General features: G+C 33.3%; 11 protein-coding genes and 1 pseudogene across 20 annotated transcripts; 5 read left to right on the top strand and 7 right to left on the bottom strand.

The window, feature by feature from the left end:
• Positions 1 to 7195: 7195 nt before the first annotated feature.
• Positions 7196 to 9611, bottom strand: LOC7456212 (cytochrome P450 CYP82J17). 3 transcript variants are annotated; one of them, XM_024593986.2, is made up of 3 exons: positions 8488 to 9611; positions 7491 to 8123; positions 7196 to 7403 (listed from the first exon to the last, which is right to left on the bottom strand). In XM_024593986.2, the coding sequence occupies exons 1-2, from the start codon at positions 9439 to 9441 to the stop codon at positions 7494 to 7496; spliced, it is 1584 nt and encodes a 527-aa protein (XP_024449754.1). In that variant the 5' UTR covers positions 9442 to 9611; the 3' UTR covers positions 7196 to 7403; positions 7491 to 7493. The 3 variants fall into 3 exon arrangements, with proteins under 3 accessions (XP_024449754.1, XP_024449756.1, XP_002300088.2); XM_024593988.2 differs by having other exon boundaries at positions 7196 to 7363; XM_002300052.4 differs by having other exon boundaries at positions 7196 to 8123; positions 8488 to 9608.
• Positions 9612 to 23601: 13990 nt separating this feature from the next.
• On the bottom strand, positions 23602 to 24774 carry LOC7456214 (protein DSS1 HOMOLOG ON CHROMOSOME V). The gene is made up of 2 exons (XM_002300054.4): positions 24542 to 24774; positions 23602 to 23954 (listed from the first exon to the last, which is right to left on the bottom strand). The coding sequence occupies exons 1-2, from the start codon at positions 24630 to 24632 to the stop codon at positions 23827 to 23829; spliced, it is 219 nt and encodes a 72-aa protein (XP_002300090.1). The 5' UTR covers positions 24633 to 24774; the 3' UTR covers positions 23602 to 23826.
• Positions 24775 to 31294: 6520 nt separating this feature from the next.
• Positions 31295 to 34324, top strand: LOC7456215 (uncharacterized). Of its 2 annotated transcripts, none has more exons than XM_002298565.4 (2): positions 31295 to 32527; positions 32934 to 33869. In XM_002298565.4, exon 1 carries the CDS (start codon positions 31428 to 31430, stop codon positions 32490 to 32492), a length of 1065 nt encoding a protein of 354 aa, XP_002298601.1. In that variant the 5' UTR covers positions 31295 to 31427; the 3' UTR covers positions 32493 to 32527; positions 32934 to 33869. The 2 variants fall into 2 exon arrangements, with proteins under 2 accessions (XP_002298601.1, XP_024460410.1); XM_024604642.2 differs by lacking the exon at positions 32934 to 33869 and adding an exon at positions 33901 to 34324 and having other exon boundaries at positions 31296 to 32527.
• A 14193-nt stretch (positions 34325 to 48517) lies between these two features.
• On the top strand, positions 48518 to 49536 carry LOC18095267 (4-coumarate--CoA ligase-like 9; annotated as a pseudogene).
• Positions 49537 to 51908: 2372 nt separating this feature from the next.
• LOC7491377 (protein TPLATE) lies at positions 51909 to 59611 on the top strand. Its single transcript, XM_024590374.2, has 7 exons — positions 51909 to 53211; positions 53547 to 54143; positions 54931 to 55292; positions 56397 to 56700; positions 57433 to 57555; positions 58104 to 58553; positions 58806 to 59611. The coding sequence occupies exons 1-7, from the start codon at positions 52081 to 52083 to the stop codon at positions 59337 to 59339; spliced, it is 3501 nt and encodes a 1166-aa protein (XP_024446142.1). The 5' UTR covers positions 51909 to 52080; the 3' UTR covers positions 59340 to 59611.
• Positions 59612 to 59956: 345 nt separating this feature from the next.
• LOC7467703 (COP9 signalosome complex subunit 3) lies at positions 59957 to 64800 on the bottom strand. Of its 2 annotated transcripts, none has more exons than XM_024590377.2 (11): positions 64460 to 64800; positions 63988 to 64103; positions 63641 to 63884; positions 62846 to 62903; positions 62654 to 62743; positions 62313 to 62381; positions 61623 to 61712; positions 61371 to 61529; positions 61048 to 61169; positions 60335 to 60407; positions 59957 to 60241 (listed from the first exon to the last, which is right to left on the bottom strand). In XM_024590377.2, the coding sequence occupies exons 1-11, from the start codon at positions 64642 to 64644 to the stop codon at positions 60173 to 60175; spliced, it is 1275 nt and encodes a 424-aa protein (XP_024446145.2). In that variant the 5' UTR covers positions 64645 to 64800; the 3' UTR covers positions 59957 to 60172. The 2 variants fall into 2 exon arrangements, with proteins under 2 accessions (XP_024446145.2, XP_002300091.3); XM_002300055.4 differs by having other exon boundaries at positions 62313 to 62378; positions 64460 to 64799.
• A 1728-nt stretch (positions 64801 to 66528) lies between these two features.
• On the top strand, positions 66529 to 68455 carry LOC7456216 (uncharacterized). The gene is made up of 3 exons (XM_052446144.1): positions 66529 to 67042; positions 67129 to 67282; positions 68059 to 68455. Exons 1-3 carry the CDS (start codon positions 66635 to 66637, stop codon positions 68214 to 68216), a joined length of 720 nt encoding a protein of 239 aa, XP_052302104.1. The 5' UTR covers positions 66529 to 66634; the 3' UTR covers positions 68217 to 68455.
• A 1365-nt stretch (positions 68456 to 69820) lies between these two features.
• LOC7467704 (uncharacterized) lies at positions 69821 to 73321 on the bottom strand. Its single transcript, XM_002300056.4, has 6 exons — positions 73241 to 73321; positions 73009 to 73106; positions 71918 to 71989; positions 71397 to 71563; positions 70851 to 70962; positions 69821 to 70272 (listed from the first exon to the last, which is right to left on the bottom strand). The coding sequence occupies exons 2-6, from the start codon at positions 73051 to 73053 to the stop codon at positions 70051 to 70053; spliced, it is 618 nt and encodes a 205-aa protein (XP_002300092.3). The 5' UTR covers positions 73054 to 73106; positions 73241 to 73321; the 3' UTR covers positions 69821 to 70050.
• Positions 73322 to 84265: 10944 nt separating this feature from the next.
• LOC112328793 (mitochondrial pyruvate carrier 1-like) lies at positions 84266 to 96455 on the bottom strand. The gene is made up of 5 exons (XM_052452641.1): positions 96196 to 96455; positions 95898 to 96021; positions 85276 to 85330; positions 85013 to 85148; positions 84266 to 84521 (listed from the first exon to the last, which is right to left on the bottom strand). The coding sequence occupies exons 2-5, from the start codon at positions 95988 to 95990 to the stop codon at positions 84470 to 84472; spliced, it is 336 nt and encodes a 111-aa protein (XP_052308601.1). The 5' UTR covers positions 95991 to 96021; positions 96196 to 96455; the 3' UTR covers positions 84266 to 84469.
• A 2858-nt stretch (positions 96456 to 99313) lies between these two features.
• Positions 99314 to 101712, bottom strand: LOC7456218 (protein NONRESPONDING TO OXYLIPINS 2, mitochondrial). Of its 6 annotated transcripts, XR_002983003.2 has the most exons (5): positions 101395 to 101712; positions 101170 to 101288; positions 100587 to 100638; positions 99884 to 99925; positions 99314 to 99540 (listed from the first exon to the last, which is right to left on the bottom strand). XR_002983003.2 is itself a non-coding variant. In XM_024605845.2 (4 exons), the coding sequence occupies exons 1-3, from the start codon at positions 101562 to 101564 to the stop codon at positions 99906 to 99908; spliced, it is 309 nt and encodes a 102-aa protein (XP_024461613.1). In that variant the 5' UTR covers positions 101565 to 101712; the 3' UTR covers positions 99314 to 99540; positions 99884 to 99905. The 6 variants fall into 6 exon arrangements, 5 of the variants coding, with proteins under 5 accessions (XP_024461613.1, XP_024461618.1, XP_002300094.1 ...); XM_024605845.2 differs by lacking the exon at positions 100587 to 100638; XM_024605850.2 differs by lacking the exon at positions 99884 to 99925 and having other exon boundaries at positions 101395 to 101711.
• A 625-nt stretch (positions 101713 to 102337) lies between these two features.
• LOC7456219 (uncharacterized) lies at positions 102338 to 105076 on the top strand. The gene is made up of 8 exons (XM_002298570.4): positions 102338 to 102698; positions 103076 to 103216; positions 103311 to 103426; positions 103794 to 103885; positions 104100 to 104121; positions 104207 to 104275; positions 104708 to 104776; positions 104871 to 105076. Exons 1-8 carry the CDS (start codon positions 102467 to 102469, stop codon positions 104949 to 104951), a joined length of 822 nt encoding a protein of 273 aa, XP_002298606.2. The 5' UTR covers positions 102338 to 102466; the 3' UTR covers positions 104952 to 105076.
• A 1034-nt stretch (positions 105077 to 106110) lies between these two features.
• LOC7467705 (uncharacterized) lies at positions 106111 to 111864 on the bottom strand. The gene is made up of 4 exons (XM_024594378.2): positions 111434 to 111864; positions 109449 to 109724; positions 108408 to 108545; positions 106111 to 107948 (listed from the first exon to the last, which is right to left on the bottom strand). Exons 1-4 carry the CDS (start codon positions 111731 to 111733, stop codon positions 106416 to 106418), a joined length of 2247 nt encoding a protein of 748 aa, XP_024450146.2. The 5' UTR covers positions 111734 to 111864; the 3' UTR covers positions 106111 to 106415.
• Positions 111865 to 121735: the final 9871 nt, after the last annotated feature.

Below are 121735 nucleotides of genomic sequence, written 5' to 3'. Positions count from 1 at the left end.
TAAGATTAACTAAGAAAAAAGTAATTAAAATGATATTTAAAATGTTATCCAATTTTATCATAGTTTTTGAATAAGATTATAATTTATTTATAATGGTATTAACAATTAGATTTTGAATTATTATATATAAGACTAATGAGAAAAATTTATAAAACAATATGCTCATAATTAATAATTGATAATAAAATATCTATTTTATTATTCTTTATCATAAACTTCTCACACGAATTTTTTAGAGTACTTATTCTTTTATTTTTTCTTTTATTACAAATTATCGGGTCATGATTTTTTCTATTTTTTATTGAATATTATTTTTTAGATTATGATAAGTTTTTGTTTTAAAAAATGATTCTTATAAAAAAAATATATTTTCCTTAAAACAAAAAAAAAATGAACAAGAAAAGATAGTTTCAATTAAAAAGATATATTTTTTGATATGATCAAAGAAATGTTATATTCGGATTTTGATATAAAATCTTCTACTGTCTAGTTTTATGTTAGTGAACGTAAATCTAAATCAAACTGTTGGGTTAAACTAAAATTTCACCAGAAGATTCCAGAGGTATTTTTCTATGTCGTGGTACACTTTCAAGTCAATCTGAGTTCAGGAAGACCTTGCAATATAGGTCAGAACAGGCTGTATGAATTTTGTTATTTATTTTCTTTTAACTTGTGGACTTCTTATTTTTCAAAGATCCTTTCCAATAAGAATGCGACAACTTGTTTTGAGAATTTTCTAGTTTTATAAGGATTTTTAATGGATTGTGACATAATTTTCAAGTGTGGTGAGTATTCATTAATGTTTCAAAATTATTTTCTTATAAGGATTTCTTATTCATCCAGCTACACAAGAAAATAAGGACTTGTGATATTTAATGACAGATTGGTTATATTATTTCAGGGAGTTTCCTAATCCTACAAGGAAGGGACAAGGAAGGTTAAAGAAAGGCAACAAGAGTTTTCATATTTTGAGATGATTATTTAAAGTTACAATTAATTATCCTAGATAAACAAGGAAACTAAAAGGAAGGCAACTTCAACAATCAATTTCCTACCTTATCTTAGACATCTAAAGGTGGCAACAAAGACCCTAGTGTTTTTAGGATGAAAATTTCATTCATGACATTATTTTAACTAGGAAATTTCTCTATCTTAGGTTATTTTGTTTAATTAGGTGTAACAACTTTATTTTATATGGCAGGTTTGTTATTTTTAATATTTTCTTCATGTTTGAGCTTAATTAATACTTGGTTTCCAGCTAAGATCTTAGGCTTGTTTAGTCAATATTCTGGGCTTATCAATATAGGTTTTGGGTAAATTTTATAATTGGATCAATTTAGTCCATAAGGGTAGATTCATTAGGGTTATTTTCTAAGAGTATTTAAACTCTCTATAAGTCTAAAATTTAGCTTGTGCATGAAAGTGATTCTTGCGTTCTTTGTTTCTTGAAGTAACTAAACCAACTTATCGAAGATTAACTGGCTTCATGATATCATTCGATTTAATTCCAATAGTACTGGTGCTTTGAGATAGGTTTTTATTATGTCACACTCCTATCAGACCTCTTTCAGCTTTCCGAGATCATATTTCATTCTTGATTGTGGGTTGCATAACCGCATGATTAGGAGGTTCATATCATTTTCCATTCCTTAATTCATATGATTGAGATTTTTATAAATATTTATTTTAATGGTTTTTAGTTTTTAATTTGAAAACATGCTGATAATAATAAAAAAATGCTTTTGTAAAAATAAAAACAATGCTTGAAAAAAATTGAAAATATATCTAATAATAAATATATATATTTTTACTTTTATAAGAAATATCTATTTGCATTATAATAGAAATAAATAAAAATTAATTTTAAAAACTACCTTGGAAAAAAAACTAGTAATTTACTAGAAAAACAAAAGTGCTAAAAACAGAAAAACTATAATATTGTGGAAAGAGGAGTTTTTTAGTTGATAAATTAAAAGCTTTTGAATCACACCAAGGATGTAGTAATAAATTAGTTTATCTATTTTGCATGAAGAAAGATCTAACCTAATACACTAGATCCCATAAGAACTCTGAATTTAAATGTGTTTGAGCTAGAACAGTACTAGGTGACCTCATCCACTTGCAAGTATGCGATCGCTGGTGGACCTCAAGTTGATGGGCTCTCCAGCCGCTCACCCATGGGTGGCGTCCATAAGTGTGACCACAACATAAAAAAGAAATGAAAAAAAATACTAGATTAAATTAATAAGAGTAACTTCGAGACAAGAGGGACTTGCTCATTTAGTCACTGATGAATGACAACTTATTTTTCTTCTTATTGGAGAGCATAGATGTAACAAAGTATATATATGACATACATGTACCCATTTAATATTTGACTACTTAATTAGTAATATTGATGCATGTGGAAGCTCAAAAGACGATAAAAAATTATGAAATCAACATAATTGATAAGTGAAAAATATTGTAAACACATACTCTAAATTTACAGTCTTATTATATGAAAATATAGTCTAATCAAGTTTGTTCTTTAAAGAGGTTTACAATGCATATAAATAGGTTAGAAAAATGACATATACTTGGTAATTAAATCATAATCTTAAAAAACAAAAAAATAATACAAAATAACATAAGAAATCTGAAAAACAATCAAGGAAAATTGGCATTCTTAGGTCCCAATTTTTTTTTTAACAACAATACAAGTTGCTCACTCTAAGAGCCATAGGATTAGTTCTTGATGAAACTTCAACCTAAATTTAAAAGTGCACGAGCTGGTCTAACCAATCACCCACATGTCTTATCTTGCATGAAGAACAACATCCCACCTCACAACTTGGCCTTGCTCAAGATAATGCTGGTTTTGAGATTATTAATATGGCCTACGCTACTCAAGGTAGATGATGATATATATCTCTTCCATAGTGTTATAGTTGTAAGAAAATTAGGTATATTGTAAAATATTGTAGTAGGAAATTTTATAATTATTGTAAGAATGAAGGTCATATTATTAAAGATTGTCCTAATTGTCCTCAGAATCGATCTGCTTCTACTTTTCATGCTGGTGTTCAGTCTATTTTTATGCCTACATCGTCTACACAACCTATTCTTTCAGGTTTGTTTTTCAATAGTACTCCTGATCAGGTTCATCATATGACTTTTTTTCCCTTTTTACTCTCGGTCGCTAAGGTAAGAAACATCTTCTTACCTCTCCTTAGTTAATTGATTTTGCAACTTCCAATCACATGATTGACAGTTCGATTGCTTTACATGATGTTAATAATTACAATGGTAAGCAACATATTCAAATCACCGATGGTTGCACTCTTCCTATTAAAACGGTTGGCAACTTGGGATCTTCTTTACTAATGTCTTTGTGTCTTCTGATTTATCTGTTAATCTCATTTCAGTTGGATAATTAGTAGAAGAAAATTATTCTTTTCATTTTGATCATTCTAGTTGTTGTGTGCAGGATCAAGTATCAGGACAAGAGATAGTGAGGGGGCTTAAGGTGGGACATTTTTTTCCTCTTCAATCTTCTTCCTTTTCTTGTTTAATTTCTTTTAGTTATTCTACAATTGTTAATAAAATAGCCAATTTTGGCATAATAAATTGGGTCATCCCAATAATTCTAACACATCTTATAAAACATTTTGATCATTCTAGTTGTTGTGTGCAGGATCAAGTATCAGGACAAGAGATAGCGAGGGGGCCTAAAGTGGGACATTTTTTTCCTCTTCAATCTTCTTCCTTTTCTTGTTTAATTTCTTTTAGTTATTCTACAATTGTTAATAAAATAGCCAATTTTGGCATAATAAATTGGGTCGTCCCAATAATTCTAACACATCTTATAAAACAAGATTATTTGAATAATACCAATGAGTTTTCTTCATTGTTATTTGATTGTGCTCTTTGTAAACTTGGTGAAAGCAAGTTTTTACCCTTTTCTTTACAAATAGTCATGCTTCTACATGTTTTGAAATTATTCATTCTGATATTTGGGGTATAGGTCATGTTCTTTCTCATACTCAATACCTGTATTTTGTGACATTTATTTTCTCATACTTAATACATGTATTTTGTGACATTTATTGATGATTACAATCATTTTACACGGGTCTATTTTCTTTGTTCTAAAGCTAATATGTTATTAACCTTCTAAACTTTTGTTGTCTATATAGAAACCTAATTTTATGTGTGTATTAAGATCTTATGCTCAGATTCCAGGGGAGATTACATGTCTCATGTTTTTCAATCTTTTCTCCAACAAAAGAGTATTCTTTCTTAGCGTTTATATCCTTACATTCCTCAATATGATGGTGTTGCCAAGTGTAAGAATCATAATCTTTTAGATGTTCATACATTGATACTTGAATCTTTAGTTCCTTCTAGATTTTAGGTAGAAGGCTTATTTGTAGTTGTAGATTTGATTAATCATTCCCCTTTTTCTATTTTGCATTTTAATTCTCTATATTCTTTTTTATGTAGTGTTTCTCCTTATTATAATTCTCTGCATGTTTTTGGTTGCGTTTGTTTTGTTCATTTACCTCTTATTAAACATCATAAACTTGTTGCTCAATCTATTCAATTTGCTTTTCTTGGTTGTAGTGACTCCCATAAAAGGTTTATGTGCTATGATGCAAATGCTAAGCTTTGTATTTCTTAGAATGTGATTTTTTTAAAATGAAAATTTCATCCCGTCTTATCCTAATTCTACATCTTCCTCTATTTCACTTCCTCCTTTTGATGATGTGTTTAGTACTCCTTCTCATTTTAAGCCAGGTATTGTGTATCAGAGATGTCACCAATTGCCTCATTCTTCTTCTAAATCACTATCTGATCATATTGTGCACGCGTCTTGCTTCTACTAGGGTTTCCCGATCTTTGGATTGATATGGTTTTTCTTCTTTTGCTCTTCAAACTACTCTTGATAATACTTTTGTGCCTAAGTCTTATTCTTATACTTCTACTCAAGAGTGTTAGTGTCAAGCTATGCAGGATGAACTTCAGACTCTTCAAGACATCACATTTTACCCTTTTGGAGTTAAGCTCATTGGGTGTAAATAGATATACATCATCAAGATATGTGATGATGGCTCTATCGAGCAACATAAAACTTGTCTAGTGGGACTTAAGAATTGGCAGGAGTATAGGCTTGAGAAAATTATTATTGTCTACACTGTTATGTCCATTATTGTTTCTAAATGATGGTCATTTCGTTAGATGGATGTGAATGATGGATTTTTACGTGGTGACCTAGAGGAAGAAATCTTTATCTCCTTCTTCTGATTTGTTTTTTTTTTCTTTTTCTGTTAAGGTTTATCACTTAAAGCGACTTTATATGGTTTGAAGTAGGCACCATAAGCATCGTTTGAGAAGTTTCATATTTATTCAGGCACCTCTGGGATTGTTATACTTGTGTATGTCGTGATTACTGGATCTGACCTTCAATTAATTGACCAACTCCAACAACGCCTCAAATATTCCTTTCTTATGATAGATCTTGGTTCCCTACAATATTTTCTTGGACTTCAGGTTCAACATTTTCTGAATGGCATATTTTTACATGAATATAAGTGTACCCAATAACTTTTTTCATTAGCTAGCCTTCAAGACGATAATTCAATTTTTACTTCTTTAGAGGTAAATTTAAAGTTGCTAAGACGGATGATGATCCCTTATCAAATCCTTCAATGTATCGATAACTGGTGGGCAGTTTGAATATTTGACCATTACTCGACATGATATATCATTTATTGTTCAACAAGTGAGTTGGTTTATACAGGCTTCATGTCAGATATATTTGGTTGTTGTTTGTCATTTTCTTCAATATCTCAAAGGGATATCTAGTCGCGGCTTGTTCTTCCTTTCCGAAAGGTCTTTATATTTGGTAGGCTTTAGTGATCCTAACTGGGTTGGTTGTGTGGATACTTGTCATTTTATTGTGGGTTGATGTATATTTCTTGGTGATGCTCTTATTTCTTGAAAGAGTAAGAAGCACGCTTGTGTCTCAAAGTCATCCACAGAGTCTGAATATAGGGCTATGTCATGTGCTTGTTCTAAAATTGTATGTCTTCGTGGGTTGTTAGGCGAACTTAATGTTTCGTAGCTTACTCATATTCCCCTTCATACTGATAATACCAGTGCTATTTAGATTGCTGTGAATCCTGTTTTTCATACCAGTGCGAATCCACCAAACATATTAAAATGGATTGTCATTTCATTTGTGAAGCCTTAGCTCATCAGGATATTACTGTTCCATATATTTCTACTAAACACCAAACCATTGTTGTTTTCACCAAGGCTCTCTCTGGTTCTCGCTATCAATTCTTGTTTTACAAATTGATGCTTCTAGATCACTCAACATCAATGAGGGGAGATGTTAGCAAAATTGATGGCTTGTTATGTGTTACTTTATTTAGTCTAGCTATATATGCAGAAATATATATTGTATATAGACATAAAATTGATAGGCTTTACTCTTATCTTGTATAGTAATGCTATTAATGGTTGATTTTCAGTCGAGTAAGGAGCTACATTTTTAGGGCTTGTTTGGAATTATAGTAGTGGTTGCGGTTCAAAGTATTTTTCGCTTAGAAATGCATAAAAATAATATTTTTTTTATTTAAAAAAAATTATTTTTAATATCATCACATCAAAACCATCCGAAAACATAAAAACAAATAACTTTTAGCAAAAAAAATTAAAATTTAAAAGAACATGATTTCAACCGCATTATCAAACAAAGCCTTAATATATAAAAAAAAGCAACTCTCACGATAGAGAGATTCAGACCAAAAACCTTATTGGCATATAGAACATTTCTGGGTTCAAGGATCTCGTTTGCTGCCAAGATTAATAAAAGCTGGCTGGTGTTCTTCTCGTGGATAAAAAAGGTTTACGGTCATCATGAATACCAAATTCATGCACTTTTTTTTTTGTTCAAGTCCTGTTTTTTTTATTTATGTTGGTCCTTTATGCTCCCTTATGTTTAATGTATTAAATCTGTAATTTTCCTGGACCATTTTCTCTTTGGTCTATGTAACTCTTTAATCCAAGTTAATAAAATTGAGATCACATTCAAATAAATAAATTAAAAAAAAACATTCATGGACATTGCCCCATCAAGAAACATGCAACAGAACATAGGCATCTTGCCCCTCGGGTGGGTCGTCCTAGCCTGTATTTGTATTTCAGATGCTTGAATACGGTCGTCTTTCTTTTCATTGGGAATATTGTTCCATCATAATAACTTTTTTCCATATAAAAACTATTGTAACACAGGATGGAATTCGTTTCAGACAGCACTCTCCACCTCAAATTAGCTGCAGACGAGACAGATTGTGTTGCCTCAGCTTTGCGTTAGCTGGATCATGAAGAGCGTGTTCGAGAATTCAAAATAGCTTCTAATCATACAAATACACAAACTTCAATCCAAATAATAAACATATAAATACGCAAACAAGTAGCACGCATTGTTGTCTTAACTTTACCATTTAGCACTCATAGTAGAGTTCAGGAGAGAGGCGTGGGGTGATCTGAATTTCCAAAGGAGTCGCCTTAGGCAAGGTTATAGCTACGCCCTCAGTCATGTCCACTGATTCACCCGTTGGTGTTTTCATGTCAAAACCCTGAAGCAATCTGGCAAACGTCAAATGGAGCACTTGCAATGCAAATGTGATACCAGGACAAGATCGTCTCCCCGAGCCAAATGGAATCAACTCAAAATGGTGACCTAAAACATCTACATTTGCGTGATCAGTGAGAAATCTTTCTGGCATATATTCATCAGGATTAGACCACAAATTTGGGTCCCGATGCAGCTTCCATAAATTTGCAAACAAACGAGTGCCCTTTGGTATGTGATATCCGGCAACACAAAAATCTTTTGTTGCCTCATGTGGGACTGACAAAGGACCTGGTGGGTACAAGCGCAATGTCTCTTTGATAATGGCCTGGATGTACACTAAGTTCCCAATATCAGAGTCCTCTGCCCATCTTTCCCTGCCAACTTTGAGGTCTAGCTCTTCTTGGGCAAGCTGCAATGACCGTCTATTGTTCAACAAATTGGATAAGATCCATGTCAGGGTGATAGATGTGGTATCGGCACCTGCTATGATAAGAGTCTACACCATAGAATTAAAGCATCGTGAGAATCAGGCCTTTTCTGACAAATAGAAGAGTTGCAATTCGCAGCTAGATTTAACCTGCTCATGTAGAAATAACACTATCCTGGTCCTGGACACACGCAATGGAATTTACCAATATCAGAACCAAGTAAAATTTACTTCATCACAATTGAAGGATAATTTTAGCGGGACAAGAATTGTTTCTCTAAACCCAAACTCAGTTCAATGGTTTCGCACGAAGCAACTACATGTACTTATGGGCCTGTAATTCGAAGAAATCATGCTATATGAGTTTGCTAGCAAAAAAAAAGAAGCAACTTGTAGCTATAAGCTAAATGCCAGCATATATTAGAGACCATACCATTGCTGTTGCCTTGATAATTGTTTCGCGAGAATAGCCAAACATGGAATCATCCAGTAGGGATAGCATCACATCTATGAAGTCGTCGTCCTCCATTTTGTTAGTGTTCTCAGTACTCTCGAGCCTCTTCAATTTATGTTCTTGAATCCAACTTTCCATAAGGGAATCCAGTTCCCTCGAAAGACGCTTCATAGTTTTCACGGATCCAAGAAAGTTATTCATCCATCCAAGAAATGGAATTACATCCGAAGGGACAAAGACACCGGAAATATACATGAACTCCTTCATGAGTTTTCCAATACGTTTTCCTTCATCTTCTTTTTCAGCTTCCGTACTACTGAAGTATCTCTTTCCTGCAATCATTCTTGTGATCATATTTATTGTCATTCGCTCAAAACATTCACTAATGTCTATCTTGGTCGAGCCTTGCTTATTGCTCTTACTGAGCAAGTACAAGTCATTGATCAAGGTATTCACCTCCGAGACCTGAACATGCCTCAAAGACTTGAGCCTATGGCTGGAAAGGAGTTGAATCGTAACTATCTTACGCATTTCACGCCAAAAAGGACCCGAATTATTGAAACCAAATGCTGCATAATTGTAGCTTAGGTGCTCCCCGTGACTTGATCTTGGCCTGGATGATAAAATCCTATCATGTGTTGTGAAGCACTCCTTAATTGCCTCAAGATTGCTAACCACAACTGTAGGGTGCTTTCCCAGCCGAATTGTGAAGATGGGACCATATTTATCTGCCATGGCAGCCAATGTTCGAGCAAGCGTCTTTTGTGCCCCTAATAGATGGAGATGGCCTATAAGTGGCAACGCACCAGATGGTTCCGGTGGCTGCAAACCCTTTTCAGTTTTGCGCCTACTCTCTCTCACTCTGCGTAAAGTGTACCACAGAACTAATGCTAAAACTGTTGAAACCGCTAATAGATGAAAAGAGAAGTCCATGAAAACCAGCAGAGTGTTGGAGTTCAAGGGTTATAATTTGTCTGGTTAAATCACCATTTCATCTCCCCTTCAAATTAGAAATAAAAGAAGGAAAAAGACTAGTAAGACTGATTGATAGCCAGCCACTTCGACGAAAAAACAAAGTAAACCTTGCAAGTTCAGTTTGATTGGACGTTATCAAGACTTTTGAGTCCTCCTGTGGAATTCAGTGGTCCATTAGTCGATTTAAGTTGCTGTCATTGTCATGACTTTACCTTCTTCTTGGTTGATGTTTTTGCACTCACCTTCTACTTTTCCATGGGGCTATTATTTTTCTCTGGTTAAAAATTTTGATGCACAACAATTCACCATCGTCTCATGTTTGCTGGCTTACTTCTTGGGTCATGTCTGCGTTTTCTAGTTCTTAGTTTGAACCACAGCATAAATTGCAGTTTATGTAACTTTTAAGCTTGAAGGAGCTGGAAGAGCACCATCCATTCATTCAAGAACTTTGTTTTTGGTTGTAGAGAATTTAGTGGAGGATAAATGTTGCTGATGCCTTTGACATTAAAATAAAATATCTCAATCACTTTCAAGAATAAACAAAATAAAACCCACCTAGATGATAGTTATTATCAGTTAATTGATCTGCAATTCGTTATGAATCAGATTTTTTAAAAATATAAAAATTATCAAGATTACATGATTTTTTTTTTTACAATATCATTAAACCTGATAAATTGAATGATTAATAATTATGTGGTTTGGATTTTAAAAAAATAAAATAAAAAAACTATGACCTAGAATGACAAATTTCCTTCTTGTCACGAACACTCCTCACTCAGACCATATTAGAAACCCTAAGGCAATAGCCTCACTCTCCGAGGAATTGATATAAGGTCTTACTAGTGTTATATGCATCACTCTTCAATAGATGAATTTAGTCTCTCTAGTGTTATATGCAGTACCTTTTAAGGGATGAACTTGGAATTCCAGTGCCATATGCACAACTCTCAAGGGATGAACCTGGTCTTCCCATGACAATAGACTCACTCTCCAATTGATGAACTTGGTCTCCCCATGGCAATAGCCTCACTCTTCAATGGATTGGTATGAGGTCTTCTCAGTGTTATATGTGAAGCCAGCTATGAAACCAGCTAGGTAAGCACTAATTAGTGCAACTTGCGGCACTAATTAGTATCAATTATTGCAGCACTAATTAATGTCAATTAGTGCCACTTGCCTTGCCACTTGCCTTGCTCTTATCTTTTGCAAGACAAAGGCAAGGATGCTTGCCTATAAATAGGCAGTGCATCCTTGCCATAGATAACACACCAAGAGAGAAATAAGAGAGAAGAGGAGAGTGAGAGAGGGAAAGTAATCCCACATAATTGTGAGGTATTTTGTGAGATAGTAAGTGAGGTGTTTTCTCCTAGTAATAGAGAGATTTCAGTTGTTCTCCTATTGTTAGAGAGAGGTTGTAATTCCCACATTACTTAGTAAAATCCTTCTATACTTGCCCGTGGACGTAGCCAAATTGGGTGAACCATGTAAATTCTTGTATGTCTCATTTCTCATTTTATCCTATTATTTGCCTTTTATCTTGTCGGGTTTGCATGTCAGTATACTAACAGTGGTATCAGAGCCTTCTGGTTGGTGTTGTTAATACACAAAAGTTATTCGTGTATACAGTTACTATTCACATCTACGACACTATTCACCTATACGACACTATTCATCCATACGGTACTGTTCACATATGCTACTGTTGGCGTATATAGAAAGTCAGTGCGGTGATTAAATACAGTCTAGGAAGTTCTGTCTAAGGATATTGGGTTTTAAGCGGGACCGTTTGTGACCCCTCCAATCTTTCCTGAGAACTTACTTAGTGAAGTATTATTCACACGATATTATTTCTGTATACGTTACAAATCAGTGAAACAGTTATAGCTGAATAGATCTCGGTGAATACAATGGCAGCAAAGTATGAGAATGAGAGGTTCAATGAGAGCAATTTCTCACTGTGGAAAATGAGAATCAAGGCAATCTTAAGGAAAGACAATTGCTTGGCAGCAATTGGGGATCGCCCCGCGGAGATCACTGATAATGCAAAATGGAATGAGATGGATGGAAATGCTATTGCTAACATACATTTAGCATTAGCCGATGAAGTATTATCAAGTGTGGCGGAGAAGAAAACAGCTAAGGAGATATGAGAGACTCTAACAAAGCTATATGAGTCCAAGTCTTTGCACAATAAGATTTTCTTAAAGCGGAGACTTTATACCCTTCGAATGGCAGAAACCACGGCGGTGACTGACCACATCAACACAATAAGAACTCTATTTTCACAACTCACTACGTTGGGTCAACAAATAGAGGAAAGTGAACGTGCAGAGCTTCTACTTCAAAGTCTTCCAGATTCGTATGATCAGCTCATTATCAACTTGACCAATAATATCCTCACAGACTATATAGTCTTTGATGATGTTGCAGTCGCCATCTTGGAAGAAGAAAATAGGCGCAAAAATAAAGGAGACAGAAATAGTTCAAACCAAGCAGAGGCATTATTGGTGTCAAGAGGGAGATCAACGGAGCGTGGCTCCAGTGGGAGTCAAAGGCAGGGGAGGTCCAAATCAAGAAGCAAGAAGACTGTGAAATGCTACAACTGTGGCAGAAAAGGGACACTTCAAAAGGGATTGTTGGTTTAAAAAGGGTATAGAGAACACTGCAGAGTCATCAAAACCTCAAGGATGTGTTGCGAGCACCTCAGAAGATGGGGAGGTTTTATATAGTGAAGCAGTGACAATCTCTACAGATAGAGAAGAGCTTACTGAGGTCTGGCTAATGGATTCAGGAGCAACATGGCATATGACTCCTAATCGAGATTGGTTCCAAACATATGAACCCATCTCTGGAGGTAAAGTGTTCATGGGTGATAATCATGCTGTAGAGATTGCTGGCATTGGCACCATCAAATTGAAGATGTATGATGGCTTAATTCACACTATTTCAGGAGTGCGACATGTGAAAGACTTAAAGAAGAATCTTTTGTCCGTAGGACAATTTGATAGCCTTGGCTGTAAGATTCGAACAGACAATGGAATCATGAAAATTGTCAAATGAGCGCTGGTGGTTTTAAAGGCAAGAAAGACAGTTGCAAACATGTTTGTACTAATGAGAGAAACACATCATGGGGCAGAAGCGTCAATCTCATCAGCCAGTCCTGCAGAAGAGAAAACGATGATGTGGCATCAAAAACTAGGTCACATGTCAGAGAAAGGTTTAAAAGTTCTCTCTGATCAGAAGTTACTTCCTGGGCTTACAAAGGTTACTTTACCTTTTTGTGAGCACTGTGTTACAAGTAAACAACACAGGTTGAAGTTTGGCACATCAACAACTAAGAGCAAATGCATCTTAGACCTGATTCACTCTGATGTTTGGCAAGCACGTATTCTTGGGAGGAGCAAGATACTTTGTATCATTCATAGATGACTTCTCCAGGAGATGTTGGGTGTATCCAACTAGAAGGAAGACATATGTGTTTGCAGTCTTTAAAACTTTCAAAGCGCGGGTGGAACTTGAATCTGAAAAGAAGATCAAGTGTTTGAGGACTGACAATGGAGGAGAATATACCAGTGATGAATTTGATAACTTCTGTCAACATGAAGGTATCAAAAGGCAGTTCACAACGGCATACACTCCACAACAAAATGGAGTGGCAGAGCGGATGAACAGAACTCTATTAGAAAGAACAAGAGCAATGTTGAAGGCTGCAGGTCTAGGAAAGTCATTCTGGGCAGAAGCAGTCAATACCGCCTGTTATGTGATAAACCGATCTCCGTCAACTGCAATTGAGCTTAAGACACCGATGGAGATGTGGACTGGAAAACAAGCTGATTATTCTCGATTGCATATATTTGGAAGTCCTGTGTACGTGATGTACAATACACAAGAAGTTAGCAAGTTGGATTCAAAATCCAGAAAATGTGTATTCTTGGGATATGCTAATGGAGTTAAGGGGTATTGCCTGTGGGATCCCACTGCCCACAAGGTAGTCATCAACAGAGATGTTATATTTGCAGAAGGTAAAATGCAAATGGAAGAACATAATAGCATTCTAAAGGAGACTACAGCAGTCCAAATGGAAAATACTCAGAATCATACTTCTTCTGAAGCTGCACCAGAACCTGAAGAACAAGAACAAACAGAGTCTGAAACTGCTGAAGTTCGACGGTCAACTCGTGAAAGAAGACCACCGGCTTGGCACTCAGAATATGTTACTGAGAGCAATATTGCATATTGTCTTCTAACAGAGGATGGAGAGCCATCAACTTTCCATGAGGCTATCAAAAGCACAGATGTATCTATGTGGATGACAGCAATGCAAGAGGAGATTGAAGCTCTGCACAAGAATAACACTTGGGATCTTGTTCCGCTACCACAAGGAAGAAAGGCCATTAGCAACAAATGGGTTTACAAGATAAAGCGTGATGACAATGATCAAGTGGAGCGGTATCGTGCAAGATTGGTGGTGAAAGGATATGCTCAAAAAGAAGGAATAGACTTAATGAGATATTTTCTCATGTGGTACGACTTACTACAATCAGAGTAGTCTTGGCAATGTGTTCTATATTTGATCTTCACCTAGAGCAGTTAGATGTGAAAACTGCATTTCTTCATGGAGAACTTGAAGAAGAAATTTATATGCTCCAACCAGAGGGTTTTGCTGAAACAGGCAAGGAGAACTTGGTTTGCAGGTTGAACAAATCTCTATACGGTCTCAAACAGGCGCCGAGGTGTTGGTACAAGAGATTTGATTCCTTCATAATTAGCCTTGGGTACAACAGACTCAGTTCAGACCATTGTACATATTACAAGAGGTTTGGAGAAGATGATGTTTTCATTATTCTGTTGTTGTACGTGGATGACATGTTGGTAATAGGCCCCAACAAAGATCGAGTCCAAGAATTGAAGGCACAATTGGCTAGGGAGTTTGATATGAAGGACTTGGGACCAGCAAACAAGATTCTAGGGATGCAAATTCGCCGAGACAGAAGTCAGAGGAAGATTTGGCTTTCTCAGAAGAATTATTTGAAGAAGATCTTGCGTCTCTTCAACATGCAAGATTGTAAGCCAATTTCCACCCCACTTCCTGTTAACTTCAAATTATCCTCAAGTATGTCTCCTAGCAATGAAGCAGAGAGGATGGAGATGTCTCGAGTACCGTATGCATCAGCAGTGAGAAGTTTAATGTTTGCCATGATATGTACAAGACCAGACATTGCACAAGCAGTGGGAGCAGCTAGTCGATACATGACAAATCCTGGTAGAGAGCATTGAAATACTATTAAGAGGATCTTGAGATACATCAAGGGTACCTCAGATGCTGCATTATGTTATGGAGGATCAGAATTTACTGTCAGAGGTTATGTTGATTCAGATTTTGCTGGCGATTTTGAGAAAAGAAAATCCACTACAGGCTATGTGTTCATAATTGCAGGAGGAGCTGTGAGCTGGGTCTCTAAACTTCAGACTGTTGTAGCTTTATCCACAACAGAAGCTGAGTACATGGCAGCTACACAAGCTTGTAAAGAAGCAATATGGATGAAGAAACTTATGGAGGAGCTCGGACACAAACAAGAGAAGATTCTTTTGTATTGTGATAGTCAGAGTGCTTTGCATATTGCAAGGAATCCAGCATTTCATTCAAGAACAAAACACATAGATGTTCAGTATCACTTTGTTCGCGAAGTGGTGGAAAATGGAAGTGTGGATTTTCAGAAGGTTCACACAAAAGAAAACCCAGCAGATGCTTTGACCAAACCAGTCAATATTGACAAGTATATATGGTGCAGATCCTCCTATGGCCTAACTGAAACGTAAACAGCATGAAGATGGCAAGTATACAAAGGATAGAAGAATCACAAATGATCAAGTGTGAAGACTTAATTAAATCATCAAAGTCTTCAAGTGGGAGAATGTGAAGCCAGCTATGAAACCAGCTAGGCAAGCACTAATTAGTGCAACTTGCGGCACTAATTAGTATCAATTATTGCAGCACTAATTAATGTCAATTAGTGCCACTTGCCTTGCTCTTATCTTTTGCAAGACAAAGGCAAGGATGTTTGCCTATAAATAGGCAGTGCATCCTTGCCATAGATAACACATCAAGAGAGAAATAAGAGAGAAGAGGAGAGTGAGAGAGGGAAAGTAATCCCATATAATTGTGAGGTATTTTGTGAGATAGTAAGTGAGGTGTTTTCTCCTAGTAATAGAGAGATTTCAGTTGTTCTCCTATTATTAGAGAGAGGTTGTAATTCCCACATTACTTAGTAAAATCCTTTTATACTTGCCCGTTGACGTAGCCAAATTGGGTGAACCACGTAAATTCTTGTGTGTCTCATTTCTCATTTTATCCTATCATTTGCCTTTTATCTTGTCGGGTTTGCATGCCAGTATACTAACATTATATGTACTACTCTCTAGAAAATGAACTTGATCTCCCAAGTACTATATGCACCACTCTCCAATTGATAGAATTGGTCTCCCCATGACAATAACCCCACTCTCTAAGGAATAAACTTGGTCTTTCCATAGCAATAGTCCCAGTCTCCAAGGGATTGGTATAATGTCTTCCTTGTGCCATTTGCATCACTCTTTATTGGATGAACTTAAGTCTTCCCAAGGCAATAACCTCACTCCAAGGGATGAACTTGACCCCCCAAGGCAACAATCTCACTTTCCAAAAGATAGATCAGAGATCTCTTTAATACAACATCAACACCCTCCAGTTACCACTCTTCAGTAAAGAGCTCTCATGCACCGTAAAAAAAATGATCATGATGACCACTTTTCAATGAAGGGCTCTTAAGCCCCATGATAATGCTGGGAAAGCCATAAGCTCTCACTCTTCAAAGAACTTATAATCACTTAAAAATTTCTAAGTATAGGTTCACTTTCATTGGGTTTCATACGGCCACCTAGGAATTTTTATAAATGATGGGCATGGTACCCTCTATCTCTTAAAATTTTTCTAAGTATAGATTATTGGAATTTTTTGTCTAAAAGAATTTATTTTAGTCCAGATACACATTTTCCTGCATTTTTTTCCGACTTACTCCCCCATTTTATACAAGCAAAACTCACCACTCTACCCGAAATGAAAATTAATTAAAGTATTTGTATATTATTATATCGCAAAGCTTGGGAGATTACTGATGAACCAAGATCTTATCAATATATTTTTATATATCTATTTCAAAAATGTCAGATCAAGAAAAACATACATGTATAATTTTCTTCTCCACTTTTTCCAGCTTACACCCTTTTTTTATACAAGAAAAACTCGTTGCTCTACCCGAATTGGAAATTAATTAAATTTTTCACGTATTATTATTTTCCAAATATTAGGGGCTACTGATGAACCAAGATTTTATTAGTATATTTTTATATTTTTTTTCCAAAAAATGTTAGATCAAGAAAAACATACAGGTATAATTTTCTCGAATTCTCGGGCACAATGGGTTGGCACGTACCAACACCAAACATGCCAAGTGAAGACGCACTAGGTCTGGCCTAAGTCAGCCCAAATGCAGCTAGGTCTGGCAAAAAAAATAGACCCAAAGACTATTGGGTTTGGTGCTGACCGGACTTGTTGGGTCTGGCATTGGCCAGACCTAACCACATCTAGGTCAGACAGTGCGTCAAGCCTAGGCGTGCTGGATCAACAACAACTACTAGGTCTAGTAGCTTGGTCTGGCACACGACTCCCAAGGTTGTCAAGCCCTAGGAGCCCAACACATGGCCATATTTGCTATACTCATGGATTCAAACATAATACCTGAATCTAACGCCATTGAATTCAATAGATTTTTACATAAAATCTTGGATGAATTATTTCTCAACAAATAGATGTATTAAAGTCTCTCGTGACCTCTCATGTCTCCATCTTTTTGCTGTATAAAATAAATAAATATAGAACAGAATACAACTCAAAATATCATAAATATAAAATTACATTTCAACCCCTCTGCTCCTTAAAAGAACAAGATTCATGAGCTATAAATACACCATAAATCCTTCAAAATAAAGATTTACAATCTTCATTCTCTATTGCATGTATATTTGAAAGCATATATCTCTAAAATATTATTTTATTTTCTCACAATATAAAGATACTTAAGTATATTAAAGTCCTCAGATCCACTAAGAAATTAATGATTAACTAAATACAAGCTATCAACCACCTTGACTAGGAAAAATTGATGAGGTTACTAGGATCAATTGATTAACTGATTATCCAACTTGAAAATTGTATTCCTAAGCTACTTGAATTTTTAAGGACTTCATCAGATTACATGTAATAAAAGAATTATGATTAAAATACTTTTTTTTATATATAAGAAAGACTAAATAATTTTTTAATAAAACTAAAATAATTAATTTATACAATAACCTCCTTATTTCATTGTGTATCAAAAATCAATTATTTAGATAGATTTAATTTCTTGATAAACGTTTGTCACGTGTATTATTCAATTATATATATATATATATATAATTTCTTTTTTTAACTAATTTTTAAGGATTGGTTCACTAGTTAGAAAATGAAAATGAAAACTAAAATATCTTTATCATAAGAAATATTAAAAATATATTATTTTTTAAAATTTTGTATAATTTTCATGTAAGCATAATTAAAAGTAAAAACAATGTTTCTCATATCATATTATTATTAGATGGTTTAATGACCTTTTTTTTTGTTGAAAACCTGTAAACAAAAAAGTAGCTTTATTTTTCCATTTCCATGTAACCTCATGTTGAATGATTAAATCCAAGAAAAAATCAATTAGAAAAAACGACTAAGAAAAAAACCAACTCGAGTAAACTTAGGTTAATTTTTCAAACCCTGACCTGAGTCATGAGATTAGGATAAATTCATAGAAAACAAATCGAAAAAATTATGAATATATACTTTTAATAGATCTAGTATTGAAGATCGAAATTGAGAAAAAAAAATTAAATTCATAAGACTAGTATATAATCCTATAAAAATAAAATAAAAAAATAATTACAAAGCACAATTTTCAAAACAATATATTATTGAAGGTATATTGAAAGATAAGATTGAAAAACAAAACTAAATATAAAAAAAAAAAATTGGGTTGTTGAAGGGTTAAATTGAAAAAAAAAACACTATTACAATAGATAGTGTTTTGTTAATAATAGCATTAACATTATAATATTTATGATTTTTAATATGTGACATGAATAGAATCTTCATAAAAGTTTTTTGGTTAAATAAATCTATTTTTATTTGATACTGATACTATTTGAATTATAGCTGATTGATAAATACTTTCAATATTGTTGCATCAAAATATAAAGTTTTTCTTGTTGTTAAAATATTATTAGATGAATTAGACAATTGTGCATATATATTTAGTTTATAATCATGTAATCTATAAAATTATGGTAAATTTATAATCATAACGAAAGACTAGTATGCTTACTAAGTAAATATATAAACTTGTATAAAAGATTGAAATACAATCCTAAGATGCATACTAATTATACATAGAACTATACATAAGAGAATAAAACTAACTAAACTAACTCCTAGCATACATTCTGAAAATACACTTAAATAAAACCAATAAAAGATATTCACTTGTTGAAGAACTTTGCATTATTGTTGTCAATGATCAATAATTTATCCTTAAAATTTTATTACTCGTCACTTAATTCAAAAAAACTAACTTCAATAAGCTTTCTAAAATTTCAATAACTACTCATTGTTTAGGATCCCACAAACTAAAAAACAAGGACTGAACTTATGCTTTAGATTAGAAGATAAACAAGGAGGAAAGTTATAACTAAAAGACAGAGGAGCTAAATTAAAAATTTAGATAAAGAAGGTAAAATAATTTATGAAAATAATAATTTACTTAAAAGACAATCCCCAAAAATATCCAATGAAAACCTAAGAAGATTACAAAAAGAAAAAAAAATGGTACATCTTCACAATATAATAATAGTAATAAGAACCAATCATAAAATAACCAAAACTTTAATGGATATTTTATTTGTGGGAAGGGCATGCATATTGCTTGAGGTTGCAATTCTATGATACATAAGCCTAAAGATTAGGCCAACATAATCGGGAAGCCATTTATGATGATGATAATAGATATAAACATGGTACAAAAAAATAAATGGGTGGCGGACCAATTTTGATGTTAATTGGCATGCTTGCTATTATCAAAATTGGTTCAAAGCTTATATTTTTATACTCCTTATAAGGAGACCAGAGCAATCATACTTAGTTATTTATATGCAACTGAAGTACTTGGTGATGAAGAGGTTTGAAACCAAGTCAGGTTAAAATTTAATCTTAAAATGTTTGTTAAGCAGTTTTGTGAAATCAAGGATAAATCTCTCAAACCATACATTGGATCGAGTCGAAACTTTACTGGGAGATACTAGACATGTTAAACTATATTGTGGCAAATCTTCATGTCAAATAGAGTTCGGGAACATATTATTTTATATGGTCGAAGTTATTAGACGGATCTTGTCAAATCTGTCAAACTAGGCCTTCGTATACTGTTTGGTACATATCTGGAGCTACAGGTGGGATTTTGCTACGATTCAAGTTGTGCTAGGAACTAGACATGTCAAGATTTCCAACCATATACGGTAGACCCAATAATTCATTCAGTCGAGCGATACGACGAGTTTGAAGTTGGGACTAAAATCTACCAAGAATATGCGGAAATTAAAAATTAAGGCTACATGGGAAAATTTTAGCATAAAGACTTTTTTTTTATTATCCTATTTTATTTATTTATTTATAAATAATTTTTTTTTTTAATTTGGGTTTGTTCTGGCCTATTAGACATTATTTAGAGGTTTATTTCATTTTTGTACTTATATTAATTAATTACTAGTTTAGACTAATTAGCTTACAACTCAAAATGAGTCCATTAGGGTTAGTCAGAGGAGACTATATTATGTTTTTTGAGTTGCAAATTTAGGCAACAAGTTAAAGAATAAAAGTGAGTTTTTTTTTGTGGTAAAACAATCTTTCTTTGCAGGGAAAAAGATCGTACACTGACTTATAAAAAATTAATTGATTTCGTGGCATCATTCACATACTTAGGATTCTTAAATACAAGATTATCTCTGGATCCAAGTCTTATTTCAATATCTTTAGTTCTTAGATACATGGTTACCTCTGCATCGGGGTTCTATCAAACCTGATTTTTAGCTTTTCGAATTGTTATCTACTTTATTGGAGGTTGTTTAACCACATAATCAAAAGGTCTACATCAAGATCAGGTTAAAATTAACCTCTATAAAAGTTTTAAATCTAAAGGATGTGTTATACACATGATGTCAATTTTATATCTTAATAAACTTAAGCATGGTCTAAGAATCACCTAGTATAATTTCTTAAGGCTTCATATGAGTATAAGGAGAGGTCTAGCTGAAATTCACCTTTAAAACAATTTTTAACTCTAAATAATGTTTTATACACACCTTTCATGAGGAAACTTTTGATGTCTAGTTTTCTTCTGAATAGGGTTGGTTTCAAGTAAACTATGGAGTCTAATCAAGAAGTGATCACAAAAAAAGGTATTTTTATTGGTAATGGTTATGCTTGTGATGATATGTTCAAATTATATATTAAAAATAGTAATGCAACTACTAATTCAATTTGCATGGTCTCTTCTATTAATTTATGGCATGCAAGTTGATGCTCTCTTCTGTTAATCCTTATGTTAAACAAGGACCTTAAAAAATGTGAGATTCATAGCAAAGCTAAGATCACAAAAAGGTCTCATGGAAGTGTTAAATAAAATACTGGATTATTAGAGTTAATTCACATTGATATTTCTGAGCTCGAAGGAAATCTAACTCATTGGAGGAATAGAAACTTTATCATTTTTATGGATGATTTTTCTAAATATAATTACTTTTATTTGATAAAAAAATAAAACAAAAATGATGTATTTGAGAGATTTAAAGAGTTTCTTAATAAAGTTAAAAATCAATTCAGTAGAAAAAATAAAAGAGTTGGAGATGATAAAGGTTTGCGAGTATGAGTTTTTTGAATTCAACACATATATTCAAACATTAAAAATAATCCATGAAACTAGTCCCACCTCACTCTCGTCCCATCCTTAGAGGTTAGTGAATTTACCACCTGGTTATAAAATTATCGGGTGTAAATGAATTCTTACAAATAAACTTAAGTAAAATAAAATGATATACCAATACAAAGTTATGCTTATTACTAAAAGGTTTAAGAAAAAGAAAAATAGACCTAGGCTTTTATGATACCCTATCTTTTATCATTAGAATAACATCTATTAGATTACTAGTAGCAATAGCCATTCTAATGATTTTAAAATTCATCAAATATATGTTAAAACTATTTTTTTTTATAAATAGGTACCTCGATGAAGAAATTTACATGGATAAAGCCGAAGGCTTCATCGAGCCTGACTAAGAAAGCTAGGAGTGCAATGAGAGTGCAAACTTCCTAAATCTCTATATGGCTTAAAGCAACCTTCTAAATACTGGCATGAAAAAATAATTCCTATATGATTGATAATAGCTACAAAACAAAATGAAAGCAATAAAATGCATTTATCATAAATCTATGAAAAAAACACATGTTATTATTTGCCTCTATGGTGATAATTTATTAATTTTTAGCTCAAATTTATGTTTGATTAAAGAGACCAAAAATATATTGTGTGGATATTTTGACATGAAAGATCTTGGCGAGACAAATTTCATTTTTATATGAAAATTACCAATTTGCATGATGATATTTTTCTTGACTAGTAGCATTATAATGAGAAAATGTAGAGAGTATAATTTTAATAATTGCAAGCATGTATATTCTAAAACCCAAGCAAACTATAATTTCTAATTCAATGGTGGAATTTGATCTAAATGTTTTAGCCTCAAGAAGTGAACTCGTTGAAAGATCTTTTACAGAATCCCATTTTGGAAAAAACCAGTTCCACCGGTTTTGATCCATTGTGATATAATCATTGTTATTGGTAGAGTTTAAAACCATTCTTATAACGATAAATTCAGACCTATAGAGGAAGGAAAAAAAAAACACAGTACTATGAGTTCTTATTTGACCAGTGGCATCATTATTTTAGATTATACTAAATCCAATAATATTCTTGCAGATTCATTAACTAAAGACTTAGCAAGTGAAAAATCCAGGAGCACATCGAGGGAGTGGGATTGAAACTAATAATTACAAGACTTATGTATGTTGATTCCCAACCTAGGGACCAAAGTTAATATAACTAGGTTCAATAAGAAAAACAAATTATATGATGGCATTAAGGGATACATTAAATTACTTTAAACAGTTAATTCCTTTAATTTTTGTATTCCCTCTTGTGGTGAGAGTGCATTCATCCTATAACATATGGAGGTTGAATTTTTATATAAAAAGTCTTAATAAATTTCTATAACTCTTACCAATGGAATGTCAAAGTTATAGGAGCATCCTTACCATAATTCACCCATATGATTGTGAGAGTGGAGCTTCTCTTTGAGAATTGAGCTTATTCTCAAATACACTTATGAAAACCAAAATAAGCACAAGGCTTGAAAAAGTTATTGCTATTAAAGCTCATGTTAACACTTAAATTGTTGTGTGGATATTAATACTTTATTTCTCTTAAGTAATCATAGTTCAACTCAGGATAATCAGAAGGCTTGAATATTTAAAAAGATAATATATTAGTGTCTTGGCCTAATTATTTCATTGTAATAAAAAATATGAATAATACTCCTATAAATTTTTTATACTATCACTAACACCAAGTATAACCTTCATATAAAAAAAAAAGACAATGCTATGAATTGCTTTCCAAATAGAAGAAGCCATGAGACTAGTAGAATGAGTGAAAAGAGAAGCACCATGTAGATATTTCTACTGATAATAAAAGATGAATCCCATACCAATCATGATATTCCTAGCACTTTAATCGCTGTTGTCACCCTAATTGAAGTGCATAATTCCCAACTCCAAGTGTTTCATGATTTCACAATAATGGATCGGTAAAATGTGTGCCCTAATGCCGTAACATAGAAACTTCAAGGGAAGGTAACAACATGCTACAATGTTATCGATAAACATTGGAACAATAACAGCAGAACATGTCATTCAGAAAAGAGCAATTCATCAGGTACAAATCCCTAACAAACACAGAATTTAAGCCCGGAAGCTTAATATTTTGCACCAAACTTCTGATCTTGATAGTTCAAGCATTTTTTTTCCATACTAAAGATATAGAAAACAATTTCATGCTCAAACACAAAAATAACATTTGAGACAATATACTGACAAGTTAGAGAAACAGCTCAGTTCTTTGGTGTGTTCTCCAATTCCTTTTTCAGCTGCAGTGAGAAGTCATCATTGACATCATCATCATCCCAATCATCCTCCCACTGCTGTGTCACCTCTTTCCCTTCCTCCTTCTCTTTCCACTCTGTCATTTGTAGTTATCATCAGAAAAGAAACAATAATCCATAACACGGAAAAATAACACTACTCCTATTTTGAGATCTCATATTTTTTTAACAAATACAAGTACTAACACTACATAGAACAAACAAATCCAAGAGAATTTCATTATTTCAATTCATTGTGATCCAAAAACACACAAATTATAGACACACTCATAGTTGTTTTCCAATTCCTCAAACAGCTAATTACCATAATCAAACAAATAATCACATCATTACAAACAAATTACCAAAATTCCTACCATGCATCCAATAGGATACCTTAGCAACTTATTTCATCCCCTTGGAAAACTATCTGCATAAACAAAGCTGCTTCAAATAACCTACCGTAGGTCCAGAAAGATCATAATCATAGCCGTATTCATCATCCTTAGATGTAAAAAACCCATGGACTTCTCTACCAAAGTTACTTCAAATTTGAATGATTCGTTAATATCAATATAAATCCTCGAAGCTTGACAATTTGGAACGATAAAAGAGAAATCCAATAGAGCATAGTTTTTCTAATTACTTTGATTATCAAAAAAAAAAATAGGGAAAGGGTTAGTACCTTCATTGATTTCAAATTCTTCAAATTCATCATCATCCTCGAACAAGTCAATCTTCACATCCTCAGTTGCAGGTTTCGGTTCAGTTGCCATTTTTTCCGATGCTAAAAGGAAACAGATTTCTTGCAGTTTCAGAGAGATATAGTCGAAACCCTAACTTGGAAACAGGGGAAATTTCTTAGGAGCGAGGGTTGTGGAGGATTCTGGGTTTATTTATATTTTGCAAGGAAGAAACACGACATCGTATCGATGGCGGCAATAAAAGCACAGGTTAATAAATAAGATTTTTTTTTCTTTGGGTTACAAAAGGGCCTAAAGGCCCACTAACAAAACCACCCTAAACACCATTCAGGGAAAAAAAGATTTTTCAATTTTAAATCATGTATATAACACAAACAATGGGTACAAGACAATTATTAATATTCAAAAGGCAATAAATTAGATAAAGAAGTGGGATTAAAAGCTTCCAAATGTTTCTTTTTTTTTCTAATTATTTTTTACTTTTATTTCTTAAGGTCCAATGTTATTTTCTTGTCTTACTTTTTTATTCTTATATTAAAAAAAACAATTTGTAGTTAAATTACCATTAATGTCCTAATATTTAAAGAAATCTTAAGTTTTGAAATTGTCCTAAAAAAAGAAATGAACTTTTTTAAAATTAATTTTTTTAACTTAATTAAATTTAATGTTTGAGAGAAATTTTTTTTTAATTATAAAATTTAATGATGAAACTTATACAATAAGGTCCAGAACCTATCTATCCGTAAATATGCATGGACAAAACATATAAAATGATAGTGTTGACCATGTAATTATTTGATGGAATGTATAATGATTAATTCAACTATATTCTTGTTCCACATGGAAATCAAACTTCTCTTGTTTAAAAAACTTGGGCATTTATAAAGTGGAGTCATCATGCCTAAGAAGCTTTTGATGGTCAACTTCTCTCCTTGTCTTTACAGCAAATTTACAAGAAAGTATTGTTAATCCAATATGCAAACTAATGATGTTTCAAAATTCAATATGCTTTAATGTTTGAACAATTAGTAATCACAGGTTCAAGTCAATATTCCTTTATTTAGAGCTCTCAAAGTATATGGTTAGTGGTAGAAGGTATAATACTTGCAAAACAGTCCCTTTTAGTGGGGTTTGGGGACTCTTAGATCATAAAGTCAATGACTTTTAGTAATAGATTACAATGAATGAGATGATGAGCTTTAAATTCTAAGAAAAATAGTGTTTGTTCTTATTTTTTTATGCTAAATGCTTTGAGAATTTAGGTATAAATACTTAAAGAATAGAAATTGTATATCCCTTACATGATTAGTTCAAGGGGTATTTATAGCTCCCGAACCTTGTCATGTTGCTAAAATGAAGGGGTTATAGAGTCATTTTTTAATGATAGCATTAATGAGTGATAAATATCTCTTACACAACATTAAATGATGAAAAAAAATTTATGACACCATATTAATGAGGGTTAAATATCCCTTACACAATATTAATGATGATGGATTTTGCCCAGACTCCTCCTAGTAATGTAATTAGCTATGGGCACTGAGAGCTGCTAATAATAGTGGAGTCGAGGTGTTGTGTGTTGTTGAAGGTGCTAAGAATTGATGGAGTGATAAGGCTTGGTTTTGCTCTTGAGTTGCCAACACAGCCTAAGTGAGGACTTACACTTGACCTAATTGATGAGTTGTTGAAGGTTCGGTTGAGTAGAATTGTATACGATAACAGGAAGATCCGTCCCACGTTCTGGGCCATGTGTATCCTGGTTGTCTGTCATGGAATGCTTGGAAATGTTTAAAACAATTTCCCACAGGAAGTGTCAATGATGATGTTCTAAAAAATTCAAGTAGCTTAGAAATAAGGCTCATATGTTAGATAATCGGTTAATCTCTTAGTTCTAACAATCTGATCCATTATCCCTAGCCAAAGTGGTTGATAGTTGATGTCTGGTAAGCCAATATGGCTGGTAACAGGTAACCGATGCTTGGTAAACAAGGTAGTTGGAAGCTGGTGCCTGCAAAAGATCCCTTGTGGTAGATGTAGGGACTCTCAGATGCTTAAGTAAATATATTTATAGAGAGAGAAAATACAATGATATTTTAGAGAGATGGAGTCTAAAAATATATATGCTAAAAATATTAAGAATGAAAATATTGTGAACCCTGAACTTTGAGAGTTCATGAAGTATTTATAACCCATGAGTCTTAATTTTTTTTTATAGAGAGGGGGTTGAAGTGTAATTTTGCCCTGATAATTTTAATGAGGAATAAATATTCCTTACACAAATATTAATGAGATGAAAATATGGTAAGTCATAAGGAATTTTTATACACCTAGGAGTGCGATCCAAAATGTATTAGTTTAGTAAAAAATATCCTAAGAAAGTATTAGTTTCAGACGAGTTGTCTAAGCTCGTTAAAGGTGAAAAATAGGCCCAAACATGTTGTGTGGGCCTATGGTTGTTAGGCTCAGGCACAAAGTCCGAGCCCAATGGGGTGTTGAGCTACACGTCCAATAAGGTATGGGCGTGCAATCATGCACATGCCCAGCATCCCAAGCATGGGGTTAACACGCTTGTAGCTTTTGGGCCTAGTCATGTTGTGTAAATATTTATCATTAGTATAACTAATTATTTTTAAATATAAATTCAAGTATAGAAATCTAAATGAAAAAAGATGTCATATTCTTCTTTATGATTGAATAAGTCGAGTATTTTTAACGCATCCTTTTTTTCCACCTTTATAAAGACTAAAATCCTTTGATATCTACTTATATTATGGTGTAAGAAGATGGACATGTACATTTGTCATTTTCTTTTTATTGTTGTAAAGTTAAAAAAAATATATGTCCTTTAATAATCCTATACAACATAGATATAAAATCTAGCCCGACTTGACATGTTGACTCTAGACTCGAGCGACCTGAGGCCTTGACGGAGTTTTAAATGGTCAAAACTCAGACTTGCAATTAGCCTGGTCAAACCTGGGTAAGACCCGACCTTTTTTTTTCATATTTTTTTTAATAAACCCAAAAGATATAGAATTAATTTGTGAATACCTGACCTCACATATTTTTCTTATAATCTACGTACTTATAAAATATTTCTTAACTTTTTTACGTGGAAAAACTATATTTATAGCCTAAATTCATTTAGAATATTTCTTAACTTTTTCATGTGGGATAACTATATATATATATATATATAGCTTTTATTGGAATGCTTTTTAATTTTTTCATGTACAATAACTACTTTTCATGTGGGATAACTATACATGTAGTTTTTATTTACATAAATTATTTTTTAATTTCTTTAAGGATATATATATTCAAGTTGATTCTATCAACTCATGTGATTCGTGTCATTCCTCGACCGGGTGAAGCCCGGGACAGGTATAATAAATATGCTAGAAAGCTTTAGCCAATCAGCAAGGGAGAAATGAACTCTAGTCTAATGCTTCAACAGAAAAAGACAAGGGAAAGAAAATCGACGTGACCTTTTTGACATGATGTGGACATCGCAGAATCTGAATGGTGATTGGAGGACATTGGACACAAATTACTGGACCAGAGGAGCCAAACCCATCAAAACGAGAACGACTTTTCCCTTTCACAATATCTTTCCTAAGATCCGATTAGTTATCAGACCATCCACGCGTCCTCATAGTACAGATGTCGAATTTAAGTAAAAGAAACCTTAGCCCACCCTCTCACCTAGTGCGTGGACAACCCTTACCATCACAATGCTGCTTGCTGTTTTACAAAGTTTTGAAAAAATAACATTGGTAGAAATCATTTTTGAAAAATAACATAGTCGATGAAAAATTATAATTTTTAATTTCTGTGATTTAAAAAAATTCATAAGTGAAAACTGTAAGTGAGAGCTACGATTTTCAACTGCTATGATTTTTTAAAAAACTAAGTGAGAATTGAAAATGTTTTTATTGTACTATTTTTCAAAATCTTTTTTTTTTAGGGTTAATTTGTTTTTTAAAAAAAACTTCGCTAATTTTCAGAAAAAATCTTCTTTCAAGCAAAGCTACCACGCGCTAAGTCGAGAGAGTGGAGGAGAACAAAAATAAAGTTCAGATATTTAAATCTAAATTACTTGTCCAACTTCCAAGTTAATAAGATTGAAACACGTGTGCGACTTCTGGAACCTACTCCAAAGAAAATCCAATTCCAACTCCAACACCAGCTTCTTAATGCTATCCCAAAACAAAGCCCACGTGTCATCTTCTTTGAAGGGAACATCGACACGTCGTCATCTCTTATTGGATGATTTAACATGGTTCATAAAGAAACTCCGTTGTTGGTACTTTCTGGGTGGGTCCCGTGGAAAGAAAATCAACCAATCAGGTATCTTCATTGTGTTGTGGGAGCCCTAGACACGTGGTGCATGTAGACCTAGCCACCCTGATGCCCTTGTATGATTATCGTCAGAGAGATAACCTACTCAACTACGGTCAGACAGAGAGAGAGAGAGAGAGAGAGCGATAGTGATTGTCTGAGAGAGTGGAAGTGAGTGGAAGTGGTGGTGGAAGAGGAGATATATATGGTGGAGATGGGTGGCCCGTGGAAGCTTGGTCCTCCTACCTTAAAGATAAGATAATAATCAATCAGATAATGCTCAGATTCCAGCCAATTTGCTTCAAAACTGGTCACAGGAGACTAACGTTCCAGTAACTGGAAGTCAGAGACTAAGAATGGATTGGTTAATAAATGATGAAAGAAGAGAAAGTACGTTAGGGTTAAGAAGAATAGTTTGGAGCAGTATCAGAAGACAGGAAGGCAAAAGATGATACCAATATAATCAAATCAAGTAACAGAAACAGAACATCATGGTCTCAAGCTAACGTTGCAATTGATTTCTGATTAGAACTACTGATCTAATACCAGAAAAGCGATGTTTGTCAGATGGTTACTGCTGTTTCTTCAGTCCCAGCTCTCCATCATAAGAAAAGATGAGGATTTATTATTTGGCGTCAATAATAAACAGTTGCTTGATTATATGGGTGGTTTCGAAATGTCAGGTCCCATTACCGGAAAGAGAATAGTGGGGACGCAGTTGACAGTGGAGAGTATGGCAGACAAGTGCATGGATATGGTGTCAATGGTTAGTACGGACGTGGAGAATATGAGAACGACACGTGTTCCGGGTTTATATCGGATGGTTTAAACAGGGTACAGTGGGTTAATGATGCGTACAGGAAGATGGTGATGGTGATGGTGAGCCAGCAAGATGACGGGAAGTGACCGGAGGTTACTGCATATTTGGTGATTAATCTAAAAAATGGTTGAGTCATTAAGGATCAGCTTAAGTGGTGACTGGATGGGAATTTAGGTGAATAACCATTGCGTGCATTCTAATTCCTACCCCAATAAAACTGAAATCTTGAGAATCACATTTTCCAAGAAAATACAAAAAATAAATATAAAGAAAGATCTTGTTCAATAATTGTCAACTATTTCTCCATATATGATGGAGACGCATTTTTGTCGACAAGAGAGAATTAGAGCTCGCAGTATATCATTCGGATATAATTATTAATTATTAATATTAGATAGAATAATATATATACCCTTAATTATTTTTATTATTTGCAAAAGCATTTTAAGCTAATGTTGAAATGATTAATAAATATGCATATTGTTGAATTTGCAACCCATATATACTCCTATCTTTTTAATTACTTGTGCAATAGATATCGTCCGACCAGATGTTCGAATTTAAGCGTGGATTTACAAGAAAGGATGCAGGGTGCCATACCGAAAGCAACCAACCCGATCATTGCACTTGGTCGTTACCCTTTAAAGAAAGAAGATGGCACAACAAATCTATCAAATCTTTCTTGCGTCCTCTTCTTACAGTAGTACTCTTCACATTCTCCACACCAGCTGGCGCGTGACACTCTTCCACAAATAGGAATGTTTAAAAATCAATTTGATTTTTTTAAAAAAATTAAGAATAATTTTTTAAACAAAATTATTAAAATACTTAATTATTTTAAATTATTTCGTTTAACTAGTACCTAGATTTCATATCAAATTAATTTTGAATTGGATTGAAAAAAAGCTAGAGAGAGAAGTTATTATAACTCAAGAGATATTTTACTATTTATTAGAATACTGAAATGACATTATTGTTTTTAATTAAAAAACTTTGAACTAAATATTAGGATTAGGAGTAAGATAAATTTTTTTTATTTAAATCAAATCAATAATTTAAGGATAATTTATTTTTACTCAACCATTTTTGTTTTTTACATAAAAAATATTTGGAGCGCGTGTAATAACTATGTTTTTTTTTTTTTTTTTTTTTTGTTAACGAAACCAAACCAAACTTAATCGAAGCCTTATAGACACCGGCTAGTCTAGTACCTAGTGGGGTTGATCATATGGTGGAGGGAGAGCGCGTGAAGGAATGAAATTCTGAACGAGTTTTTTATGTGAAATGCTAATAGAAGCAAACCACGTGTGCCCATTCTCGAACCTAACAGAACCACCTTTTTGTGGCATTTCCACTTCAGTTAACAGTGACTCTACATTCACAGCCTAGGCTACGTGTGACGTGTCCCCATCCTTTCGGCAATGCTCTACACATTCCCTTCTCTAATTGGTTCCTTACTATGGGACCATCCTCAACGCTCTCAATTACGCTACTTTTTTTTTTCTCCCTCACTGGACCCCACTTGTCCGAGAACTTCTGCCCAATAACATCTCCTAAATATTTCTTCCTTGCCCTAACACGTGTTGCTTTTACACCTTCTCACCGTCTAACCTATGATTATCGTCTGAGCTAAGCTACCTCCAGATAGAGAGAGAGAGAGAGAGACAGTCTTTTTTTTATAGAGAGAGGGGGAGAGTGAAAAGGAAATGGATGGTTGTAATGGCTGGCATGTGATAAGAGGAGCTGCTGCTGACGCTTGTGGTCGTGCTGGTGCTCAGGATAAAACGATTATTAACCGGATAATGCATAGATTCCGACCGATTGCACCGAAGCCGGCTGCCGGTGCTGATCTAGACTCTAGCTCTTCAGTGATTGGCAACAAAGAATTGGTAGCTTTCAAGACAACTAGAAGAAAGAGAAAGTACGTTAGGGTTTGTAAGAGTAATAAATTGAAGAAAAGCAAAAGGGTGCCGGGAGTACCATCGTCAGATCAAGAAAAGGAAAGAGAAGGGGAAGGAGAAGGAGAAGGAGAAGGAGAAGGAGGTGATTTCAGCAGTGTTGTTACTTTACAGTTATTACCAGAGAGAAGTGAATCGAAGGATGATGAGTCGCAATTAGAAAGAATGGGAAAGACATGGTGCAATAATGATAATTCTCAAGATCTTGCCGTAGATAATATTAAAGAATATGTCGATGATCAAGAAAAGCAAGAACAGCCCATGTGTTTTAAGTTCAAGTTAAAGCAGCCCATGATTGAGGGTTATGGTAAGCCAGATCAGATGTTCGTGATGCTTCCTCAAAAGAGGGAAACTACAGTAGCGGAATCCTGGGTGACGGTAGAGTGCGTGACAGACATATACAGTACATGCATGGATGGTAGAGCTATATTATTAGGGTGTACAGACGTGGAGAGAATGAGGAATCTGGAGGGGGACACGTGTCCCGGATTCATATCGGACGGTTTGAATCACGTACAATGGATAAACTGGGCTTACAAGAAGATGGTGGAGATGGTAACGAAGGAAGATAGTAAAGAGAGAGTACAGCTGTATGATACAGTTCCAGAAGTAATGGTTTGGTTGGTGATAAAGGAAAAGTTGTTGCCTTTTGTGGACTGTGCCTCTGCGTTTAGCTGCTGGGTTAGGTTACAGAACTCGTGGCAGAAAGAGAAGGGTTCACAGACGGTTGTTCCTTGTGATGTTTGGAGAATGGATTGTGGAGGGTTTGCATGGAGACTGGATATTGACTCTGCACTCAGTTTGGGCCGTTGATGAAGAGTACAGATCAAACGTCGACAAATAAACAGGTAATTACTGTGTGGATTATTGTTTTTTTTTTTAGAGAAAATTCATAAAACAAGCTGTCATTTAATTAGTGCTAAGAAGTGCTTCCCAGTCAGAGCAATATGGCAAACGAGAGCGGGAACCATAGGCCCCTGCCCATCTTTTCCTTGTTAAATGTAGCTATTTTATTGGCCAGGGATGATATATATATATAGGAATTTGTGAAAACAAAATAAAGCTGAAAAGAAATCAAGAACAACGACAATGTTAGGGACAGGTGGACGAGTACTTAGGCTGCAACAACAAAGGTTATTTAGCTTGAAAACAACATCAAGATCCAACCAAGAATAAATAAAAAACTACAGTTTCACCGTTATAAAAATGTGAGAATCATTAAGTATTTACTGGGTGTTTTCTGCTCCTTTCCAGGTATTTTAAAGGGACTCAGCTAGCTGGCCCACTTTTCCCAACTCTCATATTCGTATCATCTACTTTCTAATTAAGATGAGATCATGCATGCTTATATTTTATATTATGCTTACATTACATTAATGATTAACTATGCAATTATCTCAGACAGGTTTAATTTCATGCGTGAAATATCACTCATGTACACACGTACGCATAACCTAAATTACTTATTCACATTTTCCCTTAAATAGGAAAAAACATAATTTCACGAATCGTTTTAAGGTGAGAATGTTAGAAGATTAATTATAAGTTAATTATGCATAAATAAATCCTTTAAAGTTAATAATAGTGATATAGCTAAGTAATACGGGTTCTATATATATGGTTGGTGTGTGTACATATATAACAGAGAAAATTAATAAATATTCTCTATAAAAACTGAAAACCAAAGTGTTAATTAATGCCCCCATAATTACCTAAACAAGTTTAATTTAGCTACTTAATTATTATAAACTCAAACCGAACGCCAAATTAATTATTGTAAAGTAGAAACAATAAATTATTTAAGTTTCGAAGAATAAAGAAAACTCAATCCCTTTAAAATCTTTTAACTCTCCACCTTAAATCTTACAACAATTTCTTTCTTTTCACCTTTAATTATACGTACCAAACCCACACCCTTGGAAGTGAATCAAAGAAATATTATATGGAATTTCGAAATGCTTGCAAGCATCAACACATCTTTAATTTAATACAATTATATATTCAAGCCAGATATTTGAATTCTTCCAAATTAAAGGATAAGAACAAGAATGAAATATTGCTTGAAGCTAGCTGACTCACTATTCTATATTCTGCATATATATTTATCTTGATTGAACAACAATAGATAAAGCTTCCTTTTTAATTCGTTACCCGCCGTCCTTATTGATCCTCTATTTATTCTACATTACATTAACTATTTTTTGATTCATGTTACATGCAGGGGTTTTCTTATAAAAAAGATAAATACTTTTTTGACGGTGACAGGAAAAGAGTTGCGATGCAAAAGTCATGGAAGTGTGTGTGTGTATATATATATATATATATATATATATATATATATATGATCTGCACTGTAGTTGCTGGAAGAACAACAGCCAGGTTACTCCAAGTTCAAGTTCGGTATGCAGAAATCTGCAGACAATGCTGGAACTACAACGTCATGTAAAGATCTGCAGTTCAGGAAATACGTGGATTAAAGGACGGTATGCAGAAATCTGCAGACAATGCACGTTGATATAGTCAAACTGTGAATTTGTAGGAACTGATTGTTAATGCAAAATTCATGACAACATGTCTTGGAACAATATATGCATTACACGTGTTAGAGAGTGATATAAAATTATAAAATTATTCTTGGAACTTTATTGGAAAATTAAAGTTGTTGGATTGAAATGGTTCTTTAATATAATATTAGAATCTTGATGATCAAATGATCACGAATTCAAATTTTACCATCTTATTTTAATCAATAAAATTAAGCATTAAGTCTTTATAAGTTTCAAATCTTAAGGGCTTTCATTTGAAAGAATGTGTTAGAGAGTAATATAAAATTATTTTTGGGATTTATCTAAAAACTTAAGTTATTAAGTTAAGATAGTTCTTTCACATGTGCAAAGTTGAGAATAATTGGGAGGCTTGACCTATTGGTTAACCAACCTTTCTATATATATATATATATGTGTGTGTGTGTGTGTGTGTGTGTGTGTAAGACAATATACAATAGTAATGGTGGGGTTACAATACAAGAGTATGACTACAATATTTCCTATATAGTACATTAATACGCCCCCTCAAGCTGAGGGTGGAGGATCAACCTGAAGTTTGAACCGAAAAGCAGTAAATGGAGCAGTAGGAAGCGGCTTAGTAAAAACATTGACAAGTTGATCGTGAGAGGGGATAAAACGAATATGAATCTCTTTCTTCGCAACCATGTCTCGTACAAAATGATAGTCAACTTCAACGTGTTTAGTGCGAGCATGAAAGATAGGATTTACAGATAAGTAAGTAGCGTCTAGATTATCACACCAAAAGATTATATTTTAATATATATTAAAATACTTGAAGTGGAAAAAAATTAACAATTTAAGGACTAGATTGTAAAGAAATAAAAATTTTAAAAGGCATATTTTAAAATCAAAACTGGACACATCTAGCTAGATATAGACATATTTGGTTGACGCTTCCTAATCAAAACTGAACATATCTTTTTAAGGTTTAAAATCTTGAAACACCTACACCCCGTTTAATTTTGTGAGGCTATTAAGTGCCTCTACTCAAGATTTAATTTCTACTTGTAGTTTCTCCTTATTAGAAAGAAGAAATAAATATTAAGTACCTTAATTGATCGAAAAATTAATGGTTAGCCAATTAATTAGTCAATGATTGATCACACAATTATTATCGGATTAAAAGATTGGAATGCCCAGGAAGATAAGATAATATTCCATTAACTAGCAATTATACCATTTAAAAAAGAATATAGGTAAACTAATCGTTACAATATTTGATGAATAATTAGTGTAGGTAATAGATAGATGCTACTTTCTTGACTAAGTAGAACTTGATATTTGTTTTTTTATGGAACAACCAGTATTAGATGCGCCACGAGATGGTTCTTTATAACTCGTCTCTATAAAACTATATCTGAACAAAACCCTAATGTTTGTATGAAATCTCTTAAGTTCTTACCATTTCCAATGATAATGTTACACTCAATCACAAATAATGCAACCCTGTATGTATCCTTTCCATGAGCTAGATGGATATATTATATTAGAGGTGATCATTTTCGGTTTGGTTCGGTTTTTTTTTTAACAAGTAACCAAACCGAAATTTTTTTTAAATCGAAACGGAACCGAAATAAGTTCAAACCCCGGTTTCGGTTCGGTTCGGTTTTTTAGGACAAAAATCGGTTCAAACCGATTTGGCTCAGTTTTTAGGACAAAAACCGATTCAAACCGATTTAGCTCGGTTTGTCTCGGTTTTTTCCGGTTTGGGTTCGGTTTGGTTTTTTCGATTTCAGGCTTATAAAACCGAAACCGAACCGGTCGGTTTTTCAAAATTTTAATTGGTTTTTATTCACGGTTCGGTTTTTTCGGTTATTTTTTTCTGGTTTTCTCGGTTTATTCGGGTTTTTTTTATTTTTTTGTTCACCCCTATATTATATGGCAATAACTAGTTGTGCTGGGAACTAGCTAGCTAGCATTGACTGCTCCTAAAAGGCATTCTTTTATCAGTCATTAAATCTCTGTAATGTTGATACGAGGTCTATCCAAACAGAGATGGAGAACGCAAAAAAACACGACTTATCATAATAATATTATGGTGGTCAATAAAATCATGTATGATTTATCTAATCAATTGAATAATCTAGAACAAGCCATGGTAGAAAATTAGGAAAAAGCAATAGAAACATTGACAAAAAATTTACATTGTTTTTCACCAATGGAAATTATGATGGAATAAAAAAATAAAAAATTCCTTTGACAATTATGTCGGTATTGTTGACATGTCAAATTATCGATGAAAATTTCATTAGTAGTTTTAAAATGAACTAAAACCGAACAATTCCTCTCTTCTCCCCATTTATTATTCCTTTTCATATAACAAAACATAGTAGTAGCCCTCCAGCCCTCCCCCGCTCATAAATCTAGCGTCGAGAGTACCTATCCTTTACCCATCTCAAGTTTGATTTCTTCTTCTTCTTCAATTAATAAACTTAGAGTTTGATATTATTGAATCCAATGTGATTATTTAAGGTTTTTACCCAATTCAAGGGTGATTTTGTTAGGCCAAATTATATTTATATTGTTATTGTACTTTTAAATTCTTATTATGCAACCCAAAATTTTCTTTTAGGGTTACAACCATAAATCCAGTGTTGTCTTCTGTAATGAAGCAAACAAGGGCGGAGCCAAAAAATTAAATTAAAGGGGAGCCAAGATTTCAATTGTTTTGTTGTTTTAGCTAAAACCATATAGATTATTAAGGGAGGGGTTGGAAAAACAATTTCCTTACAGGGGTCGGGGCCCCTGCCTGCCCCCCTGTCTTCGCCCCTGGAAGCAAACTTGATTAAGATGGTTTTAATGAAAAAATATTGTGATTATGACTTTATTATCAAGTGTGGTTTTGTTATTACAACAAAATTGATAATTAAAGACAAATAAAGAAAATGAATGTAAAGATATTTCCCTTGTTAGATCAATTTTATTAATTTTGACATGGGTATAATGATTGACATGGCCCTTTATGAAGATAGAAGCAGTCTTTTGGTCAAGATCTTGGTGGATTCATATGCCCTTTTCGAAGTGAGAGCAAGGATTGTAGAATGAGTTTATGACTCGCAACAATGTTGCCTAGTCTATGGTTAACATTAGCAATTAAATTTCAAAGAAATGATGTATGTTATATGTAAAGATATCATAATATCTAAAAATGGGATAATGTTTAAACTTGATTATATTGTTAGGCTTCAATGCCAAGTACATGGTTTTTTTTCTATATATAAATTCCATTTTTATAAGTTGTTAAGGTTAAAAATGTGAATTTTCTATTTTCAAATAGATTTCACTGATCTTTGATTATTATAACTGGTCTATACAACACACGCTTCATCAATTAATTGTGTTGGTGATCGTGTTATGAATCTAGGTGATGATTATAAAGATACACCTAATATAGAAGTTATTGACCTAGGCTTAACCAATAAGAAAAACAGAGCATGCATCCATACTTAGCCTATTTCAGGCAAAATTATAGCAGAATAAAAGGGTGACCTATCTATGTAATTAATATTTTGTGTTATTGTAAACCCCGATTAAAATTTTCTGAGATTTATAAATATTAAAAATCTTGATTCATAAATAAAATGGGCAATAAAAGCTATTGAGTATCAGCGTAAAATTGAGTATCAGCGTAAAAAAAAGATATTTATTTGAGACAATGAGAACCATATAAAAAAATAAACAAAAATAAATCATGTAGTCTATTTCTCAACCAATCCAATATTAAAAGACAAAATCAAGAAAAATAAGTAAATAAAAACAATTACAGGACCAAAACAAAAAAAAAACATATCTGATTGGTAGGTAAACTCGTCAAACATGTGAGTCAGGTAACCTCGTCAAACCTGTGAGTCAGGCACCCCAGGCTAGCACGCCAAACTTGTGAACCGTGTTATGGATTCCACTGGGATTATAATTTGTTTTTTTTCCAAAACTATTTTTAATTTAACAATATGATAACAAAAATAGACAATCACAAAATTAAACACCAATCCAATACAAAGATTTTTAAAAAAAATCATAATAATTTCATAGAAAGCGAAATGAAACCAATTACAAAATTGAATTCTCAATTAACCCAATAACTAAGGATAAAATTAAAAAAATTAAAAGAAATTAAACTTGTCAGACCCGCAAATCAGGTTAACTAGCCACACTTGTGATCAGATTCATGAATTTTATAAAGTTTAATAACATGATTTTTCTTTGAAATTGGCAACCTAAGGTACCCTTACAAGCACACAAACTACACTAACTTTATATAAAAGCAAAAATTAAAAACAAATTACAAAGTTAAATTCTTAATCTTCAAGGAATCGATAAAAAATAATTTTTTTTAAAATAATAAAATAAAACACTATAAATTACTATTATAATACACAGTGCAATAAAAGCAGATAAATAATAATTTTCTACACCTTTTAATTTTTTTTTTGGTTGATGTTAATAACAAAAATAAAAAGAAAAAACAAGAGACAAAGAAGATAACAAAGTGGGTCCAAAGTGTACTATAATTATAAAAAGCAAATTGGTCATTAAAATGACAATATCGTCCTCATTAAAAGAGATTAGGAAAAGTATTGAACATGGTATAATATTTCCTATTAATTAGCTATTGCTTGAGAGAAGGTTTGATAAATTATAAATTAGTTTTTTAGTTTTGTAAAACGAATTAAATAGTCTCTCTAGATTTAAGACAAAATAATTAGTTACTTGACCAGTTTTGACCACGTTTAATTATAAAAATATTTAATTCGTTTTTCAAATAAGAGGGACTAATATATAATTTACAATATTATATTAGGGTATATAACCTTTAATTTTAGTCACATTCGTGCTGTCTATGAATATTACTGATCTCCAATTGGAATCTGACCAGCCTTGCTCTCAAGATATTATTTCTTCTATTTAATGGAGTGTTCCGGGTTTGTAACACAGTAAAAAAAATAAGAAGAAATAAGTGATAAAATAGTACAGTAAATTTTTTTTTGAAAAAATAATACACTTCATAGAACCGCAGTAAAAAAAATATTCTTGCAATTTACCTGCAGTTTATTACTGCTGCGCTGCCTAGAGTGAAACTAGGGGCTATCAATAGTCTTTATGATGGTAGATTTGATAGGATTTTTAAAGGATTTTTTTTTTGAAGAATTAGGAATTAGTATAGTAAACAAAAAAAAATTGATAGAATAACACGATTTTTTTTTAATAAAATGATATAGTTTAACAATGTTATGTTCATGTTAAGGTGTGATATGGTTAAATTATAATTTTTAGTATTGGTCAGTTCATCAGTTGAATCTAGTTATATTAACCAATTAATTGTTTCATATAAAAAATCATAATTTTATGAAGTTTTTTTTAAAATATATGAGTTAAAATATATTTTATGAGTTAAAATATATATTTTATCTAACTTGTAGATTAAAAATAAACTCCAATTAAAATCTTAAAAAGTTATTATTTACTCGGTAGTGGGTGATTTTGAGCAATCAGGTTTACGTCTGCCATAACTAAATGAAGATATGCTCCAAACAAATTAGAAGGAAGACTTAACAAATACATTTATGGATCAATAGAACACGTCTAGACCTAAGAAGAGATTTGATCACGCTAAACCATAATAATAGCTTAAAAGGACCATAACTTTTGATCCGATTGTTGAATTGCGCTCGAATTTTTACAAGAGTCTTCAAAGACCGTTTTCCTCATAGTAGTCACAGCATCGCTATGCGGACCGTCAAATATTTAGATATAAAAAATCTTGTCGAGACCTTCAATTTTGATAGTTTTGAGATTTAGTTTTGTTATTTTTTAAACCGGTCGACCGCTTTAACTAACTATTACAAACCGGTTGAGCAAAAAATAGTAAAGTTTGACCAACTCGCGCTTTAAAAGCGCAACATTTACTTAAATGTTATTATTTTAAAGCATGACAACTATTTTATCGCGCTTAGAAATAACGATATTTAGTAAATATTATGTTTCTGAAGCACAATATTGTTAAACTGTGTTATTTCAATAAAAAATTTGCTACTATATCAATTAGTCAATTTTTTAAAAAACTTTTGTATGTTAATTGCATAATTTATCCATTTTGTAGTTGCATTTCTTATCTACAATGGAGGTAAAATGAATGATTAATAAAGTTTACGAGGTTTTGAGAAGTTAGCAAAGTAGGTTTATAATATGAAAATTAGGATCACACTAATCTTGATAAATTCATTAAAAAATTACTGTTAGCATATTCAAAATACTAAGAGCATATGGAGATGCTAAACATGAAACTAAAAATAAAAAATATATATATTATTTTAATTTTTTAATGTTTAGTTTACATGATTCAAGAAGTGTGTTAAATAAAATGTTATTTTATCATTTTTATTATAAATTTTTTTTTCTATATATCTTGTAAAAATTTAAAATAATATTAATTGTAATAGTATTTTTTTTCCTTTGATTTTATTTTAGATTTATGTTTTTTTGTTTATCTTTTATGTGATTATCATGGTTTAATAACCCTTATTATAATTGTGTAAAGTTTATCTGGATTAATTAGGGTTATTTTTTTTTCAATTGATTTTTTAAAAAATTTATTTTTTAATATTAAATTGATTAAGAATAATTCAAGTTATTTTCATATCTCTCAAATTAACGAGTCCTAGAAAATTATTAAAATAATTTTATGTTAAATATATTAAAATACAATTAATTCTTCTAGATAAACTATATTTATACTATTTAAAACACTATGTTATCGATTTAACTCTTCTGCTACTAAAGATGCTCTGAGAATATGTTTTTGTCGGGTACCGGTAACTAGTTTAATTAAGTACAGTTAGACAAACTCTACGAACAAGGACAAGCGCCTTCTTGGGCATCTCAAAAAGCAGCTTAATATTATAATATCTCGCTGACGTAGTCAGATGCGACTTGTTCCTCAGGCAATTTTAATTAAATCTTTCATTAAGAAAAAGTGACTTGTTCGAACTATTTTATTTTTTCAAAAATTACTTTTTTTCACTGTAGCAATTTTTTTTTTTAGAGATATGTCGAAAATAGAGATTTTCGTTTGTCTAAGCGTTTACACCTGTGTTTGTTATGTAACAGTGAAAATATAATGTTTGGTTATGAAATCAACCATAATTTTTATACGTGGACCCTACTATTAACTGCATCGAAAACGTTGTTTTGTTGAAGCAGAAATTATTTGCTTCTTTCATTGCGTTCCTACCTTTCTGCTGCATGCGCACATCATGCTAATTAATTAGCAGGAACAGTGCAACATGTGCACTGTTCATGCTAATTAATTAGCAGGAATAGTGCAGCATGCTGCACTGTTACTAATTAATTAGCAGGAATAGTGCAGCTTGCTGCACTGTTCGCGTGCTCCATTATTTCCGCCGAACCAGTTCCGGTCCAAAATTTAAAATGTATTTAAACAGGTTTGATCTAGTAAAATAAAAAATAAAATTATTTTTTATTTTTTAATTATATTTTATTCAAAAAACTAGTGTTTAATATTATTCAATGAAACTACATAAATTAAACAAAGATCGCTTGATGACATAGCATTTGCAGAATTTGATTGCAATTTCAATTTTGTTCCTGATTATATTTTACTTGATGTTGTTGCGTGCTTAAGAAACCAAAAAAACTGTAGTCCTTGTCGGATGTATTTCATACGTGATGAAATTGTAGATATTATAATGGAACAATAAAAAATATTATATATAAAGTATTATTTATTTTATGATGTAATAGAAATAGTTAAATCTATAACATTTAAATTAAAAACCATCAATGTTAATATATAATTTTTTAAATTATTTTATAACCTCAATTCCAAAAGCATTTTTAACCAAACACATTAAACTACTTTTTGTTCAACCTCAATTCCAACCACAGTTTTAACCAAACACCTATTTTTTCAAACTAACCTCAACTAAAAGTACTTTTTATAAAATAATTTTTTTCAAACCACAACCACAACAGCTACCGCAATACCAAATACACACTACACCTGATAGCCATGTTTAGAGTTGCGGTTAAATTAACTTCTTATTAAATTTTAAATTTATTTTCTTCAAGTTCTTTCTAAATTTTAGATTATTTTAATACATTGATATTCAAAATAAATTTTAAAAAATAAAATAAATATTATTATTATTATTTTTATTTATTTTAAACAACAACCTTCTTCACCGAACTGTAAAACAAGCACGAGTTGGCTGACATCTATGCTTCCTTGATTGGTGATAGTGTTAATTCTCTAGGATTTTGGTAGAAAAAAGGGTTTTTGTTATAGTGTTTGGTGATCAGCTATGTATAGATTTAGAGTGCGTCTATAATTGTGGTATTAGTTTTTTTTAAAATGATTTTTGTTGGGATATCAAAATATATATTTTTAAAAAAATTTATTTTTGATATTAGTACATCAAGATGATTCAAAAACACTAAAACAAATTAATTTAAAATAAAAAAAAATAAAATTTTTAAAAGCACGATTCAACCGCAAAAATAAACATGTCGTTAATGTTTTTGGAGGAATTATTGTGATTATGAAGTGTGATCCTAATATTTAGAGCTCGTTTATTTTTGCGTTTCAAAAGTGATTTTGAAAAAAAATAAAATTTTTTAATTTTTTTTCTATGCTCTAATTAATTTTTTTGTGTGTTTTCAGATAATTTTGATGTGCTGATGTCAAAAATAAATTTTAAAAAATAAAAAAATATTATTTTGATGTATTTTCAATTAAAAAAACATTTTGAAAAGAAACTGTTAACACAATACTAAAATAGTCTTTTACTGCATCCTTGTCCTTCACATGGCTACTAATAGTAAAACAATCCATCTTTCACATAGTCACCGAGGATATATCAGATCGGATTGCAAAAAGCAACTTCAATTTTGCTTTTTTTTGTCAAATTAGCACAATAAACTTAAAAATTTAGAAAAATAACATCTTTTAAAAAAGATTTGATGAAATGAGATAATTTGACCTTGTCGTGCTTCTGAAGTGTGACATTAATTAAATGACATGCTTTTGAAGCACAATAACTTAAGATGTTGTGCTTCACAAGCACAACATTAATTAAAATTTAAATAAATTGAACACCAACAGCATACAGACGTTCCCCCTCTCTCGAAAAAAACCCACGGTCTCCCCCAAATCTCTCTTAAAAAACTTGTTAATAACTTAGATTTTTCCTTAAAACAACTAAAGACCCAAACTCTTCCTAGTTTTTAAGTATCATTTAATGTTTTCTGTTGAAAATCCATTGTTCTCTTTGCTACCACCACCACTGTCGCTGCTGCCCCAACCATTATTGAAGTGATGCTTTGTACGGGTCGGGGAATGCAAAAAATCAACTATAGATAACATATTTCAGTCGATATCAATACAAGTGATGCCTTGTACGCCATTACTTATAGGGGTAAAAATGATAATTATGATTGGTTAGGTCGGCATAATGATTATGTATCACAGTAGGATGCACAAAGAAATGAGATATTTACGAGATGCATCATGTGATTACTGCAAAGGAGTATATGATTTGATACATGAGTATAACACGACGTATCATTACTCCAGATCCTGAGGATGTTCCTCCACTTAGATATATGCAATACGAGCAACACGTCCAGCGGATTCAACATTACATAAGTAATAAAGTCTTTTATGATTAATATTTGTTATCTGTTGAGTTTTATTTGTTTATCGTTTAATTTAACATTAATGTTTATTGATATTAGGTTGGCTTCTTGCTACGGGAGAGTCAAGAGGTTGCATCTTATCTTTGTAGTACTGATGAAGAAAGTGAAGTTCACACAGTAACGTTCTAGTGGTTAAATGTTTACTGCATTTGACTTGAAACATTTAGAGAGAGACTAACTCTTGAGAATGCCATGGCAAAAAATGAGACCACTCAGACAGGAGCAGAAAATGGATCCAGTTGTTCTACTGATGAGTCTAGATCATCTAGTAGATGATGTAGATATTGATAGATAGATGAATTAAGTTTATATATTTTGGGATTGCTTGAATATTGTATTATTAAATTATTTTATATTTATTTTGTGTACACCCACACATGCATTCCTAAAGCTACTTATGATTATGGAATATGAAAATATGTTGAGTTTATTTAGAATTTATTGATTGTTGTTATTATGGTATTTTACAGTGTTTTTTAAGTGATATAAAAATTTTTGGGCATGGTTCATATCTAGATAAAACTGTCCAAATCTTGATAAAATTGTAAATATTTTAACTCTCTAAAATCATAAAGTAAATAAACTTTTAAATTAAAAAAAATTATGATTTTATAAACTTTTTCAGGCTTAAAACACGAAAATAACCCAAAACCTTATAGTAACAAAAACAGTCTGACTATTTTGGCTATTGTCCAACTGTTTTATTAAATGTCTTGTTGTTTTTCAAAATGATCTTCTTAAGAATATTATAGTTGTGAACCGTAACATTGAATCAAATTTTGCGGTTAAAAAACGTGACATTTCATTAATATTGTGGTTATGAACAACGACATCAGTTGTTGCGATTTTGAAACATGACATGTATCAAATGTCGTGATTTTGAACCGCAATATTATGGAAATGTCGTGTCTCTGAACTGTAATATTATCAAATTGTGTTATTTCACCAAATATTTTCATCCTATACTATTTTCGCATTAAATTATATTTTGGATGCTAATTACCCAATTTATCCTTCAATTTATCCTTTTTATCATCAACTATTAAAATGTTTTGTTAAAAAAACAAATATAATAAAAATAAAAAACGTGATTAGTTAAAAAAAATTAAGATATAAAAATAAATTTAATTTTAAAATATTTTTAAAATAAGAAATATAGAAGAGGTATATTCTCGCTATTTTTACCATCTTTATCTACAAAACCAACCCTAAAAAAATACCAATTATTCAAATATCGAAATCAAACTCTATCTTTGATATTTTTTTATTTTAACCATTCACAATAGGTGATAAATACAATTTGCATTATTCCATCTTCGTCCATTTAAGCAAACTTCGTTACAACCGGCAAAACCAACAAAGAATACCAAAAGACCATTTAAATGAAAACATTGAAAGACACTTTTGTGTTATTAATTTTCATTTGTCCTACTATGGGGACCATCGATGTTCCCAAGAATTATCAGTTGCTTTTATATATATATATATATTGCTTTTATATAAAAAGGTACGTGGCTAGCCTTTTTTTCAAATTATATAAAAAGATAAATGATGCTTTAGAAACACAGTGAATTGCTACAATATTTTTTATATTTTTTTATACATTTTTTTTATTATATTTTTTTAAAAATTATTTTTATCGATTTTATTTTTTAATATTAAGATGATTGAAAATTTAGTTTTGTAATTTTTTTATTTTTATTTTATCTTTATACAAGATTAAAGTGGTATGAGAGTTTGTTAAGGTAACTCAGGTTGCTTTATTTTATAGATGTGGTGTTTTTGTTTAATTGAACTTGACTTTTTTATAATCTATTTATTTTTTCATATTGTTAAAAAAATAGTTTTAAAGAAAAACCTTATTATTAAACTTTATGAAGTAACAAAAAATAAAAGATGTGGGGAAAACCAGTATTCACCCATTGCACCGTGGATTATAATAGTAATCCTCAATGTTTTGCTTTTTTTTTATTTAATTTTTTTATGATTTTTTCTCAAATCTATTTTTGTATTTTGCTTCTTTTTATTTTACCTTTTTACCAGGTTAACATGGTTTAAAGGTTTGTCAAGATAACTAACGTTACCCTAGTTTACGAGTTTGGTGGGTTTCTTTTATTATTATTGAACTTGATTTTTTTTTATAGTTTATTTTTTCTCATATAGTTAAAAATTAGTTTTAGAGAAAAGTCATCTTATTAAACTTTATAAAGTAAAAAAAATTAAAAGGTACGAGGAAATTATTGTTCACCCACACATGACATTATGAATGACAATAGTAATCCACAATGTTTTGTTTTTTTTTTTTTTCTTTATGTTATTTTAATTTTTTTATGATTTTTTTTTCAAATTCACAATGTTTTGTTTTCTTTCTTTTTTCTTTATATTTTTTAATTTTTGTTATGATTTTTTTTCAAATTTGTTTTTGTCGATTTCATCGTTTAATATTGAAATTGCTGAAAATTTAGCTTCATAATTTGTTTCGTTTTATTTTATCTTTCTATAAGATTAACATGGTTTGCATGTTTGCTAGAGTAACCCGGGTTGCTCTAGGAGTTTGGTGGGGTACCTTTTTTTAATTGAACTTGACTTTTTTATTGTCTATTTTTTTTCTCATATAGTTAAAAAATAGTTTCAGAAAAAAGTGATGTTATTAAACTTTATAAAGTCCATGAACTTATTCACAAGTTTGGCTAGTTAACTTGGTTTGTAAGTCTAACAAGTTTAACTTTTTTAAATTATTTTTTTTCATCCTTATATATTGGGTTAATTGAGAATTCAGTTTCATAATTAGTTTCGTTTTGCTTTTTATGAAGTTATTGTGATCTAAAAAAAATCTCGATATTGAGTTGATGTTGAATTTCACAATCATCTATTTTTGTTTATCATATAATTAAATAAAAAATAAATAAAAAAACAAATTATAATCCCAGTGGAGTCCATAACCCAGTTCATAGGTTTGACGTACTAGCCCGGCTTACCCGATTCACAGGTTTGACGAGTTTACCTCCGATAGAATATGTTTTTTCTATTTTTGATCTTTTAATTGTTTTAAATTTATTTATTTTATTTCTTCTTTTAATATTGGATTTGTTGGGAAATGGACTGCATTATTGATTTTTGTTTGCTTTCTAGGGATAATTGTCTCAAATAAGTGTTTATTTTTAGGTTGATGCTCAATTTTATGAGCATATTTTTTTATCATATAATTAAATAAAAAAATTTATTATAAAATATTATTGAATCTAATAGAGTCCATGACCTAGGCTGCGGAGGGGCGAGGTCAGTCATTATCTCAATATGTTTTAAAACAATTATTATCTTGAAGTTTTTTTAAAAGCTAAGTCATGTTCTTATCGATCATTAAGGTTGTATTTGAACCTATGAAATTGATTAATTTAAGTCGAGCTAACTCTCACACGGTTTAATAAATACTTGAGTTAGACAAAGAGCTGAGTCAAGAAGTTTCAAAATTAACCCACCTGGTCAGGTTAATAACACTATTAAAAAATTCTCTGTGCTCTTTATATTTTTTTACATTTTTTTTAAATTGATTCAGCCCCTGGCGGAGCGCAGGCCAATATACTAGTTAGAATTATAAACGTAAAATATTGGTGGAATAACACCGTTTGAAAAAAAATTGGTGAAATAACACACTTTCACCTTGTCGGGCTTTAAAAACGCGACTATGTGAGAATTCAATAATCTGGCTCAACTAGTTGATCAGTTGGATCCAATTGTATTAATTGGTTGACCGTTTCACATAAAAACTATAATTTCATGAAACTTTTTCTTCCAAATATATTTATGAGTCAAAATATATATTTTTATCCAACTTCTAGAATAAAAAATAGACTCAAATTAAAATCTCAAAACATTATTATTCGCACAATAGTTATCCTTTGTTTTCAATGTCAATAATGTAGTCAGACTTATGATGACGATTGATTTTAAGTAGTCAGGTGTGGATCTGTCATAACTACAAGATGATCTGCCCTAAATAGATTACATGGATGGGCTAACAGATAATTTATGAACTAGTGGGATAGGTCTATGACCAAGAGGAGGTATGGTTGCGCCAGAGCAGAATAAAGAATTAAAAGGGCCATTATTGTTTATCCGATCATTGTATCGCGTTCAAATTTTTATAGGAGTTTTCAAAAGCCGTTTGCCCTATTGTATCTGCTGTATCGTTACGCTAACCGTTGATTCTTTAGATATTAAAAATTTGGCCGAGATCCCTTTGATTTTGACAGTTTTAAGATCTTCTTTATTAATTTTAGAATCAATCGACCAATTTCACTGATAATTATAACCCGGCCGATTGGTTAAGTTAAAATTGTGATATTTATTAAATATGGTTTCTCAGAAACACGATAAGAATTTTTTTTTAGAAGATATTATTTCATCAATTTTTTACGTTTACTGTACATGTTCAATAACATGACAATCGGCTGCCGGCCACTGAAATTCTTCAACCCGTAGGTGATGGTCAGTGATTGATCTCCAATCAACCCCATTGTTCCAGTACTAAAACACCAACATAAAACTTGATCAAACATGGATCAAACCATCTCCCCCATCGATCCAAAGAGTGGCTTCAACCCCATAACAAAGATTTTCCATAGCATGAGACCCCCTCTTCATCTCCCTCTAGAGGACACTCCTTTCACTATAGCTGAATATGCTCTCTCACGCCAAGCCGACTCTCTATGGCCTGATGCCATTGCTCTAATCAACTCAGCCACAAGCCATCAACTTTCCTACTCAGATTTCACTAAACAAGTCAAGTCCCTAGCCTTCTATCTCCAAAACGTTACCAAACTCTCCAAAAATGACACTATGTTTATTCTCTGTCCAAACTCCATTCAAGTCCCCGTTCTTTACTTCTCTCTTCTTTCCCTTGGTGTAATAGTCTCCCCTGCAAATCCCATAAACACTGAATCAGAGATTTTACACCAATTCAGTCTCTCTAACCGGTAATTGCCTTTGCCGTATCAGCTACATGTCACAAGCTCCCAAAGTTGAAACACAGAACCATTCTCATGGACTCGCCTGAGTTTGACCTAATACTCACCATGTTTCCTGCAACAACAACAGCACAGCTAGAAAACAAAAAGGTTAAATTCTGTCAATCGGATTTGGCTACGATCCTGTACTCTTTAGGCACCACAGGAAGAGTCAAAGGAGTGATGTTGACTCACAGGAACCTAATGACAGTAGTAGCAGGATATGCTAAGCTAGAAAGACAATCACCTCCTGTTATGCTCTATACAATGCCACTTTTTCACGTTGTTGGGTTCTTTAGTATTTTCAAATCGGTGGCATTAAGCGAAACTGTGGTAGTGATGGAGCGGTTTGAGTTGAAGAAGATGTTGAGGGGAGTGGAGGAGTTTAAGATTACCCACGTGGCATGTGCGCCACCAGTGGTTGTAGCGATGGCGAAGAGTGACTTGGTAGATGAGTATGATATAAAGTCGCTGGAGATGGTGGCCTGTGGTGGAGCTCCGCTAGGAAAGGATGTTATCAAGGCATTTGCAGACAAGTTTCCTATGGTAGACCTATGGCAGGTTAGTTAAAAAAAACCCTCAATTTAATTTCAAATTAAAATACTCAATATTAATTGATAAATCTTAAACCTATAAGTTTTATCAATTAAATTTCAAATATTTAAAAACTTCTTATTATTTTTATTAATATATATTAATCAATAATTTTTATCATTTTTTCTTGAAATTAATATTATTTTAGAGCATATTAAATATGCACATTAATTATACAATATATAATGTAAAGATTACACATGGGGATTATCAAAATAAGAGTTATATAACTGTATATAACTTTTATTTTATAGGCCTTTAAGTTGCCTCATAACCAAAGCAGGTGCATAATTGATATATCCAGTTACTCCTATTAGAGGCACCCATATTCTTTGCCCATAACCCATCAAGCAATTTGTTGCTCTCATCCATTAGGCTTTCCACTTCACTTCTCATTGCAGGATTTCTTGTAGTTTTACTGTCCAGTTTTTTCGCTCAGATCCTTTCATTCTTTTTCTTTAACTATCTCCAATGGTCTTTAATTAAACCATCAAAAGTTGTTAAATATCGGTCTTTTAGTTTTTATATGACTAATCAGCCACATGTACAACAACCCTCCTGCAATGGTTAAGTGTTAAGATTTTTTTGGCTAGTATTGTCATAGTGGAATTTATCTGAGTGTTTTCATATGTAACAAAAGTTGTAGCTGCCTCTAAACTGATTATTCCAATGAGGTTTGGAAATAACACCAACATGAAGATTCCTAAAACAAGTATTATGCTCTTTTCTTCAACAAATCTAGAGTTATTCTTTCTCTTTTCAAATACCTTTTCGATCATCTTTCATTGTAGGCCTATAACACTTTTCTCTAATATCTTATAGAGATCTGAAACTTTGATCAATTCAGCCAATTAGTTAGAACTTTATCGCGTCTTTGATGGAAGAAGACTTTGTATGGATTTCAAGAGTATTCAGTCAGTAAACTATATTCTTATAAAGTAGGACACATGTCTATATTCCTAAAAGTGAAGCACCGGTGCTCCAAAAAATACATCAAGGCCTTAATTGCTGAATTTTGCACGAACACCTTTGTGATTTTCACTATCCTCCCATATTTTTTTAAAAAACTCATCCTCGTGGATGCTTTTCATGCGTGAGATGAGTTTCTTCAAGTCATTTTCAAAGCAACTTATTTTTTTTATGGATGAAAATTTACTAATATCTAGTCTCAGGCAAATCCCCTTCTAATAGCTATAGAGATTCAGAATTCAACCTATATTTAATAGAGGTCATTTATTTAATGGTAGCCATGTTATCAGTCCTAAGTCTTGTAATTCAAGATGCTTTTTAGGATTAAACATGTCTTAATGCAACAATATTTATTTGTGGAACATACTTTTTACAAATGTCTTTTTATGTGAGATATTGAGGTAGGCATTATCTAATCTCAAAAGAGTCTTCTGTTATCCAGTGATTACCCTCGTGAAGGTAATATAGGGTCTCGATAGGTAGTGGGATGGTGTGTATATCAATCACTACCGGTCCGAGCACTTAGTAAAGAGTTGGATGGTTTCACGACCTTCAACCCTGATTGAAAGTCATAGGATAAGTCGCTTCTTCCCCGCCTAACCTAGAATTTCCATGTGTGTGCATTCTAAAGCAATATATCATAAATAAACTAGTGATGCATGAAGACATTCATCCATATTCAACATATATGTATGGGCAAGATAAAACATGCTAAACAAATAAGCCAAATGAGAAAAATTAAACACATCAAATCAAATAAACCACATAAAACTCATAAAGCCTAGTCCAAAACTGTAAAAAAAAAAGAAATTCCCCCTGTGAAGTTTCCATTCTGTCGCACGTGGGTGCACGACGTAGAGCAACGTCGAGATCGAGGAGTCACTAACTTTTCCACTTGTCATTTTGGTCCTCTAACTTTTCCACTTGTCATTTTGCTCCTTGACCACCAACTTGGATAATCTTCTCGGCTCTCTTCATGTATATTCTCTTGTATTTTTAAATTTTTTTTTCTTTTCATAATTCTTTTTATGAGGTTAAAAATAGATAACAATATTTTGCATAGTTGAGATTAACAGAGATTGATATGTGCACAAATAAGAGTTTTCTTAAAAGAATATTGTGTTGATGCAATGCAAATAATCATTCACATGATTCATTTTTATAGTTATAAAATAATATACAATTATTTTGGCAATTCCTTTAACTTTTTAAATTAAAATAATTTTTTGATATAGTAATATGATTAAACGGTCAGGATTGGTCTCATCCAACCCGGCTGACAGAGATGAGTACTATTTTCATTTCTTAACTTGAAAATTGAAAGGAAAATATTGTAAGCTCTCGAACAGTTTTCCATTGGCTAGCAAGTTGTTTCGATTAGAAATTACTTTATCATGGGAAGAAAAAACAAACGGCATGTCGTTTAGTCAGCCCATCACCGCCTGCCCTCCCTTCTCTCTCGATTCAACAGGCATTCATTCATGTCCAAAATCACCCAAACAATAAAAGAGAAATAAATCCCAGTTCTTTTTATAAAATTATTCCAACGATATGGACATTCTTTACGCTCAGATCCAAGCAGACCTCCGTTCAAATGACGCTCTCCGCCAGACTGGCGCACTTCTCCAAGCTCTCCAGCAATCCGCAGCCGGTCGTGACATTTCTATCCTCGCCAAATCCGCCGTTGAAGAGATCGTCGCCTCTCCTGCCTCCGCAGTCTGTAAGAAACTCGCTTTCGACTTAATCCGTTCCTCTCGCCTCACCGCCGATCTCTGGGACACTGTCCTCTCCGGTATCCGCTCCGATCTCCACTTCCCTGATCCCGACGTCACTGCTGCTGCTATATCCATCCTCGCTGCATTGCCTTCTCATGCTCTCTCCAAGCTTATTACCGATTCCAACGCGGAAATATCTGGTTGTTTTGATTCGCAGAGTGATAATTTGAGATTCTCGATTACTGAAACCCTAGGCTGTGTTTTAGCACGTGATGATTTGGTTACGCTGTGTGAGAATAATGTGAATTTGTTAGATAAGGTCTCGAATTGGTGGGTGAGGATGGGGGGGAACATGTTGGATAAATCGGATGCGGTTTCGAAAGTTGCCTTTGAATCAGTTGGGAGGTTGTTTCAAGAGTTTGACTCGAAGAGGATGAGTCGGTTAGCGGGGGATAAGTTAGTTGACAGTGAGAATTCATTGGCGATTAGGTCGAATTGGGTCTCTTCAATGGTGGATTTTGTGTGGAAGAGAAGGAATGCGTTGATGTCGAGATCATTGATCTTACCAGTAGAGACTTTTAGGGCTACGGTTTTTCCGCTTGTGTTTTCAGTGAAGGCAGTGGCATCTGGGAGTGTGGAGGTGATTAGGAAGCTTTCGAAAGCAGGAACAGGCAGTGGTGTTAATGGGAGTGTTGTGGACTCGAATGCAGAGAGGTTGGTTGGGGTTTCGGATGTGGTCACACACTTGGCGCCGTTTTTGGTGTCATCGTTGGATCCAGCTTTGATTTTTGAGGTGGGGATTAATATGTTGTACTTGGCTGATGTGCCTGGAGGGAAGCCAGAGTGGGCTTCACAGTCTATTATTGCAATTTTGACACTTTGGGATAGGCAAGAGTTTTCTTCTGCAAGGGAGAGTATTGTTAGAGCTGTTGTTACAAATCTGCACCTACTTGATCTTCATATGCAGGTAAGATTTTTATTCTTATATCTACTAATTCCGTTTATTGGGAGCAATGAGGCAGAATAACATTGACTAGCGCTCAAAACACTGCGCTTAGTAGTTAGTAAGTAGTGCCCTGGAAAGAGTGCATTAAGTTTGCTTAGACTTCATTTGCTCTAATGGAAGCAATGTAGGATTAAGAAATGCATTGTTCAAGTGATGTGATTTTTTAACTACATTGTGGAATATTTTCTCTAAATGAGGTCAAAGACGATCGTCTGAGTAAAACCATTGAGTAATATCTTGTCTTTTGTTAACTAGTTTTGGTCATTCATTGATATGGTGAATTTTAATGCTTGAAGGTTTCATTGTTTAAGAAGCTGCTGCTTATGGTGAGAAATCTGAGGGCTGAATCAGACCGTATGCATGCTTTAGCTTGCATTTGTAGAACAGCACTCTGTGTTGACCTTTTTGCTAAAGAAAGTGTTAGAAGAGGTCAGAAACCTCTTGCTGGCACTGATATTGCCTCTCTTTTCGAGGATGCAAGGATAAGAGATGATCTCAATAATGTGAGAAGTAAAAGCTTATTTAGGGAGGAGTTGGTGGCATCACTAGTGGAAAGTTGCTTTCAGTTGTCTCTACCTTTGCCTGAACAAAAGAGCTCAGGAATGGAGAGCAGAGTTATTGGAGCTTTGGCTTATGGAACTGGTTATGGTGCATTAAACTGGACAGAGCCAGCTTTGGAAGTTGTTGAAGTGTGCAGGCCTTGTGTCAAATGGGATTGTAATGGCAGGACATATGCAGTTGATTGCTATTTGAAGTTGCTTGTGAGGTTGTGCCATATATATGATACCAGGGGAGGAGTGAAAACTATTAAAGATGGTGCTTCTCAAGATCAAATCTTGAATGAGACGAGGTTGCAAAATTTGCAACGTGAACTTGTGAAAGATCTACGAGAGGTATGCACTTCTTTGAATATCATCCAAATTTGCTGAAAGCCTGAGGTGTTAGCCATGCATGAATGTCACGTGAGTTGCAGTGCACTTTCCAGTTTATAACATTTAGTGATTTTGCAGCTGATAAGAGGGATAGTATTTCTTGCTAACAAATTGGTAAACTTGATCACTTATATGTGGACTAAACAACAGTCTGGCTTTTGGCAACCATTGCCTAGACTTTTATGTTTCTTTGAATTTTGTGCAACACCATGCTTGTGTAAGCTTTCTGGTTACATGAGATAAAAAAGCTAATTGCTTGCTTGATGTTCATCAGTGACACCAGGCCTTTTATTAACAAATGTAATGCTAGATTAGCTAGCTCTTCTTCTGTGTATGCATCTTGATTTCAACTATCAGTTTTGTAGCTGGTTAGCAGTGCTTTTTATGTTACCCGTTTCATACTCTGTTGATGGTGCTTGAAAATTCTGTGGCATGGAATATTGAGTTCTCTATTCATGTTTGGAACTCCAAGTTCTTGATGGATCAACTATTGTTATTTGTGAGTGCTTTCTGCGACTGTCAGGAGCTAAAGAAACACTCATTTGGATAAATATGTAGTTAAAATCAATGTTATATGGTTGTTATTTCTCGATGGATTTATTTTCCTCAATGTTAAACTCTCTCAATTCGTGTTTGTTTATTTCTTCCTTTCCTCCATTCTACTTTCATGTTCAAAATACTGATTTTATTCCAAGTTGACAAAGGTTCAATGATCATCTGCTATCTAACTTCTCTGTCAATTTAACAGGTAAACACCCCAAGAATATGTGCCCGTCTTATTTGGGCTATTGCTGAACACATAAATCTAGAAGGTTTGGATCCACTTCTAGCTGATGATCCTGATGATCCACTGAACATTATTATATCAAATATCCACAAGGTTCTATTTAATGTTGATTCGTCTGCAAATACATCAAATAGGCTTCAAGATGTTCAGGCAGTTCTTTTAAGTGCTCAGAGATTGGGATCACGAAGCCTTAGGGCTGGCCAGTTACTGTCTAAAGAGCTTGAAGAGTTTAGAAACAATGGTTTGGCTGATTCGGTCAACAAGCACCAATGCCGCTTGATATTGCAGAGGATTAAATATGTTCAAAATCATCCTGATAGCAGGTGTGCATTTCTCCTCATTACCATAATTCTGAATTTGAGAGTGACAAAGCTCTGATATTATTTTTATTATTGAACCTGCTAGTGATATTGAATATTAAAGCAACATGGTGTATGATGTTCTGTCTCTGAATCTTCCCTAGTTTGTATCTGTATCCAAGAATGTGCTTTCCATACATTATTTCCTCATGCTTTCTCCAGATTGAGCTGTAATGTGCTGTATCATTTTGATGACATTGAACTGGGTGAAACCCAGTTGGTTTTCCTGTATGTTGGATATGCATGTGTCTCTGCATCTTTCTACATTAGGCTTCTAGCTAGCTGAATTCTTTTATTCCTGTCCTTGTGATCAAAAGTGCCTGAATTTCCATTAGTTTCACAGTTATTGAATCTTCCTTCACTCCTTTCTCCCATGGCACATTTTGGGCTTTTGCACATGTTTTCCCCATACGCTTTAATGAAATCAATCTTTCAGAGCTGTTTTCTCAAGCCTTGCCAATTATTATTTCTTAAAGGTATTCAAAGATGATGTTGGTACATGAGAAGACCTATGCATGTCTTCAAATGCAATTATTATTTCTTTTGAAGCACCATGCATACATTGATAGAAGCGCACAAAATTGTTTTCAAACGCAATTTTGTGCGCTTCTATCAATGTATGCATGGTGTATTTATTGGTACATGAGAAGACCTATGCATGTCTTCTCTTGTCCATGATATTCATGCGATACAAGGAAGCCTAGGCTAGAAATGTCCCCTTTTTTTCCCAATTTTTCTTTGGGAATCTTCTTTTACTCAAAAACTAAAAAAGGAAAAAGAAAGATATTTTGGGAATTCACAGGCTTAGGCATCTCCTCACCTTCTCCTTTCTTCTATTTTAGCAATTTGTTAATTATTGATTTGAAGCATAAGCTTTTGGTAGTAGTAAACTAGAAATAATTTTAGTTCAATTATTTTTCGATTTGTTTTCTACAGTTCTCACCGGCCTTTCTTCTTAAACACATGGTAATAATGTTGTTATGCGAACTCATTTTTTAACCAAAAAAAGAAACGAAAGAAAGAGAAATTCGCTATGCATAGAATTGAGATATGACATTTCTCTCTCAGGTGGACTGGTGTTAGCGAAGCCAGAGGAGACTACCCATTTAGCCACCACAAACTTACTGTTCAGTTTTATGAAGCAGCTGCTGCTCAGGACAGAAAATTGGAAGGATTAGTTCACAGGGCTATTTTAGAGCTTTGGAGACCAGATCCAAGTGAATTAACTATTTTGTTGACAAAAGGAATTGACTCTCCACTGCTCAAGCTTCAGCCTACTGCACATACTTTGACTGGTAGTAGCGATCCTTGCTATGTTGAAGCTTATCATTTGGCAGACTCGGGCGATGGTAGGATTACTCTTCATCTAAAGGTTAGAGCTTTTTCATACTCATAACAGTCTTGGATTCTTCCATTGACCAATATAGCAGTTTTTTTCTGTATAATATAGCATAGAATGAATTGGTAATTAAAAGCTTGAAGTCAAGTACTTCCATATCATGACTCAGTAGCTCTCCTTATTCAAGTACTTCCACAACATGACACCATAGCTCTCCTTATCACTAAAATGAGGGATATTATGAACAAAATAAATGGAGTGGTGGATAAGAGTTAATATGTAACTAAAATTTCACTTCGTACAAATTCTTGGACCCAAATTAATGTTTAAAAGAACATGTCACTAGCAGTTTGTTTCTCAGGAACTCTACTTGATAGAGCATTTGTGCTTACGCATCAATATTTGATTTAATGATTGCATTGTAGAAATTTCATGCATAATCCAATCTCCCCCCTGTCAATATTAGGGTTGAAAGTTTTAAGTTGTGTTTGGATCACTTGGTCTGTAGTTTGTGCTAATTGCAATTGATTGAGGAGTCAAACTTATTTGTATTCTAATAACATTTTCCAGCATAGCAACTTACTAATATTGCAGTTATTATATAAGCTAAGAACGCAATACCTTGGAGGTTAGTTTCTATACATCAGAGAAACCAAAAAAGAAGTTAAAAGCATAGTAATCTCTCACATTTTTCCTGTTCTGTAGATGTTGCTATGGAGATACATTCTTTTTTTGTTGATCATGCTCACTCTGAACTCTTTGCAGGTTTTAAATTTGACTGAACTTGAACTGGATAGGGTGGATATTCGAGTTGGGTTATCCGGTGGATTATATTTTATGGATGGATCTACTCAAGCTGTGCGACAGTTGCGTAATCTTGTTTCACAGGTATCTTTTTGTACCGTCTCAAATATTTGTTCTTCCTAAAATTGGCACTGTTTCTTTTCCGCGTGTGACTTTGCAATGCGGTTTTCTTATGCTCTTTTTTATCATTTGATAGGCAATTTGTTTTATAAAAATATCAAAGCAAATTTATAAATGTTATTGATTGGGTGTTCATTCTGGAAGGATATGACCTTTTGCCGCTAAATACCTTCTGGGTATTTTTTTTGTTAACGGATGTTGTGTTCTAGTTGCTATTCATGTCCCACTTTTCATTATTTATAACTGTTGTGTAGGAATGAAAGTCTTTTGACTATGTTTCTGAAAATTATGGTTGAGCTGTGTCTAACTGTAGCAAGAAAACTGTAGGTGAGAGGTGAAATGATGATCTTTCTTGAATTTCAGAAAGGGGGGGTTCTGCTCGTAAATTTTATGGCACTGGATGCTATTCCTCTTACACCATTGTTAATACTGTTTGTTTTCAGTGTTCTTCTTTTTATTGCAATACCTTCATTTTCAGAATCTTTGATCTGTGCAATTGATTCTGTGCATAGGATCCAGTACTTTGCAGTGTTACATTGGGTGTATCCCATTTTGAGAGATGTGCCCTCTGGGTTCAAGTCTTATACTACCCATTCTCTGGAAGGGGTGCAATAAATGATGGTGATTATGCTGAGGAGGATCAACAGATCATGAAACAGAAGAGAAGCTCGAGACCAGAACTAGGAGAACCTGTGATTTTGAGGTGCCAGCCTTACAAAATTCCGCTGACTGAACTCCTTTTGCCACATAAAATTTCGCCTGTTGAGTTCTTCCGCTTATGGCCTAGTTTACCAGCTGTAGTAGAGTATACTGGCACATACATTTATGAAGGAAGTGGCTTCAAGGCCACTGCTGCGCAGCAATATGGTTCTTCTCCTTTCCTCGGTGGACTAAAATCCTTGTCTTCCAAGCCTTTCCACAGGGTTTGTTCACACATCATCCGGACAGTGGCAGGGTTTCAGGTAGGACTCTCTCTATTGTTTGAGGTTTTAACTATTAGAGCTTAGTTTTGTCCACTAGAACATGTCCCTTTCTCGTTGCTCATACTATACTACTCACCTCAGTTGCATTCAATTTTAAATTGGCCAGTTTCTATCATATTTCACCAGCTTGAACTCGGAAAGAAGCCAATGTTATTGTACCTTGTGTAGTTTTTCTGAAACTATTTAATGTGTTCTGTCAAATAAAATTTGAAGTTCCCTATTGTGTGACAGCTTTGCTATGCTGCCAAAACTTGGTATGGAGGCTTCTTGGGCATGATGATATTTGGAGCCAGTGAAGTGAGCAGAAATGTTGATCTGGGTGACGAAACAACTACGATGATCTGCAAATTTGTTGTCCGAGCATCTGATGCGTCAATCACAAAGGAGATTGAAGCAGACTTGCAGAGCTGGTTGGATGACCTTGCTGATGGAGGTGTGGAGTACATGCCTGAAGATGAAGTGAAAGAGGCTGCTGCTGAAAGGCTTAGGATTTCAATGGAAAGAGTAGCCTTGTTTAAGGCAGCCCAACCACCACCCAAAACTCCAAAATCTGATGATGAAGAGGAGGAGGAGAAAGAGGATGATGAGGAAAAGAAAGAAAATGAGAATGATGGCGATAAGAAAGAGCACAAGGAAGATGGTAAAAAACCAAAAGGAACCCTGTCAAAATTAACCGCAGAGGAGGTTGAGCACATGGCTCTTCAAACAGCCGTGCTCCAAGAATGGCACGTTCTGTGTAAAGAAAGAAGCTCGACAGTGAATTAATGACAATCTTTTTCCATGATTGTGAAGAGAGTTAGATAGCATTCTTTGTACCTTTTAGAATTCTAGTTTTGACATCTGCAAAATTTGGTTACCGAGCGTCTTCTCATTTTTTATCCTCCCTTTCTTTGATGGGGATACCCCCTTGTACATCATCATGCGCCGGCCTGTCAGTGTTTCAGTTTGCTCTTTTCTGCTTTGAAACCCGGATTGTTTTGTACAACCTTTTCATTTTCGAGAAAAAATTGTTTTGCAAGCTTTGGATTGAAAAAGAAGTGAGATTTTGTGTTGATGACTTGATTGGTGGCAGTGGCAGTGGCACCAGCACATTTACTTTCAGGTTTATCTTGTGCTAATACAGGCATCTTCTCAGTGGTTGTAATGATATGCCCAATTAGCAAAATTTGGAGCACAATAACCCATGTTGAACGAATTGATTGAGGGCAAAGATTCAAGTCATGCTAGAGAAACAGGAGATAGCCTTGTCGGTTTTGCAAATGCTTTCCACAGATTATATGTTTGCTTCTACTCCATTCAAGAGAATTCAGTTCTGTTGATTTCTCATCCTGGCAACAAACACTAGGTAGAGGCAAACTCAACAGTGCATCATATACATGAAATTTATAACTTGTAATGAGTTGTCACTGAGCTGGATTTCTTATTTCAAGATAAGAAATGAGGCAAAAAGAAGAAGAATTTGACATCGCTTGTCCTTTTTTTTATCAAGTGAAACAAGGGTTTAAATTTTCCATCTCTTTAAACATAGTGTTATAGGCAGTAACTTAGCATCATTCTCAATTAAATACCACTTGTATTCCACAATCCTCCAATTTCCCTTATATGTTGAATTTCTGTGGAACAGGGTCAAAATCATCAAAGTCAAATCTCTGACGCTCTCTTCCAACCTAGACAAACACAGGAACAAACTGGTTAGTGCACACTATAACCTATACAAGCTCTGCTTATATGTATTACAGGAATCGTTGTAATAAGTTCACCTTTGCCAAGTACAAAGGATCGCATGATATGAGTTCATCCATTGCGGTCAGCTTCTTTGACAGTGTCATTATCCTAGCATAACAAACATGGTGGAAGATAAGGAATTACCAAAATATTCATCGAGGCTGAAATGCAGCTACAACCTAGTAAATAGGTTTGGCTGGATATTGAAAGTCATTTATCCTGTCATTTATTACTGTGAAAATAACATAATGCAATTTATATTTATGGTTTACCGAACCATCAGATGCAAAGCACAAACAGTGATTTTATCATGATCTATTCAATGGTCAATCAATATACTCTAAGAGAAAATAAAATAAAATTATGGAGACTTCAATCCGGTTTTGACAAAGACATCCATATAGCTCTTATGTGCTTAAGTAGATTTATGAGATTTTCAAGGTAAACATACTGCTCAGTGTTAACAGATGAGCACACGGTTATGGTTCCATTGAAGTGGAAATTTGAGAGCGGGTACTTGCAGATAGTCCAATTTTCATCACATGGGCATGGTGTAGATGTTCACAAGACTCAACTGCACCCTCAGGTTGCAGGTCTGAGGGTGCAGGTCTAAGACTATTGACATTGATTGTAGCAATGGCCATTAGAGCAGGTTCAATTTTATCCCCAAATATTTTTCACTGGAAACTACTGGCAGAATGAAAGTATTTCACTTATAAATAACAGTTTAAAATTCCAGCTACTGTACCTCTGAATAGAAGAATCAATATGCTCAATCATCTCACAGGTTTTATATTGCTCCGGATCCTCTAAGAATCTAACCATACCATCTCTTTGGTTGATTGTTGCATATATCTCACCATCTTGGATCTACAATTTGAAATAAAAATGTTAATTTGTATTATGGTATAAGATATAGGTGTGCACTATTAGTGATCTAGTTACTATAAGTATTTTGCAGTAAATGGATCACACAAGAAATGAAAAAAATAATATATATATATATATATATATATGAATATATGAAAATGCTGTGTGCTTAACATCAGAGATAATTGCATGAGGTACTACCATTTGAAGCACATGCATTTCTGCCTCTTTAGGACTGCTGAGTTGCACAGTGTTCGCTATATCTTGGAGGGAAAGAGTCAAATATGTTTGCGTCAATCTCTGAATGTTTCTCTTATACATTGATGTTACAACCTGCTTCACCAATCCAAGATTATTGTCCTGAAAAAGAAGATAGAGCCAATTTTAGATGATGAAGAGATCTTATATTTGTCTTAGGAAGTGAAAATGCGAAATGTGGGCTTGTAGACTCACGCTGTCAAATTTTTCTCTGTTTGTCTGAATGTATGGCTCTAATTCTGAAATTTTTCCAATGCTATAAGTATTTGCCAATTCTATATAGGGCTGCTCAAAGGGTAAAAATAAATGTGTTAACAGAGTAGAACCCAACTAAAACTTCAAATCTCACCTGCATATATCTATATGATTGCAAAACAATTCTGCATGCAAAGACACAAACACTGTTGATGATGTAAACAACAAATATTTCACTAAAAAAGAATAAAGAATTTCCATTTATCTCATATGATAGACATAAGAGAACCTCAGAGATCAATATGGAACATATCATCTTAAAATAGATTCAACCAAGCATATCCATGGTGAATGCAGCTTTCATTTGGGCAAATTAGACTAGAATTCCATCATAGTAAGCTGGGTAGTCGCATGATAAGTTTAGGTTCATGAGAAAGGTCTATTTTTTTAATGCATACTTAAAAAGAAAGAAAAATGGTGCTTACTTTCCACATACACTATCCACTCACACATAAAACAGCATAATTATGGTTCTATTGTTTTTGCAAACTATGTTACAAATTCAGTTAAACAACTTCTCAATTTTTTTCTCAAGGATGCAATGACCCTGGCTGATTAAAGTATTAATGCAAAAACTATAAATCAATTAAAAAAAACTTCCAGCAATGTACAACATAAATTTGAAATTACCTGACATATGGTCTTTAGATTCCTCTGAGCTGCTGAAGAAGTGTACTTAGGTAGACTGGTAGAGAACTGCTAAAAAACAGAAACATAAAATGATGTTTCAAAGACATTAAACGAGAAATGAATTATAGATGATCTTGAGGTGTCAAAGCTTGCCAGGATGCACATCCAAGCCAATGAAGAATAATACTGGAGTAAGAAAAACACGACCTTAGAAAACTAATTACTTGTAAGCACACAAGCATCATTCAATTTCCAAGAAACAACTCCTAAGAGTATGCTATCTTTCTGAATAACCTTACATCCCAAATTCATTTGGTAAATGTCAAAAGAACACGGCATACCTGTCCATTGTAAATTAGAGAAACCAATACATATTTTTTGAATGCTTCAACAGCTATAGCATTTATAGAAGACATAGGAGCAGTCACGACCTGAAATGAGTTTGATGCAATTAGGAGCAGTAACAAAGTCAAACCATTACAATATTATTGAATAGCCAAAGTGGATGAACAGATCGCAACTAGATCACATACATTGTGTAGAAGCTCCAGTGCTTTCTGAAAACGCTTTTGTCCAATGCATATCATCCCCCTGTCATGATGTCAAATGTCAGATGCACTCAAAGAAATTCCTCGTCTATATGAGAGATAACAAATTGGCTGCAAGATGCTTAAATGATTTGTATCTGGGAGAGGTTAGGGCTATCTAACAATCAAAAGCATGAAACTCCCATGTCTTTTCACGTCTGCTTATTTACTGTGAACTGGGAAATTCTTGATTTCACCATTTTAAGACTCAAGGGTTTTGGCACACCAGCAAACCCATTAAAGTCTAAAAAGGCTCCAAGGGAATTAAGATTCAGGCTCCTCCATGGGAATACGCCTAATTACCATGCAGATGTTCTAACCTTAGCTTAGCTAAAAAGCAATCCTGGCATGGTTGAATTACATAATTATCAAAAATAGTAAAAATGCTAACTATTCAGTAGACAAGCACAAATTATTACATTTCTTGTTAGTAAACTAAATTGCTAATTTAAAATGCATATGTAAAAAAAAAAGTGTAGCAAATGCCATCCATTGATTGGTTTAAACAAATAATGATCTTCAAAGTACGAGCCGTATGAACAACAAGAAATCCTATGAAGCTAATGATTATCACTTTAACACAGAGCAACTAAAGATGTCACAAACAAAGAGAAACCAGACACAATAATAATTAACTGAACAACAGGAGATCACAAGCAAAGCAGCTTAGCATAATGAAAGTAACAATGGCATCAAATGAAACAGTACACAGAAGGTCTAGCAGCAAGGGCAGCAAGTTACCCATAATAACAATAGAGATAAAAATCCCTTGGTTGATCGACTTCAAAAATATCATCCTCCAGAATGGAAAGACCAGTTTTATAGCACTTTGCCAACAAACAAAGTTGAAGAAAATCTGGATGCAAAGTAGTCAAATGTTCGGAGGAGCGTAGCTTTTTCACAGCTTCCAGCAAAGGGACCACACCACGGATAGGTGCTTCAAGCATCAGCACTTGGTCTTTGAAACTCTTACAGACAGCGATGACTACCAACTCAAAAAGATAACTAGCATCAATCAAGTGCATTGAAAAACAATACTACAAGACAAACACATTTTAAATTTAATCCAGAGTGAAGAAAGATTGTACACTTTTCAGGCGCCAAACGAATCTGATCTGCAACACACGATGTGAGAAACCTGGAAAGGATCAAAACCAGTCTTCTCGCTTGGTCGTTGGTAACTGGCCAAGAAGTGCATGCCTCTCTGCCACCCACATACACAAGATCAAACAAAAATCCCACAAGAGTAACCCATTCTCTACACTAAATCAACATAATATCACTCTTTTTTTTTTTTTTCTAACCGTATCAATTTGAGTAAAGAATCTCATCTTTCTTAAATTTCAACAATCATCCAATTCTATCGCAACGAAGACACAATACTTCCTAAATTTCCCTTTTCCAAGCAGTAAGAATATCTCACAACAATATTACATACCCACAAAACCCTAATAATAATAATAATAATTTAACAAACTAAAACCCTATGCATATCAGAGTGCACAAATTTAAAAGGAAAAAAAAACAGAAAGGAAAGGAAAGAATAATGCTGCTACTCACAAAATATAAAGATAACCAAGAGAGTGAAGAGTCGGGTCGAGCTGTTCTAGAAAAGGCAAAAGCCGAGTAGACTCATTGTGCAGAAACTCATCTGCTTGTTTCAAGTGAGTCAACAACAAACTTAAATCCCCAGCGCTGCTTGATAGCCCTTGGATTTGCGCCACCAGCGATTCTACCGTAGCCATCTTCTCTATCTATTTCTTCGTTTTCAATCAATTAATTAAATAATTAAATAAACCAGACATAAAGATAATTGAATTGGGAGAATTTTTTTTTTTTCTCGTTTTGTTTTGGAGAGAGAGAGATTTCAAAAGGCAAGCAAGCTGCAGTCTCGTTATTTTATTATTACCATTAACAATTCTCAAGGAAAACTTAAGCGATTTACTGTATTCGATCGGTTTTTTTTTTTTTTGGTATTTAAAAAATATATTTGAAAAAATTTGGAAATTATTTATTTATTTATTTTTTAAAATTAATATTTTTTTATATTTTTAAATTATTTTAATATATTAATATTAAAAATAAATTTAAAAAAATATTATGTTTATCATCCTCACATTTTCCTATTATAAGCATTATACCATTGCCTTTTTGGCCTTTCAGCCGCATTTTCTTTCAGTTTTTTTTTTTTTTTAAATCATTGATACTCCTGTTCTCTTTGGATTTCGTTAAACGCGTGCACGTGTCAACAATTGTTTTGGTATTTAATTGCATGTTGATTTCACATGGGAAAGTTTAAGATTGTTGCAAATGATGAAATTAAAACATAGGAAATAAAATTTGATATTTATAATAAATCACAATCTTTTTCCCATGTTTGCTGTTCGATATGCCCTGTAAATCTACACTTTGAGCCCTCAAGTTTAAGTATTTTTATATTTGATCTTTCTTATTTATTGATTTTTTATTCTAGTCCTTGACTTTACTTTTTTTACATTTTGATTTTTCGATCTTGATATAAGATTGACAGGGGAGAAAGTTTCTAGAAAAATTTGAAGAAGCTCTCGGTGCGTTCCTATTACCGAATACTTCAATCTTAATGTTTATGATTCCCCCTTCCTTGATTTAAAAAAAAAAATTATTTGATTTTGAATTTTTAGTTGAATGTCTAGGTAAATGATGCATCATTCATCAAAATTAAAAAAAAAATCAGGACAAATGATGCTTTAGAAAAAAAAAAAGGATTATCAGAATAATTTTGTTAGAATTTATACTAACAATTATCATTTCTCTACAAGATTTAAATTATTATATTTTTGATGAGAATCCATTCTTATAGACACATAATTAAATAAAATATAAATCTGAAGAGAACTCTACATCATGAGATTGAACATGTATTTATTTTTTAACCTTTTTGTTATTGTATTTAATTGATATTCACGACTTATTTTACAGTTTATTAGTTTTTTTAATTCTCATTGAATTTCGTTTATCAGCTTGCCAATTCTTAATTAAATTTCATTGCGGTAAAAGAAAATACATTTACATTCTTTTCTTGATTTAAAAATAACTTGAAATCTCACCCGTGTCGCGTGCTATTGCTAATATAAATATAACAAAACATTTTGGGCTAGAATTGGGCCTAATAATTGATACCCAAAATAGTAAATTACCTTTATCCTGAAAAAGGAACACTGTTTCTCCTTTGATGCATGACAACGCAGCTCTCGTCTCCGCCTAATGTTAATCAAGTTTGGAACATGATGACTTTGGGAGTTATATATTAATAAAACAATATATGAAAATTTGTATTTATTAATAGTTAATAGTTAATATTCAATGAAAAATAAATATTAAATCAATACAAAACATAATTAAATAAATTTATTTTGAAATAATATATATATATATATATATATATATATATATATATATATATATATATATCGTGGGAAAGGGTAGTTTTGTGATCTCAATTGGGGGATGGTTACCTTTTGACATGTAGGGATCTGGTTGATAGAACGATTTAATATAAGGACTAAAGATTTTTCGTTATGAAAAATTGAGGACTAAAAGCTTCGAATTTAGGTCTTGTAAGAATATTAAATTCAAGGAACAAAATAAAGAAGAATCGAAGGGATAGGGACGGATATTTACGGCTTTAAACCGGAGAAAATAAAAAGGGATTGTGTTTATTAGAGAAGAGAAGAGAGGAGAGGAGATCGAGAGAAAATGGGAGATTATCATTTTGTGTACAAGGATGTAGAAGGAGCTTCTACACAATGGGATGATATACAGAGAAAGCTTGGAAACTTGCCAGAAAAACCACCTGCTTTTAAGCCACCGCCTTTCACTCCAGCTTCTGATCAAGATTCTATCCCTAAAGACAAATCCTTTATTGATTCCAAAACTGAAGAGGAACTTGAGTTCCTTGAAGATGATCTCGATCTCGATGACGACCGCTTCCTCCAAGAATACAGGTCCCTTTTTTATCAATTCATTCAACTAAGTTTTTCTTGCTGTTTCTGTCTAGGGTTTCAAATAATTGAAAAAACAAATTACATGCATTGGGATTTAGGATTCCTCTATGCTGAGTGGGTAATTCGGACTAGAAGATTTTATTTATTTATGTTTTTTTTTTGTTAAAAGACAGAAGATTAGCAAAAGATCTACTCTTGCTACTGTAAGAATGTGTCTGCAAGCTAAGTTGTTTTTGGTTTTTCTAGGGGAAAAAAACTTTGATTTTGACTGATTGTCTACTGATTGTATACTCGAATTATCCTGATCATAATCTTCCTACTTTGTTGGTTTATAATAATGGTGCTGTGAAAGCTAACTATGCCGGATTAAGGAGTTTTGGACGGAGATGCACACCTGAAGGTAATTTCTCATGTTTGGCCTCTGATCTGTTGTTTTTGAGTGCTTAAGATCTGTGCTTTCTGTTGTTTCAGTTTATACATTTTATCGGCTTTTGTTATAACACCTGTATCCCCTAAATCTAAAAACTGTTTCATGAGTTTTTATGAATAAAGTTTTCAGGCATGTTCTGCGAGAATATCCCATATTTATAAAATCTTATGTGGTCTAGTGATTGTAATTCTCCATGATGTCATATACTGGTTTGTCTAGGAATGGAAATTCTGGAAGATTGACAATGAACTTTCTAGTGAACCAAAATGAATGAAACATTTTTACGAGACTTAATAGATTTGGCAGTTTTTATGCAAAATGCTTTTTTAAATCTAAGCTATGGATGTTTTAGCGATGCCATTTCTGAATATTTAATTTTTGTGAGCACCCCTAGTTAGTGGCATGATTGATTTTTTACCTTGTTTTCCATGCTTTGTACTAAATAGAGATATGCATAATACAATACATATTTCTATCTGGTCTTGCAATGATGATTATATCACAAAATGCCTGAGGTCGAAATAGTATAGAAGGTAGAAATCAAAGTTCCTCATTCAGTGTAGGATTCTTTTTTTATCAAAAAAAAAAATCCTGGATGACAGCGTCGTTAGATTTAAGATCATGAGAGGATTCTCTTGGCAGGATATGTAGCAACAGATGATTATGCTCTTCCCCCTTTTTTTTATTATTATTATCCACCTGTTATCCTGATACTGCCAATTTTTCTTCTTTTTCTTTCAAACTAGGTGTTGCCTTAGTTCTCTGCCAATCAGATCCTGTACTAAATGATGGTCAGGGTGGAACTGATAGATCAAGAGATTCTGTGATTGAAGGAGTTCGGAGGAAGCTCATTGAGAAGGTTGTGAAGGAGCATGAAGATGATGATGGATCATCAAGTGATTAGGACTTTTAGCTTTTCCTCCCCCCTCCTCTTTTGTGTTTCTGCGAGGGAGAGAAAGAAAGCTGTGTTGTATGCAAGCAGTGGAACTTCTTTACTTTTTGGATATTTGTTGTTTCACAATCAAGTTTGTTGGTTTGTCCGTCTTCTGAAACCAAGATGTGTTGATATTGAAAATTTTAGTTTGAAGATATTTATTACTCTGTAAGAATTTTGTTTGAAAGTATTTATTTAATTGTCTGCAATCAATTTTCATTCAAGCTTTAAGCTTAGTTTAAAAATATTGCTCCTTGCCGTTTTCATTGGTTTCAATCCTTTCTAGGAGAGTTTTCTTATTTATACAAGGGAAAATTACCTTGACTATCCACGCAATTTCACTTTTCCCTTGTAGTTTCTGAAATTATACTTTACATAGCAAGTCAGCATTATTTTAAATTTTGATAAAAAGATAAAAATTACCTTCTCATATGATATCACCTCAATGACCCAACCTTGGAAGGGTATGAGTAATTTTCCCGTTATATAATTTAAAGTCACTTATTGTCAACATTAAAGAATTGGGAGGCCTTGAATGCCAATGATGCATGCATGGAAAGGTTGAGAAAAATCCGCAGACAATTGCATGAAACTTCTCGCTCTAGCGCGGGGTTGTATATTGTGCAGGAAGTTGAATGTACGTATTAAAAAGCATAAATACAGACCAAGGCAAAACAACAGTGAAATGCCATGTTAGAGCTGCTGACTAGATGCTTACTTTTGTGACAGGTGATCCTGCATTATAGAAGTCCTGCCACAGTGCCCTCCTGTGTGCTTGGACTTCACTGGTGCTCTGTTTCTGTGATCTGAGTTTTGAGCAAGTAGTGGTTGAACATCTCATATGCCAGTGGTTATCGTATTGGTTATGGCTATCCTCTATTCAAGAAATTCTGCCAGTTGTAATTATGAGGCTGCCGGGTTTGTTTTGCTCATATTGGACTCCAGCCTATGCAGCTGAAAACTATCGTCTGTGGTGGCCCTAAGGTGCTGGTTTTCTGGTTGCGTTTAGTTGAACTGATCGGTTTGTTGTTTTGTTTTTGAGCCATTGGGTTTGTTGCGGTTGAAATTTGTAGCTGCAATGGTTTTCCTTGTTGCTGTTTTTTTTCCTTTTTTTTTTCCTGATTTCTCTTAGGAGTCAGAGGAACTGATTTCAGAGTTTATTTGCTGATATTCTAGGTGCTTTGAGATGGCTGTGAAATTGTCCACAAAACACTGATCTCAACCAGAGACTCTTACAAGTGCAATTGTGCCATCGCAGCTATTGGATTCTCCGTGTGTGTCGACATTTATGTATATATACTCGTTACAAGGACAGTCATTGCTTTGGTCAGTAAGGGGCTTCCATAAGTTTTCAAGCTTCACCGACAATGCACAAGGATGGCTAATTACTGAGACATTCCTGCTGTTGCCCCCGCCTATTCTGCATGAATGTCTATGTGACCTAAATGATCTGTAATATCCACTCTAATTTCTTGTTCATTTGCTCATTTCCCACCATGCTCTTATTGGCTAACCTTGTAACATTCTTCTTTTCATCGCACAATGGTCAGAGTTATGAAGCAACAAAAAGAAAATTTGAGGGCCAAAGGGTCCCTTAGCTTCATCTTCATTTCCCATTGAGAAACTCTAGACAGCGGAAACTAAAATAGGTTCACAATGTTTGTAAACCTAAAAGGAATGACAAGAGCCAGGCAAGAAATGCTGCCGTTGGAAGCAGCTGGTGATCCATGACCACATTAGGGTTGTTACATGCAAAATAAGAACGCTTTAACTGTCAGATATGGAAATAAGCTCTGCCCACTTTTCACTCGGTCAAATCTGCTTCAACTTCTCTCTTCTTGCCTTTTCTCTTATCATTACCGGCCTGTTCCAGTTGCTCTGCCTTTTTCTGAGCTCGAATCATGGCTCTTTGAGCACGAGGTCGCATTTCTCGCACTTTTCTGGGAGGCATCACATATGCTTCAACTGGCTGATCACCAAAGGGGTGCTCACTGTCAGGAAAAATCCTCAGTTTCCTATCTCTATCCTGCATGCAAAAATTAATACTGTCAAGACAGTTTTATCACAGGAAACAGATATTTCAGGCTAAATGCTTAAAATTAATAAAGCCAACGCCTGCTCAAACAAATAAATAAAGACAATCTGACTTCTAGTTTAACAAACTTGCAGCACATACAGATTTTTAGAAGGCAAGGTCGAAACTCTACTTTTATTGGCAGTGCTTACAGCAGTGAGAAAATTCATTATTATCATTATTTTTTGTTTCATTCCATCAGAGGCCAAATCACATACAATAATTTTTCTAGATGGAAGAAAAGCGTCGACGGTGTCTTAATCCTCCTGTGTAACTGCATTTCAGAACCACAAAAGAGAATCATCAACTACACTCAAATCACTTATGACAAATGCTAACCTTACTAAAACAAGTATCCCTATAGATACACTTTAGTTTTTTTTTTTTTTGGGGGGGGAGGGGGGTGGTGTACATGAGAGGAAAGAAGGAAAAATATTGAGAATCAAACATTTCTACAAGAAGAAAAAATGTCAAAAAACTGAAAAGAGTAATGTTTCAAACAAATATAATTTGGCTGGTATAACACGCACATCACGCAATTTGTTTCTTGGAAGCATACGCAAAACAGCTTTTCGGATGACTTCTGTAGGGTCCTTGGCCATCTGGTCTTTTAAACTCCTTTCCTTGAGGTGGCCTATATACCTACAGAAAACATATAATCCAGCAACACAGGACTTCAATGCAAGAATGGGATAAGCTTAGCAGCATTGCAAGACTATAGACTATATCAGAAATTGCATGTGGTCCCTTTCTGTACATATCAAAATTGGAACACAAAACTATCTTTGTTTCATTGTCAGTTTAAAAGATGTGCTTGAAGACTTCATATTCCTCTCTAAAAATGTTTACTCATCTTCGATTACAAGGAGATTTAATTAGAGTGACTAAGAAATAATTTCCCAGCTATTAAGGGACCACCATGAGATCATTTATTTTCTTATCCTATTTTATATTACATGAAAACTTTGGTTTTCAGAGTGTGAAAATCAGAAAAGATGACAGTTGATCACTTGTCCTCTTGAAATCCCACATTCTACATTAACTTGGAAGTCAGAAATAGGAAAATGTTATGATACCCTGTATGCCAGCGGTAAAACTTATCCGTCATTTTTCTACCCGTAACACAGACATCCTTTGCATTAAGCACAACGCACATATCACCATCATCACGATAAGGAGCATAAGTTGGCTTATCCTTGCCTTGAATAACTGTTGATATTTGAGATGCTAATCTTCCAAGAACCTATAAAAAAGGGGGAACTGTCACAATTTCAAACTTAAAGAACTAAAAAATACGAAAGGCAGTATAAACCAGTTCAAATCCAGCATGATAATGCATCTTCATGAAAAAAGAATCTGAGGACCATTTCCTTCACTAAATCCTACATCTTCCCCCTGCCAAACTTGTTTCACAAACAATTAACTCATAGGCCCTGTTTTTTATTTCCCAGATGAGGGTAGGAAGAAAGAGAAGTATTGGCATTGAAATCCAAGTATTATCTTATTTCCCCTTACAAGTTGCCTAACATGGACAACATTCCTACCATAATAAATCTATAATATCTTGGAACACATTGGAAAAAAAGGGAGATCCCACCTGGCCTTTGGCATCAAATACTCTCCACCGTAGACCTTCCAGATTGATACGTTTGAGGCCAGCATGTGCTTTCTGAAAGTGCACATGCAGAACAACAGTTTCTGTTACCAATTCCAATGCCAATTATATAAAACAACAGGTATAGATGTTAAACACATGTATTGTCATTCACCCTAAAAGTACATCACAAAGAATCCATCAAGCATGTATATGAAGTGAATGTTCCTCTCCTTTATCTCTTATTAGCGAAATCCTTTTACTTGTTTAAAATTTAATTTTCATGTTTTCCCTTAAAAAAAGGTGTTTTTGGGTTTACAAATGCAGAATATTTTTATTTTTATTTTTTACTCTAATGGATGCTTTGGCTTTTGATATCGATGGTTGGACAAAATCAGCAAGGAATGGGCCAGTTACTGCAGTTCAAGAGCCCTGCCTCTTAATGGAGGTGAGAGGAGGCAAAGCCACATCAAGGTTTTCAACCAAAGAGCTGAGCAAGGGCTCGACAACGCTATATTTCACGACTATGGTCCTAAGTTTAAAGTACCAACTTTACTCATATTAAGCGCACATCACAGCATTGAAATATTTTGTGGCCAGGCATATATACTTGGAGGCTAAGATTGAATGCAAACACTATGCAGCCCATCTGAATCCATTTGGAAGACAACCTCAATTAGGAGTGGCCACACATTATGGAGATGATTTAGAGGTGGAGAGTGAATAGTGAGTGTAGTTCTGGTAATAACAAGGGGTCAAAATAATTCCACAGAAAAACACTCCACAAAAAAACAAAAAATTGAGCACATAAACTGGAAAATCTAATTTTCATACACTGTATTGAATGATTAACTATGCAGCTCTAAAGAAACCAGGCATAAAAAACATTCGCGGGCGGAACATATATGCATCAAATCGTAACAAAATAAAAGCGGCATTTAAAATCCATATAGTACATTTTACAACACTTGGTGTGCTGAAAAGGAAAGTCTAATTTCTCTACTAGTTTGTGACAAAAGAACCTTCATTTTCCATGGAAAATGAAGCAATGGAACATAAAGAGAAAAGGGTCACTAAAGATCAAAAGGAAGCACCTTCATGCTTCCATTAAAAGCGCTAGCTGCAGCTTGGCTTGCCATTTCTCTGTTCTTATTTTTTTTCCAATTTAAGTAGATGATTTCTCGTTTCTCACCTGCAAATCATTCGCCAGTATTAGTACCAAAACAAAATACATGATTTACCCAATTATGCATAGAAACAAAAACAGTGAATTTCTTTATATAAAAAAAAAAAAAAAAAAACTAGAAAAGGGTTTAAGATGGAAACCTTGAAAACGAGCAGGGTTTGTTTGGTGGAAGAAGAAAGAAGCTCGCTTAGCGATTGAGCAGGGCAAAATGTTTTCGGGCCTTCAGCTTCGGCTTAGTTTTCTACATAAGTACGGGCCTCCTAGGCTTAGAGAAAGCCCAAGTTTAGAAGTGTCTTGAACTCGTATTTTCATTAACGTTGTTTCAAACTTTTCTTTTTCTTTTTCTTTTTTCTTTTTTTAGAAATAGTTTAGTTAGTTCTTATTTGAGTTTCCAATGGGTTTATTGGAAATTTTTGTCACTAAATTATTGAGGTTGTATCACATTAATGCCTTTACTATCAAATTGATATATTTAATCTGTAAATTATCTTAATTTGGATAAATATTATTTCTTTGTCTGATTTAATTTTTATCATCTATCAAAAATCACTTTTAAAAAATTTATTTTTTAGTATTTTGAGATGAGATTTTTTTAAAATATATATATAAAAAATTAGTACCTATTTTGTAAGCAATGTAATTTTTTTTTGAAGTCAGGTATTATTTTTTTTTATTTTTTGAGAAATAAAAAAATAATAACATTATAAAACATAAAAGTAAAAATAAAATTATCTATAAATTATTAAAAATATATAAATAGGTTATATGAGTTTACTTATATAATTTTATTATGGTTTTCAAAATATTTAGATATGAGTTTCTAAAATTAACCTATTTTAAATTTTGGTTGTGCTATGCATTTGACTACGCAACTATTTCGAATACTAAAAATAAATGTATGTGATTATTTTTTCCTCCAAAAATGTTTGGATCATTCCAAATAATTTTCTATATTTCTAAACTTATAAATATTTATTTTTTAAGGAAAAATAAAAAAATATTGTTTGATCTAAAAAAACAAAAATTATTTTTAAAACTAGTTTACATTTTATTAGCATATGTGACAATTTTCAACTCAAAATATCAAAAATCAAAAATTTTTAAGGATTTTCTTATTAATAATAAGGATCAACATAGAGAGACAATTCATAAAAAATTAAAAGAAGTGATGCTTTTATCACCTCACAAGAATCTATTCAGTATTGTTTTGCTTTTTTTTATTATTTTTTTAAATTTTAATTTCATCCTTCTACATTTAGTTTGTTGGGGATAAAATTTTATAATTTGTTTCAATTTTCTTTCTTTGGAGTTTTCCCAACATCGTGATCCAAGTCGCGAGTTTAGTGAGTTAACTTGGTTGACTTGAGTTTTTCTTTTCTTTTCTTAATTAACTTTTTTTTTTAATTTCATCTTTCAACATTTGTTAATTAAGAATTAGGCTCAATGGTTTTTTTTTTTGTTTACTTTTTGTAAGGTTATCCTCGTCTTATGACCTAAAATACAAGTTTGGCAGGTTAACCCAAGTTTACTCAAGTTATTTTTAGTTTTTTTTTAATTAATTTATTTTTTAATTTCACCCTTCAACATTGAGTTGATTGGGATTATGCTTCAAAATTTATTTCAATTTAGTTTTTTATAGGGTCATCCAAGCCTCGTAACATGAGTAGTTGTTTGGTAGGTTAACCTAGATTATCTTTTTTTTTTTCAATTTGATTTCTATGAGGTTATATCAATCTTGCGACCTAACATGTTAACATAGGTTAAATTGAATCATTTTTTTGCATTTTTTATTTGAATATTTTATTTCAATTTTATTCTTCAATATTCTTAGGTTTATTGAGAATTGATTTTGTTTTGATTTACTTTCTATGAGGTTATTTCAGTCTCATGATTTAGGTAATGAGTTTGATAGGTTAACCCAGGTTGACTTATGTTATTTTTTTATCCTTTAATTTTTTTTATTTTCATCATTTACCATTAGATTGACTGAGAATTAAGCTTCATAATTTATTTTGATTTTTATCATGGGGTTATCATGATTTCAAGACCATGATTGCAGATATGTCAGGTTAACCTGAGTTGATTAGGGTCAATTCAATATGTTTTCATCTTGATATTTTTTTTTAAAAAAATATGTCGTCTTGAATGTATTTTTTAGATAGATTATATTTTTACTAGTAATCTCGGTTGTTTTTGGACCTGCCAAGTCAATTGAGTCATATTAGATCAATCCTCACACAATTATTGTTTTTTAGAAAAAAAAATATTAGCAATACCTATATATATTTTTTATGTTCAAATATTTTTTATCTGATCTACAATGTAACACAAGAAAATAATATAGTATTTGGCTAAAACATGATAGTTATAGGAGGCGATTGACCAAATTGATAATATGAACCTCAATGTACCACAACCTAATAGTTTAGGGCTAAAAATGTTATTAAATCAATTTTTTAATATGTCTTTATATCCTTGATTGAATCAATTTTATCCTTATAAAATGATTAAGTTTTCAATCTATTCTTTTATTAAAAAAATTTGTCTAAATTAATTGAACTTTGTCATACATATAACTTAATATTACACTATAAATGGCCTTGAGTTTTATCAATTTTTTAATCATATGCAAAATACATAGCAAATAAAAGAGATTTTTTAATACACACAGTCGTTACCCCCTTTCTCTTCGAAACCTTCTTATCCGTACTTTTTTTTTTAATGAACCCCCTCCTCTTCGACTAATGTTGCCATTTTTGGTATAACATTGAGTCATGTGCATTATACTATTTTGGAAAAGTAAGTTAAGAAAATGATAGATTGAAAACTATGTCATTTTATAAAGATAAAACATGTCTAGTTAATGATATAAAGACCAATTGGAAACTTCTATCATTTTAAATATATAAAAATGAATCATCTCTCTCTCTCTCTCTCTTTTATCAGTATATTTTATTAGATAATTTTGATGTTGTAGTTTTGGGTCACAATAAGATATCCCATAATAAAAGCTACCTAAGGGCTAACATGTTTAGGGTTTGGTTATATCGAACACACACACACACACACACACACACACAAGCTTGACATAAACAAATGGGGCTAGCTTTTTTATAGTCGTTTAGCCAATCCAAACAACTGAAATTTCAACCTTTGGCCTAACCCGACACCTCACCTCGGTTTTATGCTTGGCATACACCTCAATGTATTTCAACTTACAAACTTTTCATGTACATAATATTTTTCTATGCGTACACAACTTTTTTCTATGTAGTGCAACACCATCTTCCATGCCAAGGCATTGACCATCACCAAAATTTGTTTCAATGGCGCATGACATAACAACAACATCATGGTAAAATAATCAAAGACCACCATGGCTAGCCAATATTTTCTTGTTATGTGAAAAGCATTGGATAACACTGACAAACACTATTTTTTCTCCAACTGATTGTTAGCTCAACAACAAATAGTGAGCACAAACTTCTCCATACACCTTTTTCTCCATGAAGAAATTTTAAATACTGGGTTTATAAACACACCTAGATACTGGGGAGGAAATCTAAGTCCAGCCATACAATCCTCTATAAAATCTCGCCATACAAAGCTATCCATTTTTATAGATAAAGCTACACTTATCCATTAAAAGCCAAGCAACTCCATTGAAGGCCAGCAACATACAAGCCATTCTAGGCTAGAATTATTAACAACCACATAAACAACTCTAGATCATATAATCACTTTCATACTACATTTATATATATATATATATATATATATATTCCTTTCACTTTCATCATACTTTTCTCTTTCCATATTTTCTCTCTCTTGTGTTTTACTGACTTAAGCATCGGAGAGTTCCTTGTTTCTTAGGAGATTTTTTTTCCCAGACAACCATCTAGCCATTAGATAAAGCTTAGGTATAGCCCATCAACCAAGGACTAGCCCTTTCATACCAATATCTCATGATGCAGCCATCGAAAGCACTACTTTTTTCTGAATTTTTTATAAGACTTCATCAGGGTTCAACCTAGTGGTTCAAATGGTCTTTGAGGATGAAGTTATGTTGGAATTGGATAATAGCTTTTTGTTTGGTATGATGTGAGAATGAAAAAATCCAAAATTTTCAAGATTCATAGGGCTCTATAGTTGCTTACCATTAAGATTTTTATAGGAATCCTTGTTACACTAAACTATGATGTGGTGAGACTTGATAAGAAAAAGAGATGCAAGTGAAAAAGAAAACCATAAAGAGAAAGAAAGTTGAATTATTACAAATGCTAAAGGTCTAACATAAAAAACAAAATGGATCAATTGCTAGCAACTTTAAAATAACATTATATAACCTAGCCTAAGAATCCTTCTCACCATATTCCTTCATCACCTATAATTGTATATGTAAACCTTTCTTAGTACAAAGCAAACATAAACACTCCTAAAACTCCCACATAAAAATAATCATGGTCATTGTCCAAATAATCATGTTGAGGTATTATCTTAAACCCATAAACTCTAAAAAAAAAAATACCTTCGTTTATCGTATCACTTGCTGCATAATAAACCATATAATTAGAAAACACACCATACTCTTTTCATTAAAACAGTGATACCCGAGCTAAAAAATAGAGTAATAAGCATATATGTGAAATTTGTCTCGATAAATTAATCTAAAAACCCCGCAATTAGAAGCTTGACTTAGGTGGAGTTTCAAGTTGAATTGAAAATGACATTGACTTAACTAAACCTAGTTGACCCAGCTGAGTTAAGTTCTGAACTAGTTGACTTGGTCGGGTCAATGCCAATTTTTTTTTAAAAAAGATCAAAATGATATTATTTTAAGAAAATGATTGATCCATGTTGATTAAATGACTAGCAAGTTGATTTAGTGATCCAATAATTCAGGCTCTTTCTGAGTTGATCATTAAACTAGGTTTAGAACCCATGATAACAAAGACAACCCTTAATTTTTTATCCATGAACTAGACTTCAAGTTGTAAACTTTAACCTAAAAAAATCCTATCAATAGTATCATTATAGCAACTAATAACCTTTACAGCTTTATAGTCTTCATTGATGTGGTCATACCTAATCTATAAAAATTGAATTCTAGACAAGCTTATGTATAGTTCTTACCATTAACTATATTATAAACAAAACTATTAGGCATCAATGAAACAATGTAGCTTATGAGGAGATCCAATGTTCATTCGAACATTGATTTCCTTTTTTATTTTTTTGGTCTCTAAGACTTTTTACACTTTGGTCCCTAAATTTCATTTTCTTCTTTTTTGGTCCTTTGACATTGCTTTGATTTGTAATTGGTCTTAATGGATTTTTTTTCCATGCGTGCGTATAGGGATCTCAAGGTGTCAAGAAAATGTTTCATTACTCAGTTAATTCTTGGTTTTGTAAAACACAATTCAATTTAATTGATTTAAAATAATTAGAGCCTTAGGGACCAAATTTAAAGCTTCAAGAAATATTTAGCCCTTTTATTTTTCCACCATCACGGACTGATTTGTATGGTCAAGAATGAAGCTCATGTCCTTTTTTTAATATATATTTTGGTCCTTTATTTTTTTTAATTTGATCCCTTTATATTGACTTTATTTGGGATTTAAATTGGTACTTTGTTTTGGATGCCTTAATATGGGAATCTTGCAATATCGAGGGAAATTTTTATTGTTCGGTTTTGTAAAATAAAACAAAATTCAGTTAATTTAAAATAATAATGTGTTAAGGAAACAAAATTTAAATAAAGACAAGTATGAGAATTGGGGTAAATGGGCAGGGAAAATAGGTTAGCGTGTGCAACGCTCGCACTAGCAGATGAGAGGCGTCCACAGTATTCATGTAGCATTAGGGGTCTCCTTGCATCCAAATGACAACTTTCATGACAACATTGGAAGCCTTGTGTCGTGTTTTTCCCAATAGTTTGAAGTGTGTAGGTGGTAGTGGGGCGATTGGGTTTCAACTTGCTTTTTTTCTTCTCCCCCTTTTTTTCTCTCTCCTCTCCTCAAGAATCAAGCTGGCCTACCAAAATTTAAAGGTGTCGTGTATTTTTTGTATCAAATTTGATCCTCATTCTTTTTATTAAGGATGCTCATGGATATAGTTAGGTCAAGTTTGGACCTGTAAACCCCCCAGATAAAATATACAAGGATAATGAAGTAAAAAGTATGTTAAACAAGTAAATTGAATAGTTACACTTAGGGGATGATAATGGATTTTGAGAATTGAAAATAAAATACTTATGTGTTAATTTTAAAATAAAAATATAAAAAATAGCTGAAAAATTAAAAAAAATACAGAAATGCAAATAAAAACTAAATGGAAATGATGTAAGAGGAAAAAAAAAGTACTGACATGTAATTTAAAGAAATTTGAAATAGCAGAGCTTTAATTTGGTAGAAATGAATGTTAGAAGCTGAGAAATATTTACCTAGAAAAACAAAAGGCCATGAAGGTAGGACAAAATAGGTATTATTTAATTTGTTATGTGCGTGTGCGTGTGCGCGCGCGTATTTGGTTGGCCATTAGAGGAAAAAAAAGAGAGGAGAGGAACTCTTGAGAAAAACTTGGAAAGTCTTAGGAAAAAAACCTAGAAATTAAAGGAAAATCTTAGAAAATTTAGGAATTAAACGTAATAAGTACTTGATTGAGAGAAAATCAAGTGAGAGTAAGTGATTTTTCAAGAATGGTAACTTGTTGGAGAAGTTTGGAAACATAGAGGGAGAGGAAGAAGAAAGTGAAGAAATTGAGTTTTTCTTCCATTTTGTTTCTTAGAAACTTCTAACTTAGAGGCAAGATATATTATTGCAATGATTAAATTGTGTATTTTCTTAAGATTAAATTCTATAGTTTGTGTTAGTGTCGTGTAATTGTGAATTAAGGGTTGGTGATGTTGGAAATGACAACATAGTCTTTGGAATGTGTAAATGATCATAAATAAACATCAGGTCAAGTGAGAATTTGAAGAAAATCTTAACTTCTCTTTTATCTTTAGTTTCGACCAAATAAGGTATAGATCGGGGGAGGGAATCTTTCTTAGAAAAAATATGTTTTTGGATTGGTTAATGAAAGATTTTAATGATAAAGTGCTTCGATGTTGTGAATGGTACATATTTAATAGGTGTGATGGTGTTGATGATGATTGAGAATGAAGGAAAAATTATGAAAAAAATTATTTTTATTTTGATGATTAAGTATATGAGTTTTTGGAAAATTGTATTGTTAATGATATCTTACTAAGGATAATTTAATGCACACTTTAAATTATGTATGGATGAAGTAAATTGTGGGAGAATAAAATTAACATGATAAAATAATGAAATGTATTTGGAAATTAAATGGGTTTTATATGTTGAATTAGATTGAAGATTTTCTTTTATGTGTGCCCTGAATTAGGCACACAAGAATTATTGATAGAATAATAATGTAATAAAAAAAATTCTCTTGAATCCAGGAGAAGTTGTTGGATAAGAGCTCAAACAGGAGGAGTCAGACCGTCACGAGCAGCAAGTAGGTGTTTGTCATCCTATTTGAATTTAAAAACTTTTAATTTTTGTCATTACAAATATGTTGATTTGTCTTATGTGTATTGATTGTTGAAATTGATAAATTACAAAACAAATAATGTTATGAATTCATGATGTTATTGGCATCTGTGAGGGGATAACCAAAATATTGCCAACCAAATAGGTTTGCCGATTTAATTTGATTATGTGAGAAGATGGTCAGAATATTGACAACCAAATGGGTTTGCCAGATTCAATTGGCATTTGTGGGAGGAGGGCTAGAATGTTGGCAACTAAATGGGTTTGCCGAATTTAAATTGGTGTTCATAAAGAGATGGGTGGAATGTTGGCAACAAAATAGGTTGTTGGATTTCGGTTGGCATCCATGAGAGGAAGTACAGATTATAGATTTAAAAGAAATGGGTTAAAGGTGAAAATGTTAGTTAGCAAATTTATTAGGTTATAAATAAGTATAAGATTTTTTTTATTTAATTAGAGGTGTGATTACAAGTTCTTTATAAGCAAGGCCAGAGTATTAGATATTAGTGAAATAATTTTATGGCTTGTAAATATAATAATGTAATTAATTATATACTTAGACCTTTTGAGAGATATATGTATCCTTATATGATGTGTAATAACACACACACACACACACACATTAGTGGTGTAAGAGTGTGTGTGGTGTAGGAGTATGATAATGTAAATCTCTAAAATAGGATGGTATCACGAGTTTAATGTTGTGCATAATATGTTAAATTAATATGAATTAATGGGAACTAAAAATTATATGTGCATGTAATGTATGTTTATCTTTATATGTTATCTATTCTTTTATTTTAGCATTTGTAATGTAAAGTAAGTGTCCAATAATGAGACATACCTAAATATTGTTGAAATATTAAGAAAAGAAATTGAGATGATATGTGATTTAGGATAATTGGATCAAGATTGTAAATGGTGATTAATTGAGAAGTTGGAGTAATGTTGATAACTTGATATGTTTAAAAATAAGAGAGATGCTACTGAATTTTTGATAGAGACATATGAGAAATAGAATGAAGTCTAAAAAAATCCATGATTTATCAATAGATTTGGGAATGATTATAATTTATGTAATAATTAGAGTTTAAGAATGTTATAGGACCTATAATTATATCCAACTAAACTTTTTATATTTTATAAATTGAAAACCCGTACCATTCAGTTTTAATTTGACTCAAGCGAGTTGGATACATAAGGTTAGGCTAAGTTTTTTTTATGGATATTACAAATATCCACGGGTCAGGCTTATATTACTAATTCTTATGGGTTGGGCTTAATTAGAACTAAGACTCGAGCTTAATAAATTAGCCCAAAACCTATTATAAGTTGTAATAAGCAATTTAAGCTTAATACATTAACTAAATGAATTGACTAAAATGGAAGAATCAATTGTAGAAAAATGGCATAACATATAACAACAAATTAAGTTCTGAACAATAAAAAACTTGGTCACAATAAAACATAATAAGTTCTGAAAATAAACTTGAATTGGGTTGTATGGGGTATATAATTTGGGTTTGGTTGACTAGGTCTCAAAAATCCTAACCTGTGATATCTATTTTTTAAGTTTTTTTTAACCTACTATCATTTATAACATTCATATTATCTGACTTCGACGAGTTGAGTTAAGTTAAATAATGCTAATGTTATATATGAGATGATTTTTTTAACACCCTACTATTTATTTTGTTTTGAATTTTTTTTATTGATTTGTTTTTTAAATTTCATCTCTTAAAATTTAGTTTCATTTAATTTTTATATCAAACATGGTCCTCATGCTTTTGATTTCTATTTATTTTGTTTTTTTATCCTTTTTATTTTTTTTTAATTTCATCCCTTGGTATTTTGTTAATTGAGGATTTGGCTTCGAGTTTTTTTAGGTTTTACTTTTATGGGGTTAGTCCCGACCTTATGACTTGAATTACGAGTTTTGAAGATTAGCCTAAGTTAACTTCAATATTTTTTTAGGTTATTTTTTTAAAAATTGATTTTTTTTTCAATTTTATCTTTCAATATTGGGTTGGTTGGGGATAGGGCTTCGAGAATTTCCTTACTTTTCTTTCTATAGGGTTATCTCGATCTCATGTTTTGGATCACGGGCTTAGCCGATTAACCTGTGTTGACTCGGGTCTTTTTTTATTGTTTTTTTTCATTTTATTTTATTCAGTTTTCCCTTTAAATTGGGTTATCTGAGATTTGAGCTTTATTGTTTCACTCAATTTTCTTTCTACAAGGTTATCATAGTCTCATAACCATGTCGTGTATTTGAAAAGCTGGCTCGAGTTGGTTTTTTATCCTTTTTAATTTGATTTTTTTTAATTTCTTCCTTCAACATTTGATTTGCTGGAAATTGAGCTTTGATTTTTTTATTTTGCTTTCTATGATGTTATAACATCCTCATTTAATTTTTGCTTATTTATAAAATATTGAAAGCATATCTTTCCATAATATTAGCAAGAGCTCATATTATTTTTATTATCGTTATCTGTTTTTTTAATTATATTATTATATTAAACATGTTTATTAAACCAAGTCAAGTCAATGACTCGAGTCTTATTTTTTTTTCTTTTACTTCTTTAAAAACATTAGTATTGCCTCAATATGTTTTTTTTTTTTTATGTTGGGAAAAACTTAGCCCACCAATCTAATGTAACTCAAATGGTGAAAAAGTAGTGTTTTATGTTCTTTAGTACATGGGTTATAAAAGGCAATAGTTTTATGAGAACTTATTAAAGTAAGTAGTCCATGAGCCCACTACTTCAAGGTTCTTGTCTTTGTCACTTTTGAATAGTTCAATGGAGGTGAGATGGGGTGTGTATAAGTTTACAATGTATCATCTCTACCTCTATGGACGAGGCTTAGATGAGTGCGTGCTAGTGATGATTTTTTTAGAAGTTTGTTGATGAAATAAGGATTGTTCATTTCTTTCCAACATGATGCGACTGGAACATTCAAGGTATTTGACTGGTTGTCTGCTCAAAATATCGGTTGTTGTCTCTGCTGGGAACAACATATCCTTCGACGATATCGTTGGTTTTTTTTAGGAGAATCAAATGGCAAACCTCTAGTCTTTTATAAATTGGGAAATTAGAAATGTAATGACTAGCGAGTTTTAAATCCATGGTTATGAAACATGTTAGGTGCAATGAGTCAATCTAGTAACCGAGGCTTGGATTAGGTTTTATTTCAAATTAATTTGAAGTTTAATCGAGTCAAATCTAACTAACCTGATTTAGATCTAATCGAGTCAATTTAAAAAAAAAATTAATTTGTCTAAAGTGATATTATTATGAAAAAAGTTGAAATAATATATTTTTAGTTAACCCAGTGAATTTACAACTTGAACCTTAGATCCGGTGAGAACTATACTGGGATATGACAACTATGTTTAAAAATATTATGACAGTAAAAGTTTCTTTAGAAATGAAAGACAAATCTCTATTTCTTTAATTTTCTTTTTCTTTTTGACATGGTCTATGTCAAATTTGGTTTATTCAATGAATTGTTGGATTAATTACAAATTGGTCCTTATACAAAAGTTTTCTATTCATTATATTTTATAAGAAAAATAGCTTAGTCCTTTTAATATCACTCTCGGTCATATAATAAAGTGCTTGAAATGTAATAACTCAATTATAAATGTAATGATCCATTACAAGGAAACATAGAAAGGTAACGAGATATTAAATTAAATGATTCATTACATCCAATTAAAAATTCTTGTGCTCTCTACTTTTTGTTGTTTATGAAGCAATTCAAAAGTAAATGAGCAGGCAAGAAGCATTAAAAATATAGAGAAATGTCAAGTCATTGTTCTTTGGCTTCCTCGAGTTGTTTAGCTTCCTCTTGTGGCGTGGACCTGAAACAGAACCCAATCATTAAAAGTTAAGGTCAATATTAATCACAACAGATTGGGTAGAGAAAGAGCTGGACAAGATTAGTTATAATATGATTAAGAGATTCCAATCCATAAATAGGTTAATATGTCTAACACAAATAGGTTAGTATGTTTGTTATTTTTGGAACTTCAACTTGCTTAACAACATCGTTTTACTAGCAGGATCAATGAGAAAATAGTGGATCATCATTCCAATAAATACAAATTTACTTGAGGTTCTTACTTATTCCAACATATTTATGGATAAGAGTTTTTTCCTCGGTCATATCAAATCAATTCTCCTTTTTTTTTAGCCAAGCGAGTACCGGTTTCTTAACTATGAAATACAAAGATGTCCTCATTAATTGCCTCTATAAAACTGCCTTCAATTTGTTGGAGTGTAAGCTAATGATTATGTCAAGAACTAATTATGAATAAACCAAACCTAAAAACACAGGATAATTGTTGCCTACCGATGAGCCTTCATCCAACGTGAGAGCTGATAAAGCTGCAGTGTCTCGTTTGTGATATGGCATGCAAGAAGGTGCAAGTTGCGTGGTTGTACCATCCATGAAAACCTCATGAACATTGCTGAATAAAAACACATAGCTACACCAACAATCACAAATTCCATTTATATATAAGCTTAAGCTTAATTGCTACAAATAAAAATTATAGGTAAACACGTAAAAAGAGCTAGTTCTTGTAGTATTTTATTTCAAACATGTAAAAAAACCTGTAACCATGTTGCCTGATATCAATTCTGGGGGTTTCTTTGTATCTACAAACGCCTGTCAAAACTGAACTAGTCAGATCGGAAATCATTGTATATATACATATTAGTAGTAAAGAAGCTTAATGAGCACAAACGAAAACAAAGAGATATGATGAGTATTTTTTACTATATATTTTTGTGCTTTAGAAACATCCAAATCCATAAAATAGAATGTTAGTCCAATCAAATGTGGGCCTGACATCCTACCATATCCAACATACTTGGGTTCAGCCATGAACCGAGCTCAAGTTATTATGGGTCTAGCAAGACGCTAAACCCATTTCCTCTAAGTTTGGCCACACAACAAACCTAGTTGGACTTAGAGATCCATATTAGGACCATAGAGTTTTGTCTTCAGGTTATTTACATGAACTATTCATGTCAAATGTAATCATGTCCCTATATTTATAGATGTATAAAAGGTCTCTTAAGAGGCTTACCATATTTTTCATCTTATTAATGATGTATAAGATATTTGTCCCTCATTAATACATCGATATGTAAGGAATATTTATTTTTCATTGATGTCATCAAAAGAAACAAACCTATTAATATGTGTAAGTTATTATGGGTCTAGCAAGACGTTAAACCCATTTCCTCCAAGTTTGGCCATACAACAAACCTAGTTGGACTTAGAGATCCATATTAGGACCATAGAGTTTTGTCTTCAGGTTATTTACATGAACTATTCATGTCAAATGTAATCATGTCCCTATATTTATAGATGTATAAAAGGTCTCTTAAGAGGCTTACTATATTTTTCATCTTATTAATGATGTGTAAGATATTTGTCCCTCATTAATACATCGATATGTAAGGAATATTTATTTTTCATTGATGTCATCAAAAGAAAAGGACTTTCCAGTTTTTTCTTTTCCTAAGGATGACAAGATTCAGAGGTGATAAGTACCCCTTGAACCACCCAGATAAAGGTTCACCTTTTCTACTCTAAAAGCTTATATATTTCAGAGCATTAATCATAAAATACCAAAAACAAATATCATTGTTCTTGGAATCAAAAGCTCTTTCTTTCATTTATTATCATATCCATTTAAAGACTTTATCATTGAAGGGTCTTTAAGCCCCCCAACATGGATTGTTTTTGCAGATATCAATACTAGTATCATCAATTTTTGCACTTCCTGGGCTAAGAAGAAGGAAATAAGTACAGGAACATTTGATTAACCACTATCCAAACACCAAATAACCTATTTCTTGAACATATTGGATTTTTGGGACATCATCATTGACATCGTCTATGAGAACCTTTCAAAAAGCCATTAATTACTCTAAAAGTTTATTAAAATCCTTACTCATCATCATAATAGTAAATAATCAAGACACTTCAGGGATAAGACGTGTAACTGATCTCCTTGCCACGTTAGATACTCCTACACAGCTAACCATTCAACAACCTATTAATCAAGTGCAACTCCTCACCCAAGTAGTGTTGGTGAATCAACAAGCACAAGAAAATACATCATAACATGTTTCGATGCCACCTCAACAAGATGTTATATCCTCCCTACCACTTTCACAACAACACGCAACACCAGTGTCTGTAGATGGTTACATTACCCAAAGGAATGTGGGCAGAATGAATCTATGAGAGGTTTTCAACCTTAGAGATCATCCAACCATTCTAAAGAACATGCACGCCCTCACGACACTTGAACACATAGCGAATACTAAAGTCATCCATCTGACCATCGTGGAAATGAGGCCACCTTTAAATCTTGTCATTCCACGATAGAAACCTCGAGCTCCCTAAAACCCTATAGGTATAGAAGTGAAAAATAGCCCTAATATGAATACATACAAGAGGATTCCTTCACCCCTCATCAAATTCAGGATTCTCCTCTGTCCAGATAAATGTTATATACTTGTATACCTAAGAACTATATTTCTACTAAAATGACTTTAGACAACTATGATGGTCATATAAACCTAAGGAAGTATGTTTAGAATGTGAGGAGCAACCTTGAAATGGTCATCTATGATGGTTATGCCATATGCAAGATTCTTCCAACAACCTTTAATGAATAAGTGCGTGCAAGGTAAAATAACTTGAAGTCAGGTTCCATTACAAGCTTCAATGGCCTTTATACCAAGTTGGTGGCATGATTCAGCACAAGTATCTTGTCAAGAAAGAGTTTCACAAAACTATTTGGGATCTATCAAGCGGATGATAAGTCCATGCGAGCATAACTGAAAAGGTTTAATAAGAAAATGCTCAAGGTTAAGGAATTGATTAAGCCTATGACTTTTGAAGCCTTAATGGGTGGAGTAAAGGGGAAAGCTTTATGGAAGGAATTGTATGCTTTACTGAACAGAAGCTTTTTGAAAGTAAAGCAATAAATGAAGAACCACATTTGGGTAGAGAATGCAAGTATGTTGTGTCATGGTCCTCCATATTTTTCTAGGGAAAAGCTACTAAAAAGTCTTATAAAAAAGATCGTTCTTCTAGAAAAGATAACAACCCTAGAAAAAGTCGGAAGAGGCCAATTTGAAAACACTTGGGCTACCCTAAAATGCATATCACTCTATTGAACACTACCCTTATAGAGGTTCTTACTACCATATAGGGTAAGGAGTTTGTTCGCTACCTTTCACCTATGAAATCTCTACCTAATACCTATACATCTAAGAAATATTGTTTGTTTTATAAGGATAAGGGACACGACACAGATGATTGTTATATTTTGAAGAAGAAAGTAGAAAGGTTGATAACTAAAGACTATTTCTACCAATTTTTGAAGGAGGACTCTCATCTTGAGTAAATAAAGGAAGAAATCGGTCATCTTGGGTAGCACCTCTATAAGAGGTGATTCCAACACGAGGAAAAGAAAGTATGGAAAACAGGTCTTTACAACTGTTCATCTCAAGAACTAATGGCATAAGCCTATTTTCTTTACCCTAGAATATGGAGAAAGAATAACTTTCCCACATGAAGATGCCCTGGTCATCTTTATAAGCCTTTCCAATCATCAAGTACACCGAGTGTTGGTAGATGATGGAAGTGCAGTTAACATCCTCTCATAAAAAGTAATGGAATAGGTGGGAATATCCCCCTCAAAACTAATCCTAATGAAAACTTCCCTTATTGGGATAAAAGGCTCAGACGTACCAATAAAAGGCGTCTTGGAGATATCAGTCACCATTAGCACTTCCTTTAAGTGTGTCTTCCTCCAATAAACTTTCATGGTTATTGACATGTCTTTGGTTTACAACACCATTTTAGGTAGGCTTTTCATGTATCAGATTAATGTAATTATTAGCACCAGGTCCTAACTAAAAAAGGAGTGGCCATGGTGCGAAGGAATCAAGTAAACTTGAGGCAATGCATCTTTACATGTCTAAAGGAAGGAAAAAAAAGGCCCAGTATTGGACTAATAAAGGTCATTGAAAGAAAGAGTGGAGGTTAGAACTAAGGTTGCTGAAGAATCAAGGTATGTCCTTCTAAGAGAAAATGAGTAAGCCACCATAAAAATAGATTCCACATTGACACTAACATAATATCAGTCACTAATACAGCTCTTCCATATCCAAAGGTCTAATTTTGCTATAGGTACTTCTAACATGCCAAGAATCAATCCTGAAATTATAACTTATCAGTTGAAAATAGACCCAACTGTTCATCTAGTCTGTCTAAAGAAGAAGAATTTTAGGGGTGAAAGATAGAAAACAATAAAATATGAAAGGTGGATAAACTCTTGGTTGTTTTTTTTTTTTAATTAGGGAAGTAATGTACCCTGTTTGGTTAGTGAATATGGTGATGGTTAGGAATAGCAATGGTAAGTAACGAATGTGTGTGGACTTCATATATTTAAACAAAACTTGTCCAAAAGATAGTTATTATCTCTCTGAGATCGATCGTTTGGTTGACTCCATCATAGGTTTTGAGTACTTGAGCTTTTTGGATGTCAATTATAGATATCATCAGATCCTCATGCACCTAGATGACGATGATGAAAAAATAGTTTTCATAATTAATGAGGGAACATTTTATTATAGAGTCATGCCTTCTGGGTTTAAGAATGATAGAGCTACTTACTAATAATTGGTGAATAAAATATTCAAGAGTTAGCTTGAGAGGATTATGGAGGAATATGTTAACAACATGCTAGTAAAGGGCATGACCTTTGAGCAACACCTCTTGGACCTATAAAAAATCTTCTATGTGTTGAACCACCACTAGATGAAAACTCAACGCTTCTAAGTGTGTCTTTGTCATAAAAAAAAAAGGTAAGTTTATGGGTTTCCTAGTAAGCAATAAGAGAATTGAGCCTAACCTAGAAAAGGTTCAAGTCATATTAAGCATTACTCATTTTCAGTTAGTGAAGGAAGTTCAGTGTCTTATAAAGATATTGATTGCTCTCAATTGGTTCATAGCTCGTCTGGAGGAGCACACCCTTCCATTCTTCAAGGCCTTGAGAAACATAACCAACTTTGAGTGGACTTTAGATTGCCAAAAGGCTTTTGAGGAGCTAAAAATTCATATTCAATATGTTAAGATCTTGTCTTAATCAAAGGAGAATGAAAACCTTTTTCTTTATCTAAGGGTGGTAAATTCAGCTGTAAGCTCTATTATGGTAAAAGAGATGGAGGAATATAATGTCCATTTTACTACTCTAGCCGCACTCTTTATGATGTTGAAACAATATATCTGGAAAGTGGATAAAGTAGCCCCTGCTTTGGTAAACGCCTCTAGAAAGTTAAAACCATACTTCTAAACTCATTAAGTCATTTTTTTTAACACATCAACCTTTGCAACATATCCTCTATAAGCCAGAGATGTCTAAGCATCTAGTTAAATAGGCTATTAAATTAGGAGAGTTTGACCTTCAATACATACCCCGACCAACTATAAATGGTCAAGCTTTGGAAAACTTTATTGTTGAATATTATTTTAAAGGTCCCATACAGATATTTGAATCTCCATCTTTAACCATAACTTTTTTTGTTGAACTAGAGGCCCCGGTAGAATAACATCTAATGATACCTACTTGGAAAATATATGTTAATGGCTCTTCCAATATCAATGAGAGTGAAGCTGGAATAATGTTTATCAGTCCTAAAGAACAAGTAATTGAATATAGAGTTTGTTTTAAGTTCCTAGCTATGAATAATATATCAGAGTATGAAGCTTTTCTAACAAGATTATGCCTTGTAGAGGCCTTGAATGCATTCCTACTTTGAGTTCACAGTGACTCATAATTGGCGGTTGGTCAATGCCAAGAAATGTATGATGCTAGATAGCCAACCATGCAATAATATCTTAAGAAGGGTGAACCCTATATGAAAGTTGGAGATAAGAGTAAGTCAATCAACCGTATTCCAAGGGAAGACAATTATCAGGTAGACCTCATATCTAAGTTAGCAAGTTCAAAACCTATTGACTTCCCTATAAATGTCTGGGTTGAAGTTCTAGAGAAACCAAATGTAGGTGAAGAAGAGTTAGTGGCTTTGCCCATTAACATTAAGAAAGATTACAGGACCCCAATTATGCATTATTTGTTTATTGATGAGTTACCCTCAAACAAAAACAAATTCATGCATCTGACTAAGCGAGGAGTGAGGTATTGCATAATTGGCAACATCTTGTACCGAAGATATGTCTCAACTCCACTACTAAAATGTTTATCCCCGTAATAAAAAGCACCTATGTTTTGAAAAAGATACATGATGGTATATGAGGTCTACACATATGCTCTAGAGACCTCACTACTTAAGTCACACGAGCAAGTTTTTATTAGCTAACTATACTCCACAATACCATAGATTTAGTGAATTGTTGTTAAAGGTTTGCCTCAGTCTCCTGTCAACTATTTATAAAAATGACCATCATAACCTCCCCATGGCCTTTTGTATAATGAGGAAAGGAAGGCCACAAATAAAAAATAGTTTGTCCTAGTAGTTGTTGATTATTTTATTAAATGAGTTGAATTAGAGGCCTTAGTAAAGATAACCACCAACAAAGTACTTTCATTCTTATCATATGCTGATTTGGGCTCCCTAAAATCTTGATTACAAATAATGAAACACGGTTTGAAAACCACAAAATAAGAAATCATTATCAAATACTTCATATTGATCTTCGTTTCTTCTTCATATCATATCCTCATATCAATGGTCAAGCTGAATTAACTAATAAAATCTTGCTTAATGGACCCAAGAAAAAAGATAAAAGAAGCTAAATTAGAATAGGTTGAGCTTATGAATAAAATCTTATAGGCTACAGAACAACTCAGAAGATGTCCACTAATGATACTTTTTTTCTCCTCACATATAGGACTGAAGTCATGATCCCCACTGAGATTAGATGTCCAAGCCATCAGGTGGCTCACTATACCTTAGAAGGCAATGAACAAGGTTTTAGGACCAATCTTGACTTCTTAGAATAATATCGCATGATTGTTGCAGTTAGAAATAAAGCTTACAATTTCAAAACTACCTGGTATCACAATGCTAAAATCAAGAATAGAAGATTCAAGTATATAAGAAATAGAGAAAGTAGAGGCAAGTTGGCCCCAAAATAGAAAGGTCCTTTCAGAGTCATAAGAGTAATTAAGGTGAATACTTATCATTTACAAGATATGAAAGAAAAGAATCTCCCTCACGCCCGACATTCAGGCCACTTAAAATTGTATCATTGTGAATAAAAATATAGATTTTCATCCATGAATGTCTCATCTTTTTTTCCTATATTTCTCCAAAGGGATTGGTATGTGGTCTCTCTAATGGCAGTAGTCCCTATAACCTCCAGTGTTGTCCCTACCTAAAGATATAAGTCCACATCATGGCTAATCAGACTAGAGGACTCATGAGTGTACCTACCACTGAGAATTCCTCTATATCCTAAGCAGCGACAACATTACATGACCAAAGCCAGACAACTCTATCACCAACCTCACCGATATAATATGGTTGTTGAACCTAAAAAGTTTGTAATTGGAAATCTCTCATGAGCATGGATGCTAGATATGTTTCAAGTATGGGTATATGACCCTTACAAAACTAAAACTCATTTGTAATTTCCTTTCAAAAATATTTTCTAAGTATGGGCATTAGGCTTATACAACTTATTTTCTAAGTATGAGCGTTTGATTTATACAAAATATTTTCTAAGTATAGGTGTTGGACCCATACAAAACTTTTTCTAAGTATGGGCATTGGATCCATACAAAATATTTTCTAAGTATGGGTATTGGACCCATGTTGGTTACTTAAAAAGGCCTACCAAAAGACTTAGAAAATATAATAATTTAAAAGACTTGAAAAATATAGTAATTCAAAACAAATAACAAATATCTAAAGGTCTCATGGCCAAATTCAAGGCTTGAGAACCAAGATATTTTTTACAAATAAAACAAACAAAAAGGAAGATTACATATCCATCCCAGACTACACCTCTTCTTTTGTTAAGGGGGCCCTGGTAGGGAAGACGTCTTTTAAGTCAGGAGCCTGACCATTGAGGAAGGACTCACTGAAGTCCATTTGTATTTCTTTTAAAAGGTTAAAGAAATACAAATTAGATATGAGTAATAAGAGTTTATATCATATTACCTATGTTAGATAGACAGACTCTCCAAACTCAGCATAGAACTCCTCATAAGAGTCCAGCCTCCTCCTTAACCATTTTTAACTCCCTTTAAAGGCCTCTTTGGACTCTTTGAGCTCAACCACCTCCTTCTTCAAAGAATTTATTCGGTTATACACCTCTCTAAGTTTCTCCTAAGTGGACTCTAGAATGAAGGTTTGTGCTTTGAGCTCCCTTTGCAACTAAGCATAAACAAGCTTGAGGGCTTTCATCTTAGCATCTTGGGTGGCTTTCTCATCCATTAGCCTTTGCACCCTTGTCTTATTGGTACGATACTATTCTATTGCCTTTTTCATTTTCCTCATTTCCTTAGCCTATTAAATTTTCAAGTAGACACACATCATGAAGGTCTAAACAATAAAAAAAAGACTAAATAAGTTCACATCTTTAAAACTACTTAATGTATTAGAATAATGAAAAAACTTGAGGATTTCTTATACCTGAAAAGTCATGTGCCGAGTGATGGCCAGATGGCACTGGTAGCTGGAGTCAATCAATGTGCCCATTTTAAAAGGAAATGTGAGGAGATTGTCTAAGGTGCCCATCACTTTCAATCCTCTAGGCCTAAAAGTGGACCTTCCTTATAGAATGGTCTCTATTATTCCCCTATTTTCCTCACTTGGTATGGGGAAGCAAAGAGGGGTACGACCTAAGTTGAGCCTGGAAAAGAAATCCCCAACCTCGGTGGATTAAAGTGTCTAGCTGGAGGACCTAGAAAGCATCCTGATAGAGCTCGTTAGAGCATGAGCACTGGTTGGTGGAGGGATCACCTCTATGTTAGAATATGAGCTAATCGTGACCCTTATTCTCTTCCATTATGAAGTAGCCTCCAGGATAACTAAAGTTGGGGTTGGCATCCTAGGACCCCCCCTCCCGGTATGGGAGAACGACATCCCGCTGCCACTTTTTGATGCACCTCCTTAAAGAAGGGATAATTGTTAGGATCTCTTCAATATGGACAACTAATGAGGTCTTCTTAAAGTCCATGAGAACTGTTCCTTTAACCCTTTTTCATGTATCAAAAGCAGGTTGTCTTGAGAGGAGAAAGCATGACTGAGTAAAGGTATGGTCATTTTATAGAGCATGGACAACGTGGACTCGCTGGCTTCAAATCAAGTTTCCCTTGGCAAGGATCTTGCATAAGGAAAAATTCAGAAGATGAATAACACAAGAAAAAAATAACACATGATATTAAAATTACCAGAAGCGCCATAAAACCTTTATGCCATGCAATTGACCTTGTACTCAGTGTGGAGATCACATAATATATTTCATATCCTCTTTTCCTCCTCATAGAGGAAGGGCTTATCATTGACCCCAGTAGAGGATGCTCTCTAGAAATGGGTATAATTCTATATGGCATTGTACCCATCCTGAGGTCTAGTTGTGCCTTTGTGCTTCACTATCACTCATCTTTCTCTCTACTTCTTTGACCGAGAGGGCTTCCCATTGAAGGTGTCTTTCATAGGCCCTCTTGGCCTATAGAGAAATTAGAGAACTAAAAGATATAAGATCCTCATTCATCACCACTGATCAAGGTGTAACAATACCTGGACACCTCGATTATAGGTTCCTCCCCTAAGCCCTTATCAACTTGTCAAAAGCAGACAAGTTAGTCCACCCGTTGGGATAGAGCTAAACAAGGCTTATGTTGTAGTAACAGAGAATATCCTTTACAAATAGGCTTACTGGTGACCTAGATAACATGGTCACTAGCTTTCGATATCAAAACCATGTAACTCCCTGGCTGTTTAGAATTGGCCAGAGACACTTGGTCAAAAGACACAATGTTTTTAGCCTTATATGGAGGTGTCCTTGACAACCTTTCTTGTCCACTAAGGTTTGAAATCTCTGGAGATCTTTTATTTCTCCCCCTTCTAGTGGAAAAAGGTTTAGCAGCGTCGATTTTAGATCTTGGGCCAATTCTAATGGTCGTAGAACCCTAGTGAACACCACTAATTTCATGTCTAAAACTAAAATCTCATTTAAGAGACATGATTTTTTTGCCTTTTCTAGACGCCACTCTTAAAAAAATTAAAAAAGCAAGAAAGAAAGAGAAGATGAGTTATTTTTTTCAACTCAATATTCTTGTGCTTTGAAAAAGTCCAAATCTATAAATAAGATGTTAGCACAATCGAATATGGGTCTGATATCCTGTCAAAGCCAACATACTTGGGTTCAGCCATAAGCTGGGCCCAAGTCATCGTGGGTCTAGCAAGATGCCAAACCTAATATACTCGGGTTCGACCAGAAGCTGAGCCCAAGTCACCGTGGGTTTAACAGGACGCCGAATCCATTTCCTTTAGGTTTGGCTACACACTAGACCTAGTTGGACTTAGAGATCCATGTTAGGACCATATGGTTCTATCTTCAGGTTATATATATAAACTATTCATATCAGAGGTAATAATGTCCTTACATTTATAGATATATAAAAAGTCTCTCAAGAGGCCTACCATATTTTTCATCTCATTAATGATGTATAAGAGATATTTATCCTTCATTAATACCATAAAAAACAAAAGACTTTCCAGTCTTTTATTTTTCAAAAGACGACAAGGTCCAGAGATTATAAATATCATCTAGACCACTCAGGTAAAGCTTATATATCTCATAACATTAATCACAAAATACCAAGAACAAACACTCTTGTTCTTAGAATTAAAAGCTTTTTTTATTTATTATAATCTCCATTAAAAATTACTGACTTTATCATTGAAGAGTCTTTAAGTTCTACCGACAATGATTTTTTTTGCAGGTACCAAGACTAATATCATCAATTTTTGCACTTTTTAGACTAAGAAAAAGGAAATAAATACATGAACATTTGATTAACCCCTGTTCAAACATTAAAGAACTTGTTTTTTAAACATATTGAATTTTTGAGATATCATCAAGATACATGTCGCCATAGGTGAAGCAATAAATAAGTAGCACTAGAATTGAAATTCAAAAAATAGAACCGTAGATCGGAGGAGCATACCGCAATAGGAAGGCTCCAGTTGAAAACAGGACCCCAAAAATGAGTTGTTCTGGGACCGATAGGACTATTCCAAAAAGTCCGGAGGAATTTCATTTTACAAGCTGATCGGTGGCAACTTGGAATCCTGCATATGTAAAGAGAAGAATGAGAATCAGCCGGACTTGTCCAATCACATTCACATAAAGAGAGAGATCCAGAATCATGTTAGAATTGTAAAGAGAAGAATGAGAATCAGCCGGACTTGTCCAATCACACTCACATAAAGAGAGAGATCCAGAATCATGTTAGAATTTCTTACCAAGAGAATGGGAATGATTAAACTTCGGATGGATTATGAAGTCTCGGAATGAAATAGTGCAGAAGTTCGGAATCTCCCAAGGGATCTCTGCCAAGTGCGAATTACCAGAACGTCAAGCAGGACAAAGAGTATAGATCATCCAACCCAATAGAATATTAATCTGTTCGTGTTTTTCAATGGGTGAAAATGATGTCCCGACTCCCGACAACTGAACAAGCTTGCTATTGGCACGTTAATCGAATCGAACGTGGCAAGATCATATAGTATTATGTTTGTGGTCATCATTTTTCAATCAAGATTGTGATGTTTGAGTTTATCATATTGTTTACAACTTTCCATTATCCCCACCTCTCTCTCTCTCACACACACACTTTGTTTAATACTTTTGAGGGGAAAAAATCCCACTTTTCAATTAAAAACATGCATTAAATTAATCTGCCAACAATTCATATACTATACTTGAAAAGAAAAGGGTACGTATTTTACAAACTGAATTTTTACAAGATAAAGGCTCCACATTTTCTACAGATATATATAGCAATGGCATGACGTGGCGACAAGATGGTTTGTGTTTGTGTTACAATTTGTTTTTTTTATTTTTTTTTATTTTAAAAAGATAAAAATTAATTTTTATTTATTTATTTTTGGATAGTTTTGATGTATTAATATCAAAAATTAAAAAACATATTATTTTAATATATTTTTTAATAAAAATTATTTAAAAAAAAACACCCCATAACATAATATTAAACACTAATATATATATATATATATATATATATATATATATATCATTTCATCAATTGGTATTATTAAACTAACAGGAGTCATGTGCACATGAGATTCTTTGACAACAATCAACTTGGTTCTGTTCGATCACTATAATTTTTTAAAAATAAATCCTTAATTAGAATTTCTAGTTATTGTATTTTATAATAAATATAATTTAGTTCTTGGATGAAAATATTTTCAATTAAATCTCTATTTATCAAATTGTAAACTTGGTCAAAGTTTTTAATTTTACCTTTACATGTCGAAATGGTAAACTTTATCAAAATTAGTCAGACAATTTTAAAAGATTGATAAGAGTTAGGTGGATTTAAATAACTAAACTTGTTTAAAAAGTAACTCTTTTTTCTCTATAATATCATATATCTCATAATGATTTTATTTTTTTAATTTCATTATTTTTTAATAATCTTCATAATGAGAATCTTTTGCTTTTTTTATTTCTTGAATCGGTTTATTTAGGTTAAAATCAAAGAAATAATTTTAAAAAATGTATAAAAATTTCAGAGAAAAAATATATGATTTTATAGGAAATATAAATTTTATTTTTTAAACGATCCTCGATATCGTGTTCGTTATAGTAATGAAAGACAATATTTTTTGGGGTTTTGTGTGTTCGAATCGCTCTTCATGGAAGGGAAATATTACAAATTTTTTTTTTTTTTAATGGCAAGCGAAACCTTAGTGCATATTGTAGTTAGAGATGAGCCGAATGCCCAAACACCTTGCTCTGTTCGAGCTTCTCTCCTTTAGGCTACAGCAGCTAGCCCGAACAATAAGTTGTCTTTTTTTTAAGTAGTAGTTGGGCATTCGGCTCAAATTTCTATCTGGACAACAAGTTGATCGGCCTTGGTGTTGGGCCCAACTTTCTTGACCGAACAACAAAAGGTTGTTAATGGCCCAACAAATCACATAATAATATGTCAAGTTTTGTCCACTTGGCTCCTCAGAAAAATCTCAATCTCTCTATTTATCGAAAGAAAATGGTCATGTAACCAAAGACAAAAGGAAACCAGCAAATGGTGCATAATCTTGGCTTCAACTAAATTTAAACTGCAGCACGATCACAAAGCAATGGTCGATGAAAAAAAAATTAAAATGGAAGTAAAGAAGTGCTTACTAAATTCTGCTTGGCAAAAGAAGAGTTTCCTAAGTTGAGTCTTGTGTCAATGAAAACCAGAGTAAATACAATACATTACTAACACAGAAGAATTGAAGGGTGCGTGCTCCTAATTTTAATAAACCCTCCAACGATTTGTGAGGAAAATAAGAACCCCAAAAAATTTACTCAATTCCAATCAGACCCCCAAAGATTTTAGGAACCAAACTTCAGTAGATGAAAACAGGCTCTAGATAAGATATTATTAGTATAATCTTCAAATCTCAACTCTAGCTTAATGTAATGGCAAGTGAAAGGTCCTAAACATAGTACAAAATAATGTTGTCGTTGTGTCTTTTCTTAAAATGATGACTAAAATACACATTAGTTAAATGCTGGAAAAATTGAGACAGCCATGAAACTAAGGTACATTGAGATGTACCTCTAGAGAGAGAGAGAGATGCGAAAAGAAGCTCTCGTTTGCTACAGAAGATTTAAGGTTGAAGATGAACAAGTCTTGAAGAGTGCTGTTTGTGATAACATTGTGTTTTCTTTCAAGTTTTTTAGAGAGTTGAGAAGGGGACTGACGTTGTGTCAAGGCCAGGAGTTGGATTCAAGGAAGATGACAGCATTTCCACGTGTCAAAGGAGCAGAAAATGACAAAAAAAATCTTCTTCCATACTAATGGCATGGAAAGACAAATAGTACAGGGGTTAAATTAAAGATAAAGACTTTATTAAGAAAAAATCGCTAATAAGCAAACCATCTCTTGTATAAACAAGAAGAAGAAGAAGAAGAAGAAGCAGAAGCAGCAGCTTACCTTTTAAACATATACATAACAGCTTTCTTCCATCTTGGAATGAGGATTTAAATTATATTTGAGCATATTGATTGTACTGTTGGTATCTTTTTTTAATTGTTGTTTACATAATTTAAACAACAAAAATAATGATTGAGACACCTAACTATAAAAGGCAAGAATAGATAATAGTTCTCATTGAAGACCCAAAATTTGCCATCCATGGAGTCATTGTAAGAATTCAATGGTGATATTTTGTGGTCAGGTAGGAGAGTACAAAGAAATAAATTTATTCATATAGAACTATCTTTTGAGTGAAATTGTCTAGACTATGAGGACCATGCTGCAGCCTGCTATGTATTTCCAAACAGACTGTTGATTCTGGATCAAGGGTTACCAAAGAACAGAAAGTGGATAAATCGCAATAAACCTTTTGATGAATCGTGCATGGGTTAAGATTATTAAACAAGAACTTTTAATTCTTACATCTTGGGGCTCCCCGTTACGAAGAATCAAACCAGGTTCAAGCAGCATTTATAAATAGACAATTCCTCATAAAAATGAAAAGCTGCAGACTTGCTTCTTCAATCATGTGAAGTTAACCTCCAGTCATGGTGATCTCTCTTAACAGGTCACCTTGGAACCGACAGACCGAGCTCTAAAGAAATAAACACCACAAATACAGGAATCAGATAACAGACAACTGCGAAATGCGCACTCTATAACGAAAGAACAAGATATAGATAACAACATTCCAAATATAAATTAACAAAACAACTCTTTCTGCATTGCAAGATCAACATCTGTGACGATCCTATGAGCACTCTTAATAATTTGTGATTCATCAAACCACAATTTCCCTAGTCATCATAGAACTTCCTTTCATAAGTTTTTATGAATGAATAGCCGAATAGTATCTAATAACTGTAATGAGAAACATCATCCAAAGAAGTTCCACATTGTTTTAGGTCATAGATTGTATAGTTGATGACAGGGCCCACCTCCAATAACAGCAAACATGTCTCACGTACCATCAACTCCATCTGGGACAAGGAGCAGTTATGTTACCAAGGTATTCTAAATTACTGACAAATACATTACTTGATGTGCACAAAGTTCAAGCCCATTACAAAAGAAAAAGAAAAATGACTCAATGATAGCCTTAATGGCCTCTTTGAACCCGTCCAACTAGCTTCACATTTCAACCACACGCTAGCCCGTCAATCGCTCTTTATATTACTCTTATCATATATCCCATAATTGGATCAATTTTTTTGTGATATAAGTTTCAGAATCAACATAATAATCTCACTAAAGAGGAGAATGTCACTAAAGAGGTCCTCTGACCAGTGCATTGTATGATTGACTAAATTGTTCTGAAAATCATCAAAGTCTGTGGTTTTGGTTAGTTAAAACAGAGTTCAGCTGAATACATGGCAAACTATTCCCTAAAAAGAATTGCCAATATAACAAAAGGCGGATTGTAATAACATGTCATCAGAACATTGAATGCTCCCGAATTACACTAAGACATGAGAAAGCCCGGCATGTTACGTTTTGGGGCCAGTTTAGCATCATCCAAGCAAGTATGGAGAACAGCTCTGACATGGACATATGTTAAATTCACTAACATGCAAGAAGGCCTCCATTTTGATATAACCAAATATTCTTAAGATGATTAAAAAAGCACTCATGGTTTCATACTTGACAAAGATGCAGACAACAGGTCCCCAGTTTATTTCTTTGAATTATGTGCCTGCAGGAACCAAATATCCTGGTCAGATTGCGTTAAACCCAATTAAAGGACTCTCAAGTCTCATCCCACTTGACACCCTCAATTTGTTTAACCAACGTGTAATTCCAGCTCCGTGTACAAAAAACGAGCCCAGCAAGCTCATGCAAAGACACTATCTAGATAAAAAAAAATCTTAATTTTAACACTGGACTCTTCAATTTCTAACACCTTGATCAAATTTAAATTAGTAAGCTTTAACTTGACAAGTCTTTTACACAACCCCGGAAAACTGCGAAAATGCCTATCACATCCCTTGGCAGCAATTTCAATTTTCAGTTGTTAATTTCAGTCTCTATCCCAATTTCCACAGAGAGGAATGGAATTCAATTAAAAAAAAACAAAGAGAAATTGAACTGGATCAACAGTACACTATTCATAGGAAGAAGTGAACATTTTCAAAAGCAAGAAGCAAAATCCAATTCGACAGTACAAAAAAAAAAGAGCTACTCGCTAGTCACTAGAGAAGCAATAAAAGAGTGCAGCAGAGTGTACCCTGAGAGAGCGCACGGCAACTCCTGGATGTAGTGCTTAAGCATGATGTCATCCTCGACGCCGCCACCGCGCTGTGTAGTGGCAGCAGCGACTGAACGCATCCCAACTCACATGGAGCCCTACACGCACAAAATCAATGAATTAATAAATTCAAAACAAGAAAACCAAAACACATCCATTCCCATAAATACATAAATTTGTTTGCAGAAATATTCGTGAATTTACCTGGAAAAGGAGAATTGAGGGGAGGTTGGTGGTTTGGATGATGGGAGAGCAGTAGCAGATCTGGTGGGCATGGAGGGAGATTTAGGAACGTTGGATGACCTGATGGCTGATTTGATGGACGATAGAGATGATTTGGAGATAAATCTCCTGCAAGATGAGGAGAAAGCCATTGCAGGGAATTCAATATCAACCAAATAAAAGATAAAGAAGGCTGTATTTGTGGGTTTAGGGTTTAGGGGAGAAAGAGACGGTCAGATACAAGACCAGACCTAGTAGGTCGGACCAGGAGGCTACGATGGGCTAGTTGCTACTGGTTCGAATGCACGTGGAGAGCACAACAATAATTAAGGGCTTGTTTGGAATGATATTTTTTTTATTTTTTAAAAATTATTTTTAAAATGAATATATTAAAATAATTTAAAAATATAAAAAAAATTAAAAAAACACGGTTTCAACCGCATTTTCAAATGAAATTTAAGTAAAAAACTAAAACGTATAGATTTTTAAATTACATGAATAAATTACATGCAAGTGTGAAGCAGTGAAAGAAAAAATAAAAAGATAAAGAAAAATATTATTTATATCAACTAGTATGATTATTTATATTAAATTATATAAGTTGAGTTGGGTTAAATAAATATGTTTGTGATTGTGGTTGTGGTTGCGGTTGTTTTTCAAAGTATTTTTTACTAAAAAAATATCAAAATAATATTTTTTTATTTTTAAAAAATTATTTTTAATATCTGCATATTAAAATAATTTTAAAACATCAAAAAATATTAATTTGAAATAAAAAAAATATTTTAATTTTTTAAAAAAATATTTTAAAACACAAAAACAAACAAAATAAATATTTATTTATTAAATTTTTTAACCTACCATCATCATTGATATCTATATCATCTAAATTTAATGGGTAAAATTTGATAGGATAGGACAAATATTACACATAAGCCGGTTTTTTTAAAGACCCTGCTCAAAACCCTAAACCCTCCCCAGCAAAGAAATGAAATAGAGAGAAGAAGACAGGAGGACAGCCAAAAGATAAAAACCCGGAGGAGAAAGAGTGAAAATGGCTCTGCTGCACCTAAGACGCACAATCTCTCCTCGAAACTCTTTTCTCTTTCTTCTTCGAAGCTCCACTAGTTTCACCAAAGCCCGCACTTTCTCTAACACCACCACCCTGTTCTCTCCCCATCTTCTCTCAAACTCTGTTTCCCACAAACTCCCATCAGCAACTTTGCCTTCCTTTGATTTCCTCAAACAGTCTCGTCGTGGCTTTGCTAAAGGCAAAAATAAATCAAGTAATGCTCCCTTTGTTTTCTCTGTTTTATGATTTACCCATTTCTGATTGATGGCTAATATGTTGTGAGATTGTGATAATCGGAGGATCTGATATCCTTGGCTTGTGCTCATTCTGGGTTTTGCTTAATTTGAGGCAGACTATTCTACTTTGCACTTCTCGTATTGCACTTGTGAAAGTTGGTGTTTTTGGGTTTGATTTTTAAAGATGGAAAATATAGTAAAGAGAACAGTTTCTTGGCTATGTGGAGTGTGGTTTCTTTTAATTTAAAGATCCCGTTATGTGTTTGTCGTGGTTCAATATCCCCAATTTCTTTATTTGAATGCTATCAATGTATGTCAAATTGGGAGATCATTTCTTTTCTTATTTGTATTTTAGAGGATGACTCTGCTGGGGGTACAGTTGAATTTGTGGATATTGGGCCTACTGTTAAGGAAACTGCTAATTCGCAGATGGATGCGGCTGTAGTTGCATTATCTCGAGAACTCCAGAAATTAAGAACTGGAAGGGCATCTGCAGGTATCCTATCATGGCCCTCTGTTTGCTTTAGTTTGATTATTCGTAACAGCTGGTTTTAATTTGTTGAAGTGTTCATCAATTGTATGCTTTGCAGGAATGCTTGATCACATCATTGTCGAAACCGATGGTGTGAAGCTGCCTTTAAATCGATCAGCTGTTGTTTCAGTCATGGATGCTAAAACCTTATCCGTTAATCCATATGATCCAAATGTAATGATCTTAATCCTATCTGTAAAGTTTTGATTTTTTTTTTTGGTACTTGATCTTTTTTGTCCATTCATTTTGTTTATACTACCCAATAGCTCTGCAGTGTTTCAATGGTGCTAGTTTTCCAATTTAAAAAATGTGGCTTTCAAGGTGATAACTTTTGTGCATCTATTCAAATGCTTGCATTCAGTGCACAACTCAAATGAACTTTGAATAACACTATTGTTGAAACAAGTTGGTCTCCTGTTATAAACTTTATAAAAATTAAGTCTGTGATGCATTTTTCTCTTCCTTTCTTTAACTTTGTTTTACTAGTGTAGTGTTAAAGCTATCGTACCCTTGAGAATCATACCCATTATGTATTTTGCAGACCCTCAAGCAGCTAGAGAATGCCATTGTTTCGTCTCCGTTGGGATTAAATCCTCAAAGGGATGGTGATCGATTGATTGCAGCTATACCACCGTAAGCTCTTGTTAACTTGACATTAATACTTGTTTCACATGAAGCATTGGTCTGACACAAGGGCAATTATTGTTGAGTTAAATTTTCAAGATCTTTCTTTTAAGATGACATAAAAATACTTGTCAAACTGGTTAAACATTGCGAATGCATAAAATGTTGATGATTTCCTGGACTGCTAACTGATATACTTTTTCCATGCTTTTGCATTTACCAGATTAACCAAAGAGCATACCCAGGTTTGCTTATGATTGAATGTCTCTTTCATTTATTTTTTCAATGATGCAATGTGATCCACAACTCATCACTGGAAATTTGTTCTAGGCTATGTGTAAGGTGGTTGCAAAGTCTTGTGAAGATTGTAGGCAAAGTATAAGAAGGGCTCGCCAAAAGGTATCGAAGTTAAAATATTTTAACATTAGATTTGTCATTGCGATTGCATAGTCGTGTTAAGCATTCCAAATGCAATAATTTTTCCTATAAGTAATGTTCTATAATCATGGAAGTTGGGATCTTTTAGTTCTTGGAAAATCTTGAAAGATTTCCTACTATTTTCTAGACGTTTCATGTTTCCTATATGTGATAAGAGTACAGACCTTCAAATCAGGAATTCATTTACAGTTTGAAGATGGGATTCACAATACAAGTGAACAATTTTCATATCGTCTTATTAGTCACTTCCTAACTAGTGGCTGTATAACAAATTGTGTTAAAGTACGGCTGTGTTTAGGTGCTGGTATTAGAGAAGTAGAATTTCATGTTCCAGTGCAATATAATATGCTTCAGTGTTCTGTTATTTAAGCACGTTGTTGGTTGGCTTTATAGGCAATGGATACAGTAAAAAAAGCAGGTTCAAGTTTCCCCAAGGATGATGCCAAGAAACTAGAGAAAGAGGTGAGTTTAGGGTTAAAACAATTTTATTCTTTTTCAGAAAGTATAAGTTTTGAAATGATTTGAATGTTTTCTGATGTTTGATCCTCTTTGTCAGATTGAAGAGATGACGAAAAAGTTTGTCAAGTCAGCAGAGGACATGTGTAATAACAAGGAAAAAGAAATTAAGACTGGCTAATTGCTGGAATATCATGATGCACAATTAAACTCTTCTAATCACTTAAAGAGAGTTGCACTTGAAATTGAATTACAAATTCCATTGATCAGTTTCTTAGTAAAATGTTTCAATAGAAGTTTCAAACATGCGTGCTATTGATTTGATGATAGCTAGCATGGAATTATATGCTATGTTTTCGTGGATAGCTAGAGACATTACCATGCATAGGTATCCAATGCGTTTCCAACTCCATGAAGGCATTGAAAGTGTATCATGAAGTGAATGTCTATCATCATGATTTTCAAGGACGTAGGTGAAGGTCACAGAATTCACTGAGCGATAAATTTCCAGTAACTGTTTCTTTTTCCATTTGTTAGTTTGGTCATCACGGTTAAGGTCTACAAACAGTGCACATAATGACAAGTTCGTACGAGTGTCATGTGGTGGGACTGGTGAAATAGTTTTGTGCCTTGTATTTGGCCAGAATGACAAGTTCTCTCTCCATTTAAATGCTCTCAAACCCTAGATTCGAAGTATTTAACAACTTAATGTGGTGGGTGTTATGGTTGAATGTGAATAGCGCATTCAGGCCCTGAGATTATAACGATACAAATTTTGCTACGCCTGAGTCTTGGTGCTGCCTTCATTTGAAACCTCGAATAAGGTTATCTCAGATGACACTGGATTTTATAGAACGTGCTTGGCTGCTTTCTTTTATCTTGTGTTTTTTTCCCCCTTTTTTTTGGGTGATTTATTGGTAATTGAGGTATCAAACTCTCACTCAAGCAAAGATAGCATCAGCATGAAAAACTTATCCCTGGTGGCCTAAGGATATTCGTCCGTCTGCAACTTCTCCAAGGACAAAAGGGGAGTAGGCCACGTCTATCCCAAAGTTCAGTTGCAAAAGGTAAAAGCATAATTCTGACACTTGGCCGACGGGTTGACTTGTTGTCTCCCAGCCTAAGGCCTGGATCGGATCTGAGTCAAGATGAGCTGGTGGGTCAATTATAATCTTATTAAAACTAGATAAATTATATATATTCAAAACAATATTATTTCAGTTTGTTTTTAGTTAATTTATTGACTTATCTAACCCACGTCCAGAGTGTGGTTGTGTACCGGGCCAGGTTTCGGTGAATTGAACTACGAGCATCAAAATACTGCTCTTGAAACTGCATGGTGATCAAATGCTGCTGATTTTAATTTGAACGAGGAAGAAAAAAAAACAAGAAAGAGAGAAACATTTACAGCTATTGAGATCAAAACCTAAGCATGAAAAGCAACAGCCTACTTCAAGATGAAGTATCTTCTAAACATCTAATTACTAAGCCAGATCCAGCAATTCAATTCAGCCACGGATGGCCTTTCCATGAAGCAGGAGTTTTGTCACGAAATGTGACGGCCTACTTCAAGATGAAGTGCTTCTAAAATTCTATACATGCTCTTCCTAGATACGATCCTCCAATCCATGTCCCATCGTGCTATTTAACCGCAGATAGCCTTCCTTGACACGAGTTGTATTCCCCTGACCCAGAGCTCAGCCATCTCCAGCCCACCATCACATACGAAGTGCACCTCCTTGTTCTTAGTAGTCAAAACCCGAAACAGACCAGGAACATCAGCATCACCCCTACTCCGCCTATTCCTTCGAAAGGTTGGGCTTGGCCCCGCTTCTGCTTCCCTGCATATTACATTTCTCCTACTTGATTTTCCCCATCTAAGCACGCCAGCTTCTCCGATCATTTTTATCTCCTTTCCATGCGGAACACCACTCCCTCGCTTGGTGTGTTTCATTACCTGTGAACCACCTAACACCAGCTTGCAAGCGAGCTCGTCTAGTATTACTTGTTCTGCTTCATTTTTTATACCAACATATCTCCTTGCAAGTGAGAGTGCTGTTTCACCTCTAGCGTTCTTGATTTCACATTGAGCCCCGTGTGAGATCAAGAGCTCGCACATGGACCCGTGGCCCTCTCTAGCAGCCAACATGAGAGGAGTGTAGCCATCCCCATCAGGGACATTTACATCATAACCTCTACTTATCAATAATTTGACTGCATCCACGTCCCCACGACGCGCTGCGCAGTGCAATGCATAGAATCCTCCAGCATTGCGGTTGCCCATTTGAAGAGCAAATTCAAGCATCACCTTCTCAAACAGATCATGATTCTCATTCAGTTCAGAAAGGGTGATTGCAGTTTCGCCAGCTTTGTTACAAAGCTTTACATCAGCCCCGGCATAGACCAGCAGTCGAAATACTTCAACATGACCATTCAAAGCTGCAAACATGACTGCTGAGAAACCATTATCATCCTGATAATCAATATCAACTTCTCCCCACTTGATGAGTGCTTTCAAGGCTTCTATATCACCAGCTTGAGCTACAAAGATTAGTGAAGAGAAAACAGAAGCAGTGCTGGATTTGGGAATCTTTCCAGCCCTAATAACTTCAAAAATTATTTGCTGGAAACCAAGAGACCACTGGTTTGAACCAGCGAATGAAGTTGCAGATTGGCCAGCAGTATTAACTAAGCCAAAATCAGCACCGGCCATAGCCAGTATTCTCAGACACTCTTCTTGCTTGTATTTGGCGCATATCATTAAAGCAGTGTCTCCAGAATCAGTCCTCGAGTTTATATCACAGCCTGAGTCAATGAGGCATTGGAGGGTTTTAGATGAGCCTAAACGGGCAGCCATATGTACTGGTCGGAACTCTGTTTTCTGGGTTTTAACAGAGGCCTCTACATTGGCTCCGCTGCTTAAGAGCACATTGACGGCGGCAGCATTTCCACAGAGAATGGCATGGTGGAGGAGAGTTCTTCCATGGTGAGGAGTGTCAGGAGAAAGATGCTGGAGGAGCATTCGCAAGATAGTGCCAGTGATTTCAAAATACTCCACCGCACACCAGGTGATGGCATATGGCTCTGCAAGTCCAGCACCCACTCGAAACTCTTCTCCTGTAGTTGCATCCCACGACCATGCTCCCAGTCTAACTTTGAAATCTGTCTTTGCACCGGCCTGTTTAATCATTTTGATAACAATCAAGATAAGCATTTATAAAAGAATAAAAATAAAAGGATCAGCAAGAAAATTTTCTAGTAAAAAATGACAAAAAATATGCCGCCACTTCACTGTCCAATTCAATCTCAAACTGATTGTCCGATCATCTTCAGTACAATTGTTTTTCACTTAAGCTACAGTAGTGGATCCTATATTTTGAGATGTCATACAAATTCGCATATCCAGCTGAACCAGTGGTTACACCAACCCCATGGAGGGGGTCCAACCTATTTGAAATGTGGGGCCCAATATGCAGAATTTTTCATTCATAATTGAAGGATAATTTCACGTAGCCTTAATTTTGATAAAAAGGTAAAAAATTGACAGCGAAGAATAGAACCCCCCAAACTTGAACCTTTTATGGATCATGCTGATTCTTTTAAGACTCAAACAGAAAGTAAGAGATGAGAAGGTTACCTTGAGAAGCAAATGGACAACTGGAACCTGCCGACTAACTACTGCAGCAACAATTGCATTACAGTCAACATTTGCATGCAGAGAAGGCTTAGATGACAACAGCATCATTCTATCCGTTTCATCAACATCAACACCACACTGCCATTAAACAAGAATGAACAACGTCAATCACACGGCAAAAGCCCCTGCAATTAACTAGAAGACAACTGTGATTAATCAGATCAACTAGATGTTCTAGGAGATTTGTTGAACACATAAAAGCAATTAACTAATTTAACACAAAGCTGACTACTCTGTGGGTCCAGAAAGTTTAACCAATTGTATTTTTAAAAAACCCATGGGGTTTTGGAAAATTCAGGGATTTGGTGAATGTTTGTAGGAAACAGGTCAAAAGGCCAAAAGAGTGGTAAATCAAGCAAAAAGAACTTTGGTATCAAACATAGTTATCAAATCCATCCAGGGTTTGACCTGGCCCAATGCTTGTTCGCATGTTAGCCGGATCAACCTAATCTATCCCAAAACAACGTTGTTATGGGTTTTTTTTTTTTTTAGGAGACGACGTTTTGGTTTTTTTAACAAAATGACATTATTTGAACAACAAAATAAAAAAAATAAAAAAACCAACTTTGTTTCAAACAAAAATTAAAAAAAATCCTTGAAGTTGACATTACTTATTCTCACCCGAGTTTGACCAAGTGCCCCAACCCAGTTCGAAAGCAAACCGAACCTGAGATAGACTCCAATTCAATGGGTCAACACATCAGGCCGGCCAGGGTTGATATCTGTATCAACTATCCCACTTTCATAAGATCACACCGAGAACAAGTAAAAAAAACAGTACACGACAAAGAAAGCAAGGTCATACTTTGTCAAACCAAAACTCAAAGGAGTGAAGAGCAAAAGGAACGGTTCAACAGCTTCAAAAACTGACGCAAATCAGGATTAATAACAGCCACTTACATTTCGCTGCAAGAGTAACTTTGATTGAAGCTTAAAGATGTAGTTGTACAGCAGACATGAATCAGCAAATAAATGGTTTACCTCCAGTAGAGTGCCCACCACATCTGCAAACCCCCTGCAGCATGCGGTGACAAGAACATGCACAGCAACACGGGGCCGAATCAAATCAGAACCCATGAGCAGTTCTGCAAGGCTAGCTCGCCCATGGAAGCCCGCTTCAAGCAGAGCCTCCTCACAAGCCGGCTGAGATGCCCCGGCTTTAAGCAAGATCTCCAGAATCTCTCGGTGGCCCTCCCTCACTGCTGCTGTAATTGCAAAACCTCTGAAGAGTTTCTGGTTGACATCAGCGCCAGCACTCTGCCAATTGGAAAATCCAACCTTTCAGTACTTCAACAAAGATCATTGAAAGACTGGCATCATTCTAAATCCAAGTTTCTGTTGCTTTGTTTTCATAAAAATCTTAATGAGTTTAACAACAAGAAGACAAAACTAGTAGCAGTCTAATAGGTTTCATTTTTTTCACGGAGTACAGGAGGACACAGTAAAGCACAGAAAAACAAAGGGAACAGTACTGATGTGATCGACAAAGGACATGGAACTGTAATAAAAAACTCATTAATATACTCTAATGTACTTTACTCTCCAACCAATCGTAAGAGACAACTCATCATGGGCCTCCCTGATCCAATGTCTGTTAGGTAAAAAGGTTTATGTTACCAGTGTATGGCTTTCGCTTCTTGATTGTATACTTAAAATATAATTTCTCCAGTGAACAGAACAGTACAAAATAATGAATGGTATGTGCAGAGGATATGGCAATTATTTATGGACATGAATATGAACAAACAGTAGGCCGTGGGTATAAATTCCCAACTTCACAAAACAAAGATTCCAGTGATCATTGTAATTTTAGACAGTCATTTAGATCCACACCAAACTGGATTTGATGGTAGCTGCTACGAATAAATAAGCATAGCAGTCGAAGGACAAAAATCAGGAAAATGCCAAGGGGCATTCTGTTTGTGCATTAATATCTAGGACATAATATTTGTTTTTTACTTCTATCAAATTCAGAAAGATAGGTCAGAAGTTAAAATTCCTACAACAACCAATTATAAACACATTCTTGAACGTGAAACAGCAAATCTTGATGCATTAATTAACCAAATTAACAGATTTTTTCCAAGTATAATTAAGATTTATTAATAGGTGCTTATGTATTATTATACTGGTAATAATTAGACATTTAAACTGAAAACAAACAGGTTGGACAATGTAGAGGGTTCATGCAATTTTGTAAACGAGTTATCAATTTTCTTAAGAAGAAAACATAATTAAATTAATTAAATGAAAATCAACTTCTGAAAATTTTCCCATAAAAGAAAAAACAAAGCAAAGCAAAGCCACTGCAAAAGAATGCGAATCTGATTCATATCCAGTGTTTGGAAACAAAAGGTAAACAAGGAAAAAAAGAGCTTCCGTATTCGAATTTAATCAATTAAATTTCTAATTATGGGGGGTCGGCATTAAGACAATGAATCCTTAAAAAAAGATATAAACAGCTTTAATTTCAAAGACAATACCCGCAGAAACCAAAACCATAGCAACTTTATTAAGTTCGAAAGTGACAGGCAGCCAAAGAAAAACGACAATAAGTTCGAGAAAATCACAGTATAAACTAAGCTTAAGCGGATTAATCTAAAAAATCAAATGCTTAATCACTAGCAACCAAAAAAACCCGCAAAATTTCCAGAATAGCTAATCTTGACAAAGGCTAAGTTTGGTTTTTGTTTTAAAGAATAAAAATACAAAAAACCTATTATGTCCTTTTCATTTTATTTTATTTTTTGAAAAAACACCGCTTTCCGTATCAGAGGGATTCAAAATTGAAAATTCAAAAATTTCAGTTTTGGTAAAAAAAGAAGGGAAAAAAAAAATACTCTTTCAAAATCTAGGCTTGTAAACATCATTTTTTATGTTAACTCACTCAAATTTATACAGACACAAAAACGCGACTAAAACACACTAAAAACAACATCAGACGCAAACACGAGCTCTGACATTACCAGCAATTTCTTGACGAGAGCAACATTTCCAGCATGAACAGCGAGAAACAACGCAGTAACATCAGTCTTTAACTCTTGATAATCAACAGAGACTTCACTGGCTGACTCATCGTTTAAAACAACCTCACTCTTTCTACTCTTCAAACAAACAGCTCCAATGTAGTTCACATCAATAAACGGATCGGCGATGCACTCTAAGGCCGATTTCAGATCACCGGAGAGTGATGCTTCTAGAAGCCGTTGTGAGACTTCCGACTCGTAGTCCACCGGGACTACCTGCTTGCCGGAGAAGACAGTCATTGTTTGCACGTGGCAAATCACTCTAGTCAAGGTAGGTACCAAATTTGTTTTTCCTTTGGAGTTTAGTTTTTTGCAGAGAGAGAGAGAGAGAGAGAGACGTGAGGCTCGAGAGAGAAACTTGAAAGGAGTGAGCGCCAGAGACAGAGAGAGGAAGTGGGTTATTTATTAGGAAGCTTGGTTTTTACTGTTTTTTAATTTATGTTTTAACTGCGGTTAAACTGTTATTGTTTTCTAGCCTAGTGTGGTTAAAACCTGTGGACAGTGCCTGTGGGGCCCGGTTGTTTGTTAATGGATAAGCGGCAAGCTTGGCTCGGCTTAGGAGATGGTCTTTGGCTTGGGGAAGATAAGGTTGGGAAGTCAAATCAGAGCCGTTGGTGAAAATGGAAATCGCAATCAGGATCGTTGGATGGGAAGGGAGTAGGGTGGTTTGGACTGACTGAAGAAGAGATATAGGGTAGGTGATATAGATTTGGAAGCTTGAACAAACGAGGAAATGTCCTCATCTAGGGTCTCAAGAAAGCCCAAATTCATGTCACCAAGTTTATTGTTTTGCATGATTTCAGAAGAAAATCACTAACTCTTGACTTTTAAGAGGTTATATGAGGTAATATTATAGCTTAGCGGGTATCTGTGATTGATATATTAGTTATTTTTTAAAATATTTTATTTTTACTCAAAAATATATTAAAATATTTTTTAAAAAAAATCATACATTAATATTATCCAAAAATATATAAAAAATTAATTCTAAAAAAAATCAACATTTTAGGAAACGTCGTTCCAAACATGTTCCCAGGGCTCTTTAATTTACATCTATGAATTTTTTTTATAGATTTTTAAAGATTTAAAACATGAATTTTTTTTTAAGAAAAAAAGAAGATATGTTTTCCTTGTTAAACAATGTAAAGATTCTAATTAATGGACAAAATGGATAAGAGCATCAAAAAATACAAATCTCAATCTTGTGAATGAAATCAAGGCGATGTGGAAGAAGGTAAGGAAGTAATGTGGGGGTGAGAATTACGAAATTGGAAAAACCTATTAGCATGTTTATTTATAGAAAATAGTTTTTATTCTTCATATAACTCCAAGCCATGATTTTAGATGATATTCTTGGAAACCATTATGTCAATTTTTTATCTCTCCCAATCTGGATGGTTTTTTTATATATATATAAAAAAAAAACAAAAGTGAGGTTTAAAGACTTAATTATAAATATTAATTATACAGGATGATTACGAAAATTTCCTTGTAAAAATATCTTTTATCACACAGGCAGTGTGTGTGTGTGTGATGAAGCTAGGATAAAACTTCAAAAAATCTTCGATGAATGCAGATAATTTTGGGCTCGGATATGAGTGTTGCCTGCAAAATAACTCTTCGATACTTAAATAAATTTAGAACTTTATAGGTAAATAAATTATCCAGAGAATGGATTGAAATTCAGTTTGTGTTGTTGAGAAAAAAAATACCCTCTTTTCTCTTTCTTAAACATGGAATATATAGCTAAAAAAATATTTGGAAACTTATAGGTGAAAGTAATATTTATGGATAGTAATGAATAGTGAACCGAGGAGAATCTATGCTAAAATGAATTATTGGACAGTGGCTCAACCAAGCTTGAGGTAAAACTCAATTGAATATATAGTCGAACCAAACTTCAATATTTTTTTTTTTGTATTATCAATATTATATAGATTAAACTCTAGAATAAAATTTTCATATTAAGAAACCCACACATGTAGCTCTCACGTAACACCGTTGGTCCATTTAGTTAATTTTAATTTTAATTATTTTATTAACTATGATAAGATCTACATTTTATTATTCGAGATTCTTTTCTTTTAATAGATATCATGTGATTTAGTAAGCAAAAATCAGTACAAAGATTTTAGTACCCCTGACATTACCCATGTTTCAATATATTAATTAATGTATTCTACCAGTTCTATAGAGCAATATTATATTTGCAATATTTATAAAATTAAATTAAATATACAGTTGTATTTTATTATCACATACTGTGCGTATTTACTATAATTTGTTTTTCTGAGGATGTAGTTATGGCCGGAAAACGCAAGGTATTTACATAGAATAGTTGTTTAAACAACGTTTTCTATTTGAAGAAAAAATTATTTTCTATCGTGTATGTGTTATTTTGTATGTAAACATAATTGCACATGTAATATAATCATTAATTATAAATATAAATGTATCTTATACATATTTTAATACTGTAAGTATAAAATCTTATAAATAAATATTATATAAAGCTAATCAAATTTTTTTTTTATAAAAGCCCAAAATTATTTTTTTCATATAAAAAAAATCATAATGTGTTAACAATTAAAATTCGTTTGGTATTGTGATAGCAATTGTTTTTCAAAGTATTTTTTACTTAGAAATACATTAAAATATTTTTTTATTTTTAAAAATTTATTTTTAACCTCAAAACGATTTAACATCATAAAAAAATTATTTTTTTCAAGAATATTTTTAAAATATAAAAATAAAAAAGAAATAAATAAAGTTAGATATTTGAGTTTTTTTTTTTTTTTTAATGAAGTGGCCGAGTCCAAAAGCAAGCAGAAGAAAACATTCGTGCACTAATGTCGCTTAAGGAATGATTTTGGTAGTTACTGAATTCCTGAATTGATGTGATATGTATGATTTCACTAATCACTCTCGCACGATTCAGCCACGCTCAATTCTCAACAAAGCCGCTTTTCCATTATTAATTTATTATCTTTGTTTTTTTTTTTTTTTACCATTAGAGCACAAGTAACAAGGCATCAGGAGGAACCAGCAACAAAAGTTGAATATCACCACCACCAAGGAATCTTGACATACTATACTGTTATCGATGGGTTAACTATGGATAAATTGGGTATTTATCACCCAAGATATAAATTTATGATGAAATAGCATAAGATTAGAAATTTTGATGAAATAGCATAGTATAAAGATATCGTGGTTTAAAAATACAATATTTTAATAATTTCATGGTTTAGAACCGCGGCATTTGATATATGTCACGGTTATGGACTGTGATATCAGTTGTCGTGGTTCAAAACGCGATATCCTTAATGAGATTGTTTTGAGAAACAACTAGACATTTGATAAAACGATTGAACAATAGCCAAAACGGTCAAATCGTTTTAATTATTGTTCAGTTTTTTATTATTTTTGTGTTTTAAGCCGGAAAAAGTTTATAAAATCATAATATTTATTAATCTAAAATTTTATTTACTTTATGATTTTAAAGAATTAAAATTCTTACAATTTTATCAAAATTTGGATAGAGTTTCTTCTATATAAAAATTATATTTAAAATTCTATCCCGCTTAAAAAAAGCTACAGAAAAGAGAAAACCACAATAACCCCAATCAACAAATTCTAATTAAACTCAATAAAAAAAACATATATACATGCAAAATGAATAAAAAATAATTCAATAATATAATATTCAATAAATCCCAAAATATATAAACATAACTCATCTATCTATCTACGTCCACTAGATAATCTGGACTCATCAATAGCACAACTAGATCCAGCTCTTGCTCCTGCTTGAGTGGCCTCGTCATCTACCACGACATCATCAAGAGTTAGACTCTCTCCAAATATTTCAAGTCCAGTGCGACATGCATTTAACCACCAGAACATTATGGTGTGAACTTTGCTTTCTTCGTTAATACTACGAAGATAAGATGTGGTATCTTGATCCTTATATAGCAAGAAGCCAACATAATATTAATAAAAACATCAATGTTGAATTAAAAAATAAATAAATAAAATTTAACGGTTAACATATATTAATTATAGAAAGACTTTTATTATTTATGTGATGTTGAATCTGTTAGGTATATTGTTTATACTGCATATATCCAAGTGGAGAAACCTGTTTGGGACCTAGAGTAATCATGTTATACTTATGTACCAAATCATATACTCCTCGTAAATAATTACATGATGCATTTTTGTAAATATTTTATTTTATTTATGCATCTCACCGTGATACATAAGCACTATGCCAGCTTAACCAGTCATAATCTATACAGAGTACTAGATTGATCCGTATACCCAAGACGAGTTATATAATTAGGATATAAAGTTTCTCTACCAAGTAAATCCTCGTACCTATACTATTTACATGTCTTTTTCTTTTTTTCTAGATAATGAAAAGAAAAGGATTGTAAAAAGTTCTTCTAATCCATATTCCATACTCTATGGTCAATACGAGTACTTGATAAGCTAACAATTCATGTCCATTGCTTCCATCAATCTCTTTTCACCAATATTTTTTTTATTTTTTATTATATAATCCGGTGATTATGAATTTATCTCAGTCATTACCTGAAATATTTTTCACTCCAATAATAAATCCTGCAACTGTCAAGTACATAGTTATTAAACTTGACCTTGCGGTTGACCTAGGATTCTTTATTTGTTGATTATTAACTTGTATCAAAGTTAAAAAGACTAGAAGAAAATTTTATTTTTTCAATACGAGATTAGAAGTCTATTAATATATGTATTTTATGTTTACAAGAAAAAAACTTGTATTTTTATAATCTAAGATAAAAAAAATTTAATTTAAATACTTCAAATTAAAAAAAAATCTTTTTAATATATGATAAAAAAACTTTTCAAATAATCTTTTAATCACAAATTATATTATTTAGAGTTTACTTCCACGTATCTAAGTACCTTGAGGTACCGTACTTTGACGGCAAAAAAATCTCAACTGCACCCCTCCGTACGACCGTCACCGTTTGATTTCATATAATCATATTACAAACGGACGCGATCATCATGGCCCACATTGAGCAGGACCCCCTTGACGGAATGCATCACAGTACAGCTGGATGTACCAGAATTCTATCTCAATACAAGATCCCAGTAGATCTCCTAGACCCCACTGTAATTTGCTACGAGCTAAGCCGCATGCAGCTCCGTAGCCAACAACGAGCTCCGGCTTCATGAAGCACCACGTGGCAGATCTAGAAAGTAGAATGGTAATGCATACGGTTACAGCTATTGTCTGGTATTGTTGTAAAATGCGGATTGGAGTGGTCCACCCGGTGTCTGGATTTAAATTAAATAAAGAAAGGTAAAACCTCGGTAATTCATTTAAAAATCTATATTAATCCAGTCCAACCTAAGTAAATTAATTGATTGATTTTTTCAAAAAATATTTTTTACAAAACAATATTGTTTTGACTTATTTACTTTTAAAAAATAAAATAAAATAAAATAAACCTGAATTAATCTCCTAATAAATGAAGTAGATAATTTTCTAGACTAATTTGATTTTAAATTGAATCAAATAAAATATTGATTTAACTCAGCAGGTAAATAGTAAAATAAAATATTATTGTCTTAATAAAAAAATATTAATTTAAATTAATCCAAATCCCAATGATACATGAATTAATCCAATAATATAATAACCCCATCTTCTTCTTCTTTCTTTTTTTCAGATTTGTGCCGAGTTAGAACTCACAACGAAGTGAACAAATCAGAATTGTCATGTTCTAATCAGAGACAGGAATAACTACGTGGCAGTCAACATATGGAGGTAAAGGGGGCATTTGCATTGTTTTACAATTTTTCTCTATAAAATATATTTTCAGCTTTAAGACAAAGAGATCCTTCTCCTCACAAATCCAACTGTAATCTTTGATTTATAAGTATTTTAAGGCAGCAAAATCAATGACATTGTCAGGCCCTTGTATGAATCTCCAAAAACTGGAGAGTTCTCTTTTATATAAAATCTCTTACTAAAATATATGAAAATTCATCCACTAAAAAGCAATCTTTAATTCATTAAATATTTTTGAAAGGAACTTAATCATATAATAGGTGGTCTAGTGATAACAGTTTAGGACTAAAGAGTTTGTTTTATCTATGGTCTCAGGTTTAAGTCATGTGGTTGCTAATATGATGACCACTGGAAGTTTACATGGTTGTTAACTTCAGGGTCCGTGGGATTAGTCGAGGTGCGCGCAAACTGACTCGAACACCCACGTTAATAAAAAAATATTTGAAAGGAACTTCATTAGAGATGTGAATAAAAAGGTATAACTGAGAATATTACTATACACTGAGGACCTAGTTTAAAATATCTTGAGACTCAAATTGAGATATATATATATATATATATATATATATATATATATATATGATTTGTCTAAGTACATCTCTCCAGCACTCCGAAATGATAATTTAAGACTCGACTAAGTATTTTTTTTTTGCAGACATGATATAACATGAAAAAGAGAAATACCCAATCTTAGACAAAGAAATTTTAGACATGAGCTAAATATAAAATCATATATCTGAACAATATTAAGTTTGTATGAATATATACAATAAAAAATGATTATCTTTTTATTCTAAAAAAGAAATACATATTAAAAACTTTGTTCAAGAATGATAATTGTGCAATATTTAACCGTCAAATACTGATATTAATTTGTTTAAACTTGATATTATACACTAATAAAAAAAGCTCATATATATTCTAAATGACAAAACCATCATAATAATAATAATAAAAATAAAAAAGCATCTAGAAAAAAAACCAAAACTTCAAAAAAGGCTCGAGATTTAATATATAAATATAAATATAAATATATACATATACATTGCATGTAAAACGTGAGAACCTTGTTTCTTGTACAAGTTATGGACGTGGTCAGCATGCAAGGGCAACGTGATGGGGAATCGAGCTAGACTTTCTTTTCTCTTTGTGCTCTTTGTCTATCTTCATTTATTGACTGAGGAAGGCTGCTGGAAGGGCAGCAGCAGCAGCTCATGTGAGTTTCTTTAATGGTTTCTTGGGTTCCTCCACCACTCTGTCAGTTTCTACGAAGGTACGGAAGGGCGTCGCTACCTAACTTACCTTCTTGCTATTGTGCAAGACTTGGGTGTGTGAGTGCAGATGGCCGTTGTCTGGGGTACTGAATTATATATAGTACTGGTGAAGTAGCTGGAGGGTTGGACTAGAGTCAACTCATTAAGCTGGTTGCTAGAGAGATTCACTACTACAAATTAGCTTTGAGTAAGCTGTACCTTATCAGATCAATATAGTTTTTACTATTTAATTCTAGCTGTTCGTTTAATTAGCAAATCAAGAATTAATGTAATTGCACCAACAATTTTCTGTTATTAAAAAAAAGTTAAATAGCGTGAGGATTTTACTATAGCTCTAAACATAAATTATTGTGGTTTGTAGTAATAAAATTATCCTTTTACCCTATAGTAACTTAAATTTAAATCTTCGGTTTAAGGATGTTTGAGCCTTTTCATCTGACTTGGTGGTTATTAGAAGATTATTTGGGGGTGTATCATCTTTTTCAATTTTTTAACAAAGTAAAAATATTTTTTTACCCCAAGAGTCAATAAATTTTAGAGTTATTAACCAAAAGATTTCTTGGCTTTTCACAATATGCGTAACAATAAAAATACTTATTTTACCCCAAGAGTCAATAAATTTTAGAATTATTAACCAAAAGCTTTCTTGGCTTTTCACAATATGCGTAACAATAAAAATACTTCTTTGCCCCCAATATTATAAAAGGATAGGCTGCTGGACAAGATATTTCAGGTTTTTCTAATTTTCATATACATTAAAATAACTCTTTTAGCCTCAAAAAAGACAAAAAAGAAGCTTTGCCTTTTGGGGTATTTTGGTATTTTTACATGGATATTTTGTGTAATTAAGAGGACCATGAGAACATTTTAGTATTTTCATGTTTTATTTGTTATTTTTTAATTGAAAAGCTGCTGGCGCATGTTCCTCATGCCTCAACGAATGGACAACGCTCACGCCATTAAGAAGACGTGTATGACGCTTTCTGGTGGCCAAATCTGGCCATCCGCCGTCTAACTGGATGCGAAGCTGTGTCCTCTTTCATATGATGTGGCAAGTGTAGACAGATAATGGTTGGATTGTCGTCGGTGATCGATTGTTTGTGTTTTTTCTTTTTTCTCTCTCTCCTAACAACTAAAGTACATAATTATTCTCTTTATTTGTTGTTTGTCAAATCATGCATGGTTGTCAGACCCAAGCGGCTTGGGTCTGGCAACCTTGTGCAAGTATACTGTGGATCAAGACACGGTTTACTGTAGACTTGCACAATGGATTTTCCAAGCTTCGAAGGCTTGAGATTGAGCTAATGTTGTCTTTTTACAAAAAGTTAAATTAATATTTTGCTCTTTGGTTGAAAAAAATTAAAGCCCTGATTGTGGGGATATTTCAATATTTTTGTTCTTTCACACTATTTTTTGTGTAATTTTCTATAATCATGGAGGATATTTTGGCATTTTGATATTGTTTTATTATTTTTAAATTTAAAAAGCTGCATCGGATCCACGTTTGCTTGGGTTTGACAAACATGTCAGATCCAAGTAAATTAGGCTTGATATGGTTGCCAGACCCACGTTACTTGGGTCGTGGGTCTGACAAAGAGTTGAGTGGAGGTTTAAAAATTAACCCACTTGATTAGGTTTAATAAAATTATTAAAACATTTTACATATTCTTAATATTTTTTTTATATTTTAAAAGAAAATTGATATTGACCAGCTACAAAGCGCGGGTCGATATACTATAATTTGTAACTTTTTTTAAACTTGCCTTTTCAAACCGTAACCGTAAAAACCATCATAATACCAAACACATATCTAGACTTTGTTTGTAACGCAACAAATGCATCGCATAATGTGTTTTTTGTATTACAATGCTGAGTTCTTTGCAAAAATATATTTTAATTAAAAATGTATTGAAATGATATTTTTTTTAAAATATCAATGCATTAAAATTATTAAAAAACACAAAAAATATCAATTCAATATTTTTTAAGAGGAAAACAATTTAAAAGCATTCTAAAAAGGGAATTCAAATTAGTCATCAAACATAGGGTGTGTTCAATGCACTTCTAAAATATTATGATTTTTTTTTAATTTTTTTTTAATGTTTTTATATCGTTTTAATATTCTAATATCAAAAATAATTTTTTTTTAAAATTATTTTAATATATATATATTTTTTAAAAAACTTTTAAAAAACCACTAACCTCTGCAGCACGTAGTTGGTGCATTGCAGAAGCTTGTGGGTGACCTACTTTATATATATATTATTTCATCAAGGCTGTTTCAGTAGAGCCCACAAGACTCGGACCCCACAATTTGAGCCCAAATCTGGTCTGGTTGGTGATCAATTCATGTGGTCGTCCTCGACGGAGACAGTGGAGAGAGCTGGTAGTGCCCACTTACATGCCTTTTTTAACCACCTGAGATCAATTTCCAAATAAACAATCAAGTCTTGACATGCCCAGGCAAATCAGGCTCCGTTTAAGTGGTCAAGAAAAAACAGGCAATCTCATTCAAATTTCAAACCCTAGTGTACTCTAAGAAACAAACCAATCATTGTAAACTTTTAAATCGCTTTGGCTCCAAGTTTATAATACCCTAATCACTCCTGTTCCTCCTCTAGTTAATTCGATGCCCCCCCTCTTCGAGATTCAACCGAGAGATTACAGAGGCATTTGCAAGAGCAAAAAAAAAAAAAAACACTATATTGAAGAGGTTTAGTCTTAATTAAAGTATAATACAATACGAATTTTTATTTTTAGTTAAATTAATCCCTCTAGAAGAGCTCTAAGAGAGAGAGAGAGAGAGAGATTTGTCTCCGAGGTACTCCAACCAACCTCCATTGAAGACGTTCAATCAATCATCGAGCTCGCTTGTGTCTCAAAGTTCCAAAACTCGAAGCAAATATGATTAATTTTGTCCCTCTTGGGTTTTAGGGTCTTGGGAGGGACAAGTGCTCCTTCTCTAGCTATATAAACCCTATTTCAAAGAACTGGTAACCAACCTTCGAAGTCAGTGAAAGGGATATTATTACTTGTATTAAGAGACACGCTTCTTCGTTTATCATGGCATCATAGATTTCCAAATGATGGTCGGTAAGTTAAATCCTTCGCCCGCCAAACCTC

The sequence above is a fragment of the Populus trichocarpa genome, chromosome 1 (assembly GCF_000002775.5).
Source record: "Populus trichocarpa isolate Nisqually-1 chromosome 1, P.trichocarpa_v4.1, whole genome shotgun sequence".
Classification (NCBI taxonomy): Eukaryota; Viridiplantae; Streptophyta; class Magnoliopsida; order Malpighiales; family Salicaceae; genus Populus; species Populus trichocarpa.
The sequence above is the reverse complement of the archived record's forward strand: the minus strand, read 5'-3'. Positions and strand labels throughout refer to the sequence as shown.

What these genes read in the sequence shown, in the direction of transcription:
- LOC7456215 (XM_024604642.2), top strand. Translation starts at nt 31,428, where the DNA reads ATGGATGGTTGTAATGGCTGGCATGTGATAAGAGGAGCTGCTGCTGAC.
- LOC7467703 (XM_024590377.2), bottom strand. Translation starts at nt 64,644, where the DNA reads ATGGCTACGGTAGAATCGCTGGTGGCGCAAATCCAAGGGCTATCAAGC. An exon ending in AAATGCATGTGCTTCAAATG is followed by an intron (nt 61,170 to 61,370) that starts GTAGTACCTCAT and finishes TTCAAATTGTAG; the next exon opens with ATCCAAGATGGTGAGATATA. An exon ending in ATTGATTCTTCTATTCAGAG is followed by an intron (nt 60,408 to 61,047) that starts GTACAGTAGCTG and finishes TTGTTATGCTAG; the next exon opens with GATAATGACACTGTCAAAGA.
- LOC7456216 (XM_052446144.1), top strand. Translation starts at nt 66,635, where the DNA reads ATGGGAGATTATCATTTTGTGTACAAGGATGTAGAAGGAGCTTCTACA. An exon ending in ATTTATTTATGTTTTTTTTT is followed by an intron (nt 67,043 to 67,128) that starts TGTTAAAAGACA and finishes TGGTTTTTCTAG; the next exon opens with GGGAAAAAAACTTTGATTTT. An exon ending in ACGGAGATGCACACCTGAAG is followed by an intron (nt 67,283 to 68,058) that starts GTAATTTCTCAT and finishes CTTTCAAACTAG; the next exon opens with GTGTTGCCTTAGTTCTCTGC.
- LOC7491377 (XM_024590374.2), top strand. Translation starts at nt 52,081, where the DNA reads ATGGACATTCTTTACGCTCAGATCCAAGCAGACCTCCGTTCAAATGAC. An exon ending in CAAAATCATCCTGATAGCAG is followed by an intron (nt 55,293 to 56,396) that starts GTGTGCATTTCT and finishes TTTCTCTCTCAG; the next exon opens with GTGGACTGGTGTTAGCGAAG. An exon ending in TGCGTAATCTTGTTTCACAG is followed by an intron (nt 57,556 to 58,103) that starts GTATCTTTTTGT and finishes TTCTGTGCATAG; the next exon opens with GATCCAGTACTTTGCAGTGT.
- LOC7456218 (XM_002300058.4), bottom strand. Translation starts at nt 101,564, where the DNA reads ATGGCTTTCTCCTCATCTTGCAGGAGATTTATCTCCAAATCATCTCTA. An exon ending in CCTCAATTCTCCTTTTCCAG is followed by an intron (nt 101,289 to 101,394) that starts GTAAATTCACGA and finishes TTGTGCGTGTAG; the next exon opens with GGCTCCATGTGAGTTGGGAT. An exon ending in TTGCCGTGCGCTCTCTCAGG is followed by an intron (nt 99,541 to 101,169) that starts GTACACTCTGCT and finishes TTATTTCTTTAG; the next exon opens with AGCTCGGTCTGTCGGTTCCA.
- LOC7467704 (XM_002300056.4), bottom strand. Translation starts at nt 73,053, where the DNA reads ATGGCAAGCCAAGCTGCAGCTAGCGCTTTTAATGGAAGCATGAAG. An exon ending in CTTTTAATGGAAGCATGAAG is followed by an intron (nt 71,990 to 73,008) that starts GTGCTTCCTTTT and finishes GTGCACTTTCAG; the next exon opens with AAAGCACATGCTGGCCTCAA. An exon ending in TTTTACCGCTGGCATACAGG is followed by an intron (nt 70,963 to 71,396) that starts GTATCATAACAT and finishes TGTTTTCTGTAG; the next exon opens with GTATATAGGCCACCTCAAGG.
- LOC7456219 (XM_002298570.4), top strand. Translation starts at nt 102,467, where the DNA reads ATGGCTCTGCTGCACCTAAGACGCACAATCTCTCCTCGAAACTCTTTT. An exon ending in AACTGGAAGGGCATCTGCAG is followed by an intron (nt 103,217 to 103,310) that starts GTATCCTATCAT and finishes TATGCTTTGCAG; the next exon opens with GAATGCTTGATCACATCATT. An exon ending in TAAGAAGGGCTCGCCAAAAG is followed by an intron (nt 104,276 to 104,707) that starts GTATCGAAGTTA and finishes TTGGCTTTATAG; the next exon opens with GCAATGGATACAGTAAAAAA.
- LOC7456212 (XM_024593986.2), bottom strand. Translation starts at nt 9,441, where the DNA reads ATGGACTTCTCTTTTCATCTATTAGCGGTTTCAACAGTTTTAGCATTA. An exon ending in TTATCAAGGCAACAGCAATG is followed by an intron (nt 8,124 to 8,487) that starts GTATGGTCTCTA and finishes TCTATGGTGTAG; the next exon opens with ACTCTTATCATAGCAGGTGC.
- LOC112328793 (XM_052452641.1), bottom strand. Translation starts at nt 95,990, where the DNA reads ATGAAATTCCTCCGGACTTTTTGGAATAGTCCTATCGGTCCCAGAACA. An exon ending in ACTGGAGCCTTCCTATTGCG is followed by an intron (nt 85,331 to 95,897) that starts GTATGCTCCTCC and finishes CAGTTTTGACAG; the next exon opens with GCGTTTGTAGATACAAAGAA. An exon ending in ATCAGGCAACATGGTTACAG is followed by an intron (nt 85,149 to 85,275) that starts GTTTTTTTACAT and finishes TTGTTGGTGTAG; the next exon opens with CTATGTGTTTTTATTCAGCA.
- LOC7456214 (XM_002300054.4), bottom strand. Translation starts at nt 24,632, where the DNA reads ATGGCAACTGAACCGAAACCTGCAACTGAGGATGTGAAGATTGACTTG. An exon ending in AGAATTTGAAATCAATGAAG is followed by an intron (nt 23,955 to 24,541) that starts GTACTAACCCTT and finishes TACAAATGACAG; the next exon opens with AGTGGAAAGAGAAGGAGGAA.
- LOC7467705 (XM_024594378.2), bottom strand. Translation starts at nt 111,733, where the DNA reads ATGACTGTCTTCTCCGGCAAGCAGGTAGTCCCGGTGGACTACGAGTCG. An exon ending in CTCTCGTCAAGAAATTGCTG is followed by an intron (nt 109,725 to 111,433) that starts GTAATGTCAGAG and finishes TCCAATTGGCAG; the next exon opens with AGTGCTGGCGCTGATGTCAA. An exon ending in TTGTCCATTTGCTTCTCAAG is followed by an intron (nt 107,949 to 108,407) that starts GTAACCTTCTCA and finishes ATGATTAAACAG; the next exon opens with GCCGGTGCAAAGACAGATTT.